Below are 144,179 nucleotides of genomic sequence, written 5' to 3' on the forward strand. Positions count from 1 at the left end.
GGTGTAATTTCTGCTATCTATACGATTCCCTCGTCTTCATTGCTTGATTTTGCTCATGAGAAAGTGTCACTCATAGTCCTTGAAATGTCACTCATAATTGCACTGAAAGTACGAAAATGTCACACATAGCAATCTGAAACCTTGGCAGCCATGAGTGTGGTAGCAAACAGCAGCAGTGCACCAGGCCGCCTAATCTTATAAAACCAATTCACTGAGCAAAGACAGTACAGCCAGCCAGTCAGTCCAGCCAGTGTGTGTTCCTGCCGGCCGGCCGGACCGCCCAAGCCACAGTGGGTGTGAGGGCGCCTAAGGTGCCACAGAGGGGTCTTAGTTCACAGTCACAGACAGTAAGAGACTCCAGGGTCAGAGAGCGGTGGCGTAGTTTGAGAGAACGCGCCCCCTGCAGCGGTGTGTGTTCCCACTTCCCAGGCTCCTGTTGAAAGATTCATGGTGGCTGAGGCCAGCCCTTACCAGGCTGAGCCCCGTGGCCCAGCCGGTGGTAACTCAGGCAGCTGGCCAAGGGAAGAAGTGCTGGCACCGGCCCTGGCCATAGAGGTTTGCCTCAAACTTCTGGCAGCGAGCAGGAGGTTCCTCGGAGGGGGTGCAGCGGGCCCCAGAGGGTCTAAAGGAGAAGAGAGGCTCTTAGCAGACAACGCTTCAACAAAAGAGGCAGCATGGGACTGTGGAGAGAGGTTCCTAGAACAGGGACAGCTTCCAGAGGGAGCTATGCTGTGGGAGGCGACAGGCTGGGGTTATGGAAAGATGCTCCTATGCCAGGAATATTCAGGGCCGGGACGGACAGCCTGGGCTTGTGGAGAGAGCAGTCCTGGGAGAGAGGTTCTTATCTTGAAAATCTTCAGCTCAGGGAGGGACAGGAACAGGCTGGGGCTGTGGATGACTTGTGCAAATTCTTCATTAGGTATGTTTAACTGCGGTTTCTCATGATGTTCAGTTTATTACTTGAGCCAAATGCACTCAGTGCATTTTACACCGCCTGGGTGCTGCTTCAGGACTGAGGAGGAATACTTCTGTGATATCTCTTTTAGTGAGTTTCTTGTGGCTGTAAAATCCCATTTAGAGCGCTGTATTATCAGAACATCGTGCTTGTCTAACCTGCCTGCAGCTAGACAATGTTTTTTTGAGACAGACTGCATGTGTGATTTGAGGCTGATGAAATATTGCGCGCTGGACATCAGCCTGGATGTACCTAGAAGTAGAAGTAGTAGGGGAACATCCTATCAAACCTTACTATGAATAAGGCTCCCTTGCTGAAATTCATCTGTCTTTTTGCAGTGCCAGTTGAGGAAGTGGTAGAGCTAATAAAGAAAGTGGGTGGAGCCAATAAAGGAAGTGGGTGGAGCCTGAAAAAGTGGGTGTGGCTTCCGACAAAGATTTGAGCACCTGCACTTCATATTTTACAAATTAAGCACTGTTTAGGAGTGATATGAGATAGCTCAGTTGATGGATTTGAAGCACTGCTAATGTGATCAGACAATTTATCAAATATTCATTGCTTTATGGAATGGTAGTTCATAAAGTCAATCAGAGCCTGGCTTCCTTCAAACTGTGCTTCTAGTCATCTGTTGCTTGGGGTCTGGGTGGATGGAGGAACCCTTCACAGGGTTAACTGGTCCTTGCAGTCAGTTGTCAATTTAGGAGAGATTACTGGTGCTGGAGTTGATCTGAAAACCAATTAAGAGTAGTGTTCAAAGGTCACCGACCTAAAGAGGCTGTGGATAAGGTAGCAAAGGTCCAAGAATTCCAAGGCATTAACAACGCTTAAATAAGCCGTGTTTGTGGATGAATAAAGACACACTCAAAGCTCTGGACCTCTTGGGCTTCATGTAGAAAAGCAGGTTTAAGGAATGGTGAGTGTGTACTCCATAGAAAATCTCGAGAGTTTTTCCAAGATTAATATCCGTTCTTTTTAAATTGTGGTACAAAGGACAGAGCTATTTTTCATTGCAGAAAGGTGTCTTTATTATTTTTCATAGAACATGGACAGCCGACACGTGTTTCGCCCCCTCTTGGCGATTTGCGCCGGGGCTTTCTCAAGGCTGTAGAAGAAGATGAAATAGATTGTTAAGTTGTGCGATGTGATAGCAGTTGACCCCAAGAGGAACAGAGAAATCACCTAAGGTGCAAGAGTGATTGGGATGATTTATGGTATCATAGCATCAAGGCCTTATCTGCGTTTTCTGGTAGTGGTGAATCATGAGTCAAGTACAGTGATTGTGACTAGAGTTATACTGAGATAGCGCAAGCTAAAAAGTACAAGAAAACAGTGAAACAGGTGTGTTTTTTAAAAACAGCAAAGTATTTGAGAGTAGTTTCTCGATGTTCAAATTTCTTTTGGCAACCCAAAAAGTGTCCCAAAAGTACCAGGTCAGAGAAAGAGTGGGTAGACAAAAAGGAAAGAAATCACAGCATAATAAACAGTATACAATAGTAATACCTAATTTTACTTTTCTGGCGTAAATTATTTTGGTTTCCAAATAATTTCAATGTCCAAAATAACGTAAATATAATTTTTCAGGAACAGAGATTCTTCTGTCAATTCAAAAAGGGATTATGAATACATTAGTTTTTGTAACCAAGTCCGATGCTTCCGCATAGCATGTAAAATAAACACTTTTAGCAAATAAGGAGTGCAGAAAATACTTTCAGTGTTAGAAGCATACATCTATGATAACAAGTGATCAGAATGGTTCACATTTGCTCACAGACTTTGTATTGTGTTATTACATTTTGTAGGCATTGCTGTTTTATTCACTGTATCAAAATTTGTCTAACCCTGCATGATAGCACCTCTACTCATAAAAATTGGACCTGGCTGTTATGCCTTCATAACAGGGATTGCCAAATGAGGGACATGTATTAGGGGGTAGCTCGAGCTGTTAGTAGCCAGAGGAGGTAACATTAAAATAAAGCGTACATATGAGATAATCAAATACAGAGTAGCCTATATTTTATAGGGTTTGCTTAGTTTCTATATACAAGAACACTTAGTTTAAAAATAGCAAAACTGCACACATTTGTTACATTTAAAAGGAGAGATAGTTCCTGTCTTTGGTTATTTATCAAAGTTGGACATTATTTACGTGATAATACAAGTATTTCATTTTCTTGTCAAATCGGCGTAAAAAGGGCCACATGATTTTAGCTTAACCACATTTCAGTACAGACACTGTTTTTTAAAAAAAACAGTTTTACACAGCTAGATGCGACTGGTGGTAAAAAGAACCTATAATGTGCAGGCGACTGTACAGCTCGTAGCGTCCAAATAGTACAGATTAAGAAAGAGCACATTGAGTGTAAGTGTGTTCCCCTTCACACCATATTAATTGTGTCAAAATAAATGTTAATGCCCACAAGGTTTACGTAGGCAAATCGTAGATTACATCGCGTTTACTATATTGCGGGGCAGAGACAAAGAACACGCAGGTATATTTAGGTTTAAATAAACGGGGACAAAATGCATAGTTTTGCATTACAATACGGAAGTCAGCGCGAACACTGCGGTAAACTTTCTGTCCCGAAAATAAGGGCCGGCATGCGAGTAAGTTACACACGCCCGATTAGTCGGCGTTCCCGAAAAGCTTACTTGTTAGGCTAATGCCCTCTCCGGTCCCTGCTCCTAGTCCTCCAAATGTCAAAGCGGTTCTCGGGTTGAATCCCAGCGGTTCCCACGCCCGCGGTCACACGGTAGTTAATGGGTGTGAACCGGAAGGTGATCCGGAAGGGCGTGTTATCTAGGTTAACTACTTCCCTTTAGATTTTGTTATTATAATTGTTAGGGGACCCGATTTGCGCGTGAAAAGGACTGTGCTATGTAAGTTTATAAATACTATATATATATGCTTCTAACACTGAAAGTATTGTCTGCACTCCTTATTTGCTAAAAGTGTTTATTTTACATGCTATGCGGAAGCATCGGACTTGGTTACAAAAACTAATGTATTCATAATCCCTTTTTGAATTGACAGAAGAATCTCTGTTCCTGAAAAATTATATTTACGTTATTTTGGACATTGAAATTATTTGGAAACCGAAATATTTTACGCCAGAAAAGTAAAATTAGGTATTACTATTGTATACTGTTTATTATGCTGTGATTTCTTTCCTTTTTGTCTACCCACTCTTTCTCTGACCTGGTACTTTTGGGACACTTTTTGGGTTGCCAAAAGAAATTTGAACATCGAGAAACTACTCTCAAATACTTTGCCGTTTTTAAAAAACACACCTGTTTCACTGTTTTCTTGCACTTTTTAGCTTGCGCTATCTCAGTATAACTCTAGTCACAATCACTGTACTTGACTCACGATTCACCACTACCAGAAAACGCAGATAAGGCCTTGATGCTATGATACCATAAATCATCCCAATCACTCTTGCACCTTAGGTGACTTCTCTGTTCCTCTTGGGGTCAACTGCTATCACATCGCACAACTTAACAATCTATTTCATCTTCTTCTACAGCCTTGAGAAAGCCCCGGTGCAAATCGCCAAGAGGGGGCGAAACACGTGTCGGCCGTCCATGTTCTATGAAAAATAATAAAGACACCTTTCTGCAATGAAAAATAGCTCTGTCCTTTGTACCACAATTTAAAAAGAACGGATATTAATCTTGGAAAAACTCTCGAGATTTTCTATGGAGTACACACTTAAAGAGGCTGTACCTCGAAACTGGGCTGTTGTGATCAGGAATTATGATTGTCAGCAGCTTCCTCCTAACCGGCAAGGACACTGTATTTTACTTTTAGGCTTCAACTGTGACATCAGACATCAGTATATGTTCTGCAGCTTTCCTCCCTCAGTGTCTCTCCCCTCTTTATAGTAGCTCCTTCCTCATCCCACGTTTCTGTCTTGTAGCCACCTGACTGTGACAAACTCACAGACATTTGTTTCTCATTCACAGAATCAAGGAGCTGATGAACAGACCTAAAAGCCCCCTGCACCCAAATACTCCTGACCAGCATTACCAGAAGAAAAAACTGTATCTGTGTGAAGAGTCTGCAAAAACATCCACTTGGAAGCTTGATCCGTTTACACGCTATACAATACATTCAGGGGAAAAACAGTGAACTAGCTTAAGCAAGACCTTCATACAGAGCTCCTCTTTAGGGACAGTTTGAAGCTCCATACCATGAATAATCTTCATCAGTCTACGGAGTGAGAAATGTTTGCTTAGAGCTTGCATTGATATGTTCCTCAGAGGTTTTGTTCTGGCAAGAAACCATATTTGTGTACGGATTCGGAGAAGAGTCTCACTCAGAGCTCATATCTGTACATGCATCAGATGATCCATACGAGGCTGAAGCATAGTTGTGCACAGAGTGTGACATCATTTTCATTGTAATATCAGATTAGGACAAGCATCAGAATATCCATACTCTGGAGAAACTATACCATTGTAAAGAGGATTAGAAGAGCTTGACTCACCAACAAAATCGGGTGAATTACCATTGGTTGCCTTTTATGGGAGACATCGTAGTGTACATACAGTGAGAAAGCTGCACTACGGGCTCTTTGTTACACAGGCATCAAAATGTTTGTTCTGAGTATATGTCATACCAGTGTATGAAACGTTGGATAAGTTTCACTGAGACAAAAAGCATCAGAGAGTTAATTGAGGTGAGAAACCTTATCAGTGAGAAACACTTTGCTGTGAAGAGCACACTGTTACATCATAGGGTTTCTCACCATATGGATTCTATATGTACTGAATGAGGACAGGCTTCACTTGTAAGACAAATATGTTAAGTCACCAAAGAATCCTCACTGGTGAGAAACCCTGTTGGTGCACAGAATGTGGAGAACACTTCACTCTGACAAGCACATTAATCATACATCAGATAATCCATACTGGTGAGAACCCCTACAACTGCACTGAATGTGGAAAAAGCTTCAGTGAGCAACGTAGGCTGGTGAAGCATCGGAAAATCCATACTGGTGAGAAACCCTTTCAATGTACAGAATGTGGAAAAAGCTTCACTTGGGCAAAAGCACTGCTTGTTCATCAGGGAATCCATACTGGTGAGAAACCCTATCAGTGAACCGAATGTGGGAGAAGCTTCAGTGTGAAGCACACCTTGAAGCAGCATCAGAGAATCCATACTGGTGAAAAACCCTTTCAAAGTACAGAATGTGGGAAAAAGTTCACTCGAGCAAGTTAACTGCTTTTTCATCAGAGAATTCATACTGGTGAGAAACCGTACCACTGTGCTGAATGTGGCAAGAGCTTCAGTGTAAAACACACCTTGGTGCAGCATCAGAGAATCCATACTGGCGAGAAACCCATTCAATGTACAGAATGTGGAAAACGCTTCCGTATAAAGAGCACACTGTTATCACACCAGAGAATCCATACAGGTGAGAAACCCATTCAGTGTACAGAGTGTGGGAAAAAGTTCACTCAGAAGGGAAGCCTTTTGGCACATCAGAGAATCCATACTGGTGAGAAACCGTACCACTGTGCTGAATGTGGCAAAAGCTTCAGTGTAAAGCACACCTTGGTGCAGCATCAGAGAATCCATACTGGTGAGAAACCCATTCAATGTACAGAATGTGGAAAACGCTTCCGTATAAAGAGCACACTGTTGTCACACCAGAGAATCCATACTGGTAAAAAACTCATTCAGTGTACAGAATGTGGGAGAAGCTTCAGTGTGACGTACAAGCTAGTGCACCATCAGAGAATCCATACTGGCGAGAAACCCTACCACTGTGCTCATTGTGACAAAAGCTTCAGTGAGAAGTACACCTTGAAGCGGCATCAGAGAATCCATACTAGTGAGAACCCTACCACTGTGCTGAAAGTGACAAATGTTTCAGTGTGAAGTGGAACCTGGTGCAGCATCAGAGAAACCAGGCAGGTGAGAAACCATTTCAGTGTACAGAGTGTGGAAAACGCTTTAGTGTAAAGAGAAAACTATTGTCACATCAGAGAATCCATACTGGTGAGAATTCCTATCAATGTATAGAATGTGGGAAAAGCTATCTTCATAGATCCCATTTGTTAATACATCAGAGAATGTATACTGGTGAGAAACCCTTTCAGTGTACAGAGTGTGGAAAAGGCTTCAGTGTAAAGAGAACACTGTTGTCATACCAGAGAATCCATACTGGTGATAAACCATTTCCAAGTACAGAATGCAGAAGAAGCTTCACTCTGAAGAAAAAGCTTTTGGTACGTCAGAGAATCCATACTGGTGAAAACCCCATAACTGTACAGAATGTGGAAAATGATTTATTGAGAGCGGAGAACTGGTGAAGCATCAGAGTCCATACTGGTGAGAAACCATATAATTGTAGAAAGTGTGAGAAAAGATTCACTCTTATGAAAAATATGTTAAGCCATCGAAGAATCTACACTAAAAACCCTATTTGTGAACAGAATGTGGAAAATGCTTCAATCTGAACAGCACACTGTTAAGATATCAATAATCCATACAGTGGAGAAACTAAATAAAGTTACAGATTATAGGAAAAACTTCACTCAAAGGAAGATCTGTTCCAGCATTGGAGGACACCTACTTAGTCAAAGGCAGATGTAGTGTGGAAAATGTGAGAGTAATCCACACTGAGGAGAAACCCTCTTTGGGCACAGCATTTGGAGAAAGTTTCACTCAGACAAGCAAACTGTTCACACATCAGATGATCTATACTGCTGAGAAACCCTACCACTGCACAGAATGTGATAAAAGCTGCAGTAAGAAGTGAAACCTAGTAACTTTGAAGAAGCCATCTCTCCAAACTGAATTTAACATCCAGGAGATTCAGCGATGACAGTCTATGGGATTCCGTGACTGGCGTATTGCAACATAATAAGGCAAGCACCTTTTGGAACATAATCTCTCCAAGCATGAGTGCAGTCTGGAAATTTGTTTCATGTCCAATCTCACATTATGATTGGTAATCTTGCAAACAGGAGTTGTATAAAAATTGTTAGGCATAGTAAAGTGATGGAACTTGAAATACTTGGACACTTTGAGAGTGGCTTCCTAAAAGAATAACATTTATCACAACTAAGAAAGGCTGAAAATTGGCATGGTCAGGAAGGGAAGACCTCATGAAATGCAAATATGTATTCTTAGTATGGTAGGATCTCTTGCTTCAGTTAAAGTTCATTGTAGGACCGCTACACTGCACTGAATCAATTGCTCTGCCGTAGGGCTTACGGTCACATAACATGAGGCGCTGGCAGTTGTAGCTCAAAATGGTACGAATCCTGTGCCTGGACCTAGAGGCCTGTGGGGGCAAAGACACAAGATATTGTGATCTCCAAGGAGGGGACACGTCATTCCCTCTCATCCACCTGTACTATATTTGCCCCTTGTCTGCTGCAGGGGGGTATTGATCCAGCTACTCAGTGGCAGAGATAGACAGTGACCAACCTCAGACCTCGCTTTGGGGAGGTAGTATGCTGTTTTTTGGGATGCCCAGGGGTGTCCTTATGCGAGTTCAAGTGCATTGCCCACTATCATTAAACTGGTTGGTGTCTTTGTTGAGGTGGTTCAAGAAAGAGATCCCTAGAAAATCACTGTGATGTTTGCTGTAATCTGCTAGTTTATCAGCCCTTCTCTTGTCAGTGGCATGAGCAATGTGACATCATTGCTTAGCATGAGAATGGATTCAGGTCCTATCTATGTTTCCTATAGGCTGTCTCACCATGGCATATGGCGGATAGCCATCGGAGATGGAGATTTGGTTATTGTCTTCTTGGCACACAATGCTATTCCCCACTTAAGGGAATATGGTGATGTAAATATATGGTGTAGCAAGGAGTGTGGTGGTGCACCCATCTGTCATACCTTGTGGAGATCTGATCGAGGAGAGGGGCCTGCACCCTCCAGAAGAGAGCTGGTCTTTAGTTAAAGTTTATATGAGACAATAGAGCCACAGAAGAGGATGATGTGCTCGTCCCCCTTGTATGTAGACTTCCTCATCCCCGACTTTGCGGTCAGCCATACCATGCATTGGCTTTTTAGGTTGAGTAGCCACCCTTATTGGCTTTAAAGCAGGAATGGTTGGTCGTGGTTGTCGGAGAGTGTGGGGCAAATTTGAAGAGAGGGGGCTCTGATGCGGCTTGTAGCCCTGTGAATGCTGTGGCATAATCATTCCACTGTCAAGTGATAGATGTTAGTGTTATCAGAGTAGATTATTATGGATATTTAAACAGGTGTTTGACAAATGGAGAAATTGCAAATGGCCACACAAATATTAAGGCCTAATGAGGTTTGCATCAAGTCTAAGGGAAAAGGAAAAATTCCCAAGCAATGTGTACGGGATGTACAAGTCTCTCAGGTGAATAGGGAAGATGAATCTGGAGGAAAGATACTAGATCTCCTTTACCAAGTTCCATAAGAAACTTTGTGTCCAAGCATTTCTTCTCAGCGAATGATGGAAAGACAATCCAGAAGAGTATCCCAGGAGATAATCCAGCAAAAGCAAGTGGTGATTTAGGGGGACAAAACGGTATGGATATCATCGACTCGACAGGCTCAGGCTTCAGAACAGAAGTAGAAGCTGATGTTCGAAGCACATGAAATTATTGTAGATGCCACACTAAGCTGCAATGAGTGGAGTCTATGGTGAATAAATCTCTCCCTCCTTATTCTCAACAGGTGAAACTATAAATCCAACAATGTCCTCTGCCTCATTGAGTGTAATATTGCTTATGCAAGGCACTCTAAAAAGAATTTTAGAAGTGCTGGTTCTACTAGATAAGAATCAACAGTACCAAATAAAAATCAACAGACCCACACATTTCAACAGCAAAATATAACTGGGGAATTACAAAATGTGAACATTTGATGACTTCCTTAAATAAGACCAGTAAACAAGTCTCTAGAAAACTTCCATAATGTTTTGTCAGGAAATTTGGTAGAAGACCATGTTTCAGATGTCGATATTGCCTTAGATGACTTGACTAATAATTATTTAGGAGGAAATGGGACGGAACATATCTCTTACTGGCCAATGGTGGTTAGCTTGCACTTTCTAACAGCGGGTAACAGAACCTCTCCTCAAACTTTAATCTGTCCTATTTGTGAAATCAAAGGAAATTGCATCAGCAGGGGCACACAACATTGAAAAAAGGGCCTCTGTGCAAAAAGTGGCAGGCAAGAGAAGAATAAAGAATGGTTAATTCCAGCAGTTCTCTGTGCCATATTTTAAGAGGAGCTAATTTGGCTACTTGTAAAAGAATGGTTTAACTTGACTGGCTCTCCTTGCACTGTGTTATATAGATCTAAAATTATTTATTTTAATGTACTGAATTATGATTTATTTTGAACTTCCACCATGCTATAGATCTCTAAAACGTACCAAAGACGTATTTTCCTAAACTATGTTCATACTGAATGAACGTACTTATTTATATTTGAAGTATTTGTTGAATGGGAGTGAATTGGTTCTATAAGAAGTACTTTTGAAATATTATTTTAAGTTTACTAAAACCGCAGATTAATCTGTAATTTTGAACGGGTATTATTAATGCCTAAATTCAATACATACCATTAATAGAAATGTGGTGTGAATCTGTATTATCAATGACTGATGCCCCTGTACATGATTACATTCTCATTTCCTAGAATGAACTAAAATGTAGGTGTTAATTTTGGGATCATTCAGAGTAATTAATACAATAGCATTGTTTAAAAAAACTTAATAAATATTTAATTTGTTGAGTAATTTGTTTTATGGTATGGATAAATTAATGTTTATCATAAGCAACTGTCATTACAATAAATGTTTCTAATTTAACAGCCGTGAAAAAGCCTTTTTGTTGTGAAACGGTTGTTGGGTGTGGTAGTATCGAAGTAAACAGTACATTCACATGTGGGAATATTATGAAAAGGAAGAGTTGAAATAGTGTCATTGTCTTCAATCTTTGACTTGAAGAGACAATTGGAACAATAAAGAGATTACGACATGGACGACTGACAACGTGTTATATTGCACTTTATTTGACTCATTTTCTCAGCAAATCTTTTAAATGTAGACCATGTTATCCTCCTATAGGAGATTTAGCTCCAAGAGAACCCGAATATTGATGGTATCATATCAATATGTAAACTCAGCCATGCTAGGTGATACGGTTGATTATGTGGAGACCTTTTAATGTTGATATGCACACGAAAAATAAGAAAGGTAAGAAGGATAGAAAGTATAAGTATGTGGGCACAAATATCAGTGGTTGAAATTCAGGTAAAACAAAATCGAACTGAAATGTTACTCTTAGCTAATGTATATCTCCATAAGGATATAACGTCAGTTGTATAATAGTCCTCTCACTAACTGTTCAGCTGTTGCATCCTCAATTGAGTCCAGCATTACTTGTGATTGGTTGACCAGAAGTGGCTTAATCAGCTTAAATGGCCGCTCTGCCCATGTTAATCCAGCTAGTTCGACTTTTAGGTTTGCACTCATCACTATTCAGTTGACTGTTTTTGTCCCCAGCGATACATTTAACCTATTTTGTTATTTTAATATAATGCATTGTGAAGGAAGTGGTTTGGGGTTTTACAAGGACCACTTATATTAAAGGATTCATTTTTAACAGAAAAGGTTTTATTTCTGTATGTGTTCCTTGTCTGTATTCATTTTTGAAAGCAGAAAAATACAGAATATTGTGCTTTTCGTGAGTGACTTTTCACACTGCCCTGTATGAATTCCAAGCACACATCTGAATACAAAAACAGCACGGGAGTAAAAAAACAGGATGGGATTTCCTTAAATGTAGGCGTATGCTAACATATATTTCTATATATTGCTAATATTTACATGTGGGTGTACTGTTCTGCTATAATGACTGCTTAATTTGCTCAAACGCAACAGGCATTAAAGTATGAGTGCATATTTATCAGTAAAATAAATGTGGAAATACACCATGTTACGACTCCATATATTATTAAAAAGTGAAATAAATATGGATAAATACCAATGAGATTGCGGAAAGATAAATATGGATCAACACAGATGTAAATTGTGAAAAAAAAAATACCAAAAAAACGGGAGCCCTAATCATAATTTGCAAATAACCGAGCCCTCTCTCGATGCAACTTGACTTTCTGAAGCAGTTGTACGGTGAGGCTACTCTTACACGACGTGGGGGGCAAACTGGACGCTTGGATACAGGATGCCAGACTGTTCAAATCCCAATTGCTGAGTCTGAGGGGCTGTGCTACCCCAGTGCAGGGGAAGGGTCTAACAGCAACTCAGTCAACATACCAAAGGAATCCGAATTGAGACCGCCTGCCAATAGTTCTTTTTTTTTTTTTAAGTTTCAAAGACCGTTATTAGTTATTGCACATGTCGTACACAGCACAGGCCTACAACCCGGAGGCCGGCCGCTCTGACTAGTAAGGGAAAACAACAAGTCATATCTCGCACAACACAGCCTTTCAGCCGACAACCCGAAGGTCCGGCGGCAAAATGATACACGAGGGCGGATCGTACTCACTGCCCTATGAGAGCCTTACTGTGTCCAGTAGTGTGTGTAGTTTCCCATACCATGCTCCACCATATACGTTAGCTATGCGTCTAAGTAGGTCTGCACATAACCACAAAACTCTAAAGTAACACCTCCCTCCCCCCGTCCATGCACATCTGTCCCCAGTCAATTCAGGAATGTACGCTTCTTCCCACAGCAAGAACAGCACTAATCTATATCCCCAAGAGTACCGCGATGGTCATGGGTCTCCCTCCTGCGCCTAGCAGCCTTCCACGGGGGGGGGGGGGGGGGTCCTGATCCAGTCGCCTGCCACCCAACAACCGGGGACTGCTCAGGGAACTAAACAAGAATGACCCTGTGCCATCTACCGGTTGCCTCGATTCCCGTCCCCCCCCCCTGGACCGTCGCCCAGAACTGTGTCGACAAGTCCAGAACTACTCCTCCTCAGTAGTCAGCACATCCCCAAGCACCACTTCAACCTCGAGTCTCCCCTCATCCTCCGCTGCATCCGCCTCCCCAATTTGAAGGCAGGATTTGTAAAGTCCCCAGAAGTTCTTCGGACGACTGGTTGGTGGTAATAGCTCACTGTAATGCTCCGATTGGGTGCAGCAATACATCATGTCATGCGCCCATCTTTTCACCGTGGGTAGTGGTCCTCTCATCCAGCACAACGCAAGTACTCGTTTGGCCATTAGCATTCCCATGTCCGCAAGGCGTCTAACAGCCACGGGCAGAGGCTTGGAGTATTCTATTAGCGCCAACACCGGGTTTGGGGTCAGATCCGTACCGAGGATCTCATTCAATTTTACATAAACTTTGTTCCAATAGTTACTGATCCCCTGGCAAGTCCACGCCAGGTGCAAAAAATCCGCGACCGGCATGTGACAGCGTTTGCATTCTACCGAGTGCCGGAGACCATATCTATGCAGTCGCTCTGGGGTGTAATAGACTCTCTGAAGAAATTTAAAATGAATCAACCTATGTCTACCATTGAGCGATATCCTCTTCATGCTCATGCAGCAGTATCTCCACATGGTGTCCTTAACGACGGTTTGCCAGTCCTGTTGCCAAGCGGATCTAGCCCTCATGCCTGCCAATAGTTCTACCAGCGGGGTGCGGATCTACCTGTTATTAATCTACCTTCAGCATCATGTCCTTACGTTGCGGTACTAACCGGAGTCCTGGGATTTAATAGCAACCAGGGAGAATCCCTCAAGAACCTCAAAAAACAAATCTCTACATTGGCTCTCGCGGCACAGATGTTTTCTCCTCACTAGAGCTGGGGACATTATTCTAACCCAGAGGGTTTCCAGGATTGGGAAATGCTGTAAAGACAAAACTGGGGCCTGCATTGTTATCAATTTTAGGGATCCAAAACAGGCATCGGATTTGTTTTTAATACGGTAGATCTATTGGTGCAGGTGCAGAATCCAGCAGTGTCTATCATCCACTGGGCTATTTTTATAGACGTTTCCTGGGTAGGCTCCATCACCCTGCACGACGCCCCCTGCCCTCTATTCCCAGTTGTGCCCAACATCCCCCTCATATGGCTGACCCCTGTGAGATGCTGCACCTGTAAACAATAGATTTGAGGTCTTAGAAGGGGTGGATTGACTCCCTGACCCTGCTGAGTGCATGGCCCAAGAGACCTTCAGTCAAGAACTTCACCAGATGAGGTTGTTGGGATTGCCTGATGCTCAAGTCAGTAGCTAAGAACATTGCCCGGCCAGGATGCACCGTGGGTAGAGCAGGGCCTGACGGAAGCCACACCGTAGCCACGGAGCTACTCTGTCCCAGGAATGAAGGCCTTCCCAATATGAAGAAGGGAGATAGGAGGAGGAGGGTGATTCCAAGGGCTGGAGCAACAGAGGGGCTTGTAAATTTGAGCGTTGTTACTAGTATTATTATTATGGGGTGTCTGCCCAGGGTGAACAAGCGAAAGCCAAAAGCGGGTAGGGCTCTGCCAGACACCAAACCTTGTCTAATACTGTAGGAAGGTGGCTACCTGACTATGGTTACCCCAGATTTTTTTGCCTTGTGTTTAGCTGGTTTTCGACTTAGTTGGCCTGGTTCCCTGCTAATCAGGGCCCCAAGCTATCTGCTCTCTCTGTAAAATGGATTCCATGTACCCTAGGTGCATAACTAGATTGGCTTGGGTCACCTTATCGGCGGCCCCTGTACAGAGCACTATGGGTGCCCAGGGCATGGGTGCATCCAAGGCCTACCAGGGGCTGCAGCATATCTTTTGCCACCCCTGGCTGGCTATCTAAAATTGACACAACTGGCTGATCACTCAGCTGGGGCAAGGTGGTGTAATCACCCCTTGCTTAGATATAGTATACCTATATCTAAACCTAACTGGACACATATAAACCTATAAGCCACTCCTATGGCAGGCCTTAACAATCCTGGAGGCAGAGTGCGTGATTTAATGTGAGATGGGACTCTAGCATGAGCTGAGCCTGTCTGCAGCTGTCGGGACCAATGCCCTTAGCTGTTCCGGGATAATGCCAAACCATATACTATTAAGTGCATTATAATCCTCGCGGTTATATGTTAACTTTGGTTTGGCTTTATCAAAACATGTTGTGTAAGGTGTCATACGATTTGGAATACTATCCTCTCGACAGTTCTGTCGACGGGGATAGCATTCCACCCCTCTAGAGGGAGACGACATGTTACTTTGCTAAAACGCGGTTGATTTTTAAAAGAGCCTCAGATCCACAAAATGGATGCTTCTGCCACAGACACATGTCTGACCTCCTGCTGCTGAACGAAACTCAGCAGAGGAGGCCTGGACAAAGGCTTTCCTGTCGCAGGGAGGTGTTACACCACCTAGACAGGAGATAGTGGATTATAGCAGGGAGGTTTGAAAGAAACCAGACAGTGCCTGGGGAGCACAAGGCTTCCCCTTGCATAATCCGGCCAAACCGGTTCTGGGGCACACCAGCCCCAGCTCCAGTGCAACCTGGACAAAGGGAAAGGGGTGTAACCACCCCCTTCCTGGGTCCCACCCATAGGGAGGGACCTAGCAGGATATCCAGCCCCCAAGATTGGTATAAGAATGGGAGCAGTGCCAAAGCACTCAGATCATCCTGAATCAACTTTAAACTAAGAAGACGACTGGACTTTGACATTCTGATGAATAGAAGACTGAAGAGCATCTCCCTTGTGGCCTAGGAGGGACACAGGCACCACCCAGCACCTCGACGTCTGCTTTGCCGCCGCCTCCCGCCGGAGCCTGAGTGCAGAGCCTGACAAGACCCAGGCTCTCAGACTTCTCACAGCCCGATCCACAGTCCCTGCAAAGAAGGGACCCGTGGAGGCACCGAGAGACGTGGGACCGGACATCTTGGAAGACCCCCGAGACGCTGACTGCGCAATACCCGAGGCACCCTCGACTCTGTGCTTTGAGGTTTGAGAAGCCCTACAACCGAGCAGCATTTGCACTAAAGATCAGCCCTCCAGCATCTCCACGATCTGCGTGGGGCTCTTTTGCTTTGTGCCACTCGACGCACCATCCCGGCCACTTGCCACGTGGTCAGCGGCCATCTTGGTGACAAAACCTAGAATTTACACTGCGGGTCTGGTTGCTCCAGACTTGCCCTCACTCCTGTTGAAAGGAGCACCCGCTCTGACCTTGCTGGTCTGAGTAATAAGCCTTTTTCACTTTCTGCGTGGCTTGCATTAGCCAAGGCCTGTTTGCTCCAATCAAGTTGCCGACACCGCCATCAGCTAGAGCTTTTGTGGGACAGCTCGTGATTGACTCCTGGACGTCTTTGACCTCTTCGTGTCCACGTGGCTGCAGAGAGAAGCAACACCTCATCACCTGTTTGCACCCGACTTTGCCTGGTTCCAATCTGGTTCCACGGTGGTCACTGGTCAGTGACTTTGAACATTGTCCCCTCTGCTTTCAGGTACTTTACGACTCTGATCAACCCTTGGATCACACCGGACACTTCTCCTTCACATCGCCTGCAGCATCTTCAGCTTTAAGCACCTAGAGCCTGCGTGACGAAACCCGACACCACTTCGACCCTATGCACCAGCTTCCTGTGGGTGAGGTAACATTGCAACGCCAGTGTTCCCACACTGGTACACACCTCTAGGGTCTGTGTCTAAAGTTTCGTCCTTCTAGGTTCAGCGGAAGTATCCTTAAACTCTCTTTGTGTAACTTTTACGCACCATTGACATTGCATTGGTGCAAGCCACGCTTTAAGCGCCGCACCCGAATCCCGCGGGCTTTTCCCGACTTCAGCATTGCTACTCCCGACTGCTCCCAGCGATTCCCTAGGCCCTAGGCCTCACCACTGTTTGATTGGTATCTCTCATACCACTTTCTTAATATATGGTTTGAATGGCCACCCGCCCTCATCCATAATTGTGCAACTTTGTATGTTATACTGTGCTTTTGATTTAACGCTTGTGCCCCTTTGCTCATAAAGAGTACTGGGGATTATTTTAAAAATAAACACATATATTTTTATATTTTTATAATATATACTTGTGTGGTATCCTTTCATTTGATATTACAGGATTGTGATTGGTAAAACAGCTCGCTTAACACGACCTCTTGAGTTAAACATTTAAGGCTGCTTAGTCTATGCTACCATTAAGATAGCATTTGTCTATAAGGTTGACTTACAACCAGACACCATAAGCGGATTGTTCGGACTGATACAAGGTGGTTCCAGAATTGGAAACATCTTATATCAGGCCAACTTCTCACATTGGTGCGCAGCGGTGCGGATTTGAGCTTGCTGTTGTTTTACCATTGCAATCTTTTTATCAAATTGAAAGATCACATCAAGTACCTTAGGTACATATAAATCAAAAGCTTAGCATATTAAGTTCTACTGAACTTAGTAGTTGTAGATTAAAGGGATTAGCACACCCTGACTACAACTCACTAGCAAGGTACAGTAGGAAAACACTTAGTGTAGGTAAGTACACCACTTGCACCTCACTAGCAGTCATGTCTGACGCAGGTGGAGCTTCAGGCTCTGTCCCTGTGACAGTTGACCTTACCAAGGCAACTTCCAGATATGACAACCTTAGCCACAAAGACTTGAGTGCCTTGTGCACTGCAAGGGGGCTAAAAAGGGGCAGAAACCCCAGCATTCCTTCCCTGATAGCCATCCTGGAAAAGGATGACTTAGATAAGGCGAGTGCAGCTCCCTTAGAGTTCGGAGATGGAGTGAACACCCCTGAGAATGAGAATACTCCAGAAGAGGAAAAAGAAGAGGAGGAAGAGGAGGAAGAGGGCTCAGAAGCAGATGAGCCTGAGGATCAGGATCAAGGGGATAACCAGGTACATGTGGGGAGGCTTAGCCAAACCAACTTGGACCTACTTGGAAATGGAGAGGGCCAGCACCTCCCCAGAGTACAAAGCAGAACTGTTCCAGGCAATAGAAGGGTGAGATCTCCCTCAGTGGATTCTCACATTTCTACTGTCTCAAGAACGTCTCAAAGGGGAATGACTTCTCCCCAGAGAAGAGAGCATAAGGCCAGGATGAGGGCTGTAGAACTCCAGATAGAGAGGGAAAAGTTAGCCCTGGCCCAAGCTAAACTTGCTTTAGCAAGGGAACAGAAAATGTGTGGCTTAGATGCCACTGGTGGCAGCAACATAACTCCGAGAGAGAAAGACAGGTCATATAATACTAGAAACCTGACAAAGATTGTGGCCCCCCTACACAGAAGGGGATGACATCCACAAGTGGATAAATGCTCTTGAGAGAGCCTGCATGGTACAGCAGGTTCCTGAGGAACAGTGGGCAGCAATCTTATGGTACTCCTTTTCAGAGAAAGGGAGAGATAAGCTCCTCACTGTCAGACATGAGGATGCTAAAAACTACAAAGTCCTGAAGAGTGCTCTAATAGATGGGTTTGGCTTAACCACTGAACAGTACAGGTTGAAGTTCAGAGACACCCAGAAGACACAGACTCAGGACTGGACTGATTTTGTAGATTGTGCAACTAAGGCTCTGGAGGGTTGGCTATATGGCAGCAAAGTACATGACTTCACAGGATTGTATAATTTGATTATGAGGGAGCAGATCCTAAGTAATTGTCAGACCCATCTCTTACAACAGCACCCGGTGGACTCAGATTTGACCTCTCTCCAAGAATTGGGAAAGAGGGCAGATAAATGGGTCAGAACCAGGATTAGGCCTAAGAATCAGGACCATAACCAGAAGAAGGAGTCTACCAAGCCTCAAGATAAGGGTGGGGATAAAAGTAAAGAAAAGACTTCCCCAGGGCCCCTGTTATGGCTGTCTTTTTGCCAGCTCTCTGGAGAAGGAGAATGATGGAGAGTGACTCCAGCCTATCACCCTCATAGCATAGGGATTAGGCCGATAGACAGGGACCCTGTCTTACAGATATAAGGGCATTTTCGTGCCATTTCCCTTAGAGTAAGGCTTATGAATTTAAGTGAGGGGTTAGATATATAAGTATTAGTCATGATTTACTCATTTGCTAACATGCCGATCTGTTTCTCATGGAGCTATGCATATTATGGGCTCCGTAGGCCTTAAGCGAGACAGACTCCATTTTGCTTTCTGCCTGGTAGCTCGAGAAGGCTTTCTAGGTTAAGAGTGATGTTTTAGTTTCAAGCTGTTGTTCGCTTGGAGAGAACCGGTTCAGGCTGACCCTTATCGAAGGAATGTATTTTTCTCCACTCCGAAGACACAACTTCAGGCTGGCCAGCTGGGAAAGTGTCCTTGGTACGGGGAGGTACAAGAATTTGGTGGGCGGCAGGTTACTGGCCGTGAATTTCCATGAAGGAACGGGCTTTGATATTAGCGAAGGTGTTAGTCTTTCAGTCAGTCAGTCCGTAGGCGGCATCTAGCCGTTAGCATCTCTACCATTATTCACTTTCATGGTGGACAAGTCGCCATCTTTGAAGTCGGAGAAAGATTTAAGACCGAAACTCTCTGAAAATAGACTGAACGAGAAGTGGCGCGGAGCGCACTAATGCAGAGAGAGAGAGAGACGGTAGCTAATTAACAGCAAGGTTCCGAGGTCCTGAGGGAGAGCAGACGAGTTTGAGCCTAGCAGTGCAGACGTGTACTTGTGACGGCTGAGGGTGACTGCAAGGCGAGCCAGGACCCAGAGACGAGACAGGAGCCTAGATGACTGCCGAGTCCCGATTTCCCATTAACCAGGTGAAGTCCGACCGATTCTTATAGTATGTGCACCCTAACTTTTATCTTTTATTCCCTTTGCAAATGTAATGCTGCATAGTAATGTGATTTATGTTTATTGTCAATAAATACCCTAATTCATATAGAATTATCGTGTACCTGGTGCTTGTGTTCGATCTTGGTAAATGGCACTCCTAGTTGAGCACTGTTTAGACGAACGGATGAGAAATCCCGATCAGACGAATAGTAACCAAATAAAGAGGGAGTGAGTGGACCTTTGATGTCATGAGCACGGAGTACATTATACAATCTGAATCCATATCCAAAGTTATTATTTTAGTTTTATCCTAAGTAGACTGCTGAGATATCATCCCACTAATGTTTCATAGGAATGTGGTCGTCGTTGATATGCGGCGTTAATGAGAGCGACGGGAGGGACACCGCCGTGTAAATCCACCAGATTGTGGCTTAAGACAAATGAGAGCGACAGGAGGGACACTGTCGTGTAGGTTTCGCAGGATCGCGAACGATTTGGAAAAGGGAGCATTGGGTTATGCAGGCCCGTGTGTAGACACGCCGGATTGTGTGTCAGATCTGCCCTGGGGTAGAACGGTCTGGGTCAGAGTGACCGCGAGGCCAACCGATGTGAATAAGATATTGTAGAAAATCCATATATGTATATTGTTATTCCCCATTCTTAGGTGCAATCTGTATATTTATCTGTATAGCTACTTATTGTGAATACGATCTAAGAAGGGAAGGTGAGTACGTTTTGGCTGGGTCATAGGGGCCCCTGGGGGCTGATCCCATCTAGACAGAAAATCCAGCCATTACAGCCCCAAAACTCCAAGGATGGGGGTGGGTCCCAAGACACTTCATCTACCCAGAAAAAGCCTTATTGTCATACCTGTAAACAGGTTGGGCATTACAAAACAGACAACTGTTGTCCCAAGAATGGCAATAAAGAGGATATACCTCCAAAGCCAGCTCCAACACCTCCTGTTACTGTCAGCAGTAATCCCCCAGGAAGTGGGAGCACACCCAGGAATCTGGGTGGGTTTACTTTTGGAGCACAGGTGGACCCTGGCCTATCCAGGTCCCCATAACCCAATAATCTTGTCTATGAGACTGGCATGGGGTTTGCCAACTTCTCTGATTGCCCAAATACCTTGAGCAAATATAGACAAGAACCCATCATCAATGGTTTGAAAGTGGAAGCATTTAGAGACACAGGGGCTAGCATCACCATGGTGGCTGACTGTATAGTCCCCTCTAAGCAACTTTTACCTGGTGCCACATACCAGGTAACAAACATTGATGGAATCCAAACAAATCATCCCATGGTAGTAGTAAGTTTCAGCTGGGGAGGTGTCACTGGCCCAAAGAGAGTGGCAGTGCCATCCAACTTGCCTGTAGACTGCCTACTTGGTAATGATTTAGAAATCTCAGCCTGGGCTGAGGTTGAACAGGAAATCCATTCTAGAATGGTAAACTCCAATGAAAAGGTTAGTGGAGCTGTAATGGCTACAGCCCCAACCCAAGATGTCCTTCTTGAAAAGGTTGGGAGGGCTGAGCAACTCTCTGCCCCATCTTTAGCAGAAGCTCTTCCTAAACAGAATAGCAAAGCTGTTATGTTAACAGCAGAAACCCAAACTGAGTCTCCTCCTGAAAAGGTTGGTGGGGCTGTGATGGCCACAGCCCAAACTCAAACCGGTATGTGTGTTGTGAAGCCTGAAATGATGGATCACTCCACCCAAACTGAGAGCATGGAGGAGGAAGAGAAATCTCCTACTTACTAGACATTAGGACAGGATCAGCCTCCTCAGGGAACTGATCTTACCCCTGATGAAGGAGCTGTCCCAGAGGTTGTTAGGCCTGGCCTGACAGAGCCTCTGATGGCAGTGGACCCTTCTTGGGTGGGACCCAGTCTGGAGCAGGTAACCTGCCCCTCTTTACCTTGCCTTAGTCAGCCCAGGGCTGCAGAGGACAAGAAGGACAGTGAGACCCAGAGGGCCCCCTGTCAAATAAAGCACCCCCATCAACAGATTGAGGGCACCAAAACTAGTAGCCCTAGTGAGGTGAAACCTTTAAAAACTCCTGAGGGAGCCCCCTTAAAAGTAGATAGGGACCTCCCACAGATGGATTCTGTTGGGCGCAGCCAAACCTGGGACCCTAAGGGCCCAAACCTGAACTGTCCCTCCAGCAAGCCAAACAGAGGGACCCAGCCTCCAGCTTTAGGTAGCCAGAGGCTGACCCTGAGAGCACAGCGCAACTCAGTTGAAGAAAGAAAGGCACACATGGTGGAAGATAATTGGAGGAAGCTGAGCCCCAAAGTAGTGGAGCCTCACTTCAATACTCCATATCCAAACCAGCCTTTAACTTTGCTTACACACACCCAAGGTAGTGATTCCCTATGGTGGAGACCCTCTAATACCCAAAGGGTGAGGGACTGCTTAGTGGACCATGAGACAGGGGGTACCCATGCTAGTGCAGGTACTTCCTTATATGGCCACTCAGGCAATATAGGCTTACCTGGCCAAGGATAGCCTTATCTCCTTTCGTTTGGGGGGGTTGTGTAGGAAGGTGGCTACCTGACTATGGTTACCCCAGATTTTTTTGCCTTGTGTTTAGCTGGTTTTCGACTTAGTTGGCCTGGTTCCCTGCTAATCAGGGCCCCAGGCTATCTGCTCTCTCTGTAAAATGGATTCAATGTACCCTAGGTGCATAACTAGATTGACTTGGGTCACCTTATCAGCCCCTGTACAGAGCACTATAGGTGCCCAGGGCATAGGTGCATCCAAGGCCTACCAGGGGCTGCAGCATATCTTTTGCCACCCCTGGCTGGCTATCTAAAATTGACACAACTGGCTGATCACTAAGCTGGGGCAAGGTGGTGTAATTACCCCTTGCTTAGATATAGTACACCTATATTTAAACCTAACTGGACACATATAAACCTATAAGCACTCCTATGGCAGGCCTTAACAATCCTGGAGGCAGAGTGCGTGGTTTAATGTGAGATGGGACTCTAGCATGAGCTGAGCCTGTCTGCAGCTGTCGGGACCAATTCCCTTAGCTATTCCGGGATAATGCCAAACCATATACTATTAAGTGCATTATAATCCTCGCGGTTATATGTTAACTTTGGTTTGGCTTTATCAAAACATGTCGTGTAAGGTGTCATATGATTTGGAATACTATCCCCTCGACAGTTCTGTCGACGGGGATAGCATTCCACCCCTCTAGAGGGAGACGACATGTTACTTTGCTAAAACGCGGTTGATTTTTAAAAGAGCCTCAGATCCTCAAAATGGATGCTTCTGCCACAGACACATGTCTGATCTCCTGCTGCTGACCGAAACTCAGCAGAGGTGGCCTGGACAAAGGCTTTCCTGTCGCAGGGTGGTGTCACACCACCCCAGACAGGAGATAGTGGATTATAGCAGGGAGGTTTGAAAGAAACCAGACAGTGCCTGGGGAGCACAAGGCTTCCCCTTGCATAATCTGGCCAAACCGGTTCTGGGGCACACCAGCCCCAGCTCCAGTGCGACCTGGACAAAGGGAAAGGGGTGTAACCACCCCCTTCCTGGGTCCCACCCATAGGAGGGGACCTAGCAGGATATCCAGCCCCCAAGATTGGTATAAGAATGGGAGCAGTGCCAAAGCACTCAGATCATCCTGAATCAACTTTAAACTAAGAAGACGACTGGACTTTGACATTCTGATGAATAGAAGACTGAAGAGCATCTCCCTTGTGGCCTAGGAGGGGTCACCCTGTGAACACAGGCACCATCCAGCACCTCGACGTCTGCTTTGCCGCCGCCTCCCGCCGGAGCCCGAGTGCAAAGCCTGACAAGACCCAGGCTCCCAGACTTTTCACAGCCCAATCCACAGTCCCTGCAAAGAAGGGACCCGTGGAGGCACCGAGAGACGTGGGACTGGACATCTTGGAAGACCCCTGAGACGCTGACTGCGCAGCATCTGAGGAACCCTTGACTCTGTGCTTTGGGGTTTGAGCAGCCCCACAACCGAGCAGCATTTGCACCAAAGATCAGCCCTCCAGCATCTCAATGATCTGCGTGGGGCCCTTTTGCTTTGTGCCACTTGACGCGCCATCCCGGCCACTTGCCACGTGGTCAGCGGCCATCTTGGCAACGAAACCTACAATTTACACTGCGGGTCTGGTTGCTCCAGGCATGCCCTCGCTCCTGTAGAAAGGAGCACCCGCTCTGACCTTGCTGGTCTGAGTAATAAGCCTTTTTCACTTTCTGCGTGGCTTGCATTAGACAAGGCATGTTTGCTCCAATCAAGTTGCCGACACCGCCATCAGCTGAAACCTTTGTGAGCAGCTCGTGATCGACTCCTGGACGCCCTTGACCTCTTCGTGTCCACGTGTCTGCAGAGAGAAGCAACACCTCATCACCTGTTTGCACCCGACTTTGCCTGGTTCCAATCTGGTTCCACGGTGGTCACTGGTCAGTGACTTTGAACATTGTCCCCTCTGCTTTCAGGTACTTTACGACTCTGATCCACCCTTGGATCACACCGGACACTTCTCCTTCACATCGCCTGCAGCATCTTCAGCCTCAAGCACCCAGAGCCTGCGTGACGAAACCCGACGCCACTTCGACCCTACGCACCCGCTTCCTGTGGGTGAGGTAACATTACAAAGCCAGTGTTCCCACACTGGTACACACCTCTAGGGTCTGTGTCTAAAGTTTCGTCCTTCTAGGTTCAGCGGAAGTATCTTTAAACTCTCTTTGTGTAACTTTTACGCACCATTGACATTGCATTGGTGCAAGCCGCGCTTTAAGCGTTGCACCCGAATCCCGCGGGCTTTTCCCGACTTCAGCATTGCTAGTCCTGACTGCTCCCAGCGATTCTCTAGGCCCTAGGCCTTACCACTGTTCGATTGGTATCTCTTATACCACTTTCTTAATATATGGTTTGAGTGGCCACCCGCCCATATCCATAATTGTGCAACTTTGTATGTTATACTCTGCTTTTGATTTAACGCTTGTGCCCCTTTGCTCATAAAGAGTACTGGGGATTATTTTAGAAATAAACACATATATTTTTATAATATATACTTGTGTGGTGTCCTTTCATTTGATATTACAGGATTGTGATTGGTAAAACAGCTCGCTTAGCACAACCTCTTGAGTTTAGCCTTTAAGGCTGCTTAGTCCATGCTACCATTAAGATAGCTTGTCTATAAGGTTGACTTACAACCAGACACCATAAGGGAATTGTTTGGACTGATACAAGGTGGTTCCAGAATTGTAAACATCATATATCAGGCCAACTTCTCACAAATACCATAAAAGTTGCATCTTGGAATGCAGCGGGTCTTAGGAGCAAGCTAGATTGCAGTAAATGGGGGACCTTCATAGACAAATATGATTTAATATTATTCCAGAAAACCTAGGCAATGGAGGAGTTAAGGCGAGCAGGTTATGTGAGCTTTTCCAAACCTGCTGTGCCTGCAGTGCGAGGTGGAGCCTCGGGGGCTTACAATCTGAATTGCCACCTATTTAGGTTGCTCAGCAAGGGAGATTGAGATGGGGTCCCATGACCTTCTGTGTGTATTGCTGAGATTCACCTCTGCTAGAACTCTAGTTTTGGCTAATGTATTCTCAAGAGCAGTCAGTAGGAGTCAAGCATCCCCACCAGTGGAGCAATTATCAATTCTCCTGTCTTTCCCTCACATAGCACAACCTCAAGATTATAGGGGGTGACTTTAATTGCCACTTTGAGCCACTGTGCATTAGACTGAGCGAGTCCTTAGATGAAGAAGTTAGGCAGTGGGCAATACCTGCTACAACTGTACCCCTCTAATGGCTTTCAACGGGCAAGCAACATCAGATGAATGTGGCAACCCTGTGTTTAATCGGGCCGGGTCCATGTCCATAATTGATTATGTGTTAGTGGATGCAAAAATGTGGACTCAGTACTAGATTTTGGTATTTTACCACGCTATGATAGCGACCATTATGGCTCAGTATTATACCTGCTAGTGCAAGATGGGAATATACAGAGGAAACACAAGGACCCATTCGATGCTAGATTGCTTCTGTCAACATCACAGAGATGCATACATTGGGCCAAAATACAGGAGTCCCCTAAATCTATTACCATCATTTGCAACGGATATATGATGTTACAACGCATACTGTTACAACGCATACCGTTACAACGCGGATGTTACAACGCAAATACTACTACAACGCATGTTTTTACAACGAGTACTATTACAACGCAAAATAGTACTTTAATAGGAAAAGTACCATTACAACGCAACATTTAACAACGTGAACCATTACAACGCATATATATATTAAAAAATTTCTTTGTAAAATAAAACCTGGCACGGGATGCAGGGAAAATAGGGGTTTTGGGTGGGTAAGTGTTTTAAAAAACGGCATGAAAAGCTACCTTATTAATACGAATTCCATTTATTTATTTATTTAAAAATTACTCGAGTATTAATTTTCATTATAATTTAATAAAATATAACTCATAATTTTTAAAAAATCACATATAAATATATATTTTTAATTTCTTTGTAAAATAAAACCTGGCACGGGATGCAGGGAAAATAGGGGTTTTGGGTGGGTAAGTGTTTTAAAAAACGGCATGAAAAGCTACCATATTATTACGATTTCCATTTATTTATTTATTTAAAAAATACTCGAGTATTAATTTTCATTATAATTTAATAAAATATAACTCATCCTTTTTAAAAAATCACATATAAATATATATTTTTAATTTCTTTGTAAAATAAAACCTGGCACGGGATGCAGGGAAAATAGGGGTTTTGGGTGGGTAAGTGTTTTAAAAACGGCATGAAAAGCTACCATATTATTACGATTTCCATTTATTTATTTATTTAAAAATTACTCGAGTATTAATTTTCATTATAATTAATTAAATTAATACTCATACTTTTTATAAAATCACATATTATGTATTATTTCTTTTATAAAATAAAACCTGTCCACAAACCCAGGGAAAATAGGGGTTTTGGGTGGGTAAGTATATTAAAAAAACGGCATGAACAAGTAACATATTATTACGATTACCATTTTTTTAATTATTAAATAAGTACTCGAGTATTTAAATTCATAATCGAGTAATTACAACAGTATTTCGATAAGTAAAAATAAAAACAATTAACTTACTGCCTTTCTATGAATCAAAAATATAATCATTCTTATTCTTTTACACGATTTGTAAGTATTCGGATACAAGAAACATATATATAGTATTCATGGACGCCATTTTGCATAAGTATCACAATAATGAGTCCTACTATTATTTCAATTATTTCATACCACAACATAATACCCAAAATGGATGCCAAAACGGCAAACATAACGGAATATAAACGTCTTTAAATGGATTTATAAATTATATGTTCTCAGAGAACTAAATGTAAAATTTTAAACGATTCCCAACACATATTTTTACGATTATTTTTGTTATACTACACCAAACTTATAAATAGTACTGAGACACCATTTTGAAATTAGTTGATCCTCAACTACCCGAGAGAGCAGACGTGAGATTGCACTCTGTGAACTTTTCACCCTGTCATCCCATCGATATCTCTTACTCTACATAATAGTACGAATACCAACTATTTTCAAGTAAGTAAAGTGTTCGGAAAACGATAACACCATAAATAATAGTCATGTTAAATAAATAACTACTATATTAATATTAGCTATATTTAATTAATGGAAATGTAAGAAAAATATTCCTGTGAATAAAGAAATATAAATAAATAATGCCATGTTTTAAAAATACGTCCACTATAAAGTACAACAAAAATTATTTAATTAATAATTTCATGAATAAAACGTGATTTTATTATAATACAATAGTATTAATATGTTACTTATTTATTATATTTCTCTTAGAAATCTATTCAGAACGGTTACAAACGAATCCCGTGTATATTTCATTCATTTTTTAAAGGGACCGGTTTTCGAAAATTAAAATAAGGTACATCATTATTTCTATGAATAAAAGTTTATTATTTATTAATTGTAAATCGCCGCATTAGGATTAACATTTAAAAAATATTTTGATAAAAGCGATACTACATGTAAATTAAATCTTGATACATAATTAGACTGAAAAAAATTTCAACACCTATTAAAAAGGTAATCTAAATGTTTCTAAAAGAACTAAACACTGCAATTCAAAGGCAAAAAATAAATCAGTATACACGGATTAAAAAAAAATATTATTTGTTTTTAATAAAATTTCAGAAAAACACACCAATCCCAGTAAGAAATAAATCGTATAGCAAGTCGAAGGACACATTTCCACTATTCAAAAAACCAAACCGAAAAGTAAGTGAAAAACTGATTACGAAATAAATGTATTAATTCTACATAAACAATAAATAATGCTAGCGATATCAAACTGGTTATACATCTACAAACTCTAATAGCTAATTGCAGCAAGGCAAAAAAAATGTAGAACAGTGCTACAGTATACTTTTCTTTGTTTCAGGACTCCATCTAACCAAAACTTAGGCAACCTCGAGGAAAACCTACACAAGGACACCGGGACACATTTCTTCAAATTAAAGAACAAAAACACTAATAGTAAGTGAAATACAGTATTCCAGATACATATATAAGTCATGCATAAGCAGTAATAAATAACACATAGTATATATGAACAGAAACTGGAAAATGCAACAGTAGAAAAAGTGCTGGATAGTTTAGAGATTCCAACTCCTGGAAAGTGCAACAGTAGGGAAAGTGCAGGATACTCAACAGGTGTAAATTACTATTGCAACTCCAACTAAGTGCTATAGTAAGGAAAGTGCTGGATAGTCTACAGGTATAAATTACTATTCCAACTCGGAGAAAGTGCTACAGTAGGGAAAGTGCTGGATAGTCTACAGGTATAAATTACTATTCCAACTCGGAGTAAGTGCAACAGTAGGGAAAGTGCTGGATAGTCGAGAGGTGTAAATTACTATTCCAACTCCTGGAAAGTGCAACAGTAGGGAAAGTGCTGGATAGTCTAGAGGTGTAAATTACTATTCCATCTCCGACTAAGTGCTACAGTAAGCAAAGTGCTGGATAGTCTACAGGTATAAATTACTATTCCAACTCCGAGTAAGTGCTACAGTAGGGAAAGTGCTGGATAGTGTAGAAGTGTAAATTACTATTCCAACTCCTCTAAAGTGCAACAGTAGGGAAAGTGCTGGATAGTCTAGAGGTGTAAATTACTATTCCAGCTCCGACTAAGTGCTACAGTAGGGAAAGTGCTAGATTTTCTAGAGGTATAAATTACTAATCCAAACCCTGGTAAGTGCAACAGAAAAGAAAGTGGTGGATACTCTAAAAGCTTAAATTATCATTACTTTTCCTGGTAAGTGCTACAGTAGTGAAAGTGCTGGAAACTGTAAAGTTGTCATTTACTATCCCAGATACATATAAATGCTACAATACACAAAGAACTGTGGAATCCAGAGACCAAAATTGTATTTCTCTATTTACATGAGTACTGCTATAAATAAAGTGCAGAGAAAGTGGTAAAGTAAACTTCAATATAAAACCACATGCCTGTGATCAAAACCTGAAAAATCAGCCTCCTCCAAAATTATGTGTCACACATTTTCACACATACTTTTCTTTTTTTCAGGACTCCATCTAACCAAAACTTGGGCAACCTCGAGGAAAACCTACACAAAGACACCAGGACACATTTCTTCAAATTAAAGATCAAAAACACTAATAGTAAGTGAAATACAGTTTTCAAGATACATATATAAGTCATGCATAAGCAGTAATAAATAACACATAGTATATATGAACAGCTCCTGGAAAGTGCAACAGTATGTAAAGTGCTAGATAGTCCAGAGGTGTAAATTACTATTCCAACTCCTGAAAAGTACAACAATAGGGAAAGTGCTGGATAGTCTAGAGGTGTAAATTACTATTCCTACTCCTGGAAAGTGCAACAGTAGGGAAAGTGCTGGATAGACTAGAGGTGTAAATTACTATGCCAGCTCCGACTAAGTGCTACAGTAGGGAAAGTGCTAGATTTTCTAGAGGTATAACATAGGATTGCTTTTCCTGGTAAGTGCTACAGTAGTGAAAGTGCTGGAAAGTGTAAAGTTGAAATTTACTATCCCAGATACATATAAATGCTACAAAACACAAAGGACTGTGGAATCCAGAGGCCAAAATTGCATTTCTCTCTTTACATGAGTACTGCTATAAATAAAGTGCAGAGAAAGTGGTAAAGTAAACTTCAATATGATATCTCATGCCTGTGATGAAAACCTGAAAAATAAGTCTCCTCCAAAATTATGTGTCACACATTTTCACACATACTTTTCTTTGTTTCAGGACTCCATCTAACCAAAACTTGGGCAACCTCGAGGAAAACCTACACAAGGACACCGGGACACATTTCTTCAAATTAAAGATCAAAAACACTAATAGTAAGTGAAATACAGTTTTCCAGATACATATAAAAGTCATGCATAAGCAGTAATGATTAACACATAGTATATATGAACAGCTTCGAGTAAGTGCAACAGTAGGGAAAGTGCTGGATAGTCTAGAGATGTAAATTACTATTCCAACTCCTGGAAAGTGCAACAGTAGGGAAAGTGCAGGATACTCAACAGGTGTAAATTACTATTCCAACTCCGACTAAGTGCTACAGTAAGGAAAGTGCTGGATAGTCTACAGGTATAAATTACTATTCCAACTCGGAGTAAGTGCTACAGTAGAGAAAGTGCTGGATAGTCTAGAGGTGTAAATTTCTATTCCAACTCCTGAAAAGTGCAACAGTAGGGAAAGTGCTGGATAGTCTAGAGGTGTAATTTACTATTCCAACTCCTGGAAAGTGCAACAGTATGGAAAGTGCTGGATAGACTAGAGGTGTAAATTACTATTCCAGCTCCGACTAAGTGCTACAGTAAGGAAAGTGCTAGATTTTCTAGAGGTATAACATAACATTGCTTTTCCTGGTAAGTGCTACAGTAGTGAAAGTGCTGGAAAGTGTAAAGTTGAAATTTACTATCCCAGATACATATAAATGCTACAATACACAAAGGACTGTGGAATCCAGAGGCCAAAATTGCATTTCTCTCTTTACATGAGTACTACTATAAATAAAGTGCAGAGAAAGTGGTAAAGTAAACTTCAATATGATATCTCATGCCTGTGATCAAAACCTGAAAAATCAGTCTCCTCCAAAATTATGTGTCACACATTTTCACACATACTTTTCTTTGTTTCAGGACTCCATCTAACCAAAACTTGGGCAACCTCGAGGAAAACCTACACAAGGACACCGGGACACATTTCTTCAAATTAAAGATCAAAAACACTAATAGTAAGTGAAATACAGTTTTCCAGATACATATATAAGTCATGCATAAGCAGTAATGAAAAACACATAGTATATATGAACAGCTCCGAGTAAGTGCAACAGTAGGGAAAGTGCTGGATAATCTAGAGATGTAAATTACTATTCCAACTCCTGGAAAGTGCAACAGTAGGGAAAGTGCAGGATACTCAACAGGTGTAAATTACTATTCCAACTCCGACTAAGTGCTACAGTAAGGAAAGTGCTGGATAGTCTACAGGTATAAATTACTATTCCAACTCGGAGTAAGTGCTACAGTAGAGAAAGTGCTGGATAGTCTAGAGGTGTAAATTTATATTCCAACTCCTGAAAAGTGCAACAGTAGGGAAAGTGCTGGATAGTCTAGAGGTGTAATTTACTATTCCAACTCCTGGAAAGTGCAACAGTAGGGAAAGTGCTGGATAGACTAGAGGTGTAAATTACTATTCCAGCTCCGACTAAGTGCTACAGTAGGGAAAGTGCTAGATTTTCTAGAGGTATAAAATAACATTGCTTTTCCTAGTAAATGCTACAGTAGTGAAAGTGCTGGAAACTGTAAAGTTGTCATTTACTATCCCAGATACATATAAATGCTACAATACACAAAGGACTGTGGAAACCAGAGGTCAAAATTGTATTTCTCTATTTACATGAGTACTGCTATAAATAAAGTGCAGAGAAATTGGTAAAGTAAACTTCAATATGATATCTCATGCCTGTGATCAAAACCTGAAAAATAAGTCTCCTCCAAAATTATGTGTCACACATTTTCACACATACTTTTCTTTGTTTCAGGACTCCATCTAACCAAAACTTGGGCAACCTCGAGGAAAACCTACACAAAGACACCAGGACACATTTCTTCAAAGTAAAGATCCAAAACACTAATAGTAAGTAAAAGACAGTTTTCCAGATACATATATAAGTCATGCATAAGCAGTAATGAATAACACAAAGTATATAAGAACAGCTCCTAAAAAAGCAAAAGTAGAAAAAGTTCTGGATAGTCTAGAGGTGTACATTACTATTCCAACTCCTGAAAAGTGCAACAGTAGGGAAAGTGCTGGATAGTCTAGAGGTGTAAATTACTATTCCAGCTCCGACCAAGTGCTACAGTAGGGAAAGTGCTGGATAGTCTAAAGGTGTAAATTACTATTCCAACTCCTGGAAAGTGCAACAGTATGGAAAGTGCTAGATAGTCCAGAGGTGTAAATTACTATTCCAACTCCTGAAAAGTGCAACAGTATGGAAAGTGCTGGATAGTCTAGAGGTGTAAATTACTATTCCAACTCCTGGAAAGTGCAACAGTAGGGAAAGTGCTGGATAGTCTAGAGGTCTAAATTACTATTCCAGCTCCGACTAAGTGCAACAGTAGTGAAAGTGCTAGATTTTCTAGAGGTATAAATTACTAATCCAAACCCTGGTAAGTGCAACAGTAGTGAAAGTGCAAGATACTCTAAAAGCGTAAATTAGCATTGCTTTTCCTGGTAAGTGCTACAGTAGTGAAAGTGCTGGAAACTGCAAAGTTGAAATTTACTATCCCAGATACATATAAATGCTACAATACACAAAGGACTGTGAAATCCAGAGGCCAAAATTGCATTTCTCTCTTTACATGACTACTGCTATAAATAAAGTGCAGAGAAAGTGGTAAAGTAAACTTCAATATGATATCTCATGCCTGTGATGAAAACCTGAAAAATCAGTCTCCTCCAAAATTATGTGTCACACATTTTCACACATACTTTTCTTTGTTTCAGGACTCCATCTAACCAAAACTTGGGCTACCTCGAGGAAAACCTACACAAGGACACCGGAACACATTTCTTCAAATTAAAGATCAAAAACACTAATAGTAAGTAAAATACAGTTTTCCAGATACATATATAAATCATGCATAAGCAGTAATGAATAACACATAGTATATATGAACAGCTCCTGGAATGTGCAACAGTAGAAAAAGTGCTGGATAGTCTATAGATGTAAATTACTATTCCAACTCCTGGAAAGTGCAACAGTAGGGAAAGTGCAGGATACTCAACAGGTGTAAATTACTATTCCAACTCTGACCAAGTGCTACAGTAGGGAAAGTGCTGGATAGTCTAGAGGTATAAATTACTATTCCAACTCCTGGTAAGTGCTACAGTAGGGAAAGTGCTAGATAGTCTAGAGGTATAAATTACTATTCCAACTCGGAGTAAGTGCAACAGTAGGGAAAGTGCTGGATAGTGTAGAGGTGTAAATTACTATTCCAACTCCTGGAAAGTGCAACAGTAGGGAAAGTGCAGGATACTCAACAGGTGTAAATTACTATTCCAACTCTGACCAAGTCCTACAGTAGGGAAAATGCTGGATAGTCTAGAGGTATAAATTACTATTCCAACTCCTGGTAAGTGCAACAGTAGAGAAAGTGCTGGATAGTCTAGAGGTGTAAATTACTATTCCAACTCCTGGAAAGTGCAACAGTAGGGAAAGTGCTGGATAGTGTAGAGGTGTAAATTACTATTCCAACTCCTGGAAAGTACAACAGTAGGGAAAATGCTGGATAGTCTACAGGTATAAATTACTATTCCAACTCCGAGTAAGTGCAACAGTAGGGAAAGTGCTGGATAGTCTAGAGGTGTAAATTACTATTCCAACTCCTGGAAAGTGCAACAGTAGGGAAAGTGCAGGATACTCAACAGGTGTAAATTACTATTCCAACTCTGACCAAGTGCTACAGTAGGGAAAGTGCTGGATAGTCTAGAGGTATAAATTACTATTCCAACTCCTGGTAAGTGCAACAGTAGAGAAAGTGCTGGATACTCAACAGCTGTAAATTACTATTCCAACTCCTGGTAAGTGCAACAGTAGAGAAAGTGCTGGATAGTCTAGAGGTGTAAATTACTATTCCAACTCCTGGAAAGTGCTACAGTTGGGAAAGTGCTGGATAGTGTAGAGGTGTAAATTACTATTCCAACTCCTGGAAAGTGCAACAGTAGGGAAAGTGCAGGATAGTCAACAGATAAAAATTACTATTCCAACTCCAACTAAGTGCTACAGTAAGGAAAGTGCTGGATAGTCAAGAGGCCTAAATTACTTTCCCAACTCCTGATAACTACAACAGAACAAAAAGTGCACGATAGTCCAAAAGCCTAACTTAGTATCCAAACTACTGGTAATTACAGCAATAAATAAACAGCTAGCAAGTGAAAGAACATGTAAAGTGTGCAAGATACAATACAAATAAACAATATTTAAAGTTTAGCAAAATGAAAACTGCATACAAATTCTTTGTTTTCAATTTTTATATTTCAAATATTAAAACAATTATTTTTTCTTTTCAGAAAATGTCTTCACAACAACAAGCAGCTAAATATATTCCTTCCAGAAAAGGAAAACAATTATTAGCTCATCAAGGTTACATTTATTGTAAGGATAGGTTAAGTAATCCACGGATTCATTGGAGATGCGTGCAATACCATACAACTCGTTGCAGCGGCAGAGCGGTTACGGTCAATGATATTATTGTAAGGACAACTGACCATAACCACTCTGCCTCTGCAATGGAAGTTGATGTTAGAGAAACTGTGAATGAGATGAAAGCTATTGCAAGCACCTCCAATGAATCCACGGGCTCTATTTTGAGACAGGTTGCACAACATGTCCCTACTCATATTGCTAGCAATATTCCCAACGTTCATAATTTGCGAAGAATTATACAAAGACAAAAGCAGGCAAGTAACACTCAAACAAACACACCTCACACCTTTTCTGACATCGTTATTCCTCCTGAACTTACTATTACTTTTTCTAATGAACCTTTCCTCCTGCATGACAACGAAAACCCTCTTAAGCGCATCTTAATTTTTAGTTCCCCACGCAACCTTGTTAAACTTGAATCCAGTGAAATTTGGATGATGGATGGGACGTTTAAAAGCACGCCCCATCCATTCACCCAAATTTATACTATTCATGGCAAAATTAATAATAGTGTAATACCCCTAGTATATAGTTTGCTGCCTGATAAGACTTCAGCAACTTACACAGAATTATTATCTGTGATTAAATCCAAAACAAACCAAAGTCCTAGGAAAATTATTATCGATTTTGAATTGAGTATGATCAATGTGATCACCAAACTGTACACGGATACCCAAATTCAAGGGTGTTTTTTCCACTTTTCCCAGGCATTCTGGCGTAAATTACAAAAAACACCCTTAGTTACTGAATACTCAACGGACAGCAAACTACAAGTCGAATTAAAAAAATTAACTGCTCTTTGTTTTGTCCCTCCCGAAAGTGTAGACGAGTACTACACTGCAATTACAGAATCAGATTATTATTTAACAAACGAAGATAAATTGGCACCCATTTTAAATTATATGGAAGACACATGGATTGGACACCTAGGCAGATCGGGTCGCAGGAGGAAGCCACGTTTCCATGTGCAGTGGTGGAACTGTTATTCGAGTTGCCTAGAGGGAGAGGCAAAAACAAATAATGCCATTGAGGGATGGCATAACTCCTTCAATCATGTAATTGGTAAACCCCACCCTAATTTCTATTCATTTCTGGAAACTTTGAAGAAGGAGCAAAGTTTCCAAGAAATGAGACTTTCACAAACTCTCACTGGTAGTCTAAACTCACGGATTACCCAAAGAACTAAGGATATGTCTGAACGACTATTGGCACTATTACAACAATTTTCGTTGTGTGTGGCTTTAGATTACCTTGAGAATCTAGCTAACATCCTTTCTTTTTAAACTATTATTTACATTACTTTCCTGCTTTTACCAAAATTAAATATTTTTCTAATTTGAATTGGTTAAAACAGTATTCCTTAAACATTTTTTAATATTTGATGTTGGGTCATTTTTCCTCGTTTTTATTTTTTAAACATTTTTTGAAAAAAAAATCCCTTACATGAGATATTTTGTTAATTTTTGAATCACATAAAACTTTTGAAAAAAATAGCAGAATCAATATTTTCCCCTAAAAAAACATTGGGGACTGCATTTTTAAATAATAGGAAATTACAGTGCAAATAAAAAAAATGCATTTTCATTTTTTTCCAAAACTCTACTATGAAAACCACACCTTAAAATGAATGATTAAAATATTTATATAATCAAAATATTGATATTTCCATAGTTCCACATCAAGTGCTTATTCCTACAACATGTAACCATACATAGAAAAATTATTTTTAATTTTTCTTTGTTGGCTTCAGAAAGTGACAAACAATCTAACCTTGTCATCTTTATTAAACTCCATGACCTATTTTTATAAATTCAAAATTCTCAACTCCTCCTCATACAAAAAATACGGACTTCAACTAAATTAAATACAAATCAACAAACATCAATTGAGCCTTTAAAACTAATCAAAAAAAAATATACAAAGGCTCCAAAATTTTGGCTATCATATTTTCTAAGAAAAAACAAAGCTAAAATTTTTTCCAAATTTATACAAAACAACTAAAATGTAACCAATATAATCAATCAGATAATCAATTATTCGCAAATAAACCCTAGATCAAGATCTTCTGAAAATACAAATTAGAATCAAAGAAGCACCAAGATAACATTGGAAATATCTTTATTAACATTCATATAATATTTTAACAACATAGCAACTAACTTTCTCAAACTCCATATTTCCAAACTGTAATATCTTTCGAAAATGCATTTTATTACTTTGCATACATAAATACAATTTGAAATATTTGATATAGTTTTCGAAACCCTTTTTCAAGTTTTCATTCTACTAAATCAACTAAATCTTACTTTAATTATATTTAGCGATGTTCCCCACGCCCACCGACCCAACATCGGCATATTCTAACAATACGAGTAGCGACATGTTGTTTATTTAACATTTTTTTTATTTCGAGCAACCTCTACTTAACTTATCCTTACAATAAATGTAAATCTTTTATTATTTAACTTTATTAGTTAGTATTAAATTGTTTTCCTACCTGATCGTAGTTCAGCGTCCTGCTGCTTCCTGCTGCTTCCAGCTCCGATGACCCACAAAATGGCCGACGACGCACGCGTATACGTAATAACGTCAGGATATGCTGCAACAATAAACAAAGGACTACTGTACATTGTAATATAATACAATTTCTAAATAAATATTATTTTTATATATGATTACATGTATATGTAAAAATTTTCAAAAATATACATAAAATGTAAAAAAAACGGAAGAATTTTTTAATATATTTTATATGTAATAAAAACTTATTTTTACAATCAAATACATATCTCTTCGTTTTTATTTAATTCATATAATGTATCTTAACTTTTATAATACAATGTAAATTATATACTTCCTTACTATACCTGTTTTCTTCTTTCTTTTCCGCTTTTTTCCTCCTCTTTCCTTTCGTTTCCTTTACATTAATTCCGAACCGCTCTACATATCTAGATCTATCATGAAAATAAATGAAGGACAAATGTATCCATAGAAAACAATGGTAAAGCGTGGGAACGGAAAAATTAATATAAGTATATCACAAATAAAATCAATAATAAATTAATTTCATTTAAAAACATTAAACTTAATAAAATCTAAATGTATAAAACATTTTATTTAAATTTAATTAAACTAAATTAGAACGTAAACTTTTTCCAATATATTTTAAATGTAATAAATTAAAATAAACATATATCCATATATAATAATTATTAAAATTAAAAATAAAACAAAGTAAAATTAATGTAATATTTTTCAAATATATTTAAACCTTTTTTTATTATTAATATATAAATATTAATTAATACTTAAATACCAAAAATAATAATAAAAAAAATACTAAAGTAATTAATAAACCAAATACTAAAATAAAATATATAACATATAATAATAAATTATTAATACCCAAAATTATATTTAAATAGATATATAATTATTTAAAAAAATACTTTTCATTTTTTTACTACATTATTTTACAATTATTAAATATACATTCCTATAATTATACTATACAATAGTAAATTTCAATGAACATATAAATTATTAATACCAAATAAATGTAATAAACAAATTCCTAAAATAATCAATAAAATAAATACTATATTAAAATATACATCTTATATTTATTAAATTTATAATAATATAAAATATATAATTATCTATAGATAATTATAATTATAATTATCTATATATAATTATTTACAAAAATACTTTTCTTTTGATTAATACATTATTTTACAATTAAAATATATACAGTCCTATATTTATTATAAACAATATTAAATTTCAATGAACAAATTTATTTATTTAATTATTTTTATATTACTACAATCAAACCTATTTTTAAATGAAATATATAAAAATTATTTTAAAATAAATACATATACATATATATATATATGCGTTGTAAAAGTACCTGTGTTGTAACTGTACCTGCGTTGTAACAGTATAAGTTGTAAAAGTATGCGTTGTAACAGTACCTGCGTTGTAAAAGATGCGTTGTAACAGTACTGCGTTGTAAAAAATGCGTTGTAACAGGTGTATACCTTTGCAACATTATGGGGACTTCCATGGAAGACCTGAGTGCTTGCATGCAGGCAACAAATACAGGAAACAGGTTCAAGGAAGTGGCCGCGATCCACTCATTTTGTGTAGCTGCACTGAGGAACCTTTTTGATGCTAGGGGAAGGTCCAGAGAGAACAAACAAAATATTCGATCCCGGTATAACGTGCACTGGAGAAAAACAAAATCTATCCTAATAATAGCAATATAATCTAAGGACAAAACTTGGTTCAGAAGTGTTAGAATTATGTATAAGGATGCCACCAAACAGACCAAGACAGGCCCTTAAACAGAAAGATCCAAGCGCATTCTGGAATATAGTCACCATCGGCAATCGGGAAGGGAGAATCAATCTAGAGCCTAGCATCGCATCCGAAGCCTGGAATGATCTCTTTCATTCACTTTATGATGTCCAGGATCCCCCTGAGGTAGAGATGGTGAACAATGCAGACCATCAAACATATGCCTTGAACCAGGTTGGTATAAAGGCTAATGAGGACCTCCCCATGGTTTCTCTTGAGGAAGTATGTAGAGCTATCTCAAGCATGGCCCCTCACAAGGAGCCTGGAATCAATATGATACCTGGGGACGTGTATCTCTCGGAACCTGATGTCTGGGGCCCCTACTTGCTAGTCATCTTCAATGCAGTATTGGGTGGTATGCCCGTCGCGGAGACCTGGGCTGCTGCTGAAATAATCCCTGTGTATAAGAAAGGTTCCCCCTTCTATTGTGGAATTACAGGTGCATTATCCTCATAGATGTGATACAGAAGGTTGTCTCAAGGGTCACTCTAGAATGGCTATAGAGTGGATAAATGACCATGATGCTCTTAGCTCTTTGCAAGCAGACTTTAGAAACCAAACTTCTAACATTGACCAGGTATTCTGCCTCAAACTCCTCTACTGGAAAACAGTGGTGCTGGAGGGTGGCAGTCTGTGTCTGATCTTCGTAGATCTAAAACCAGCTTTTGACTTAATTACGAGAACCAAACTCTGGTCTGTTCTATCCAACATGGGGTTCCCACCTACCTCTGTAATATCATCATGAGGCTACACGAGAAGAACTATGCACAGGTTTGATGAGCGAAACTAGGGGAGCTTTCTGAACAATTTCCAGTAACTAGGGGTGTACAACAGGGCTGTGTGTTGGCCCCGACACTGTTTTGTATGTACATCAATGGATTGGTGGATACTTTAAATTAGGTCAATGACAACGACATTCAAGGATTTGTTCTACCAAAATTCCAGCCCTGATGTTCACTGATGATTCCTTCCTCCTAACAAAATCTCCCGTGGGGATTTCAAAGGATACTCAATGGGTTTAACTCATTTTGCATCGAGCGCAGTCTTGAGATTAACGTTGCCAAGATGAACGTTATGGTTTTCAATACCATGCATTCCACCAGAACCAACCCCGTGCTGAATGGAATCCTACTGGAGAAGGCTGTCATCTTTGAGGATTTGGGGATTACTCTCAATGAGCCATTACTTACGAGGCAGAGCTAAGGGGACACAGTTTTGGTAAAGACATTGTATTGTTAGAAAATAAATTAATTGGGGTCTTAGTCATTCTTCTCCCTAACACCCACAGACTCCGCTCCAACTAGATCTAGGGCTGTGCCCCATTTCAGAGACCATTGCCTTAAGGCTTCTCCTCTTCAGGAGGAGGATCTGGTCGACCCCAAAGCAGATCCCATACCAGGGGCCAAAAGCCTACCCTGGTTTTCTCATCTTAGGAACACCCTGAGTTTCTTTATGGGATGACCCTCTAACAACCTACCTGGCAATTTCCAAGAAGACACTTGTGGATTGCTACAGAGCTTCCAGACTATCCTCTTTTAGGAAGGGCCCAACAGAGGTTATTCTGACGAGGAATTTCCTACAGATTAAATACATTTAAAGATATGAAACTTTCTTACATGAGATCAATTCAGTACTAGCCAGGAAGTTGTATGAGCAGTTCAGGCATCACTTGCTCCCCCTACGGACATTTACTAGTGCCTGTTTGAGGGAATTCGATCAGAATTGTCCCTCCTGTGGAAGAGCAAAAGAAACTGAAGCACATGTACTTTACTTTGTCCAGCATATAAAAGAGTTAGACATATGTGGATAGTACAGATCTGCAGGAACTTAGGGATCTCTAACTACCTGGAGACCCCCAGATACAGAAATACAATTTCAACATTAGCGGTATCTAGATTCCTCTTTTTCAAATGGTGTTTTAGGAAAAGGTTCCTAGAATAAGGGATGGACAATTTATATTGACTAGAAAAGAGGGCTTCTCGGATGAGGAAGACTAGGCTTATGCTGACATGGCATTTGATTTTGATATTACGTGAAGGGGGACTAGATAGCAATTAATTCTACCTTAAGACTTATTTTTAATAAATTAGCTTTTTAATTCAATTCAGACCTTAACGGGTGTATATTTCGGCACGCCAAAGGCAATCCTGTCTGCGCCCTTAGCGCGTCCAGCGCCAGAACCCCCTGGCTGAACTAGGTCCCATATATATGGTAGGCAAAAACTGATCAAACTGCAAGGAAACCCGTGCACATCCCACAAAATACTCCCTCAGCACCTGGGTGGGGCCGGGGCTCGCTGCACAGACTGCTCCTTTTGTATTAACCCTGATGGCTCCTTGACCCCTATGTTTACAAACACGCCAGGAAAAGGGTGGGACGATAATGTGCCTGTAAATCAAAGAAGCAGAGAAAATGGCTGCAGGGAAAAAGTCACGCACAGGACCATAAATGACCCTAAGGCAACACCAAGTGTCTTTTGCTCAATGCCCGCTCTGTAGTTAAGCATAAACACGAGCTAGAAGATCTAATCCAACTCACTACACCAGACTTAGTCTTCGTGACCGTAACCTGGACAGACATCACATCTGCGCCAGACTGGAATATTGCCCTACCAGCAGACTATTCTTTCCTCTCACAAGATAGAGAAATAAGTAAGGGGGGGCATAGCGATCATTTATCACGACCATTTAAACGTACACATGGAGGCAATCTCTGCTCTGCCCGCAGAAGCATTGCATTTCTATATACAATTAAGCAACCATTCGTCATTGCAGGGGATACTAATCTACTGTCCGCCGGGTACCGATGCGGCGTTCTCCCATGCCCTCTTGACGTTCCTGGTATCATCTACTGATCCTCATTTCCTCACAATCCTTTGGGACTTTAATTACCATCTAGAATCTAAAAATAATTCTGACACCATCAGACTACTGGACAATCTAGAGTCATTTAGCCTTAACCAGCTTATAACCGAACCCACACACCAGGCAGGATATATATTAGTCGGAATTTTCACAAGCAATCCAGATATTACTCTGACCAACCTGTGAGCCTTGCCATGGACAGATCATAAGGCTATTTAGTTTAACATCAGAGTTACGCAGCCGCATCTCTGCATGCCGGCCAAATCAACGAAGGTCCACATCAGGCGCTGGAATAAAGACAAGGATAGTGACTTTGAGTCGGCCCTTGGCCATTTCCCTGCTTCACTAGAAACAGATAACAACGTAGCAGCCCTACGTTTCAATGGCTGGTTACTATCAGCAGCCGATCAGGTGGCCCCCAAACAACTTGTGACAGTAAAAAGAGCCAAGATATCATCACCCTGGTACACTTCAGAGCTTAAATGCCTAAGAACCAACTACAGGAGAGCTGAGCGCCTTTGGAGACAAGACTACAACACCTCTACGAAATCCACATATAACTTAGTTATTTCTCAATATAAGGAGGCAATCACTGCCACAAAAAAACTTGTTTTCACTACCAAAATAAAGGAGGCTGGCAACTGCACAAAGGAACTTTTTAAATCTTTCAACTTGCTAGCTAAGCCGTAACAGGAAAATGCTTTTAAGCCCGATCAAACCTTGTGTAATAAACTCGCCGGGTATTTTTAAGACAAGGTGCAAGGAATTTACAATGATTTCATAACTGCCACAGGACCTCAGGCCATACAAATACAAAAGGGACCTACCCACTGTAGATTATCCCGCTTTCAGCCAATAACCAACGAGGAAACACAAAAACCTTTGCTTTCCATAAAATCCAGTTCCCCTACTGACCCCTGCCCTTCCTCCATTATGCATCAGGTTGCCCACAAGATTTGCGACAATCTTACCCCCCTCTTAAACCAAGTTTTGGAATCTGGTCATTACCCAGAAATCTGGAAAAAAGTATTGATTTCATCCCTTCTGAAGAAATCGAATCTGGACCCCAATGAACAAACAAATGATCGTCCCATTGCTGGCCTACCTATTGTGGCCAAAGTCCGGAAAAAACAATTGAATGTAGTGCTGACCGACTATTTGGATGTAAATAATCTGCTGGGTACCTCCCAGCACGGTTTCCGCTCACGCCACTACACCAAATCCGCCTTAATTCTTGCTACTGAAGAGATTCGAAGGGTGATGGACGAGGGGGGGACCTATCAGCTGCGTTTGACACCGTAAACCATACAGTTCTGGTGCAGCGGCTGAGGAACATGGGGGTAGGGGCAACTGCCTTGGCCCTCCTGTCCTCCTTCTTGGAGAAAAGAGAGCAGAGGCTGTCCTGGGATGGCCTGAAGTCAGACAGCTTTCATCTCCCATGCGGTGTTCCACAGGGGTCTGCCCTTTCCTCAGCAATGTTCAACCTCTTCGTCGCACCACTGGCCAACCTTATCAGGAAGCATGGTTTCGTCCTGGTCTCCTATGTTGATGACTCGAGTCACAACTAGTCATCTCTATCACCAATCAGCCTGCGACTACAGCAGCCAGGTTTCATGTCTGTCTCAAGGAGATTATGACCCAGATGAGCCATAGCTTCCTGAAAATTAATACAGACAAGACAGAGGTGATGGAATTCGGCCCGGGCCAGCCCCTGTGGAACAGATCCTGGTGGCCAACTGAGGCCGGAGAATGCCCCGGCCCGGTAAAAAAGGTCAGAACCTAGGGATCATCTTCAATGACAAACTGAATTTTGGCACCAAGGTAAACAGCCTCACTTCATCCTGCTTTCTCTTATTAAAAACTCTGAGGAATGTTTTCCATACATCCCTCTAGAGCTTCAAAAGACGGTGATGGTAGCACTTTTACAATCTAAGTTGGACTATTGTAATGCCCTATTTTTGGGCATTGGCAAAATCCAAATCAGAAAACTAAATTTTCTGCAAAATGCCGCAGCGAGACTACTCCTGGGCATTCCCAAAGGACAGTCAACCTCTGCCGGAATTAAATCACTCCACTGGCTTTCAGTCAAACAGCGCGTAGAGTTCAAGTGCCTCAGCCTTGTGTACAAGGCAATATATGGTGATGGGGCTGAAGACATCAAAAAACTGTTCCCACCATATATCCCGCCACATACCCTCAGATCTGCCAGCTTGGGCCTCATTAAGATTGCAAAGACCCGACGGGCAAGATGGGGGGCTATGGCAATATCACAATGTGTGGCAAAGCTCTGGAACAAACTGCCACTACCGATGAAGATCCAACCCAACTTACAGCTTTTCAGAAAGAGCTTGAAACCCTTGTTGTTTACATCTGCATAGGCCTCCATCAGGCATAGTGCACCATTCCTGTCCACACACTCAGCGCCAAGACGCCCTGGCGTTCAAGCGCTATACAAGCATATGAACATAAACATGTGCTTTAAATGGTTGATGAATTTTTATGGTTTTTAAAACCCGAAACAAAGACAAAATAGTATGATTGAATGGAAATAATACATACAACTTGAATGACATAGCGGGCCCTATAGGAGCAGTTTTTCTAAGGTCTCTCTTATTCGAGTTTTTGTCTCTGGTATTGGGATTTAGTTGGGGGCAGTATTTGCCAATTTTTATTTTAGACTGATTTTTTGTTTCTCTTTTTACATGAACATTGATATCCGGATATGATCTATTTTTATGATCTTTTTATGTATGTATAATGTTGCTTGCACTGTGCCCTTATATGGTGCAGCTGAAATAATCCCTGTGTATAACAAAGGTTCCCTCCTTCTATTGGGGAAATACAGGCGCATTAGCCTCATAGATGTGATACAGAAGGTTGTCTCAAGGGTCCCTCTAGAATGGCTACAGAGGTCATAAAGGACAATGATGCTCTTTGCTCTATACAAGCAGACTTTAGAAACCAAACTTCTACCATTGACCATGTATTCTGCCTCAACTCCTCTACTGGAAAACAGAGGTGCTGGAGGGTGGCAGTCTGTGTCTGATCTTCATAGATATAAAATCAGCTTGTGACCTAGTTACGAGTATCAAATTCTGGTCTGTCCTATCCAACATGGGGATCCCACCTACCTCTGTAATATCATCATGAGGCTACATGAGAAGAACTATGCGCAGGTTCGATGTGGGAAACTAGGGGAGCTTTCTGAACAATTTCCAGTAACTAGGGGTGTACAACAGGGCTGTGTGTTGGCCCCGATGCTGTTTTGTTTGTACATCAATGGGTTGGTGGATACTTTAAATGAGGTCAATGACATTCCCAGGTTTTGTACTACCACAATTCCAACCCTGATGTTCACTGATGATTCCCTCTTCCTATCAAAATCTCCCATGGGGATTTCAAAGGATACTCAATGGGTTTAACTCATTTTGCATTGAGCGGGGTCTTGAGATTAACGTTGCCATGACGAAATTTATGGTTTTCAATTCCATGCATTCCACCAGAACTAACCCCGTGCTGAATGGAATTCTACTGCAGAAGGCTGCCATTTTTGAGAATTTGGGGATTACAATTAATGAGCACATGGACTGGGCCTTTCACATAGGGAATCAGAGGTTGAAACTAGCACATAGTAGAGGAGGCCTGGCTAAGGTCTATAGTTCTTCATTCTCTAAGCCTCTTAGCCCTCATGGAAATATACAAAACCCAATCCATTGGAGCCATTACTTATGAGGCAGAGCTATGGGGACACAGGTTTGGTAAAGACATTGTATTGGTAGAAAATATATTCATGGGGGACTTATTGATGCTTCCCCCTAGCACCCACTGACTCCACTCCAACCAGATCTAGGGCTGTGCCCCATTTCAGAGACCCTTGCCTTAAGACTTCTCCTCTTCAGGAGGAGAATCTGGTCGACCCCAGAGCAGATCCCATACCAGGGGCCAAAAGCCAACCCTGGTTTTCTCCTCTTAGGAACACCCTGAGTTTCTTTATGGGATGACCCTCTAACAACCTTCCTGGCAATTTCCAGGAAGACACTTTGGATTGCTACAGAGCTTCCAGACTATCCTCTTTTAGGAAGGGCCCAACAGAGGTTATTCTGATGATGAATTTCCTACAGATTAAATACATTTAAAGATATGAAACTTTCTTACATGAGATCCAGTCAGTACTAGCCTGGAAATTGTATGCGCAGTTCAGGCATCACTTGCTCCCCCTACGGACATTTACTAGTGCCTGTTTGAGGGAATTCGATCGGAATTGTCCCTCCTGTGGAACAGCAGAAGAAACTGAAGCACATGTACTTTACTTTGTGCAGCATATAAAAGAGTTAGACATATGTGGATAGTACAGATCTGCCGGAACTTAGGGATCTCCAACTACCTGGAGACCCCCAGATACAGAAATACAATTTCAACATTTGCGGTATCTAGATTCCTCTTTTTCAAATGGTGTTTTAGGAAAAGGTTCCTAGAATAAGGGATGGACAATTTATATTGATTAGAAAAGAGGGCTTCTCGGGTGAAGAAGACTAGGCTTATGCTGATATGGCATTTGATTTTGATATTACGTGCAGGGGGACTAGATAGTAATTAATTCTACCTTAAGGCTTATTTTTAATAAATTAGCTTTTAAATTAAATTCAGACCTTAACGGGTGTATATTTAGGCGCGCCGAAGGCAATCCTGTCTGCGCCCTTAGCGCGTCTAGCGCCAGAACCCCCTGGCCGAACTGGGTCCCATATATATATATGGTAGGCAAAAACTGCTCAAACTGCGAGGAAACACGTGCACATCCCACAAAATACTCCCTCAGCACCTGGGTGGGGCCGGGGCTCGCTGCACAGACTCCTCCTTTTGTATTAACCCTGATGGCTCCTTGACCCCTATGTTTACAAACACGCCAGGAAAAGGGTGGGACGATAATGTGCCTGTAAACCAAAGAAACAGAGAAAATGGCTGCAGGGAAAAAGTCACGCACAGGACCATAAATGACCCTAAGGCAACACCAATGGCATCTGCCAAGTGTCTTTTGCTCAATGCCCGCTCTGTAGTTAAGCATAAACACGAGGTAGAAGAACTAATCCAACTCACTACACCAGACTTAGTCTTCGTGACCGTAACCTGGATAGACATCACATAAGCGCCAGACTGAAATATTGCTGTACCAGCATGCTACGCTTTCCTCTCACAAGATAGGAAGATAAGTAAGGGGGGGCATAGCAATCATTTATCGCGACCGTTTAAATGTACACATGGAGGCAATCTCTGCTCTGCCTGCAGAAGCATTGCATTTCTGCATACAATTAAACAACCTATCGTCATTCCAGGGGATACTAATCTACCGTCCGCCGGGTTCCAATGCGGCATTCTCCCATGCCCTCTTGACGATCCTGGAATCATCTACTGATCCCCATTTCCTCACAATCCTTGGGGACTTTAATTACCATCTAGAATCTAAAAATAATTCTGACTCCATCATACTACTGGACAATCTAGAGGCATTTAGCCTTAACCAGCTCATAACCGAACCCACACACCAGGCAGGACATATATTAGTCGGAATTTTCACAAGCAATCCAGATATTACTCTGACCAACCTGTGAGCCTTGCCATGGACAGATCATAAGGCTATTTATTTTAACATCAGAGTTACACAGCCGCATCTCTGTACACAGGCCAAATCATCGAAGGTCCACATCAGGCGCTGGAATAAAGTCAAGGATAGTGACTTTGAGTCGGCCCTTGGCCGTTTCCCTGATTCACTAGAAACAGATAACAACGTAGCAGCCCTGTGTTTCAATGGCTGGTTACTATCAGCAGCCGATCAGGTGGCCCCCAAACAACTTGTGACAGTAAAAAGAGCCAAGATATCATCACCCTGGTACACTCCAGAGCTTAAATGCCTAAGAACCAACTACAGGAGAGCTGAGCGCTTTTGGAGACAAGATTACAACGCCACTATGAAATCCACATATAACTGAGTTATTTCTCAATATAAGGAGGCAATCACTGGCACAAAAATCTCTTTTTCACTACCAAAATAAAGGAGGCCGGCAACTCCACAAAGGAACTGTTTAAATTTGTTAACTTGCTAGCTAAGCCACAACAGGAAAATGCTTTTAAGCCCGATCAAACCTTGTGCAATAAACTCGCCGGGTATTTTCAAGACATGGTGCAAGGAATTTACAATGATTTCTTTACTGCCCCAGCACCTCAGGACATACAAATACAAATGGGACCTACCCACTGTTGATTATCCCGCTTTCAGCAAATAACCAACGAGGAAACACAAAAACTACTGCTTTCCATAAAATCCAGTTCCCCTACCACCCCTTCCCTTCCTCCATTATGCATCAAGTTGCCTACGAGATTTACGACAATCTTACTCCCCTCTTAAACCAAGTCCTGGAATCTGGCCATTACCCAGAAATCTGGAAAAAAGTATTGATTTCCTTCCTTCTGAAGAAATCCAATCTGGACCCCAATGAACCAAAAAATTATCGTCCCATTGCTGGCCTACCAATTGTGGCCAAAGTCTTGGAAAAACAATTGAATGTAGTGCTGACCGACTATTTGGATGTAAATAGTCTGCTGGGTACCTCCCAGCACAGTTTCCGCTCACGCCACTCCACCAAATCTGCCTTAATTCTTGCTACTGAAGAGATTCGAAGGGTGATGGACAAGGGGGGGACCTTACAGCCGCATTTGACACCATGAACCATGCAGTTCTGGTGCAGCGGCTGAGGTACATAGGGGTAGGGGGAGCCACCTTGGCCCTCCTGTCCTCCTTGGGGAAAAGAGAGCAGAGGCTGTTCTGGGATGGCCTGAAGTCGGACAGCTTTCATCTCACATGCGGTGTTCCACAGGGGTCTCCCCTTTCCCCGACAATGTTCAACCTCTGCGTCACACCACTGGCCAGCCTTATCAGGAAGCATGGTTTTGTCCTGGTCTCTTATGTTGATGACTCACAACTAGTCATCTCTATCACCAATCAGCCTGCGACTACAGCAGCCAGGTTTCATGTCTGTCTCAAGGAGATTATGACCCAGATGAGCCAAAGCTTCCTGAAAATTAATACAGACAAGACAGGGGTGATGGAATTCTGCCCGGGCCAGCCCCTGTGGAGCAGGTCCTGGTGGCCAACTGAGGCCGGAGAATGCCCCGCCCGGTAAATAAAGTCAGGAACCTAAGGATCATCTTCGAGGACAAACTGAATTTTGGCAACCAGGTAAACAGCCTCACTTCATCCTCCTTTCTCTTATTAAAAACTCTGAGAAATTTTTTCTCTTTAGAGCTTCAAAAGACGGTGATGGTAGCACTTTTTCTATCTAAGTTATATTATTGTAATGCCCTATTTTTGGGCTTTGACAAATTCCAACTGAGAAAACAAAATTTTCTACAAAATGTCGCAGCGAGACTACTCCTGGGCATTCCCAGAGGACAGTCAACCTCTGCCGGAATTAAATCACTTCACTGGCTTCCGGTCAAGCAGCGCGTAGAGTTCAAGGGCCTCAGCCTTGTGCACAAGGCAATATATGGTGATGGGGCTGAAGACATCAAAAAACTGTTCCCACCATATATCCCTCCACCTCAGATCTGCCAGCCTGGGCCTCATTAAGATCACAAAGAGTGGAGAAGTGTGGCTCACTGGTTAGAGGAGGCAGACCTGGAAGCAGAGGTCAGCCCGGGACCAGGGTTCAATTCCTGGCTCGGCGGGTCTTGAGTCCTAAAATGTCCACGGACTCGACAATTCTCGCTCCGGTGCCTACTGGATTCATGGGTTCACACTCTGCGACTCTGGCAATAGCTTGCTTGATCTCCACAATGGCCCCTCGCGGCGGGATGCCTGGCTTTCACCTTGTGGATACCCTGCCGGGGTATCTCACAGGGGAATACCAGGACGGGTTCCCTAAGCAAGCGCTTAGAAACCGGGTCGGTGATTTGCGCTATATAAATACATGTACATGTACAAAGACCAGACGTGCAAGATGGGGGGGGTATGGCAATATCACAATGTGCGGCAAAGCTCTGGAACAAACTGCCACTACCGATGAAGATCCAACCCAACTTACAGCTTTTCAGTAAGAGCTTGAAACCCTTGTTGTTTACATCTGCATAGGCCTCCATCAGGCATGGTGCACCATTCCTGTCCACACACTCAGCGCCAAGGCGCAAGGGCGTTCGAGCGCTATACAAGCATATGAACATAAATATGTGCTTTAAATGGTTGATTAATTTTTATGGTTTTTAAGACCCGAAACAAAGACCAAATAGTATGACTGAATGGAAAAAATACATACAACTTGGACGACATAGCGGGCCCTATAGGAGCAGTTTTTCTAAGATCTCTCTTATTGGGGTTTTTGTCTCTGGTATTGGGATTTAGTTGGGGGCAGTATTTGCCAATTTTTATTTTAGACTGATTTTTTGTTTCTCTTTTTACATGTACATTGATATCCGGATGTGATCTATTTTTATGATCTTTTTATGTATGTATAATGTTGCTTGCACTGTGCCCTTATATGGTGCAGCTGAAATAATCCCTGTGTATAAGAAAGGTTCCCTCCTTCTATTGGGGAATTACAGGCGCATTAGCCTCATAGATGTGATACAGAAGGTTGTCTCAAGGGTCACTCTAGAATGGCTACAGAGGTCATAAAGGACAATGATGCTCTTTGCTCTATACAAGCAGACTTTAGAAACCAAACTTCTACCATTGACCAGGTATTCTGCCTCAACTCCTCTACTGGAAAACAGAGGTGCTGGAGGGTGGCAGTCTGTGTCTGATCTTCATAGATATAAAATCAGCTTGTGACCTAGTTACGAGTATCAAATTCTGGTCTGTCCTATCCAACATGGGGTTCCCACCTACCTATGTAATATCATCATGAGGATACATGAGAAGAACTATGCGCTGGTTTGATGTGGGAAGCTAGGGGAGCTTTCTGAACGATTTCCAGTAACTAGGGGTGTAAAACAGGGCTGTGTGTTGGCCCCGATGCTGTTTTGTTTGTACATCAATGGGTTGGTGGATACTTTAAATGAGGTCAATGACAACGACATTCCCAGGTGTTGTTCTGCCGGAAGTCCAACCCTGATGTTCACTGATGATTCCCTCTTCCTATCAAAATCTCCCATGGGGATTTCAAAGGATACTCAATGGGTTTAACTCATTTTGCATCGAGCGGGGTCTTGAGATTAACGATGCCAAGACGAAATTTATGGTTTTCAATTCCATGCATTCCACCAGAACCAACCCCGTGCTGAATGGAATTCTACTGCAGAAGGCTGCCATTTTTGAGAATTTGGGGATTACAATCAATGAGCACATGGACTGGGCCTTTCACATAGGGAATCAGAGGTTGAAACTAGCACAGAGTACAGGTGGCCTGGCTAAGGTCTATAGTTCTACATTCTCTAAGCCTCTTAACCCTCATGGAAATATACAAAACCCAATCTCTTGGAGCCATTACTTATGAGGCAGAGCTATGGGGACAAGGGTTTGTTAAAGACATTGTATTGGTAGAAAATTAATTCATGGGGGACTTATTGATGCTTCCCCCTAGCACCACCTGACTCCGTTCCAACTAGATCTAGGACTGTGCCCCATTTCAGAGACCATTGCCTTAAGACTTCTCTTCTGGAGGAGAATTTGGTCGACCCCAGAGTAGACCCCATACAGACAAGCTCTTAAAGAACTGGAAATCCAGGGACAAAACACCTACCCTTATTTTCTCTTCTTAGGGATACCCTGACTAGTATAGGACTAGTTTTTGTATGGGATGACCCTCTAACAACCTTCCTGGCAATTTCCAAGAAGAAACTTGTGGATTGCTACAGGGCTTCCAGACTGTCCTCTCTTATGAAGGGCCCAACAGAGGTCATTCTGACAAGGAATTTCCTACAGATTAAAGAAATGTAAAGATATGAGACTTTCTTTTTTTTTTTTTTTTTGTAGCAACATTCAGTCAAACAATATAGTAAAACTAAATTAACCGACATATTTAACATATTTCAGAAATATTAAGAATCAGAGCAGGGTAATTATGCCTATTAATCAATATCTACATCAGCTGTTAGAAAAAATAGAAAAAGACAAACCAGAAAAATCAACATATCCAAGATTATATACTCGATACCATATTTTCTACAATATGATCTTAACAAATCAAGATATAGTAATCAGAGTAGGCGACTTCACATTGGAATACCAGTTAGAAATTGGGGCCCAAATCTGGTTCCCAAGAAGTCTAGTTTTTTTACCCCTAGTATTATAAATTGAAATCTCCTGTTTATATGTGGCGAGGAAACGACCAAGCCACATCTGAAATGTGGGTGGCTCCAGATCTTTCCATCGGGCAGCAAGAATGATACGTAAAATTGCAGTTGCTAAGAACATGGATCTTTGCTCCTAGATGCTATGGCCCAGAGAATCGTCATGGCCCATCAGATAAAGGGTTACTGAGTCTTTTATATTCCGTCCAAAAACCTGGGCCCAAAATTTCATTATCACCGTTTTTAATAGGTCTAATTTGGGGCATTCGGCAAACATATGGATTAAATTTGCTTGAGGTTGTTTACATCTTGGGCAATTATCATCAGCTCGCAGGCCCCATGAGAATAATTTGGCTGGTGTATAATACAGGTCATATATAACTCTATAATATTGAGCTTTAAGGTTGGAGGCAATAAACAATTTTGATGATAAAGCTAATGAAAGATCAATGTCTATATTTGGATTAGTCAACCGTAGAGCCCAGGCTTGCTCTACTCGCTCCAAATCATCTCTGACATTTTCCATAAGCATTTGATACAGGATACCTATACTGGTAGATTGCTTCCCAACAATAGAAAAAAATGAAAGTGGTTTAGTTCAATTTTGGGAGTGCAGTCACGAATATATGTAGAAATTTGAAAATATTTAAGAAAGTCAGTGGCAGGAATGGTATATTTCTGTTGAAGCCATTCAAAGGTAGTAATACCAACTGGATTTTAAAAAATCTGCCACTGTCTGAATACCTATATTCGCCCATCTCCGGGAGGTACTATCGTTAAGGCAAGCCGGAATAATTGAACTATCCCACAAGGGAGTATATTTAGTGAACTTTGGGATCTTCAGTTGTTTTGATGTAAATTTCCAGACCTTCCAGGCATCAACAACCACTTTGAACTTAATTTTTTTAAAATAAGATGGTTCAACCTGCCTCAGAAATAACCCCTGACATTTAGTCCCCAGGCTAAGCTCATAGATAGAAGGGATACAATAATGTTCATTATTACGTACAGTACGTGAGTTTAACAGAGGGCCCATGTGTTGGATCAGTGTTGCCCATAAATATAATGTTAAATTAGGGATAGCTAATCCCCCCCTTTCTAATGGTAGAGTTAAGTATGGTAGAGCCCTTCTAATTTTACCGTAACTCCAAATAAATTTAGACATGGAGGAGTCAAGAGTCTTTATATAGTTACCTCCGGCCAAGAGCGGTATTGTTCGAAATAGATAGAGTATTGTTGGGAAGATGTACATTTTTAGATAGTTGGCCATTCCGATAATAGACAGATGTAAGTTGTCCACTCTTCTAAGATCTTCTTTAATCTTCTTATTCAGGGGGGTATAGTTAAGGTGATTAATTTCGCTCACGTTGGAGGATATAATGACCCCTAAGTATGTGGCTTGTTTAACTTTATAAGGGCTTTCAAATATCGTATTATTCGTGCATAGGACCATTGTTTTATCCCTGTTAAGGGAATAGCCTGAGTAAATACCAAAAGTATAAGTAATTAGTTCAATTTCGCTAATCGCCTCAGTTGGGTTTGTTGTTAGAACAGCCACGTCATCGGCGTAGGCCAGAATTTTTGTTGAGAATCGATCCACCGTAACAGGTTTAATAAGAGGTGAGGAAAGAAGTTTTAAAATAAGGGGGTTTATATAAAGGGCAAATAATAACGGGGAACAGGGACAGCCCTGTCTTGTGCCTCTTTGTATCTCAATAAACTCCGACTGCGAGCCACATATGTTAAGTTTAGCCTGTGGTCCAACATGTAGGGCCTTTATAGCATTGATGAATTTGTACCCGATGTTGTTCAACGCCAGTATGTTCCACAGAAATTGCCAGGAAACACGGTCAAATGCCTTTTCGGCATCGAGTAGGATCATCGACATCCTACCCCCGGTGGCGCCCATGATGTCAAAAAGGGCAATGGCTCTGCGGGTATGATCTGTGGTACCCTTCCCCGGGATAAAGCCATGTTGCCACGGGGAGACAAGACGTTCGATGACCCGACTCAACCGATTAGCTAGGACCTTGGCATATAATTTGGAGTCGGAGTTTATAAGAGAAATGGGTCTGTATGATGATGGGAGATGTGGGGGTTTGCTTTTTTTTTTTTTTCATAACCAATTTTATTATGAGTTCAAGCAAAGCATAACACAGCCCTCCACAGTCAGGAGGAAACTGTCAACGACAGATAGAAAGAGACACATCATTAGTGCAGCATCGAACCCAGCGTTATATAGTGAATGACATCGAACTACCCCACCCACCCAACCCCAAAAACACCAACCAGCCCCACCCGCAGCTACCCACCCCTTATCCCACCCCAACCCAGTGCACGTGATCACAGTCCAGCAACATGAGACAACTTACAAAGGTGGAGCCGGCCAGCAGCCTAGAGTGCGGGATCCACATCCAGCTGTAATGCATCATCAATGTCTACGGGGGGGTCAAGGAGCAGGCCCCGGTAATCCGCCCACCGTTTCCAGATTTTGTAATGTTTGCGGGGACATCCCCGGGCTTCAAAAACAGGCTGCTCTAGTCCCATGAGGAAGTCCAGGCCCGCCCTCCAAGCCCCGAGTGGGGGGGCGCGCTCGCTCTTCCAGGCCTGCGCCAGGTCCCTCTTTGCCACCACCAGCCCCAGCAATAGCAAATGGCGTTTGTAAATATTGCCCCCAACGTTCTCTAGAACATGAAGAAGGCCCAACCTGGGGGTACGGGGCAGGTCCCAACCCAACACCTCTGACAGGCAGTCCCAAACCCCAGCCCAGAATCGAGTCAGTCTCTCACAGGACCATACTGTATGAAACAGGGTGCACTCCTCAGAACCACACCTCAGGCACTCCGGAGTCGCGATAAGACCTGCCCGCCATAGGCGATGTCTAGTATAATAAGCCCGGTGGAGGTACTTGAACTGGATGAAGCGAAGGCGGATGGCTATAGCAGCACCACGGGGAGATTCCAAGGCCTCACGCCAGTCGTCATCATCCAATGGACCAATATCACCCTCCCAAGAGGCCCTCAGCTCCGCGAGTGAAGGGGAACAGTGAGTGACCAGAGAGCGATATATCTGCGAGACCTTCTTGTCACCTAGGTCTCCCATAAACAGTTTAGCCTCGATAGGGCTAAAATCAGGGAGCTGTTCCAGGCCCACCAGACTAGGAGTAAGAGCGTGGCGAAATTGAAGGTAGCGGAAAAACTGGGTCTTGGGCATGCTAAATTCGGAGCTAAGTTCCCGAAAGGACTTTAGGGTAGTACCAGAGAGGACATGACCTAGGGACGAGATTCCAATCGCATCCCAGCCGTCAAAGCCGGACAGAGACGCCAGCGCCGGTAACAGGCCATTGTGCCACAACGGGGTTTCAGCTGTAAGCCGGCCCCACCAGCCCACCCGATGCAGGGCCCGCCGCCAGACAGCAAAGACCACTTGGGTGACCTGTGGAAGCAGTCGCCTCCGCCTAGCCGAGTACAGCAGGGTGTGAAGGGAGGCGCCACCCATCAGTGAATGCTCAAGGGCATAAGCCGGATCACTACGGTCACCATACCACCATTCGTTAAGCACAAGGAGATGGGAGGCCTGATAGTAAGATAAAATATCCGCGGCCGCCAAGCCGCCGCAGTAAGTAGAGAGGAAGCATGTGCGCAGCGCTACCCTGGCGGCACCGCCAGCCCACAGAAACCGGCCCAGCACAGAATCAACAGTACGGAACCACTGCGGGTCAACCTGGAAGGGATGATTCTGCAGTTGATATAGCAGACGGGGCAAAGCCACCATCTTGAAGATGGCTGACCGGCCGTAGATATTAAGAGGCATGCGCGTCCAGGTCTTGACGTCTAGTTGGACCCGATCCCATACCGGCAGGATGTTCCGGTCCCATGCCAGTGCAGGCGAGACAGAGAGGAAGACACCCAGGTACTTCACACCCTCCACAGCTATCTGAAGGGATGCAGCCCAAGGGCAGGCCACTGCGGCACCCCCCAGCGCCCACAAGGTCGATTTACACGGGTTAAGGAAGAGCCCCGATGCCCGACCAAACTCCTGCATTAGCTCCAGGACACGAAGACCCGTACGCTGCAGGTCAGTCATGAAAAATAGCACATCATCCGCATATAAAGCTATGCGGTCGGAATGATTCGCACCCCAGACGAAGCCACGGTAGAGCTCATCGCGGCACACCCTGGCGGCCAGCGGCTCCATGGCCAGCGCGAAAAGGTAAGGGGAAAGCGGACACCCCTGACGCTTGCCCCTGGACACCGGAAAACGAGCCGACGCCGTTCCCGAGATACGCACCGAGGCCGTGATCTCAGTGTAGAGCAGCCTGATATAGGAGAGGAAAATCGGGCCGAGGTTCAGCAGCGGCAACAGGGCAAATAGAAAGGTCCAGCTGACCGAATTGAAGGCACTATCAATATCAGCCAGCAGGAGCGCCGCCGGGTCCTCCGACGACTCAATCGCTTGTATCGCGGCCTGCGCCCGTCGTATATTGTGTCTCGTTGCCCTGCGCGGCATAAAACCCGCCTGATCCGGGTGGACAAGGGCCGAAATGTGTGGAAGTAAGCGGCTCGCTAGCGCCTTTGCCAGGAGCTTGGCCTCGAAGTTGATGAGGGATATGGGGCGATAAGAGTCATGGCGATCAGGGGGCCTACCTGGCTTCAAAAACACCACTATTTCGGCATGACGCCAGTCCGGTGGGAGGCGGCCATGCTCTCGTGCCTGCTCCAGGGCCCGCAAGTAGTGCGGCCCGAGCTGCAGATGGAACCTCTTATAAAATTTGCTGGGGAAACCGCTCGGCCCCGGCGCCTTGCCTACATTTAACTGACCCAATGCATCACCCAGCTCCTCAGCCGACAGAGGAAGGTCCAGGGCCTCGCGCACCTCATCAGATACAGCAGATGGGGGAACCGACGCAATATAATCCGCGATAATGGCAGGGGAGAGAGTCTCCCGAGAGGCATACTGGTGCCCATAATAGCGCGCAAAACTCGCTGCAAGAGTTGCCGGATCTGTGATTGCCACTCCGGCACTATCAACAAGGCCCGGTAGCGTAAGAGGCTGTAGGTTCTGTTGGCATGGTGCAAGACTTGTCGCCCCACTGATAGACCCGACTACGGGTGGCCAGCCACGCCTGACGAGCCTCATCCAACAGGACCGAGGAATAAGACTGTTGCGCCTGCAGGAGTAGCCGCAGTGCCATATCATCGGGAGCCTCGAGCCTCGAGCTCCTCCACCCGCTCTGCGGCTGCAGCAATGCCTCCCAGCCGAGTCCGGCGAGCAGACGCACACCAAGCAATATCTATGCCCCGCAGGGTGGGTTTCATAGCCTCCCAGACTGTCACCGCATCCATCCCTCCGGTAAGGTTGTCCTGCCAATAATGGGCAATCGCGCTACGCAGATGCTGGGAATAATCAGGGCGCTGCAGATGCCACGTGGACATTCTCCATCTGAAAGGGGAGCGCGCTTTGCACAAGTCAATTTGTACCGCCACTGGGGAGTGATCAGAGAGCCCGCGAGGCCGAATCGCTGCCCCCTTCACCCTGTCAAGGAAAGCCCTCGGGACAAACACACAGTCCAAACGCGAAAGGGAACCATGGACAGCCGAGACAAAGGTGTACTCTCGCCGCTCCGCATGCAGATGTCTCCACACATCCACCCAGCCCAGACCATCAACCATAACCCCCAACCGTGTAGGGGAGGATACAAGTGCCACCCCAGGCCTCCTCTGCCGGTCCAAAGCCACATCCATCACATCATTCCAGTCTCCGCCAATCACAGCCATGGAGCGGGGGAACTCAGCCCACAAGGCAAACAAACGTTCAGCTAAGGCCCACTGCAGGGGGGGGGGCATACACACAGCCAAACACGACCGGCTCCACACCGACCTTCCCCTGTACAAAGACAAATCGGCCCTGGGGGTCAAGCCACTGACGCTCATGTACATATGCCAGCCGTCTATGAATAAGAATGGCCACACCCCTGGAGCCCCTGGTAAATCCGGCATGGAACACTTGATGAAAGCCAAAGCGCTGCAAACTCAGGGCTTTCGTACCTAGCATGTGCGTCTCTTGAAGAAGGAGCACATCTGCCAAGTCCCTCTTAGCCCAGCGAAGCACCGCTCCCCGTTTAATCTTGTCCAATAGTCCCCGTACATTCCAGCTAAGAACACTCATGGAAGCGCCATTGGGCGCTAAGTGAGGAACATCAACCATGATCACATTGCTCCCAGCCCCACACTCCCCGACCCCCGGCCCAAGCCCCAGACCCCACAGTTGCAAAATACACAGAGACCACGTGCACCCCCAGAACCAGAACCCCAAACCCCACAGATCCCGAAGCCCCAAACCCCACTACCCCTCCAACCCCGACCCAACCCACATACAACCAAACACCCCAGGACCCCCCACCCCCATCCCCATACCTCAAGGAACAATGAAGTATCTGTCGCGGTATACGGTACTTCAGGCCCAAAACACAGCGCCCAAAGCCAGCCATACCAATGGATCCCAACTAGTCCCCCCCCCCGAACTAATCAGACACACTCCCAGAACCACCCCCCAGTCCCAACAGGAGGAGGCAGCCCAAAGTACGTGCCCCGAACCCCAACAAACATACAGTAGAGTCAGAAGCAAAGCACCACAAGAAAGTGACAGACCACGAAGGCCCCGGCATTCGCCAAAAGGAAGTCAATACTGCACCAGCCAATGTATGTCCCACCGGCCACAGCTCAGCCTCCGCCAGATATAGTCACATATAGATGGCAACCAGCAGACAGTCCCCATGAAGGGCGATCAGGAGCCTCTATCAGAATGATCCGTATCAGGCTGTGTGTCCCCCAGGAGGGGGTCCTGGGACAGGGACCTCCGCCGGGAGCGGGACTTGCGATGACGTTTCCCTTTGCCAGACGGGTTGCTCCTGTCCTGAGACGAACCACGCGACGATCCAGAGTGCAGCCCCGGCTGGACGTGAGGTCGGACTCTGACTGTCTCATCGGTCCAGTTGAAGATGGCCTCCGGCGTATCAAAGAAGAGGGTCTTGGAGTTGAAGATCACCCGGAGGCGGGCCGGGTAGAGCAGCGAGTACTGAATTTTCAGGCCACGCAGCTTGGCCTTGGCAGCCAGGAAGGAGTGCCTCTGCTGGTGGACCAGTTTGGTATAGTCCGGGAAGATCATTATTTTATGATTGTCATATAGCAGGGTGTCCTTCAGCCGCGCTTCCCGGAGAATGACGTCCCTGTCGTGGAAGTTGAGGAGCCTGGCGATGATCGGGCGAGGCCGCTCCCCGGCCGGCGGCTTCTGTGTCAGGGCGCGGTGGGCACGCTCCACTATGAAGCATCGCGACAAGGAGTCCGGTGGTAGCCAGCTCTCCAGCCACCGGGACAGAAATGCGTCCATAGGCCCATTCTCGCAGTCCTCCGGAAAGCCAACGAAGCGCAGGTTGTTCCGCCTCGCCCGCCCCTCGGCATCCTCCACACGAAGCGCCAGGCCCCGTTGGATCTGTTCCATGTTGGCAATCTTCTTCTTAAGGGTACCAACATCTCCCTCCACTGCCGTGACCCTGGTCTCAGTTTCAGTAATGCGGGCGACTGCATTGCGAAGATCCTGACGCAGCAGCATCACATCGGCCCCCACCGCGCCAATCTTCGCATCCAGCATGTCGCGTGACTGTGTAATGGCTGCCATCAACGCCGCGTTGTCAGGTCCAGCAGGATGACCCCCACCAGCCGCCCCGGCTCCTCCACCATGACCAGTGAACTTGAGAATGGGTCCTGTCTTGGTGGCGGCCGAGCCCCTCGTCATGGCGGCCGCTCAGACAGTAGAGCAGTGACACGCACCTGTAACAGGGCCGCTTCTCGCAATAGGCCACCAGCTTGGCACGGCGCAGATGTGGCCACTCTAGCTCAAGCCACAAGGTCTCCAACCACCGCCCCAGGTACCATAGGAGCAGGATAGGGCACTTATCCGGGCCCGGCGCCTGTTAGACCCCTCAGTTCCCGGGGGGCCCCGCTGTGTCCACTCACCAGGGCAATGGATCCGGGCTGATGACTCCGGGCGGGGACCACCAAGCTAGAGGTCCCGGCTTCACCAAGGCCAGGTAGGCCGCAGATCTTCCGAAACCCCCTCCAGTCGCAGACCCCCCCGCAAATATGGTGAGGAAAGGCAGGGGATCCCACTGCAGGTCGTCAGGAGCAGGCCGCCCCGGATCGTGGCCAGCCCAGGCTGTGAAAATCAAGGTCCCGGCTGCGTCCGGGCCACCAGGCCGCCCCTGCCGCTCCGGTCCCTTCGCCGCGTCTACACCACCTGCAGGTCCAGCCAAGCCCCGGGAGGATAATCTCTGGTCAAATGTCCAATGTCCGCAGCAACCCCCATTGGCACAGCTCCTCGCAGCAGCCCCCACAGCACTAAGCAACAAGAATGAAGGATGCAGCTCTCACCGGCATTGGAGCGCCGCCGCCAGTCCCAGCGGAGGGTAATGCGCCTGCCAGCGCTGGGGGGCGCCGCGCCCCCGGGAGGCGGAGGGCAGCAGCAGCAGAGCGTCCGATCACCGGAGTGAATGTCCTCGGGGCGGGGGCCGCCAAACTCGAGGCCCCGGCTCCGGCAAGGCCAGGTAGGCCGCAGCCCCTCCGAGGCCCCCCACCAGCCCAGGCCCCCACCACCGGCAATGTGAAGGTAGGCAGGGCGCTCCGCTGTGGGCCGCCGACAGCAGGCAGCTCCGGAACGCGGCCAGGGAGCGGCAGCGCCGGCTCTGGGTCAGGTCCCCCGGTCGGGGACGCCAAAATTGAGGTCCCGGCTCGTCCGGCGGGCACCAGGCCGCCCGCTGCACTTACTCGCCCCACCGCCGCAGATGGGCTCGGCGCGTCGTCCCCGACACCGGACGATTCCCGGTGTCCCCCGCCAACACCACCTTGGACGCGGTGCACTTTTCAGGGTTCAGGGCCAGGATAATTCTAGGATAATCGGCGGGCCGGCGGGAGCTCTTAGGCAGCCACGTCCGCCATGATCGCCCGCTAAGCCACGCCCCTCGGGGGTTTGCCTTTTTTAGCAAATATTGCTATATTGGTATGCTTCCAAGATTCTGGTGGTATTGAATTACATTGGACCCCTAGAAAAAGATCTAATATGTAGGGTAATATTTGTTTGTTTAATATTTTGTAGAGGTCCAAGGGAATTTTGTCGGGACCTGTGGTTTTGCCATTTGCGAGCTCCGCTAGCGCCCGTTCCAGTTCTACAATCGAGCTATCCCTATCCAATTCTTCTTTAATTGATTCATCAATCAGTGGGTTGTGGCCTATCTCTAATAGCCAGTTGTTGAGAAAAGTTTTTAATTCTCTGCTAGAGTATTGATCTTCATTTTGATATAATTTTTGATAGTACCTCTGGAATACTCCTATTATGTCCTGTGCGGAGGTATATTGGTGACCCTCGTACTCAATCATTTTTATGTTATTGTATGATTATTTTTGGCGTGTACGTAAGGCTAACTGCCTGCCAACATTTTCCCCAGATTCATATAGACTTCTTTTGTTTGATTCATATGTTTCTGCGGCTTTCCTAATTAATGAACTGTTGATTTCAGTTTTCAAAACTGTTATTTTATGAAGAGTATCATAGGCTAGGTCTCCTTGATGGATCTGGGTTGCATGTTGAGCTTCGAGTTTGGACAGCTCCAGGTTAAGCTCATAGTTGTTGATATCTTCCCTCTTTTTCCTTTTGGCAACAAAAGAAATAGTTTCACCCCTTAGTGCTGCTTTAAAGCAATCCCATACAATCAGTCTAGACGCACTAAATCTATTACAGTAAAAAAAAACCTGAGCCCAGGATGTTATATGGGTAATATATTCCGCATTGACAAGTAACTTTCTGTCAAAGGTCCATTGCGATTTGGGTATATTATGACTAGGCAGATTGATGATAAGGGTAAGTGCATTATGGTCCAATATTGTTCTTGGGGATTTGATTATATCTAATATTTCCGGATCCATCAAGGAGGTCATGATGTAATCGATTTCGGACATATTTATTGTGGGGGTATGAAAAGAAAGTGAAACCAGAATCATGATGTTTTTTCAAGTCCCAGACATCTCGCAAATTATGGTTATCCATTAATTGGCGTATGGCCCTGTATACCTTAGGCTTACGGCCATTGTAGTTCAGGGGTAATTGATTAAGAACATAAGCCCCCACTGAAATATTAAAATCTCCACAGAGGATAAGAGGAGAGGGCCAGGAGGCTAGTTCTAGATCTAGATCCCTGAATGTTGTAGGGTCATCTAAGTTTGACCCGTAAATTGCACAGATCGTGGGACCCAGTTCTAATTGTACTATAGCCCACCTTCCGTGTTTGTCAGCTAATTTGCGTCTAGGATTACCAATTAGTGGTTTGGCCAGAGTTGCAACCCCCCTGGTTTTAGCTGTTTGGGAAGTGGCTACGATCACATTATACCCTGGGATCTTCAAGAGTTCTTTATCGGAATCTGCTATATGAGTTTCTTGCAGGCACAGTATGTCAACTGGATCTTGCTTCAATAGTTGATATAGCTGTGCCCTTTTGTTTCTGCCATTCAGGCCTGCAATATTCCAATTACAAAGTTTTAATCTCCCCATTTAATATGGCAATTCTGAACTTAGACTTAACCGCATGGTGAAGTATATATATACATGTTTCAATCCACATGTTCCTATTCTGATTTATCCCTTTCCTCCCTTTAGCCGTCACATGATCCCGTATTCTAGGCAAAAAAGATTGTTTGAAATTGATTTATTTGTCTGAAGTTGCTATTTTTTTGATTTCTCCCCCCCTGCCCCCACCCTCAACTCCCCTCACCCCACTCACCAATCCATGATATGAGACTTTCTTAGATGAGATCCAGCCAGTACTAGCCAGGAAGTTGTATGTGCAGTTCAGGAATGGCTTGTTCCCCCTGCGCACATTTACTACTGCCTGGTCGAGGGAATTCGATTGGAATTGTCCCTCCTGTGGAACAGCAGAAGAAACTGAAGTACATGTACTTTACTTTTGTCCAGCATATAAAAGAGTTAGACATATGTGGATAGTACAGATCTGCAGGAACTTAAGGGATGTCTAACCACCTAGAGGCCCTCAGATACTGAAATACAATTTCAAATTTGCAATAGTGTTCACAGTATGTAGATTCCTCTTTTTCAAATGGTGTATTTGGAAAAGGTTCCTAGAATAAAGGATGGCTAATTCATATTGACTAGAAAAGAGGGCTTCTCGGTGAAAAAGACTAGGCTTATGCTGACATGGCATTTGATTTTGATATTACGTGTAGGAGGCCAAGATAGTAATTAATTCTATCTTAAGACTTATTTTTAATTAATTTGCTTTTGAATTAAATTTAGACCTTAACGTGTATATAATTGACTTATGTGCTTTTAATGTTTGATGAATTTTTACAGCTTTTAAAACCCGAAACAAAGACCGAATGAATGGAAATAATACATACAACTTGGACGACTAGAGGAGTAGTTTTCTAAGGTCTCTCTTATTGAGGTTTTTATCTCTGGTATTGGGATTTCGTTGGGGGTAGTATTTGCCAATTTTTTATTTTATGACTGAATTTTTGTTTTCTCTTTTTACATCTACATTAATATCTGTATGTGATCTGGTTTTATGATCTTTTTATGTATGTATAATGTTGTTCGCACTGTGCACTTTTATGGTTCATCGAACCAAAAGAAAGTTAATATGATGACGAATTTTTGGATCTTATTAACTCTCCCTATAACACATCAATCAAACGTGAAGGTGGGCGAGTCAATAAAAATTCTTCAAGTAGATAGAGTATACCCCAGAAATATTGTTACCGGAGGTAAGTAACCTTTTCCTATGATGGACTTGGTAGAGGGTTGACGCACTGATGAGATGATATCTACCACCTCCGGTGGCAGCTGCAAGGAGTTCATATGTCCTCTGTGGATCTCCAGGCATGAAGGAGAATGCCTCTGAAATTGGGATGCAGCACCATTCCCTCCGACTGGGAGAGAAGGTCTAGTCTCCATGGCAGCTTGAGAAGGGAACATCTGGAGAAGCGCTGAAGGTCTTCATACCACACTCCCTTGGCCAATCTAGGGCGATGAGAATTACTTAGAACTGGATCTTAGTGCATCTTCCACAGAACACAAGAAATGAGGGGAAATGTGTAGTGCCCTTGAAAGTGTCACCTCAACTGAAACATGTCCCACAACACCCCATGAAGGGATACTGGGGGGCACAGATCTGCTGGCATTGAGCATTTTCCAAAAAGGCAAACAAGTCCACCTGAGGAGTACCCCAGCAGGTGAAGAAATCCTAAGCTAATACCCATAGTGGACGCCACTCATAATCGGCAAACCACTCCTACTGCAGCACTGGGGGAGATTATGATTATGAGATACTGTAGCCACTGCTCATAGAGGCACCACTGCAGGGTTCAAATGAGCCAAAGAACATGCAGGACTAGGAGAATGCAGAGACCCATCAGACCTGAGAGTCAGAGGACCTTCAGAACTGTGACTCTCCCGGTGTGCTGGAAAGAAGCAACCATTGCAGTCCTCAGAGGTGGAGGAAAGGCCTGGAGCAGAGTGGTGTCCAGTATTGACCCTATGAACTGGATATGTGGGCGTCGGGTGGGATTTCGGCTCATTCGACCAGAACCCCGGTCAAACAGTAGGGCTACACTTGACTGTAGATGGGGAGATACCGCCTCTGGAGATCCAACTTTGATTAGCCAATCATTCAGGTTTGGGAAAATAGGTATGACCAACCTTCGGAGATGGATTGAAACCACTGCCATCACCTCTGAAATCTTGAGGTGCCGATGTTAACTCAAAGGGTAGCACTAAAAACTACTACTGCATAGAACCCCCTACAAAACATAGATACCTCTGATGCAAATGCAGGGCCAGGATGTGGTTGATTGGCACCGTACAGTCTACTGGTTTCAATGCTGGTTACATTAGAGCTAGAGTTTGTCTCTTGAAATTTTCCATTTTGACCTGTAGTGTGATTGGAAGCAGTGTCTACTGCGCTCTTCGTCCCTGGCCCAGCGTATGAAGCGCCTCGCCTCATGGTCCTTGATGGCCTTTGTGTGCTTGCTCTGGCAGGAGTAACAAGACCAGTAGTCGTGGTCTGAATCGAGGCACTAGGGGCAGATGAAGAGGGGCTCTGTTCTAGATCTCAGTCCTTCCCAGTCCCTACAGGGTTTGAACCCTGATCTCTAGGGAGGAGACACAATACTCCACTTGTTGGAAAATGCCTGTGGGAAAACATAAGACTCTTTGAGAGAGTAAGCGCTGGACCAGCACCATAGGAGTAGGTAAAAGGGAATTGATGACCTTGTGCTGGGATGCTTTGGTGATGTCATTGGATGCTGCTTTTGCTACTGATGCAATGCTAGAGTCTACTACTGGCAATGTGATAGCCTTGAAGATTCCTGATCCAGACTGGCACCTGGGATTATGCTATAAGTGAGGAAGCGTCAGGTAGAAGCATCCATCAGATGAGATCTCTCTTTAGACGCTTGACTCTCACTGGTTCACAAAACCTTCAATGCAAAACATGCAGTGACGGACAGAACTCTGGCGGCATAGATGTGCTGTGCTCAGTCTGGTATTTAACAGCAAGTAACAGTTTCCTTTCCTTTTTTTTTTTTTTTTTATTGGATGCAATTCCTTTTTTTTTTTTTATTGATATTTGAGTTGCAAGTTTATACAGATTATAACATAATTCCTTCTTGAAAAGAAATTAACATGCATATTATACAGCATATACAAAAGAATATATAGTAGGCCAATACAAAATACAAAACAATAGAAAATACATAAATACGCGATGTACAAAATTCATTATATCATTACTTCATCAGTCCATTTCTGAATTGGTGACCAGATTTTTAACCCAAGTTGTTTCCTTTTTTTTCCCTTGGTAGCATATATTGCTGATTCAAGTTTATATCTAGCTAAGAGGCGTCCCCTCCATGTGGAAAAAGATGGTGATTCTGGACTAATCCAATCCTGAGATATGCATGCGCGAAATTCAGCCATCATGATAAATAATAAGTTGGTTTGTTCAATGTCTTTTGAATCTTTGGAGACACCAAATAATATAAGTTCAGGTGACATATCAATATTTTTACAAAGAATGTATTCAATACATTTCTGAACATCACAAATTAATCCATCAAGTTTTGCACACGAATAAAACATATGTAATGTATCGGCCCCTCTTAACTCACACCGATTGCACTTGATTCCAGTAATACTCCCCCATTTCAGAACTTTTGCCGGTGTATAATATAGGTCACACAAAATCATGTAATGTTGGGTTCGATTAAGCCCCGAAAATAAAATAGTGGTAGCCATTTTGATTGATTCTTCCAAAAATACATCCTTTGTACCTAATTTCTCTTTCCATTTATCCCTCAGATTGTTAAAGTCATCCACAAGATAAGTCATTAAAGTATTATAATAAAACCCAATTCTTCTTTTATTATTTAGACTATCTATAAGTAAAATTGGGGTTAAATCCTGTCTTTCTATATTGGAGGGTGAATGTAGAAAGCTATGAATCTGTAAAAATTTTAAATAATCATTAGAAGGAATTTTAAAGTTATTTTGTAGTTCAGCAAAAGAAAGTAATGTTTCAGAATTATTAATATACAAATCAGAGAGAAAGGTAATCCCCTTATCATTCCAATTTCTCATCACCTGGTCTCTAAATATAGTGGGAAAACATTGACTTGAGTTTAGTGGCGTATATCTAGTAATTTTTCTAATTCCCACCACTTTTTTAATAATTCGCCAAGCTTTATATGCTGCAGCCAATATCTTAAATTTTGTTTTTTTATAATAGCTTGGCTCTATGAATTTTAACAGATGATAATTCGCATCAGTACCTACTACCATTTCATAGATATTTGGATATTGTGCCCACTTAGTGGGGATTTTTTTACCTACAATTAAGGGAAACATATATTGAAGTGTGGCTGCTAAATAATAAAACAGAAAATGTGGTGCGGCCCACCCCCCCCCCTATCTTTCGGTATAATCAGCTTCTTATATGCTCTTCTAATACCTTTATAGCCCCATAAGAATCTTATTGCGGTTCTTTCAATTTCTTGGAAAAAACTTAAAGGAAATTCCAAGGGAATTGTTCTAAATAAGTAAAGAAATTTCGGCAAAATAAGCATCTTTAAAACGTTGTTTCTACCATGAAGAGATAAATGTAAATGGTTTATTCTTTCCAGAGTTGTGTTAACCTTTTTAAGAATCGGGGTGTAATTAATACTAGGTATCTTTGAAGTAGGTGTAGTTAATCTGATACCTAGGTAAACTGCTTAGGTAACTATATTTATAATAGGAGGTGGGTTTGATCCTATAAACAAAATTTGTGTTTTAGACAAATTTAGTTTATACCCAGAAAAAGATCCAAATATGCCCGCTAGTTCTTCGATCCTCTGAAACGTTCTTTCAGTGTCTTTAGTGACCACTACCAGATCATCAGCGTAAGCCAGGGCTCTATATGTCGTACCTCCTAACTGTAATGGAACTATGCTTTCATCCCTATTTAGCTGATTGAGAAAAATATCTATATATATAGCAAAAAGAAGAGGAGAAGATGGGCATCCTTGTCGTGTTCCTCTTTGGATAGGAAATAATGCGGATTTATTAAGGCCTATTTTTATTGCTGAAACTGGGTTTTTATATAATGCCTTAAATGCGTTTATTGTTCCTGAACCAAAACCTTTCATAGATAACACATCCCAAAGATAGGGCCATGCTACTCTATCAAATGCTTTTTCAGCATCTAGCATAGTGATTCCTATTGGTATGTTAGAGGCTTCTGCCCAATCCATCATTGCTATAATTCTGCGTATATGGTCCGCCGTATCTCTATTGGGAATAAAACCATGTTGCCACCGAGAAACAATTGTTGAAATAATTCTTGACAGTCTTGTGGCAAGTATTTTTGAATAAACTTTACTGTCAGTATTAATCAGCGATATTGGCCTGTAGGAGGCTGGGTTACATGGATCTTTATCTTTTTTTAGAAACGTCATAATTATTGACTCAGCCCAAGATGCTGGAGGTAAACCTTTCTGTGCCTCTAAGAACACAGCCAACATATCATTTTTAATATGTTTTCTAAAGGACCTGTAAAACTCTAACGGAATAAGATCCGGACCGGTTGCTTTGCCCATTGCTAATGAATTTAAGGCGTTTTTGATTTCTTCCCATGTGATAGCGGCATCTAAAACTGATTTTTGATCCTGAGAGAGGGATGGGAAAAGATTTCCCATGGCAAAATTCAGGCACATATCAGATGAGTAATTATCGTCCTCTTGTGTATATAGTTTGAGATAAAACTTACGAAAAACTTCCAGAATTTCCTCTTGTTTATTATACAATTGCCCTGTTTCATCCTGAATTGTATTGATGGTATTATATACTTCTTTTTGTCTAATTCTTTTTGCCAAGATTTTCCCTGTATTTTCCCCTATCTCATATATCTGGGTTCTATAACTTGTCATCAGTTTTGCTGATTTTTCTGCAAAGAATTCATAATTGATAGATTTACTAATTGCCAACCTTGATTCTATGTCCAAGATTGGTCGTTGATGTATTATTGCTGTGATTAATTCCTTCTCCCAAAATAGTATTTTTTGAAAAACCTTCTCATTCTTTTCACGCATAATTTTCTGTTTTCTAATTGTATATGAAAGAGTCTCTCCCCTTATCCCTGATTTGAACGTATCCCAGACAATCTGAGTTGACGCGGTACCTCTATTAATGTCAAAACATTCTTTCATCCACAAAGTCAATGTATTTATATAGTCAGGATCATGTAATAATTTGCGATCAAAAGTCCAGGATCTCGGTTGGATAATTGTTTCATCAGTTTTAATTTCAATCAATATTGGATTATGATCAGATATTATGCGTGGAAATAACTCAAAGTTTGTATCGTGAATAAATAATTTTTTAAGAAAAAAATAATCCAATCGAACAGATTTTTTATGGGGGTGGGAGAAGAATGTATACATAGGAAGTATAGATTTTTTTTCATAAGCTACATCAACTAAACCATGATCTAATACCATTGACCGTAATGACATAATTTTTTTTTTTTACCTCCCTGATAACAAGATATATCAGATATCTCTCTACTCACATCTAAATGAATATTAAAGTCGCCACACAGTATTAATGATGAAGACCAGTTAGAAAGTTCAAGATTTAGACTATCTAGAATACCTGGATCATCCACATTTGGAGCATATACAGCACAAATGGTCCATAATACATTATTAATTTTAAACTCTGCTATTGCCCATCTACCATATTTGTCCGCTTTATGTCGAGTTAGTATACCTAGACCCTTCCTGAATAGAATAGCAACGCCTTTTGTTGTAGAGCTTTGAGATGTACATACCGCTAACTGCATACCTAGATCTTTATATAAATGTCTGTCATTCCAAGTTATATGTGATTCCTGAATGCATAATATATCATTTTTCATAGATTGTAAAATTTGTGCCGCTATTCCCCTCTTCTTTTTATTATTTAAACCACATATGTTCCAAGAACACACTCGTAACTTTCCCATTTGTGACAATATTTATACCAATGTTTGTTTAACACATAGGGCATCACCTTAAACAGAAAATATGAATGTATCACCTTATAAGATTTCAATTTCTTCTCTCTGACAAGCCACCTATCCAAACATAGCAGTATAACTACAAATACCAAAATAATAATATACAATCTGTTTTTACTTGCAACTTCATTTTTTTCCCTCACCCACCCCACACCCCTCTCTGGGCTCCCCCTGAGCCTCCCCCACCCCCCCCCCACCCCTCAGTGCTATCAGGGCAAAGGGACAAAGTGTCCCGCGTATTGATGATGTGATGAGCACTAAGTGATTCTCATCGTGCGGCTCGACTCATGATTATTATCCTTCATTCATAATCATTAAAGCCAAAGTTAACTCAAATATATCCGAATATTTCAGAACAAACTTTTATCCTTCATTACTATTTACTTCATTTGCTATAATCAATTGTTTTTTTTATCTTTTTTTTCTTTCCCTTCTTTTCCTTGCACTTTACTCATTAATTAGAAAAAAAAAGATTTTTTCCTCCTCCCGATAACTTCTCAAAGAGACATCAGGAATTCTTTAGCCGCTGCCTCGGAGGTAAAAAAAGTAGATCGTTCTTTGTATATAACCTTAAGCTTGGCCGGATTTAGAAGAAATGCTTGGGCTCCTTTTGCCTGGAATGCTGTAATCAGTTGTCTTAACTGCCATCTTAATTGCACCGTAGTATGACAGTAGTCTGGTCGAACAAAAAACTCAATATCTCGAACCTTCCGCTTCTTATTAGGTCTTGCTAAGTCATAAAGAGCTTCTCTTGCAAGAAAACTGTTCAGTGAAATAAGGATAGCTCTTGGTTTAGAGGCTGAGGCTGAGGCTGTATCATGCCTTGCTTGAAATGGAAATCTATGCGCCCTTTGAATTTCGGTCTCCCATTTCCATTGACTTAACTCAGGGAAAGCAGCAGAAAAAAGATCTATCATAAATTGTCGTGGGTTTGTATTTTCTTTCCCTTCCGGTATACCCAGGACTCGGAGATTATTACGGCGAGCTCTATTTTCCAAATCCACCAGTTTCCAATTAATCTCCTCTTTCAAACCCACCATTGATTCCAACTGTGTTTTCTGTTGTGCCATAGAGTCTTCCATTTGTGAAATCCTGCTCTCCGTCTCCCTGGCTCTTATAACTGTGTCGTTAGAGATTTTCATTACTTTCCTGAGATTATTTTGTAGCTTTTTTACAGCTCCCTGGGTTCGAAGATTTTCAGTTTTAGTCTCCTCTCTGTGGTGCAGCATTACTCTATATAAAACTTCCAATGTTATTTCTGGCAAGTCATCAGATGAGTTATGGGATCCAGAGATTAAAGGCGTTTGAGGTGAAATAGGTCTATTTAATCTTTGTGGATCAGAATTAACATCAATGATCTCAGCTTCTTCCTCTCGCCCCCACTCAAGTCTGTTCGGGGACTCCTCTGGGTCTGAATCTGAGCCCTCAGAAATGCTAAGGTCTTCTTGACCTACACCCTCCTGCAATGACTCAGTGTTTTGTCCCATCTCATCTATATTATCAGAGTCCAATGCTTGAGATAGATCGGTCATAGAGTAGAAGTTGCCTGCTGAGTCCAAGGACTCTGTATCATCACCTCGAGTATCAGCAGCGGTTGAAGCCTTTTGTATTGAATCACTATTTTTCCCAGCATCGCCAGACGCAACCTTAGAATGACCTTCTGCGTCTAATTGTTTATATAAAGTCTTCTGAATTACGTCAGGGTTAGCGGACTTTCTCCTAAACATACCAGGAATTTTCGGTATTGCTCCTGTCCTACAACTACCAGAAGCCATTGCATTTTCAGCATTAACACTTGTTGTAATTGCATTAAAGTTATTTAACTGTGGAGCAGCTTGATGTACCCCTTCAGCCATAGTTAGAACAGCTGGTAAAGTTTCATTATTTGCACTTGAACTTGAGTTTGAATTTGTACTCACATTTGTAGCAGGCTGAGTATTACAGGCTATCACAATCGCTGACTGAATTGTATCTTGGCTTGCTGCTGTATCAGCTCTTGTTTTTGGCTTCTGCTGCCGTAGTAGAAGTAACAGTTTCCTTTCCAAGTTCTGGAAGTGACCTCATCCCAAATTACCACTACAAGATGGTTGTGATGATGCACAGCAGCAAGGACTAGGCACTTTGTTAAAATGAACTCAGTGGAATGCATTAGTTTCTACCATCTTTGGCTACTAAAGGTGTTCCTTTTCTGTCTTGTGACATGAATATTTTATCGGTGATCTCCTTCGTCTATACAAGGCTGGGTTATGAGAACACTGTATTTGGTGGCTCCAGCAACACAAAAGCAAATTTCTGATGATTCTGAATGCTATGGTCTATCTTATTTGTGGGCTAAGAAAGTCTAAAATGCATCAAAAACTTTCACTATTTGCTCACGAGGCAGCATATGCTTTTTAAGTTCGTGCATTCACCAGCAGAGTTTATAAAAGGAGGGTTCCTTTTAGCTTGTAAACACAAACCTGAATATAATTTGTGCTCCTTTCCTTCTGAATCCAGATTTCTTTCCCAGTGTCAAGGTTGCACGAACTGCATAACAGAGAGTCGATACTTGTGGATTCTAGCTTCTAAGAGCTGGAATTATTTAGTGCTCAATATTTAATCTTTACTTAACCGTCAAACCTTAAGAAACCTCATTAGAAGTAAACATTTCAACATCGTTTTCTCATATCAATAATTTTGCCATCAAGCACTAATTCTATCCATGAAACAGTTAGGATTTGGTCAAATGATTCTCCGCAAATAAGAAACTCATAAAATATTTTTACATGCAATTAATCAAACAATTAATTATTTACATAGTCAGTGGTGAGCGGTCCAATCCTCCAAGGATCCAGCTGTTGAATGCCACTGGGGAAATACCCCTATAGTGGGTGCATTTACAGATGCATGTGATGATGGAAATGAGCGTCACTTCTCCCGTGTCAGGTCTTGGGAGGTACATGTGCACTGCATGCATTAACCCAGAGAGTTACAGATCACAATGTCCTACTTTCACTTCTCATGTTTTTGGACTCTGTTCTCTGGCTGCAGCAGTGGAACCATCAATGTTGCACAAAGCACCTAAAGCTCACAATTAACTATGAATATTCTCCAGTGCCTGCCAGTTAAATCAGTTCGAGTGTGTTGGGTTTATAGGTTTTAGAATTAATCCCTAAAGTTAGCTGAAAATACCCTCGTTAGTCCAAGCCCTGTCCATAGTGTTGATTTTAAAAGTAGCATGAACAGGTGTGTGTGGATGTTGTTCTTTATAACTCTACTTTACCAAAGTAAAAAACAACACTATTTATTTTCTTTGGTCTGCACTCTGCTAATGTCTTAATGTGTTTCCTGCAACTTCATTTTTCTTATCTGTAGAGAAATGAATTGATCAATCACTGAGTAGACACAATTATTCCACAAATATCTGTGTTGCTTCCATTCTGCTAGTCGGGGTGTCTATCTTCTACTGAACATCCTCCGGCGTTTGAATGCCCCACATAATTGTAACTTTATCATCTTCTGTACTTTGCTGATGGCTTTGTAGGCTTGGTAACCAACTAAAGCTCTTCTCTTACTAACTGGACTTGAATGGTTTTCCCCGGCGTGTGTTTTCTGATGTCTTTTGAACTCTGAAGATTGACTAAAGCTCTTCACACATTTACTGCAATGGTATGATTTTAACCCTGTGTTAGTTTGCCGATGTCTTAGGAGGTATAATAACCAACTAAAGCTCTCATACATTTACTGCAATTGTATGGTTTTCCCATGTGTGTGTTGTCAGATATCCCTGTAGGGCTGGTCATTGACAAAAGCTCTTCACACATTAACTAGAGTTGTATGTTTTATCCCATGTGTGTGTTTGTTGATGCCTTTGGGGGTGTGATAACCAACTAAAGCTCTTCACACATACACTGCAGTCGTATGGTTTTTCCCTAGTGTATGTTCAATGATGTTTTTGTAGCTCATATAATTGAGTAAAGCATTTTGCACATTCCCTTCATTTGAATAGCTTTTCCTGTGTGTGTTCGGTGATGTCTTTGCTGCTCTGATAAGTGACTAAAGCTCTTCATACATCCCCTTCACTTGAATGATTTTTACCCTCTGTGTGTTCGTTGATGTCTTTGTAGGTCTGATAATTGACTAAAGCTCTTCAAACATTCACTGCACTTGAATGGTTTTTCCCCTGTGTGTGTTCGTTGATGTCTTTGTAGGTCTGATAATTGATTAAAGCACTTCACACATTCACTGCACTTGAATGGTTTTTCCCCTGTGTGTGTTCGCTGATGTCTGTAGAGGTGTAATAACCAACTAAAGCTTTTTTCACATTTACTGCAATGGTATGGTTTTAACCCTGTGTGTGTTAGCTGATGTGCTTGAAGGTGTGATAACCGACTAAAGCTCTTGACACATTCGCTGCAATGGTATGGCTTTTCCCCTGTGTGTGTTCGCTGATGTCTTTGGAGCTGTGATAACTGTCTAAAGCTCTTCACACATTCACTGCAGTGGTATGGTTTTAACCCTGTGTGTGTTCGCTGATGTACTTGAAGGATTGATAATTGACTAAAACTCTTCACACATTCATTGCAGTGGTATGGCTTTTCCCCTGTGTGTGTTCGCTGATGTCTTTGTAAGATTGATAATTGACCAAAACTCTTTTCACATTCACTGCAGTGGTATGGTTTTTCCCCTGTGTGTGTTTGCCGATGTACTTGGAGGGCTGATAACTGGCTAAAGCTTTTCATACATTCACTGCAATGGTATGGTTTTTCCCCAGTGTGTGTTCGCTGATGTACGCGTAGGATTGATAACTGACTAAAGCTCTTCACACATTCACTGCAATGGTATGGTTTTTCCTCAGTGTGTGTTCGCTGATGTCCGTGTAGGATTGATAACTGCCTAAAGCTCTTCCCACATTCACTGCAACGGTATGGTTTTTCCTCAGAGTGTGTTCGCTGATGTCTTTGTAGGTCTGGCGATCGACTAAACCTCTTCACACATTTACTACACCCGAAAGGCTTTTCCCCAGTGTGTGATCGCTGATGTGTTTGAAGGTGTGATAACCATCTAAAGCTCTTCTCACATTCGCTGCAGTTGTATGTTTTTTCCCCTGTGTGTGTTTTCTGATGTCTGTAGAGGTGTGATAACTGACTAAAGCACTTCAAACATTCATTGCACTGGTATGGTTTTTCCCCTGTGTGCATTCGTTGATGTCTTTGGAGATCTGATACCTGACTAAAGCTCTTCACACATTCATTGCACTTGAATGGTTTTTCCTCTGTGTGTGTTCGCTGATGTCTTTTCAGGGTTGATAACAGCCTAAACCTCTTCACACACTCACTGCATCTGAATGGCCTTTCTTCTGTGTGTTTTTGCTGATGTGCTTGGAGATGTGATAAACAACTAAAGCCCTTCTCAGATTCGCTGCAGTTGTATGTTTCTTCCCCTGTGTGTGTTTTCTGATGTTTGTAGAGGTGTGATAACTGACTAAAGCTTTTCACGCATTCACAGCAATGGTAAGACTTTCCCTCTGTGTGCTTTCGCTGATGTCTTTGGAGATCTGATAACAGCCTAAAGCTCTTCACACATTCACTGCACCTGAATGGCTTTTCCCCAGTGTGTGTTCGCAGATGTACTTGGAGGTGTGATAACCAACTAAAACTCTTCTCACATTCGCTGCAGTTGTATGTTTTTTCTCCTGTGTGTGTTTTCTGATGTCTGTAGAGATGTGATAACTGACTAAAACTCTTCAAACATTCACTGCAGTGGTATGGCTTTTCCCCTGTATGCGTTCGCTGATGTCTTTGGAGATCTGATAACTGACTAAAACTCTTCACACATTCATTGCACTCGAATGGTTTTTCCCCTGTGTGCATTCGCTGATGTCTTTTTAGGGTTGATAACAGCCTAAAGCTCTTTACACATTCACTGCATCTGAACAGCTCTTCGCCTGTGTGTGTTTGACGATGGCACTTAAATATGGATGAGAAACTAAAGCTTTTGCTGCATGTGTATGATTCTTCCTTCTTGATTAGTGTCTCTGGGTCGGGTATATATTTGTCTACATCCCATGACTGTGTTTCCTGAAGGGCCAGCATGGTTGATAAAGTACTTGTATTATTCCCACATTTCCTGCATTTGTTGGCATTTACAACATTTGATTTCCAATTTAAAAATAAAGTACAATGGCCACTAAACACTTGCCACACGCATAATATTAGACAGGCTTCCTTGCAAGAGATATTGTCTTTGGATTGGATAACAGGTTTTGACACTTGTGGGTAAAAATAAATCCTTCCCGTTGGTTTAATAGGGACAGTGCTCTAAATGTTAGACAGCAGAACTCCTCTTTCTTTAACACTTTAGTTGTTTGTCTCCACTCTGTTGTGCTCTACACTGGTTGCTGTGGTATAGCCAGGAAGAGTTTACAATACACCTAGAGCATTGAATGATGGTCTGTTATCATTTTAGGAATCAACGCACTGCTGTAACCACGTTATACCGATCCCATGATCACAGCTGAAGGTGGTGTTGTGCCTTACTTTTCTAGAGGTCATTTCCTCAGTCCTGTGACGTGGAGGTGCACAGCTCAGACTCTTACTTCCACTGAATTATCCTTCACAGCCTCTTCCGGAATCTGTCAGTTTATGTTCAGGTCTGTCCGTCTCTGACTGCGCTGATGTTTTCCTGAATACTGTAGTTCATTATTTCTGATCATTATTTGTAGATTTACAGAACAATAGCTGTTATTCAAAAGCATTTCATGCTTTCAAAGCTTGTGTTCTGTTGGATGTAAAGAGATTTAAAATTACGAAATGCAAATGTAACACAATATGAATACACAATATTTAACTGGCTTTTAATGACATCTCAACTTCACCATCTTTGAAATTTAGCAAGGATTATTTCACCATACACAGATATTTAAGCAAACAATCTGTTGAACATGTCACATCTTATTAACTTCTGAAAAGGAGGTGAATTACCAGTGCTCACAGAGTAACTTAGTATAGAAAGGGCACTCACGGAGCACCACGTGCTAGAGGTAAAGCTTTAGTTAGATGCACGTGGACAATATTTCATTTAAACAACAGATTGTGGAAAAAGAGAGATTAGGGTGTACGGTTATTTATTTAGTTTCAGGAAGTGTACAACAAAGTTGACTCCTCTGGAGGTACATAAGAAAGGTAACTGCATTCACATACTTCAGTGCTTTCCTGTTCACAATATATCAGCTCAAGTACTAACTCTTGTCTTTACCTTGCTGTTCGTTAAGTAATCACTGCCACCATCTCAGCCCACGCCGGGGTTGGTTCAAGAATTTCTGGTTTCTTCTAATCTGAAAGATTGGAACATTATCATGTGATGAGGTAGATATTTTTATTGCAGTAACATCCGTCCATCTCTCTAAAACTAGTTCAACTTGCAGGGCCTGGTTCTGGCCGCACACAATACATACACAAGAGATTCTTTAGTTCTTCCTAAAGTATCTAAAGTTCAGACCTTGTTGCATTTCAAGCCACAGCTCCTTCCACAGCTCTTGCTGTAAAACCACGAGTGGTTCATTGTAATGCCCGACCCTTACATTGTAAGCGCAGATAAAGCAAACAAACACTGATCTATAAGTTAATATTCAATCATAACAGGTAATTAGTCCTTATTATTGAGACTTTATGACAACCAATAATTTATCTGACATATCAGTGCAGCCAGCAGATGTCTGCATATTCATCTTTTTTTCTTCCTTTCAGGGGTATCTGACTTAGTGTTGTCTCTTTTGTGCCGAGTAGGCTACTCTTTGGCCGGACGGGGTTTTGGCAGCGCGCGAGAGGTATCCGTCATCTGCAGCTGAATATAGATTTCTAACCTAAGGCATTTCTTACATCTCGGTTTAACTTGCTCCCTGTTATTACCCGCCCACAATGTCTGTGTACTCATTTAACAGGTTATTTTTTAGCTGAATCAGGGGAACATACTTGATGCATTCACACAGCAGATGCCAGATAATTGCCTGATAATCATGCGCCCGTTGCTGTCTGTGTAGGATTACAAGCTTCATTGCAGAAGCTCACAAGGTACAAACATATGACGTGCACAGGTATGTGCTTATGAGCTATAGACGGAGGAGGTGCACAGGTAGGTGCTTATGAGGTATAAACTAAGGAGTCGAATATTTAGGTAATTACGATATATAAGTAAAGGTGGTAAACATGTAGGTGATTATGAGGTTTAAACAGAGGCGGAGCACAGGTAAGTGCTTATGAGGTATAAAGAGAGGAGGCACACAGGTAGTTGCTTGTGAGGCACAAAGACAGGCAGTGCACAAGTAGGTGGTTATAAGATGTAAATAACGGAGGTGTATAGGTAGGTTCTTATGAGGAGTAAACAGAGGTGCACAGGTAGCTGCTTATGAGGTACAAACAGAAGAGGTGCACACGCAGGTACCTATGAGGTACAAACAGAGGAGAAACACAGGTAGATGCTAATGAGGAATAAACAGGGAATGTGCAGAGGTAGGTGCTTATGAGGTAGAAACAGAGGAGTGTCGGAAGCTGGATCTTTATATAGTACACCAAAAAGAGGTATACTGTACAAAGAGTCCACATATTCCTATAAGTGGACAGGATTGCTCTAGCAATCCCAAGATACTCTTCTAGGGGGTAGTGAGGCCGAGCAGCCTTAGGCTTATCAGAGATCAGTGTTAGACATCTGTAAAATACACATACAATAAATAAACGATACACACAACTCAATAAGGAGATCCCCCAATTTATAAAAATAACAAATACATTTATATATATGTAAGTGGCAGAATCAATATGATCAGGTAAGTACTTTTCGAGATAGAAATTCTTTCAATTTTAAAAAGTCAACACTTCGTCCATTTTCAGAAGCTGCAATGTTATCTTACGGGAGGAAAAACAAGTATGGGATACAGTAGAGTAATGATACTTACGAGACCAATCTCTTGGACTTAAGGTAAGTATGGGGCAAGGTCCAAGGCAGCGCCAGCAGGTCACCTCCAGTGGCCCTCGGGCAGCAGGGTGCAGTGGCAAAATACAGCGTCCGGTGCCCAATGTTAGTCTATGGGGATCAGTCTGCATGAAAGGAGACTGCAGGTTTGGATTGGGAGGCCAGACGGGCTAAACCAACAGGGGGGCTCAGGCCACACAATGCTGCGGGACACAGAGAAGCCTTCAGTCCTCGTCTCCTTGGGCCACGGGTAACGGGTGCAGAAGTGTCTTTAGGCATCAAGTTTTGCCACAGGGAGCGTCGTGGTAGAGGGGGCCTGCAAGCAGAGGCCGCAAGTGGCATTGATATGTCCACAGAGGTGAAACTCAAGGTGGGCATCGGGTCTGGTGACTGGGTTGGCACTGTCGGCCTACTTCACCCAGGTGCTAGGTGGCTCAGGTATAGCGATGCTTTCCAATGTCGGGTTTTCAAGGTCTTGGAGCCTTACAGTTCTTTCTTGGTACCTACAAGGTGCAGAGGAGCAGCTCTGCTGTTCCACAGGAGTTTCTAGTTCTTGGCCGAAGTGCTGGCAGTTCTCCCAGGGTTTGGAGACATCGCAGCTGCAGGACAAGTTGTGTTTCGGTGCAACTGTCTAATAACAGACAGGTCAGCAGGGTGGCCGCTAAGTCAGTTGCTGGATCTTCTGTTCTTGTTTCTTGCGAGTCTTCACGTCTGTCCGTCTTCTTTTAGGTCGGCAGGATCTGATCTCCTGATGCCAGAGTCTCCCATAAATACTAGATTTAGGGGCGTTAGCGGAGTCTAGGGTAATAGCCATTCAGCTATTGACCCCTGGGGTCCTACACCCCCAATGTCACTACTTTCACGAGTTCTTCAGTTGGCCATCACAAAGATGGCAGACTCTGAAAGGTTGTGATCATTTCAGGTAGTCCCCCTGAAGGATGGTACTAGCCTGGAGGTGAACATGCCTATCTGACTACTAATTTTCCTGCCTTGCTCAAGTGCCAAATGGGCCCTGGTCAAAGGCGGTCAGCATCCTCTCCTGTGAGGGAATCCAGATTGGCATACCAAAGGCGGTTGTCTCTTGGACCTGCCTTGGAATGCTAATCTGTAGGTCATTCTGTGGGAGGGGGTATAAAAAATCCTCTACCCGGGCAGGATTTGTTTCTGACACCTGAGAGCAAAGACCCACACCCAAGGGGTCAGAAACTCGTCTGTGGCGGCAGGCTGGCTAAAACCAGTCAGTGAGCACACTAGTAGGGTCTGGGTTCGCTCATGCAGGGATTATTGGTACCGTTTAATTACTGAAGTACCGCTATTGGTGGCCAGGTCTATCAAAACAGACCAAGGATTTTGTCCTTAAATGCAACATCTGCCAGCAGATGAAGGGCTCCACCTTGGCACGTCCAGCAAAGACATCTCGTTTGATTTAAGACAAGCCCTTGGCATGTGTGTATTGGGATCCCTGCGGTGCCTTACAATCAGATGGGGCTTACAAGTACATCTTGGTGGCAGTGAATTCATGATCCAGATTCCTGTGGGTTTGGCCACAGCGCTCAGCTGATGCTCAAACTGTAATAAAGGATTTGTGAGTCTTCATTGGAACATACTCAATAGCACACTACATTACGACTATAGTCTGGCCTTTAGCTCTCTGGCTTACAAAGAAGCCATGGGAGGTTTGGGTGTGGCCTTGCAGTACTCCTCCCTTACCATCCTGAGGAAAATTCGGTAGTTGAGAGGAAAAACCATGACTAAAGCAGTCCTCAAAAGCAATGTTGTTCAGAGGGCACTTAACAACATGCCAAGTAAAATCCCTAGGGGGGTTGTATTCCTTATGAACTCCTGTTTGGTGTGAGAATGTAGGTACCGGACCTCGATAGTGTCAGTACAGTGGTGGCTGAAACACTATTTGACAACAATGAACGTTTGCCTGTTTTACAGGAACTCAATGAATTTCGCGTTTATAAAGGAACGGCTAAGTAAAACGCACGAACACTGGGGAAGTGATGGTTATGCCAGCAAAATCTGCCTTGGTCCGAAGATTGGGGACCTGGTCAGAGAAATAAATAGTGTATCTTAATTATAATAATATTTGTAGTAATTTATATGTATTAAACATTGTAATAAATATTTCATTATTTGAAAAATATATAGTTTTTAAATGTACATTTATTTTGTTATTTAGTCTGTTTCTGAAATTATTTTATTTTGTTGAAGTGAATTAGTGACTGGAGTGGTTATAGTACATTTTATCCCTCCACAAACCAACACTTTTCATACTGTTACACTGACTGGAGTGGAAATAGTAAATTTCACCCCTCTGCAATTCAATACTTTCCCTAAAGCTGTACTGAGTGGAGTGGGAATAGTAACTTTTACCCCTCCCTAATCCAACACTTTCTTTACAGTTGCACTAAGTGGAGTGGGAATTGCAAATTGTACCCCTCTGCAATCCAACACTTTCTCTACTGTTGCACTGCGTGGAGTGGGACTAGTACATTTTACCTCCCCTGTGTTCAACAGTATGTCTACTGTTGTATAAATTGGAGTGGGCTTGACCTATGTATTATTAGTAAAATTTAATAGTTTACTGTAGGAAAGTAGGATCTGCTTCTAAGGTTACCCCCACTTTTTTCCTGGTGCTAAGCTATATCTTAGTCTGACTGCGATCCTGCTAATCAGGACCCCATGTTATCTGCTTTCTCCCTAAATTGTCATGTTCAGTACTTAAGTACACCCCACATTGGTTACTGGGGTACCCTTATAAGTCCCTAGTACCAGGTTATAGGCACCCAAGATATTATGACACCCATGAGTGTCAGGAAGACACATCACACAGGGTCCATGGTGGCTTGTGTCATCTGTCGACATCCCCATGGTTTCTACATTAACCATGTTGCAATGTATGTTTAAAAGAATGTTTGCTTTTACCAATGCTTGTATGTTAGACCAACTAACTTTGCCATTGCTCCTTAACATTGGGGGCATCAATTTCTTAGGCCAATTCAAGCTGCCAAATACTTTGTAAACTCCAAATGGCAGTCGTAAGAGAATGTTCTATTTTAAAAAGAACCGGTACACGCTAAAGAAAAACACGCATCAGCTTTGTTCCCGGTTCCCAGGGCAACACACAAGACTGGGGCATGCTGCAGCTAATCTCGTGGTGAAGCAACGTTGCTAGACATGTTGCTACAACATGCCCGCCTACGCACAACAATTGGCCATAAATAGCCATGCCCCACAACACTTATTGCTTGGCTTTCATTTCCTTTCGTCGCAATGGCAGAGTGAGGACTTCCCCTACGAACAAGCCTCCCGCTGCGTCATCGCCTTTCGCGGAGATCTTCTGAAATAGCGGAGAACTCCTTCGAGCCGGCTCCCGTGAAGGAATTGCTTCAAAACAGAGTGCAGAACACGGAGAAGCTAAGGGCACGTTCCTTGATTTCGCTTCGCATGCAACATGCGCTTGGGGAATGTTTGATGACATTAACTTCTTTTTAACCCACAGTTAAATTTGATATCCTAGAGTTTAAATGATTTCCGTTGGGCTTTGGATGTTGATGTGTGGCTTGCTATAAATTGGGGAGAGGATGCGGCCTTACGGCTAGAGCGTTTGACCTTGAAGCTGGGGAGCCGGGTTTAAGTTTCGGCAACCACTCTCAACATCCAGTGATTCTAGGCAAATTACATAATCTCCCTGTGCCTAATAAAAATAAATGAATGTGTCCATCTGTAATGAAACCGCTGCTCTTGTAAAGCTCGTTGATACCTGAAATCCTCCGGTCAAGTTTACGCTATATAAAACTCGAAAAAGGACAAAAAAAGGCTGATAAGGACACAAGAATTTCACCTACACCCCCAGAGACTTAATTGCATCCCGGTAAGCCTTAGAGGCAAACACAGGACCTTGTTCAGAATGGAAGGTGCAACAGGAAAATGTCCCAACAAAGACACGCAAATCTTTTATAACAGTTTGAGTGTCAGCACTGCGTTGCGGCCAAACCCAAAGGAATCGAGTGCACAAATCCACTGCAACCAAGATGTGTTTAAAAGCAGTATCAGACGTCAAAGGACAGCAGTGATCAAGATAAATGCAACCAAATGGCTGCTTCTTAGAGATGTAAAGTTGACTGTAGGGTGGACGTATAACAGTAGAAGGCCTAATTTGTTGACAAATATCACAAGAAAGAACATATTTACGTGCCTGTTTATATCAACCAAGCCACCAGAAACGTTGCTGTAAAAGTGAAATTGTCGCAGTTACTCCGGCATGGGCAGAAGTCACGCCTTCATGAGCGGCAATGATCAAAGAAAGTCTGTGGTCCTCGTTGGGAATCAGTCGCTCCCCAACTGACAGAATAGTTGCAAATGAGACTTGAACGGAAGACAAGTGATATGTATAGCATGAAGGGAAACCTTGGGGAAACTCTGTTCCCTCCTTCGTCTCAGCTATAGCCACCAAAATACCATCATCAATTTTAGTCAAAGACGTAATGACTGCTGCTACTGAACAAGTGGCTACTGCAGATTTGGCTGCCCCCTCAGCCATTGAATTACCAACGTGGGTCCTGGGCTCAATGTGCCACTGGAATCAAGCTATCCTGGCTGATGCGGGGTGAAACCCCGAAACTGGTCCTAGGATGCTTGTTTCCAGTCCAGGGAAGAGGACCTGGCTTGGCAGTTCAGGCTGGACTGTTCCCATGAAGCACAGGGTCAAGACTGATTTGCATATGGCCAAGTCTAAACCGGGGTTGCATGGTGAGCAAAATAATTATGGGTTTATCCCAGATCTCTTGACTGGAGGTGAATGTTTTGATTTATTCTGCATTCTGTCATCAATTGTGTGTCTTTTGCTTTCCCACCCTAAGTGTGCCAGATATGTCCAGACGTGGGTCCTGGGCTCACTGTGCTACTGGAATCAAGCTATCCTGGCTGAAGAGGGGTGAAACCCTGAAACAAGTCCTAGGATGCTTGTTTCCGGTCCTGGGAGGACCTGGCTTGGCAGTTCAGGCTGGACTGTTCCCATGAGGCACAGGGTCAAGACTGATTTGCATATGGCCAGGTCTAAACCGGGGTTGCATGGTGAGAAAAAGAATGATGGATTTAACCCAGATCTCTTGACTGGGGGTGAATGTTTTGATTTGTTCTGCATTCCGTCCATCAATTGTGTGTCTTTTGCTTTCTCGCCCTAAGTGCGCCAGATATGCCCAGACATGTGTCCTGGGCTCACTGTGTCACTGGAATCAAGCTATCCTGGCTGAAGAGGGGTGAAACCGGTCCTAGGATGCTTGTTTCCGGTCCAGGGGGGAGCTGGCTTGGCAGTTCAGGCTGGACTGTTCCCATGAGGCACAGGGTCAAGACTGATTTGCCTATGGCCAGGTCTAAACTGGGGTGGCATGGTGAGCAAAAGAATTATGGATTTATCCCAGATCTCTCGACTGGAGGTGAATGTTTTGATTTTTTCTGCATTCCGTCCAATAAATTGTGTGTCTTTTACTTTCCCGCTCTAAGTGCGCCAGGTATGTACAGATGTGGGTCCTGGGCTCACTGTGGGCCCGATTCACAGAATTAACTTAAGACAAAATCCTAAACATACTACTTTTGGTATTCACAGAATGCACTTACTACTTTTGGTACTCACAGAATGGATTTACGACTACTAACTTTACGTCAGCACTCTGGCCGTAAATTCTGGCCCGGGGGAGGAGCATCCGGCTTGGAGGTGGAGCTTGCAGCCCGGAGGCGGAGCTTGCAGCCCAGAGGCAGAGCTTCCGGCTCGGAGGTGGGGATTTAGCTATGGCTGAAATCTCCACCTCTGGGAAGCAAGCTCCGCCTCTGGGCTGGAAGCTCCGCCTCTGGGCCACAAGCTCTGCCTACAAGCCTGAAGCTCCGCCCCCGAGCCGGAAGTTAGTAGTCGTAAATCCATTATTTGAATACCAAAAGTAGTAAGTGCATTCTGTGAATACCAACAGTAGTAAGTTTAGGATTTAGTCTTAAGTTAGTTCTGTGAATCGGGCCCTGTGTCACTGGAATCAAGCTATCCTGGTTGAAGAGGGGTGAAACCCAGATCCGGTCCTAGGATGTTTGTTTCCGGCCCAGGGAGGACCTGGCTTGGCAGTTCATGCTGGACTGTTCCCATGAGGCACAGGGTCAAGACTGATTTGCATATGGCCAGGTCTAAACCGGGGTTGCATGATGAGAAAAAGAATGATGGATTTAACCCAGATCTCTTGACTGGGGTTGAATGTTTTGAATTGTTCTGCATTCCGTCCATCAAATTTGTATCTTTTGCTTTCTCGCCATAAGTGTGCCAGGTATGCCCAGATGTGTGTCCTGGGCTCACTGTGCCACTGGAATCAAGCTATCCTGGCTGAAGAGGGGTGAAACCCTGAAACTGGTCCTAGGATGCTTGTTTCCGGTCCAGGGAGGACCTGGCTTGGCAGTTCAGACTGGACTGTACCCATGAGGCACAGAGTCAAGACTTATTTGCATATGGCCAGGTCTAAACTGGGGTGGCATGGTGAGCAAAAGAATGATGGATTTAACCCAGATCTCTTGACTGGGTGTGAATGTTTTGAATTGTTCTGCATTCTGTCCATCAATTTTGTATCTTTTGCTTTCTTGCCCTAAGTGTGCCAGGTATGCCTAAATGTGTGTCCTGGGCTCACTGTGCCACTGGAATCAAGCTATCCTGGCTGAAGAGGGGTGAAACCCCGAAACCGGTTCTAGGATGCTTGTTTCCGGTCCAGGGAGGACCTGGCTTGGCAGTTCAGGCTGGACTGTTCCCATGAGGCACAGATCTCTTGACTGGGGGTGAATGTTTTAATTTGTTCTGCATTCCGTCCATCAATTCTGTGTCTATTGAATTACCACCAGCATGTGCTCCCACACGTTGATGGCCCCAAAGTATGGATAATATGTCTGGGTGGAAAGCGCTCCTTAAGAGCAGCCACTTTAACCCAAAGCGTTTTATGCTTAATGGTGCTACCTTCAGAATCACGAAAATCATTTTGTGCCTAGAAGAATAAGTTGTCATTGAAGGATTGTACACAGTAAAACGAATAGCACACTAAAAGTGTTGGAACCTCAGGGTCAGCAAACTCAAGAGCTAAAACCCAAGCAGGTAGCTCCACCAATTGAGCCGTGTAATCACCAAGAGACTGAGTGTGCACCAAGGAGGATTTAAAATCACCATCAACAATGTTTCCTACCACAATTGTGCAGGCTGCTGTATAAGCATGTTTAGAACCAACGGCGGGCTGTGCTGCTCCATCAGTTTAAATAATGCATTTGTACTGATCAAGAGGGAGTATTGATAAAGAAGCTGAATGAACATGTTCATACTGCAAAAACTCCGGCATCTGTAAAGAAGGATCAAAGATAAAGTTGACATCAGCCGAAGTCAAAGAAGTAGCCCATTGTAGCCAACGAGGATGCAAGGCTTTTGAATTCAGGACACTAGCCTTTGTAACTGCTTCTAAAGCAGAAACCGATTAAACCATGAAAATGCGTTTACCCTGAGCCAGAGAGTGTTCTTTCAGAATCGTCATCTGTACTGCTGTCAAAAGAATTTCTGTAGAAGAGAAACGCATCACAGATGTAGTATACAAATGCGATTTATAAGCAATAGGGACGGTGTCCCCTTCATTGAACGTCAAGTAAGTAAAGCCTTACGCCCCAGGTACAATTCTTTTCACTAAATTTATAGAATTGTCTTGTGTTAAAAAGAAGTTGGTCGTAAGCAGATCAGACTGCAGAGACCGAAGAATTGTGGGATGTTCCAAAGAAGGTTGTATCAATAAGTACACCGGTTTGATACACTGAGCATAATCAGGAATGTATGTCCTCCCGAAATAAAAAAAACAGCAAAGATTGCAATTTTTTAAGTGTAGATGGAGGTTGCAATTGAGCACATTTCTCCAGAAAGTGGGGGGCCAACCTCCTACCTTCATTGTTGATTTTTTGCCAAGAAAAAGAACCGCCAAGAAGGCGGTGTGAGACTTAGTAAAATTGAATTTGTAGCCAGAGTTTGCAAAATGTGCGATAATGTGGTCCACATGCAAGAGATGCAGCTCTAATTCATCATCCGTCAAGTATATGTCATCGACGTATGAGAAGGCATCAGGGTCGATCTCATGCAAAAGGGACACTATGCGTGCCGCAAACACACTAGGGCTATTCTTACGTCTCATAGGTAATCTCGCGTGTCATTGCTGATTGCCCAACGCACTGAATGTGGTCAAATCACGGCTCTCAGGAGCTAAAGAGTGGCAGTAAAAACTGTTGGCAATATCCAAAATGTTTTTGTTCTTTTTGCAAACAATGTTATTCACTAACGCAGAGCTATGTGTGTTCTGGACTGCAAAGGTACGAACGTGACTGTTTAAATGTCCGTAATCTAAAAGTATGCGATATGAACAGTTCGGTGTCAATATCGGAATAAAGAGGATTATACATCGATGAAACACAGGGTTCAATCACACCCTGGTATTCCAATTACGTCAATCCTAAGCTATTCCAACCTAAAGATGTAACTACATCTGCTATGATAATCGGTAACTGCCGTTGCTGACCCACATCGGCCACCGCCGCTAGGCGTTGGTGTACCTGCAAGCAAACTGCCTCACCTTTGATGTTGGTCAGAGTCATATCGGAGACAATAGGGAACATTCCCACTAACTTCATCCCCAAATCCAGGGCTGGACACAAACACCATCCCTCAGGTGATGCCGTCACCTAAAGCAGGAATAAAACCACTCGGTCAACTCATTATGAGGATCCTGTGTTTTTCTACAGGAGTAGTATGTGGAAAGACAGCTTCAAGTTGTTCAAATTGTTGTGCAAGCCAAAATGGAAAGTCATCACGGTTTTGAGGACGTTTGCCCATCACTGAATTAATCATGACGGACTAATAACAAGACCACCACCATGTCCTGCCGGAGCCACTTGAATCGCACGCGACATAAACTGAATCAGACTTCTGTGTATATGAATCAGCGTTGTATGTAACCGATGTAGCTCAGTGAGTGTAATATTAAGATAATTTGGATGCAGTGCAAAACCTGCCAAAATTGGCCAAGTGGCTCCATCGACTGATAAGGGGCCTAAACAGACCACAGAAACAGGGTGAGGAAGGGCACTATTAAACAAGATGGTATGCTCCAAGTCCGTCAACGGAACTTCAAGCAATGCATAAGGGCAAAAAGCCTGCGGTACTGCGGCTGCTGTACATTCATGAAACAAATTATCATTCCCATCCACTGCCGGAAATGTAACCCAAGAGTAAAAGACCTAAAAGTAGTGAGCCGCGCCCGCCTCAACAACAGAAATAATGTTAGCCCTGCATTGGGAACTCCACGTTGATTCAAGAATGCCGTGACCACTGCGTGGTTAGGTGCCGCAATAGCGACTGCCATAATAAAAATGGAAAAGGATAAACTGAAAGAACGGAAGCGCAAAACCGGGTTGAGAGAGAGTAAAAAGCATTTTAAACTTCAAGCTTGACAGACCTATAAAATGCAAATATAGGAGGCTAAGCCCTCACACCACAGACGTCTCCAGAAACCGGTGAGAGGGGATTGTTGGCGAGCACAAGAAATACTCAGGGGTCTCGTGAATACCAGACCAAATGTTGGTGGCGCCATGTGGCAGGGATTCTGCAGAAATACAGAACTATGCACAGGAATATGGGACCTTGGTGTGTAGGGACTGGGTCTTCCTACCACCTTAGTACCCACGAGCCCAGGACTAACTAGCTATAGTGTCTCACTTGCCCTCCTACTCACTCATGGAGAAACAAATGATTAGACACCCCAGAACACAACACTCCCATATCTCTCAAGAATCACGGTAACGAGGCACAACCTTTCGCATGCACTCTTGTACTTGTCCACAATAAGATCTGACAGAGACATGGAACAGTTTAAAATATTTATTTTAACTAACGTGCCCTAACATGCAGCATACATGCCACAACAAGCAGAAAAATGCATAGTACAGTCAGCATAGCAACTAGTCCATCTATCATGAAGGGAGATGTCATCATGAAAAGACAATAGAGAAAAGACTATAGCGCCTAACCTCCCTCCCCTTGCTAAGAAGAAGTATTATTATATAAAAGAAGATCTCTGGGCTTTGTCATCAGACACTATACCTTAGCCTATAGATGGTAGATCTAAATCATAGGTGCTGTCTCACTCTTTTTCTGGAAAGGTCCCTCTCCAAGTGTCCAAGTGTCTGTCACCTATTTGTGTATCCTACTAAAAATCCAAGTAAGCTGTCCAAATACCAGCTGCATCTGTATGTTTTGTCAAAGGGCTACGGTCTGGCTAGAACAAAATACCAAGGAGCATTGTTGTTCGCCCTCTCTCATAATGTTCAGTCAAATCCCAGGAACATGCAGAGAATGAAAACAGCGTTGAGTGCTCGTGTGAAAGCAGCTATAAAAATATTGCAAAAATACCGACATGTAGTAAAGTGCGCAAAGCAGCAGGTGGGCTGCAACATGCTCATGCTAAGTTAGAAAAAAACAACAATGTCCTTATGGACCATGTGACAATGGGCGCAAGAAGCATGCAGAGATCGGAGGGGGAGACGTTGTCTTCCATAGGAGGGCAGTGGATTGTCTTGCTTCTCTCAGCATCTGCACGATAAGGCGCCAATCGGAATGTGCCACGGCTTTGAGTTGAGTTGGTCTTATACCCAGTAAAATCACCAGGAGGGGGTTGGTATATGGAATACCACCGTGTCCTTGATGTGACTTAGGACCTCTTTCCAAAACATCGTTTAGAACGGATATAACCACCAGATACAGATAAAGTCCCCTGTCGCTGTTTGGCATCTCCAGCAGAGGGGGGAGAGGGTAAGTAACATTTTCTGTAGTCGTGCAAGGGTATAGTACAAGTGAGTCATTAGTTTGTATGCTGCTTTCCATTGGGGAATGTTCCTGTAGATTCTGGGGATATCACGCCATAGTTGTTCCCAGTTTTGTGGGAACACCTCTTCCCCAGTGTCAGCTACCCATTGCTTTGGATAGGTGTTGAGGTGACTGGATTGTGAGTGTTGTAGAACCTTATATGTACGGGATATTAGGCTGTGGGTGCCCTCAAGGCTTCGGAAAAGGGTCTCATAGGGGTGAGGGGCTAGTGGCTTCTAAAGTGTATTTGGGAGTGGGAAACCAGTGGTGAAGTTGGTAATACTGTAGTCCATTGGCTTCAGTAACATGGAAGGGTTGTTTGCATTGTTCAAAGGTTTTGAAAGTGTCACCCTTGAAGAGGTCCTGGATGATGCGGCATTCTCCTCCCTGGCTCCAGGATGGAAATGCATGTAGTTGTAAAGCAAGAACATGGGGTTTGGGGTAATAGGTGTGTTGGGGGAGGGGAAGGATGTCAGGCTTCTGGGGATCACAATCTTATCTCAGATTTCAAGGACAGTTTCGAAGAGGTTGGTATGCATGCGCTACGGGGTTGCGCCATTCTAGAGAGTCAAGCCAGGTCCCACAGGGGCCTGCATGCAACTGTCCGATCCATGTGGAACCAGTGCTTTTCGCTCTTGCTAGCCACCCATTCAGATCTATATCGAAGATGAGATGCCTAATAGTATTCCAGAAGGTTAGGGCAAGCGGGGTTGCCTCGATCCCGGAGCAGCATAAGCAATTTGTTCGAAAACCGGGGGCGATCTTTGCCCCATAAGAAAGAGGTTAAGTCACGTTGGAGGCTTTGAATGTCTACTTGAGGGATGGATGTGGGCAGGGATTGAAAAAAGGTGGAGTATTTTAGGCAGGATTATAAGGGGTGAGAGATTGAAGTTGTTGTATCTCTGGAGCAGGTAGGGTAAGATTTAGAGCACGGGACTTGGTCATTGTTAGACTTGGCATCATTGGCGTGAGTCTCCCTTCCATTTTTTACTGATTGCCTCCCCTGTTTTTGATATGTTTTTGCTGATGATATGCTTTGGGCACTGTGCCACTGCTCTTCAGTGCCACAGTGCCAGTGCTCCCAATGTTAAATTGATGTACTGATTAGTGATTCCATGATTGGGTTATTTGATTTACTTGTCAGACCCTAGTACAGTGCACCATGTGTGCCCAGGGCTTGCAAATCAAATGCTGCTGGTGGGCTTGCAGCACTGGTTGTGCCACCCAAAAAAGCAGCTTGTAAAGTGTGTCTCACGCCTGCCATTGCATTGCCTGTGTGCAGTCTGTGACTGCCATTTCGACTTCGCAAGTGCACCCACTTGCCAGTCCCTAAACCTTCCCTTTTCTTCATATCAGATACCCCTAAGGTAGGCCCAAGGGCAGGGTGCATTGTAAGTATAAGGTAGTACAAGCCCTGGTGTGTGTGGCATGTCCTAATAGTGAATTACAGCCATTTTCGTTTTTCACTATTGCAAGGCTACCTTTTTTCCATAGGCCGGAAAAGGCAGTTAGATTATTACATCTTATAATCCTAACTGACTCAGGGAACATGGTAGACATTTGAATATGCCTGAACTCAGAATGATAAAATACATATTTTAGTAAAGTTGGTTTTAACATTCTGTGGGTAAGGATCACGACGCATCCCCTACTCTGCGCAAGCATTGAGGCACGACGCATCCTTTCCCATGGATCACGGAACCGACTCATCTCCCACTCTGCGAGTCTTTAGTTTGTTTGCATGACGCATCCAGGTACTTTGTTGAGAACTTTGTCGCATTTATCATCAATTTGAACTAAGCAACTTTTTATCATCTTTAAGTCAACTTTAAGTACAGTATTGTTGATTTTTGTCATTTGTGGTCTTGTGTTAAGTCTATATAAAGAATACCTATTTCATAAAACCTGTGTTGAGCCATCTGTAGTGTTTTCACTGTATTACTGTGTATATTCACAAATGCTTAACACACTGCCTCTGAGAAAAGCCTGTCTGCTCATGCCAAGCTACCAAGGGGGTGAGTAGGGGTTATCTAGGAGTGTAGTCCCCTTGCCCTGCCTTAGAAGCAAGTGTCCCTATTTTGTCAAAGGTGTACACCATTGCCAACTAGAGACCCCCAGTTCTAACAGTCATATTAATTTTGAAGCCTGAGGCTAGTTCGAAAGAGTGAAGGAGTGAGGTTAACACAAGAATAGAGGTGGCAGGAGTAGTGAGTGAGAGTATGAGATTGTCTTCAAAAAGTGATACTTTTTAGTCGTAGCCTCCAAATGGAAGGCCCATCATTTCTGCTGACTGGCGTATCGCAATAGCTAGATGTTCCACTGCTGAGGTAAAAAGTAGAGGGGAGAGTGGGAATCCCTATCTGGTGCTCCTGGATACCCAAATTGGGGGTGTGAGTTGACCGTTGATACAGAACCGGGCGTTGGGAGAGGTGTAGCGGGCCATTAGTTTTGAGATAATTTTGTGTCCTAGACCAATCTTATGTAGTACTGCACGCAGAAACTGCCAGTCGATACAGTACAGTAGGAGCCGAGTTTAATGCAGAGGTCCTGGGAAGGTATGATGTCTGTGGCTTCACTAGGGGGTTTGTTGAACTCCAGAATGATGCTGAAAAGTTCATTGATAATTATGCCACAATATTTTTGTAGGATGATATTTTGAGGGTCGATTTTTTGTCAGTGAACCATTCTCATGGGCTTCCTGTACGGTTTCATGCACTTACCCATACCCAACACTTACCGCACCAACATCACCCAACACCCCACTCTCATACAGTCACACAGTCCTCCAACTAGACATAACACTACCTACTCGCATGCATGCTCATCAGCATCCGCTGACTCACCAATCACGCCACAGATCTGGGAACTTCTACTCAACAACACCCTGACCTACTTTTCCTCATGGAAACCTGGCTGAATTCTTCATCGGCACCAGACATCACCACAGCCACCTCACCCCCCCACCCCCCCCACCAGGTGTAAGATCAGCCCAGAGGTGGAACTTCCCACAAGAACTACATCAGCAGCACCACATCCACAGGCATGTCACCTCCATAACAAAAAACTTGTGATTCAAACTCAACGTCACCCTAAGTGGCATTCTCATCCCCAGACCCCCCGGACCGTTCACTAACTTCACTGACTCCATTACAGACATTGTCACACCACTTACCCTGGACGTTAGCATTCACATCGTACTCGGAAACGGTGAGTTCCATCTGTAAGGCCAAGCCAACTGCAACTCAAAAGCACCCGTCAAAGACCTTGGAAACATGGGTCTCACCAGTAGAGCAAAGTGCCTACCAAGGTCGCCAGACACCTCCTGAACCTCCTGAACCCTATATTCACCACCTTCGACAATATCAAAGTAGAGGAGCCTACATAACTCTCCTGGACAGACCAAGCAATCATTAAGTTCAGCATTCCAGCCCAACACACACGCACCACTACTCTCAACACCCAGCAACCTGAACATAGCAACAGCATCCTCAAAGCCATTGAGAATTTCAACAATTGGATAACCTCCATTGCTGACTCCAAGGCACCCCTCAAACACTGCAATACTGAAAAGTTCTAGACTCCAAGTCAGCTGGTACACAGAGGAACTCAGACTAATGAAACATCACTGCAAAGAACTAGAGTGCAAATGCAGACTGCTCCAGGACAATATAGAGAGAAGAAAGTTCAAATTCCCTTTGAGACGCTACCACAAAAAGATCCATTCTGGCAGACCTTCATGATGGTGACACCAACAGAAGCAAAGACATCTTCACTATTGTGAATGATTTCACCTCACCAGCGGCTGCCTCCAACTCGATCATCCGCTCGCAGGAGCAACAAAATCGCAGCAACTTCACCTCTTCCGCAAACTTCCCAGGTGCTTTGAAACTGTACGAACTCTGGTGGCGCGTGAACTAGGACCTGCACATGGGAAGATCCCTTTCCTACCTCAGGGATACTCAAGCAAATGACAACCATAGTGTGTAAAACCCCTCTGCAGCTTGCAGAGACCACCAAATGGTGGTCCTAATGCAAATTCCACTCTGTCAGGTAACACCTTGACCCCTGCCTGAAATGGTGTCTACATGGATTGCAAAAAGCGGGAGACGCTCGTGTTTGCAGGAGGAACTGCGTGGCCCAGAAGGCAGCGGGGCTACCGGAGGACAGCTTGCCCCTCCCCCCAGTCACCGGGGGCTTTAAAGACCTCTTGCGTTTCCCGCTCCGCGGGAGACGCTCGTGTTTGCAGGATGAACTGCATGGCCCAGAAGGCAGCGGGGCTACCGAAGGACAGCTTGCCCCTCCCCCTAGCCACCGGAAGGATATAATTGTCTGGCTCCTCCCGCTGCGTGGGCCGTGCGGGTTGGCGCCGGGCTAGGCCCGGGCAAAGGGCGGACCGTCTGTGGCCGTCGGGGGCCGGAGGAGGCTGGGTTGGGCCCCCCCTTTTCATCCGGCATCTGGCTCAACAAACACCTAAGGTACTGTACACACGTCGTTGCCTTTAGTGGAGAACTCGAACTCTAATGGTGAACTCTCAGGCCCACTGTATTCAACAGCGTGACTAGACTACAAAGAGGGGAGTTTTTTTCACCAACGTTCCTAAATGGGAAAGAGGAAGGCCATGGAGGTTGGGGGAGTACCTACCAACAAAAAAGGAAAAATAAAACAAGAAAGTGCCCCACGCAGCTACTAATTGCGTGTTGACTAGAATAGAAGCTATAGTCAATGAGTGCGAAGAAGTTTTGGGCGGCAAGAATGATGATACCTGCCCACTCGACAAAGCTCTATTACAGACACAAAGAAGAGTAGTCCCTGCTATGTTTAATAAGCAAACCCCCCACAGGCAGCCCATTTGCGAAGTACACAATCCACCAGATATAACTAAAGAGGGACCCCATTTAAATCCTAACATTAAATCCACAACACTAGTTGAATCCCCTAGGGGACACAACAGGATTGCGATATTGTTACCAAGGTATCCTGTTCAACGAGGTTCGCAGCCCTTGAACATGTAAACGAAGAATCGATTCCAGCCCCACCGAGGGAACACATTGACATTGACATTATTAAGAATGTGGCTAGCTGTGGTTCTTGTGGCTCCACGAATAAGGAGTTACTTGGTAGAATCAAAGAGCTTGAAAGTGAGCTGGCATCCCTAAGAGATAAGGTTGAAGCTCTTATAGTTAGGGGCGACTGTTCCACAGTTGGATCTGCTTCACCCTTGCTACTGATCCCTTGATCTGATACTCCACCCAATAGGGCTGGACCAGAGAACACTAAGGGAACTTCCCTCAGGCCACCTCTAGAAGCAGGCCGCAGACCGCAGACCGCAGGGCCCTTCAGCCACAGATAACACACCCCACAATACCAGATCATATGCTGAGTCCGTGAGAGCCAGAGATCCCAAGGGAAGAGCTATGGGCCACGCCACTATTATTGCAAACTATCATTGTCCGGCCATCCCCAAACCAGCCCTGAGCAAGCAAGCTGCCAACCCCTTCAGTATAAGAACACAAGGTGACTCAATCCTCCCAGTTAACATCTTTCCAACAGTATACATGACGCAGGTGCCAAGAATTAACACTGATAGGGGTTATGAAAGCAGTGAAGCCTCACATAACAAAGCTATACACTGGCTGAGGCATACAAGGGGCTGTAGATCCATCATACGGGAGGATATGGCAAAAGTGAGGCGAGTTTCACTGGCTAACTCTAAGACCGATTGTATCGAGATACAGCTATACGACCAGATGATTGCAGAGAACTTACTGGCATTAGAATTTAGAACGTCCCCGCCTAAGCATTCTGCTATCCTGATACGGCGCTTTCCACTTTGGTCTCCGGTCCGGGAGGGCAATGATTCCGGACTGAGTCTAGTTAATTGACTCTTTATGTCGGGATTCCAGCATTCCACCTCCACCGGCTGCAACTGGTGCAGAACCGTCAGCCCGCCTGATCTTCCACCAGCCGAAACATCAGCACGTCACCCCCAATCTGCGCAGCCTTCATTGGCTCCCTGTTGCCAAACGCTGCACTTTCAAGCTTGGATGTACCATCTTCAAAGCCTTATCAGATTTAGCCCCTGCCTTTATCTCCTCTTGCCTGACACGTTATGTTCCCCACAGAGATCTCCGCACAGCATCTCTTCTTGTTGTTCCCAAAAACAAACGGAAAAAGCATGGACGGCTGAGTTTCTCTGTCATGGCCCCCACCACTTGGAACTCCTTTCCAACAGCACTTCGTCTCTGCCCCAGCTACGACTCCTTTCGCAAACTGTTAAAAACCCTTCTGTTCCAGTCAGCATTTGAGTAAATCCTCCGCCCTGGTTACTGTTTTGTCAAGATCGCCATGAAATCGTTTGGTGAACGTCCGCGGTATAAATGTTTTTAACGTAACGTAATGAGGAGGTACGGCCATCTGACCCCCTCCTGACATAGCGGGGTATATGTGCAGAGAAATTGATTTGGGTTTGGGTAGCCCCGCACCACGAGGTGAAGTGAGGGAGATCATAAAAGATATCACTGATTTGACACCTTCTGTGAAGGTCGTAAACGCTGGTTCAAGCACAAAAAATGCAGGGGTGATTCAATTCCTCTCCTGGAACATTGCGGGACTACAAAAAAAACTATCTCTTCCAGAGTCAAATGAATTCATTGATAAATACGATGTCTGTTTGTTCAAGGAGACATGGAGTTCGGTCCCCCTGCAAAAGTCAGGGTTCTCTACTTACTACATCCCGGCGATTAGTTCAGATAAAGGTCACCCATCGGGGGGGCTCCATATTTGGTTTAACATTGCGCCAAACTGATCTGTCATCAAACATAACTTTACATCCCAGGACATCTTGCACATGACAATCAGAGGGGTTAAAAACGCTGCTCACACGGAGATTTTTAATGTATATGCCCAATCGTCTGCTACTCTATCAGTTCTAGAGCTAGAATTGTCTTCCATCTTTCCCAACTCTGGTATCATTGTAGCAGGTGATTTCAACTGCACATTCGAATCATTGAGTGGAGATGACATTCTGGGCACTGGAGATGAAGATAGCGAATGGGCTATTCCTGCTTTGAATTTAGCGCCAATAAAAAAGTGGACCCAAAGGGCTATACAAATGAATGCCCTGACTCTAGAGCATAATTCAAGAGCAGTCAATGGCAGGACTCACCCTGATCCCTGTGGAGCGAATACATACAATAGGGTCAGTTCCCCCTCTCGGATCGAATATATCTTGCTGGACGTACGTCTGTGGGGCGACCTTATTGATATGGAGGTTATGCCCAGTATCGACAACCCCCTGTCCATGCAAATTATCCGAGGAGAGGATACAACATCCATTGAGACAGATAATATTCCGATGTTGCTAAAAAGGGAGGTAGTACCGTCCAATTGCAATCGACGCCTTAAGTGGCACAAGGTTGCTAAGCAGGAGGAGACGCACTCTTACATTAGGGACAACATAGAATGGAAGATCAGGGAATTTGAATCATTCAACACTACCTGTGAGGACACACAAGGCTCCCAGTTCCCAAGGCTATACCAAGATACACTAGGAATGCTGGGAGAGTTTTTTAGCATCAAAGATATCAAGGAACAGAAAGCATGTCCACCACGACTGTCCAATTTGTGGTACTCCGCCATATGCAAAAAAAACCAGGTTTTATCCACAACACTCCGGGCAAAAGACCTCATAATGATAAGAACAGCTAGGAGGGACTATGCAAGAACAATAGAGCAAGCCAAGCGGTCCTGGGAAGAATCCCACTGCCAGGAGCTTACATCTGCCGCACAGTTGAAGGATTCAACTGTGTTCTGGGAGCTAATCAATAAAAGCTCTAGGAGAGTAATGGGCCAGTATCCAACCACATAACAGGCCGTCAGTGGTATGACCATTTTAGGGTCTCGTGACCTACAATGCGCGCAAGCGCATTGAGGGAACGAGAAATCAAGGCGGAGAAAATCATCGTCAAACCAAGGACTTTCAGCCCGCGGTTTTCATGCAGTTCACGTGAATCATGTGATTAAACATGCACGCGCATCGGCAGCATTTCTCCTGCAGGCTCGCAAAAGGCTCTCCTCCCTCCCCACATCAAAGTCATCAATCACCCTCGCACAGGCTTCCCCAGAGCTGCCCCGCCCCCTGCTTCACGGCCAGGCCATCTGTTCCCTGCCAGACCTCTCACACCTCAGTCACAGCATGCCTGTGTACTTCAAAGGCTTTCAGTTTCGTCTCCTTTTAAAACTTGTTTAACTTGTTCCCTGCTTGCCTCTCCCCCGCCCCCCTCCCCCACCACAGCAATGCCGAGGGCTGGTTTCACTTTCAGCACGTCGCACGGAAGACTTGCCTGCTTTGCCAACGCTTGTTTTTATTTATTTTTATTCAATGCTTGGAATTCAAAACTGAAGGCTTTGTCTATCCATTAAATGTATGCGCGCGCACTAAAGCCAGACAGAGTTTGCGCCTTTTTAAAGGTGCTTGACGACCCTTTTCTGGTAGGTTGCACTGGTCTCCCGGAACTCCGTGGAATCTCCCAAATTGGCGAACTTTAATTTGACATGCCTTTTAGCGCTTCAAATACCCCTGAAATGGAAGAGTCCCAGACTTTTTGAAATGTACCCTCAAGAGTAATGAATGTTCATCTATTTCATAATAGTACATGTACGTGTGTGCGCGCTCTTTGAACAGCGTACATCTGCCATGACTATGGCCTCTTGGCGCCTTTGACAGTCGGCACTGTCCACTGATACAAAGCTGTTGCATATAATATATATCATAATACAGTGAGATAGCTTTGAATAAAACCCCACAATCACATAAGTGTACAGTACAGTTGTTGGGTTTTATTCAAAGCAATTTCGCAAAAACCTTGTTGTAACAGAAATATACTCGGGAAGCCCCAAATCGCAAAAGCTGATTTGCCGCTTTTGGAAAACCATGCAAAAATGTATCATGTTTTCAGCTGTAATTTGTGTGTTCATAAATGCCTTCTTGGTGCTTTGCTTAGAGGGAATTGGGCCGAGAGTGTAAAAGAGGCAGGTTTGGCTAGCCACTTCATAAACTGTAGTAATGAAGTGAGTTCGTTTACAATAAATCGGGTAATAGCAGAGTCGTCAAGTGCCCAGGAAGGGGGTGCAGGGCGTGCGGTAGTTAGCTTGCTGACCCGTAACGCAGGTATTTCGAGTTACCATGACATCACAGGAAGGGGCATCATAGGAAGTGACTTCATTGGAAGGGTCACTGTTGTGGCGCTCAGGAAGCAGCTTGAAAGATAGAAAAGGAGTAGTTAAAGCTTTGGCCCACATTGGAATAGTTGTCACAACTGTCAGACTCTGCTAGTAGCCCACGTCTAAAATACGCATCAGTGCAAGCAGCAAGTGCAATGTAAGACTATGACATAAATAACGCAAGATCCAGACAAAGATAGTGAGCATGGTGTACACTGAGGTCAAATAGTTCGCACAGGATCAAACATTTAGCAAAGGAATGAAGCAGAGATTTGAACCTATGCTTTTCACTCTGTCTGCAAGCACGTTTATCTCATCCTGTTTCTAGTTTCACAGGAAAAGGTAATACTTGGTTGTCCTTTCCGCACAAGAGACAAACAAGTGCAGTGTGACGAACAGGGTGCAAGTCCTACGATAAATAAGTACTGGGTTAGCATTCGGTGCTTCAATCTGTGGCTTTCGCAGGTCTGTGGTACACATATTGTCAGTCAACTCATCCTTTTAAGGTAAATGCAATTAGATTATAACTGGCAATAGATTGAAGCATGCTGTTCAATATTCTGTGATATTGATAACAATGTTACACATTATTAGAATTGCCATTGTATCCCGTTCCGTTTTTAGGTCGAGCAGACCTGCATCCAATGCCACTCACACATGCAACGCCACTCACACATGCAACGCCACTCACACATGCAACGCCACTCACACATGCAACGCCACTCACACATTCAACGCCACTCACACACGCAACGCCACTCACACACGCAACGCCACTCACACACGCAACGCCACTCACCCACGCAACGCCACTCACCCACGCAACAACACTCGCACATGCAACGCCACTCATCCACGCAACGCCACTCATCCACGCAACGCTACTCACCCACGCAATGCCACTCATCCACGCAACGCCACTCATCCATGCAACGCCACTCACACACGCAATGCCACTCACACACGCAACACCACTCACCGACGCAACACCACTCACACATGGAACGCCACTCACACATGCAACGCCACTCACACATGCAACGCCACTCACACATGCAACGCCACTCACATATGCAACGCCACTCACACATGCAACGCCACTCACACATGCAACGCCTCTCACACATGCAACGCCACTCACCCATGCAACGCCACTCACCCACGCAACGCCACTCACTCACGCAACGCCACTCACCCAAAGCCACTCACACCCACGCAGTGCCACTTTCACCCACACCGTGCAGTGCACAATAGGTCTCGCAGTAGGAAAGTTGGAGCTATTGGTTTTGTAAATGTCACAGCCCTTTATATTTTTAAAATGAAAACAAAAATAAAAAGCATTGTTATTTGCAATTGTAATAGCTCCAACTTTCCTACTGCGAGACCTATTGGCAACGCCAGTGCTTGTTTAATCTGTATTCTGGTGACGATCTGAACGCATCTCAAGGGCCGGGGACCCTACAACCCATCGTTGAAACCCCTATACCAGAGGACACCTTTGGGATCAACGAGGTGACATCGGCCATAGCAAGCATAGCGCCAGACAAGGCGGCGGGGCCCGATGGCCTCTCTGATGATCTATTACTGCATGACCCAAAGCCCTGGGCCCACTTCATCCTCCACGCAATGAACCTCATTGCCAGAGGACATGCTTTCCCAGATTCCTGGAAGGGTGCCGAAGTAGTGACTATCTATAAAAAGGGGAATAGGGAGGACCCTGCCAACTACAGACCCATTAGCTTAATCGATGTAGTACAGAAAGTGGTTGGCAGGGTGCTCCTTATGAGGATGAGGTCATGGATGGATGACAAAAATGTTCTATGACATTTCCAGGCCGGGTTCAGATGGAGGGTTGGCACGATCAACCAGGTCTTTAGATTTTATATGATCTATTGGAAATCTGTGATCATTGGAAAAGACAGTCTTTATTTGGCATTCATCGATTTAAAGACTGCCTTTGACCTGGTCCCCCGTACTAAGCTGGGGCAGGTACTATTCGATCTAGGTATCCCCCCACCAATTCTGGACTTTATCAAACGCCTCCACGAGGGAAACTACGCCAGAATTTGGTGGGGCCGACAGGGCCAGCTGACAGAAAGGGTAGCGGTGGCCAGGGGGGTACGCCAGGGTTGTGTTTTGGCCCGACTCTGTTCTCTCTCTTTGTTAATGGGGTGGTAGACCATTTGAGGGAGGACCCAGCCGACGCCCCAACCCTGGCAGGCAAAAAATCCCCCACTCTGCTCTTTGCCGACGAGACCGTACTGGTTTCAAAAAGTCGGATGGGCCTCCAAAAACTTTTAGCCCGATTTAGTCAGTTTTGTGACACACGGGGCTTAAGCATCAACACATCCAAAACCAAGCTAATGGCACTCTCACTGTTAGACCTGACACCTTGGCGTGAGTCTCCCTTCCACTTTTTGCTGATGTGCCTCAGATGTTTTGCTGGTGTTTGCTGCTCAGGGCACTGCGCCACGGCCAATCCGTGCCGCAGTGCAAGTGCTCCCAATGTAAAGTGTATCCGTAATTGATTTCCACGATTGGCTTATTTGGTTTACTGTCGGTCCCCAGTAACGTGCACTAGGAGTGCCAGGGCTTGTAAATACAAATGCTGCTAGTGGGCCTGCAGCGCTGGTTGCGCCACCCACAGAAGCGGCCTCGTAAGATGTGTCTCGGGTCCGCCATTGCAGACCCTGCGTACAGTCAGGTACTGTTGCGCTGACTGCGCAAGTGCACACACTTGCCAGTCCCTAAACCTTCCCTTAACTTCATATCAATCACCTCTATGGTAGGCCCACGGGCAGGGTGCATTGTAAGCATAAGGTAGGACAAGCCTGGTGTGTGGCATGTCCTAATAGTGAATTATCGCCCTTTTCATTCTTCACTATTAAAGGGCTACCTGTTCTCGTAGGTCAAGATGAGCTGCCGGAATTATTTCACGCTATAGTCCCAGCAGGCTCAGGGAACACGGTGGCACGTTAAGTTTAGTATGCCTGAACTCAGAATAATAAAATACTTCCTTTAGCGAGGTTTATTTTAATATCCTGTGTTTGCAAATGCTACTTTTAGAAAGTTAGCCTTTGCTCGCCTAACTATTTCAGCCCTTCTCTGCCAGGATGTGTATCTGCTGTCTGGGTTTGTGTGAGTGACAGGGCTGGGGGATTCCCGGGGTCAGTCTGGGCTACCAGGTGGTGAATAGAGTGATTACACCAGGACGGGTGGGCGGAGTAGCCCTTGACTCTGAATAGGGTTGTGCTCCACCACCACAATGCTGGCTCCACCTCCTGCGGAGTGTCTGATGTCCCTGCCCGGCACCCTGAAAGAAGACGGCAGCTTCCTGTCAACAGAGTGCTCTAAAACCGGGTTGAACCAGGCTCAGGCCCCCTGGCCTGCAAAGACAAAAGAAACTGTGTATAAAAGTAGGAGCCCTGCTCCTAGCAAATCAGATCCTGTTTTGACCACGACGACCCTCTGCCTGACTAGAAGGACCAAGAGAAGCTGAAGGAAGGAAACCTGTCCCTGACCTGAGGGACTGGCCTGCAGTGGTGCTTAGCTGAGAACGGAGAGGAAAAGACCAGAGAGGACTTTGAAGACTTGTGCCTGAAACGATCTCTAAGGGCTTGATCTCGAGCTTGCCCCCTGTACTGAACCCCAGGACCAGTGGGTTCAATTCTGCCGGTGCCCGTCTGCTGTTGGGCCTAAAGTTCTTTTCCCTCGCCGGAATTGTGACTTGGGTGCCTTCGCCCCTCCTAAAGTCGTGACAGCTCGGAGCCTGGTCGCCCCGCCACAGAGAGCCCCGCTCAAGTTTGAGTCTTTCTCCGCTTCAGTGCCGAGCTGACCGCTCTCCTGTCACCTCGCCTGCTACGGAGCACGTTGTTCGCCTCTCATCTTCTGCCGCCGGAATCTGCACGGAGCGCATCTGATAGCCCCTGACGGTCTGTACGTTGCTACATACCCGACTGTCTCGCTTTGCCCTCCTGCATACCAAGGCTCATGCCGCGCCTCAAGAAGGCCTTCTGTACGTTGGTACTGGAGGCCCGGTGCTGCACCTGTCTGCCCGAGAACGCGACGCCCCACACAGATCCACAGGTACGACCTAGCGTGCTAAGAAGTAGTACGCCCCGCAGGCCTGAACGGCGCCTCGCCTTGTGAGCTGCACCAGACCCCGGATCGCCGCAACCCTCCACACCGTCCCGCTCACCTGCCTCACACCTCGAGGGGGCTTCGAGCCAGATAGATCCTTCGGAGAACCGTCGGCCTCGTCCCTGGCCCAACCTCACCTGTGGCAGCGCTTGAAACGCCTCGGACACTCAACCCAAGGTACACTTGAACTCGATCCCGAGTTTACATCGGATCCAGGGTCCGCAACATTTGTTTTCTCTGTCGTCCGTCATTCATCCACGGGTCGCTTCTCCAGCGCGAAGCGCGCTTCGACCCTCAGCGTACCTTGCTGTCCAAGAACACTTAAGAACAATTGCCTATTTAAATCTGGTGGCCTCAATCGCTAAACGTTATATGGTCTTGTGATAATCCTGCATATGAAGTATATCTTTTACATAAAGTCTACGTAGCATTGATATAACCTTATGACTGGTGTCCGTCTGTGGTGGGTCAGTGGGTTTACTGTATGTGATCATAAATGCTTAACTAACTATCGCCCTGAGGATTAGCCTTGTCTGCTCGCGCCACGCAACCTAGAGGGTGAGCAGGGGTTATTCTTATGGAGTAGTTCCCTTGCCCTGACTAGAGGAGAAGGTCCCTGCTTGTCACAAGTGCATACCTGTGCCAACCAGAGACCTCCGATTCGAACACTCACCATCAAAACGGTTTAGGAACACTATTAAGCTGAATGGCACCCCATTAGAATTAGTCGAATCATTCGTCTATTTGGGAATGCGGGTTAACAATTTGATGAAGTGGAATTCCCACTTGGTCAAAATGTTCCTCAATCATAAAAGGGTGTCGGGGGCAATTTTAAGACATCAGCGACTTTCCTATAGTAGACCAGTAGCCCCGGCCCTTAAGGCGTTTGAGGGCAAAGCATTACCATCTGCCCTTCACTGGGCGGAACTATGGGGATTCGAGAACATCACGGACTTAGTGAGATCTGAAAATAAATTTTACAGAGGTCTGGTCTCACTCCCTCCATCTACCCCATTAGTTCCGCTCTGCCAGGACTATGGGAAACATCCAAATAACGAAATTGCTAGGCTTCGTCCCTTACTATTCTGGGTGCGCCTGAGAAGGACCCCAGAATTGTTAATCTATGCCACAGCCCTTAGTGAACTCATCCAACTCGACACAGGCAATAAGATCAAATGGATTTGTAAACTTAAACAGCTTGTTGGGGACATCGAATTGGCAGAGGCATGGGAAAGCCAGACCCCGCCGCCAAAACAAGTAGCAAAGAAAGCTTACTGGGAGTGGGTGCATGCAGAGGCCACAAGCACCCTAAAAGGGGCACTTTGACAGAGCAGTTTTTAGATTACAAGCCTACTCCTAAAGTGGAACAATTTCTTGATTGTATCCAATCTCCGAGAGAAAGGTCATTATTTCTGAAGATGAGGCTTGGAACGCTCCCACTTAATGAATTTACAGCAGGGTGGAAATTAGATACCGCGAAAGGTGCTGCCTGCCCTGGCTGTGCAGCCCCCACTGAATCTATTTCCCACTTTCTCTTTGCTTGTCCTGCGGATAGGCATGCAAGAAGAAAGTGGTTGAAAACCGTTTGCACTAACTTGGGGGCAAGTACCACAGGGAGGCGCTGCGTACTTTAAAAACTGATACATCCTCCCTGAGCGTAATCTGTGGGGTAGCTAAATATTTGGGTTGTGCTTGGCTAACTAGAAGCAAGCTGTTGAGGGTTAGCAACATTAATATCCATTAATATAAGCGACCCCCACCCCTACGTGCACTGTTGCTCCTCTGTGTATGATATTGTTTGATTGTTTTTACTGTTTTTATGAACTATTTATATTTCTATTCCACTCCTGTAATCCTTTTAATGATGATTGTCTTTTTTTTGTATTGTTTGTATGGTAATATGTTACTGTTTTTATTTAAAAATTAGCATGTTTCAAAGCGATGAAATTGGGTTGTTCATACTTTTATGATATTTTATATTGAATAAAGTCATACAACAACAAAAAGCGATCAATAGTGCTGCTGTAAATTGATGAGAGAACAAATAGTGTCTGTTATTACTGCCTTGAACACCTACCTGTATTGGTCTTTTCATTTAATGCAAAATGCGAATAACATTGCCTGCTGTGATTCAAAGCCAGAACTAATCTTGCCTGTGGTTGCCGCCTTGGACCCTTACCTGTACTGGGGTTGCATGCAATGCAATACGCAATCAATATTGCCCGCTGCGATTCTATGATTCAAAATGGGAACTAATATTTCCGTAATTTAGTTCCATTAACAAGGGCGCGTCAGCACTATCAATCTGAGTAGCACTAAGCGCTGGTCCTCTTGGGTGGGGTTAGTTTATAAAACTGCCCCTGCCCAAAACCACGTGCTCACTGTTCCAGGAATTGATCAGAGGAACAGCTTCCTTTCTGGGCTCCCGCGCTAATCTGGATCTCTCCGTTGTGTTGACGGAGTTTGTTGGCCAACGTTTCTTCAGCTGAGCGCTTTGGTGGTGAGTATGCTCGCCCTGCCAGAGATCCCGCCTCCACTTTGGAGAGAGTGAAACCTCTGGTAAGGGCTGAGTCCGGCCTCCACTCGGGAGAGAGTGAAACCCCTGGTAAGGGTTGAGTCTGGCCTCCATTCAGGAGAGAGTGAAACCCCTGGTAAGGGCTGAGTCCGGCCTCCACTCGGGAGAGAGTGAAACCCCTGGTAAGGGCTGAGTCCGGCCTCCACTTGGGAGAGAGTGAAACCCGTGGTAAGGGCTGAGTCCGGCCTCTACTCGGTAGAGAGTGAAACCCCTGGCAAGGGCTGAGTCCGGTCTCCACTTGGGAGACAGTGAAACCCCTGGTAAGGGCTGAGTCCGGGCCTCCACTTGGGAGAGAGTGAAACCCCTGGTAAGGGCTGAGTCCGGCCTCCACTTGGGACAGAGTGAAACCCCTGGTAAGGGCTGAGTCCGACCTCCACTCGGGAGAGAGTGAAACCCCTGGTACAGGCTGAGTCCGGCCTTCACTCAGGAGAGAGTGAAACCCCTGGTAAGGGCTGAGTCCGGCCTCCACTTGGGAGAGAGTAAAACCCCTAGTAAGGGCTGAGTCCGGCATCCACTTGGGAGAGAGTGAAACCCCTGGTAAGGGCTGAGTCCGGCCTCCAATTGGGAGAGAGTGAAACCCCTGGTAAGGGCTGAGTCGGGCCTCCACTCGGGAGAGAGTGAAACCCCTGGTAAGGGTTGAGTCGGCCGAACTTTTTAGCGTTGCGAGCCTCATCATAGTTTTGGTTCTAACTCTAAGTAAGAGACTAAATGGAACCTAATTTCTTGCACTACCAGTAAAGACCATTATTAGTTGAAACAATTCCAGGGAAGGCAGCTCCATAGAGACAAACCTGTTTGATTGAAGAGCAAAGAAAACGGTTCATGAATATTATTGTTCAGTTCATATAACTCTTTCCATCTACCTATGTTAGATTTGGGGGTCTCTGGTTGGCACCGGTATGCACTTGTGACAAACAGGGACCTTCTCCTCTAGTCAGGGCAAGGGACTTACTCTAGAGAATAACCCCTGCTCACCCTCTAGGTTGCGTGGAGCGAGCAGACAAGGCTGATCCCTGAGCATTATAGGTTAAGCATTTATGATTTTTACACAGCAATCAAAAATGACCCACCACAAATGGACACCAGTCTATGTTCTATGAAAATACGTAAGCTTTATGTAAATATATACTTCTAGGCAGATTTAAATACAACACCATAATAACGTTTCTAAATATGAGCCCCAAGATCGTTTTTGGCAAAGCGTCTCTTAAACAAATAAATGCATAGTTCTGTTAGCCGTGCGTGTGGCGCACTCTTGGTCCGACTCCTATACTGGGCTCACAAAGTTAAAATAATACTTTCCGGTTGTTGCGGACCTCGGGCTCCGTGGCATGTGCACAGGGGGCACGAACTGGGGCACAGTACCTTGTGAGGAGCGGAGTCCGGCCGAAACAGGCAAGCAGGGCGTGGTGGAGGACGGGGCGCAGGTCGGCCTTCGGATGCGGTGGTCCCGCCCGAGTCCAGCTTTGTGGGGACAAGGTAGAGAGCGGGGGCAGTGGGCGATGAGGCGGACGAGACGGATCCTCGAGGACGCTGGGGGCGTTGCGGCGTTCGAGCTGTGCCTTCGGGTCTGTTGGAGGTGCTGCGGTACGATGCAGGCAGGCATGGCACAGGGCTCCCAGTACGGAGCGTACGGGGAGGCTTACAGCGTGCGGCGCGGCCCAGCGGGACCCAAGAGTGCGGAGCGGGGCTGCTGGGGTACGTCTCGAGCATACTCCCCGTCCGGGGCTCGAGGCAGCACTCGGGTTGAATTCCGGTGGGAGGGGTGAGATACGCCCAGTGCGGCGCGAACAGGACGAGGTAGCAGAGTGCGGGCAGCCCAGCAATGCGTAGGATGAGCAGCTCGAAATCGAGCGGGGCTCGCACAAGGCGGGGGCGGCCAGGCACAAGTGTCAAGGCCCAAGGAGGGGGCGAGGCGCACTGGGAGTCACGGCTCCAGTGAGGGGGAAAAGGCAACAGACCAGCAGCAGACAGCGAAGGCAGGATGGTCCTGGGGCTCAGTTCAGGGGGCAAGCTCGCTTCCAAGCCCTTGGAGATCGTTTCTTTTGAAGTGCACAAGTAGATTGTAAAAGTCTCTCTCAGTCTTTTCTCCTCTCCTTCGTGCAGCAAAGCACCCACCACAGGCCATTCTCCCAGGTCAGAGACTGTAGTCCTCCATGCAGCTTTCCCAGGTCCTTCTCTACAGGCAGAGGTTCTTCTTGGCGCAAACAGGGTCTGATTTCTTAGGAGCAAGGCTCCTACTTTTATATACCAAACCCTTTGTTCTTTCAGGCCAGGGGGGCCTTTGCCTAATTAAGTCCAGTTCCTGAGCACTTTGTTTTGGGTAGCTCTGGCTTTTCTTTCAGTGAGCAGGGCAGGGACATCAGACGCTCCGCAGGAGGTGGAGCCAGCATTGTGGTGACAAGTACAGTCCAGGAGTACTCTGTTGACAGTCTCCCCTTCTCTCTTCACAAGTTGCAGGGCAGAGACATCAGAGGCTCCCCAGGGGGCAGAGCCAGCATTGAGGTGGCAGAGCACAGAGGGGTAACCTCTCTATTCACCACCTGTCAGCCCCAGCCTGTCTCCTGGAATTCCCCAGCCCTGTCACACCCAGAAACCAGACAGCAGATACACATCCTAGCAAAGGCGGGCTGAAATGGTTAGGCAAGCAAATACAGGATATTCAATTAAACTTTACCAAAAGATGTATTTTATTATTCTGAGTTCAGGCATACCAAACTTGACTTTCTACCATGTTACCTGAGCCTGCTGGGATTATAGTGTGTAACAATTCCAGCAGCCCATTCTGGCCTATGAGAACAGGTAGCCTTCAATAGTGAAAAATGAAAATGGCTGTAATTCACTATTAGGACATGCCACACACATCAGGGCTTGTCCTACCTTATGCTTACAAAGCACCCTGCCCTTGGGCCCACCTTAGGGGTGACTCACATGAAGTAAAGGGACGCTTTAGGGGCTGGCAAGCTTGTGCACTTGACCAGCCCGCATGACAGTACCAGATTGCACGCAGGTTCTGCAATGGCAGACCCTAGACAAACTTTTAAAAGGCTGCTTCTGGGGGTGGCACAGCCAGTGCTGCAGGCAGACTAGCAGCATTTGTATTTACAAGCCCTGGCACTCCTGGTGCGCTTGACTGAGGTCTGACAGTAAACCAAATAAGCCAATCATGGAGCACTTGCACTGTGGCACTGATTGGAAGTGGCACAGTGCCCTGAGCAGCTAACACCAGCAAAACATCTGAGGCACATCAGCAAAAAGTGGAAGGGAGACTCACGCCAAGGTGCTAGGTCTAACAACCCAGGTGGCTTAACCTGGGGCGTTGCACAATTTAAAAAGAGAGAGAAGGAGAGAGAAATGTTTAATGGAAATCTTTCTGGTATGTATGTCTGCAGCAGTGTTAGAATGCAATGGAGCTAAGGTGTTAAAAGGTTAGCGTTGAACAAGTGAGTTTCCCTAATCCCTTTTATCTGACAGCCTACTATTAAAAAATCATGTATGGACACTGAAACGCTCAAAAAAGCAGAATAGAGAGAGAGGGTTCACCATTACAGGTAAAAATCGTATCCTTCAAAAGCAGAGGAAGTTTTACGGGGAAGTCAAAACTCAAGGTTCATCTGAATATTATGTGTGTTCTCTTTTCTCCTTCCCCGCTGTTCCTATCCCCTGAACCCATTTCCCTTGCCTGGCCACTCCAATGCTCTGCGCTAATACAGCATTCAGAGTTGGCGGTGCCTGAAGGTGGATCTCTCGATTTTCATATAGACCCGAGGAAGAACCGGCCTGATAGAAATACACAATGCAGACCCCCAATGCTCGCCAACTACAGGCCGATCTCCCTGCTACCATTCCCGGGTAAGGTCTTAGAGAAAAGGATCAACTGACACCTTGTTAAATACCTCAAAGACCACCGGTGCCTCACCACACCTCTCAGTCTGGTTTCAGACCCAACCACAGCATGAAAACTGTCCAAAACGCCGCCATGAATGACATCCGCGTGACTCTGGACACAAGACACAAGGTGTGCTCTCTGCAGAGTTGGAGACAGTCTCCAACCCCATCCTCATCGACCGCTTCCAGGGGATTAGAATCCAATGAGACGCACTCCGATGGATCTGCTCCATCCTGACTGGAAGAACCAAGTCAGTCAGCCTGGCACCGTACACCGTGGATGAACCCACCTCTACCTGCGGAGTTGCACAAGGATCTTCTCTGAGCCCGACCCTCTTAAATGCATCACTGATCCCTCTAGCCAGAATCATCCACTCTCATAGCATCAACGTCCTCTCCTGCACTGCACACAACTGTCTCTCATGGTCGAGGCGCCCAAGTTCAATTCCTGCATGACGGGAATTGCCCACTGATCGAATTATAACTGCCTAAAACTGAACACTGACAAGACTTAAAATGATGATCTTCGGGAAGAGCACTTCACAGTGGGACGACACCTGATGGCCACCAGAAATAAGACAGACACCCCCCCCCCCCCCCCCACCCATGCCAAGAACCTTGGAATCATCATAGACAGCAAACACATCATGACCGCCCAAGTCAGCGCAGTCTCCACCTGATGTGTTGTATTCTAGCTGTATTGTAGTTTATGTCACCCATCGCTCCACCAGTGAACTCTGTAAGCATGATGTAATAAAGAATGATGGTGTCTGGAAACCACAGTTGAGACGGGCTGAGCAGCATGCTGGCTGCTCCTGGTGGGGCTGAACCTTTGGACAGTAACTTGTACAATAAATACTACTGAAATATCACTATCAGTCTGGACCACGTTACTACATCATGCTTCCATTCCATGATGCCTTGGAAGATTTTCAAATGCCGCCCAATCAGCACCCTGAAAACAATCCCACACGCCCTGGCAAATGAAATTAGTTAGTTAACATTTGAAGTTTGTAAGGGATTCTGGGTAAAACAACCTGGTGAGATCCATGCAAGTCATCCCATCCTGGGTACCCCTGAATGTCTAGTTTTCAAAAAGGTGCTAATTTGCTAAGTTTGCCTGGGTGCTGGCTGAGCTGGGGTTCAAAACCCACAGCTAGGCACATTGCAAAAGAAGGGTCAGTTTGAGTGAACAAATGTGATGTATCCCTTGTATTTTGGGAAGACATGTGGGAGAATAGAATAGTCAAACATTTGTTATTAACAATTGAATTTCACTACATTTTGTACCTTCCAAAACTCAGCCAGCGTGTAAGAAAGCAGACATTTTGAAAGATACCTTCTAATCATATACTCGTATGGGCACCCTCAAATTCAGAGATGTACAAATAACACTTTTGTAAACTGGCCATTGTGACAGAAATTCACAGATGAAAATGTAGTAACACTCATTTCAATACTTCTTTATTTCAACTGTTAGCATCTTTGGGAAAACCTTGAGGGATTTACACATATGACCCTTTCTGAACTCCGAATTTTGTCTAACTTTCAGAAATCTGCAGCCTTCCTGGATCACCCATGGGTATCACACTGGTTTCCACTAAAAGCGGTGGGCTATGAGAACAAAAAATAGGACATATAGACTGATACAGTGGTAAAAATTAGTTTTTGTCCAGAAATAGTTGGGAGGATGGTGACCTTAGCACAGTAAATGTTCATTGATGACATTTTCAAGAAATAAAATAGAAATTTTTATCCAGAGCATTTTTTTCAAGTTTTTAAAAAAAAACTATATATGTGGCTATATTTTGCCTATTTTCTCGGTCACAGGCAAGGGAATCCACAAATTCTGGGTACTTTTAAAATCCCCAGGGTGTTAGAAAAAAGAAAGCACAAATTTGCTTTAGTTACCTTTTGTGGAAATAACTTATGGACACTAAGCACGAGCTACCCCAAAAAGCAAAAAAGTGCTCAGCACGTGGGGGGGTGTAGAGAGAAGGGACAGCATTTAAGGGGACAATGTGAGCAGTCAACAGACATTTCAGGTAGATTTCTTTTCCAGAGCGGACCACTAGGGGAATTTTTCAGCACAAAACTACTAATCCAAACAAATCTGTGGTATTTGCACATTGGATCTTTCATTAGTTGAAATGGTTCTTTAACCCCTTGTGTGCTAGTGACGAGGTCAGCTCGTCATGAGGGACGTTTGAGCTACCTTCATGACGAACTGAGCTCGGGGATAATTTCCCTGCTGTGCTGAACGTTCTAAAAATGGGTGTGGCGTGACGAGCTCAGCTCGCCACGAGGGCTGCTCCGCTGTGCCTCATGACGAGCTCAGCTCGTCAACAGCACAGCGGTGCCGCGCGCGGCCCCCCTCACACCCGCACAGCGGGGGAAAACACCCCACAGCCAAGGGGTTAAACATGGAGCTCCTGGTTTGATAGGAGTCAATCACAGGGCAGAAGTTACACGACATTGTGAAGACATAGGCATCCCTGAGTACAGGGTTGCAGTAACATTTGTTGTACATGCACATGCAGTGTATGCCTTTGAAAGGCTTAATTCATGGGTGAACTTTGATCCTATAGATGCCGGTACTAGGCTTTCCACTCCTACAAAGATGCAGCTGTTCTGACTCAGCCCCAAGCATATCACGACCCGGTGGACCCTTTCACCCGTCCAGTTCATAAGATTGGTTTGTTGGTCACTTAGCCCCCACATACCTCAGAATGCCCGACTGAGTTCCGTAAAGCGGGGGGCACCTGATACCGTACTGGCTCGGTACACACAGTATCCTGTATAGGCTCAGACAGTATGTATTGCAGAACAAAGCAGGCAGAGCGGGTCGAGCGGGACCTGTACCACAGACTCAGGGTTCCATACAAGCAGTCCACAGACTATAAGCGCCACTATGAGCAAAGTGCCCGTAAAAAGCAACAAAACTGCCTTCTGGAAAGCTTGCAACACTAACCAGAGGAGCAGCATTGTGGCGATGAGACGTCCCCTTCATGGGCGGTACTACCCGATGTACTAAGGCAAGAACAAATGAATACAAGGCTGCACCCTCCCTCGATCTAGAATGAGATGAAGTATCAACCCTACTACCCATGGCACGTTGTCATGGGCAGTACTACCCGATGTACTAAGGCAAGAACAAATGAGTAGAAGGCTGCACCCTATAAAAAGACTAAAAAGACTAACAAAAATAGAAGGACTGAATTTCCATCAACTCAGAAGTCCAGCCAAGGTGGATACAATTTGACGGACTGTTAGACGGGGACCAGGGGGGTCGGCCGAGGACAAGGGGAGAGGCCTCCGCTGAGGGCCGTCTCCAGCGATCGTACAGACAAGTAACTTCCCCCCCACAGATGGACACCACACGAAGATAAGGTTAACGCTCTTTATATGCAGTTCTTGGATTAAGGTAGTACGGTACAATGAGATCAGGACACGAGGATCCTCTCAATTCTAGTCTCTGAAAGGGAAAGGGGGTAGCGGGACAGTCTTGTTACCAATCTGGTATTGAGATGAGACGATGAGTAGCTCACAATCCTCGAGCTCGGCGTTCGGTAGGTCGGGCCGCGGCAGCGCCAGCAGGTCCCGAGGAGGTCGTAGGTAGCAACGGGCCGCGGCAGCGCCAGCAGGTCCCGACGAAGATGGTGGTTGCAAGAGGCCGCGGCAGCGCCAGCAGGTCCCCACGAGGATGAAGGTTACAACGGGCCGCGGCAGCGCCAGCAGGTCCCACGAGGATGAAGGTTGCAGAAGGCCGCGGCAGCGCCAGCAGGCAGGACGACAGTTCACAAGGCAGGGCTACGGCAGCGCCAGTAGTCCGTCAAGGATGAGTTCTTCATGGTGTCTCTCGACTCCAGGATACAACTGCCTTCCTGCTCTGGAGCTGCCTCAGTTATAGGTCTGGCGCCCTTTGATGTCCGGACCCTCGCACTTGGAGGTCGGGAGGTCTGGGATGAGGGAGTCCAGACACCCAGCAGGGGGGTGGAGCCAGCGCCCGGGGAGGCTGGGGGCGATCGGCACCTGGCGGGGGAGAGCCATCGACATTTCTTTCTCCCATTGACCTGCCAAGTGGTTCGTTCACCTCCTGGGTGGATGGTGGTGCCGGGATGTCGGGGCCTGGCCAGGCCCAGGGTTAGGGTCGAGCTGAGGCCACGCGGCCTCGTGGGGCAGTGTCCAAGATGGCGGCTGGTCCGGGCAATGGTGCTGACGGTGGCCCGGGCCAGGGATACAGAGATGTCCGGGAGCAGGCGTCCCGTAGGGGACGGGTTGCGGGGTGCTTCTGTGGGTAGCCCTGGGAGAGCCGGTGTCTGGACCCTGTCATGCGGGGAGGGAGCGAGCCCTTCCTGGGGCCTGTCCAACATGCGTCCCCCCCAGCTGAAGGCGGGGAGAGTCACCCATCCTCTTGGGGACTCTCCTCGTCGAGGCGGAAAAAGCGGGACAGGCCATCCGCGTTGGCGTGGTCTTGGCCAGGGCGATGCTCCACAGTGAAGTCCATCCCCTGCAGGGAGATGGACCATCGCAATAGTTTGGGATTCTCCCCCCGCATCTGCATCAACCAGTGCAGGGGGCGATGATCTGTTTGCACCCGAAAGTGGGTACCGAAGAGGTAGGGCCGGAGCTTCTTAAGGGCCCATACGACTGCAAAGGCCTCCCGCTCGATAGTGCTCCAGCGCTGTTCTCGGGCCAGTAGGCGTCTGCTGATGAAGGCCACTGGTTGGTCGACTCCCTCGGGGTTCAGTTGGGAGAGGACGGCCCCAAGGCCATGGTCCGAGGCATCAGTCTGAACGATGAACTCGCGGCTGTAGTCGGGGGCCTGGAGCGCAGGGGCGGTGCACATGGCGGCCTTCAGCTTCTCGAAGGCCGCTTGACAGTCGGGAGTCCATTTGACTGTTTTTGGGTGGTTCTTGGATGTGAGTTCCGTGAGGGGCCCCACAATGCTGCCATAGTCCTTCACAAACCGCCGGTAGTATCCGGTGAGCCCCAAGAAGGTTCGGACCTCGGTTTGGGTTACGGGGGGCTGCCAGGACTGGATGGCAGGGATCTTGAGCTGGAGGGGGGCCACCAGACCGCTTCCCACTTGGTGTCCGAGGTAGGTCACGGACCCTTGGCCAATTTGGCACTTGCTGGCCTTGATTGTGAGGCCAGCCTGTTGGAGGGCCTGCAGGACCTCTCGGAGGTGGCGGAGGTGGTCTGACCAGTGGCGGCTGTACACCGCGACGCGATATCGTCCAGGTGGGCGGCGCTGAACTCTTCGAGGCCCGCCATTACCTGGTTCACCAGTCGTTGAAAGGTGGCTGGAGCGTTTTTCATGCCGAATGGCATCACCGTGAAATGGTAGTGTCCATCCGGGGTGGAGAAAGCGGATCGTTCTTGGGCTCTGGGGGTGAGGCCGATCTGCCAGTAGCCCGCTGTCAGATCGAAGATGCTCAGGTAGCGGGCAGCCCCCATGCGGTCAACCAGTTCATCTGCTCGGGGAATGGGGTGAGCGTCGGTTCGGGTGACAGCGTTCAGACCCCGATAGTCGACGCAGAATCGGAGCTCAGGGGTGGTGCCCGGGGCAGCAGCTTTGGGGACCAGTACGACTGGGCTGGCCCAGGGGCTGTCCGAGGGTTCGATGACTCCGAGTGCGAGCATCTTGGAGACTTCTTCTTGGATGCAGGCGCGCACCCGATCTGGTACTCGGTACGCCCGGTGTCGGATAGGGGGACTGTCCCCAGTGTCTACGTCGTGCAGGCACCAGGGGGTGACCCCGGGGGTGAGGGAAAATAGGTTTGCAAATTGCCGCAGGAGAGCCCGACAGTCTTGGCGCTGCTCCGGGGTCAGGGCATCGGAGAGTCGGACCCCGTCCACCGAACCGTCTTTTTCACGGGTCCTCAGTAGGTCAGGGAGGGGCTTGGAGTCCTCTTCCGCCCCACTGTCTGTAGCCATCAGCAGGCTGAGCTCCGAGCGCACGAAGTGTGGTTTGAGTCTGTTGGCGTGGAGGACCCGGAGGGGGTTCCGGGGGGATTTCATGTCGATGAGATAGGTGACGGGGCTCTTGCGCTCGACCACCTTGAAGGGCCCCGTCCATTTGTCCTGCAAGGCACAAGGTTCGGTGGGGGACATCACCCATACCTGCATTCGATGGAGGAGGCATGTTGATCGTACCATTTCTTCATGTCCTCCTGACTGGCCTCAAGATTGGCTTTGGCGATCTCTCTGAATCGCCTGGTCTGATTGCGGAGGGTCAGGAGGTACTTGTAGACGTCTGGAGGGGTCTTCAGGGGGGCCATTTCCCATTCTTCTTTCACTAGGCTGAGGGGCCCTCGAACGGGGTGTCCGTACAGGAGTTCGAAGGGGCTGAAGCCGAGGGACTTCTGGGGGACTTCTCGGTAGGCGAAGAGGAGGCACGGGAGTAGCACGTCCCACTGGCGGTGTAGGGGTTCTTCCAGCCCCATGATCATCCCCTTGAGAGTGCGGTTGAACCGCTCGACCAGTCCGTTTCCTTGCGGGTGATAGGGGGTTGTGAATCGGTAGGTGACCCCGCACTGCTGCCAGAGGGATTTCATATACTTTGAAATGAAGTTCATGCCCCTGTCGCTGACGACCTCCCGGGGGAAGCCCACTCGAGAGAAGATCCCCATTAAGGCTCGGCCTACCACTGGTGCTGTTACAGTTCGAAGGGGGACGGCCTCGGGATAGCGGGTGGCGTGGTCCACCAGGACCAGGATGAATCAATGCCCTTGTGCTGTTCGGGGGTCCAGGGGACCCACAATGTCTATTCCCACCCTTTCGAACGGGGTGGTGACCACGGGGAATGGTTGCAGGGGTGCCTTGAGTTTGCGGCCGTTCTTCCCGCTGGCCTGGCAGGTGGGGCAGGACCGGCAGTGGTTGGAAACGTCATTTCTCATTTTTGGCCAGTAAAAGTGGGTTACCAGACGGTTGTATGTCTTGTCTTGCCCCAAGTGTCCAGCCAGGGGGACATCATGAGCCAAGTTCAAAAGGAAGTCTCTGAAGCGGAGGGGCACCACCAGCATTCGACTGGCCCCCAACTCTGCGATTCTTTGTTCGCTGTACAGTAGGTCATTGTCCCAATAGATCCAGTGGGCCCCTGCGGTGTCTCCCGCGCTCTGGGCCAGTGCTTGCTGTCGCAGTCCCTCGAGGGAGGGACAGGTCTTTTGCTCTTGCCGGAATTGCTCCTGGGTGGGTCCCCCTTCTTGACGCCACTGAGCCAGGTCTGGAAGGTCTTTGGGCTGAACGGGCCCTTCTTGGGTTTGTTCCGGGGGGTCGGTATGGAGGGTGTCTCCCTCTGGAGCGATCGGGGGAGGCGGTGCTGGCCATTCGGGTTCTTCAGGTCTGGGGATGGTGCGGGCGGCCATGGACCGGGTTGTTACGCACGCCCAGTCCGGGAGGCCCAACATCCCCAGGTGCTCTCTTCTTTCAACGGCCACCCACGGGGAACTCTCGAGATCGTTTCCCAGGAGGCAGTCCACGGGGGCATCATCGCGGACAGTCACTTTTAGCATACCGGACACTCCTCCCCATTCGAAGGGGACGCAGGCCATCCGACACAGGCTTTCAGAATTGTCGGGCGATCGGACGGGGCAAAGAACGTTTGGCAGGATTTGTTCTGGGGTCACCAGGTGACAGCGGACGGCCGTCACACTGGCCCCCGTGTCCCGCAGGGCTTCGGCCTTGCGCCCATTTATGTTCACCCACTGGCTGTATTTTCTGGTGTTGGCGGGTAGGGGAGCCCGCGGGACCATGTCTCTTCCCCCTAGGCAAGCCAGGACCATGGCGGCGGGTTCCCACTCGGGCTGCTCCTGCTCGTACTCTTCATGTTCTTCGGAGATTTGCTCTTCTCCTAGGGCGGCGGCAGTTACCTGGCGGGGCCCGGGAGTCCGATTCTTTGGGCAGTTCGGGTCACTGGCATAGTGGCCGACTCGATGGCATCGGTGACAAGTAACATTGGCTCGGAACCCCGGGCGCATCGGGGGGTTGCCCCGGCCGGCCGGAGGCGGGGTGTTGTGAGCGGGAGCGGCCGGGACGGCGTCTCTGCCCCGGCCCTGGCCTCCTCCTCCTCCTCGGGGACGATGATGACCTTGGTTGGTTCTGTTCTGCTCGGTTGGCCCACTCCGGGCCACTCGGGTGCTTTCCCATCGGTCAGCCTCAGCGGCGAGCTGCCGTGGTTCAGTCAATTTACTGTCGAGGAGGTGCTGCCTGAGCTCGACGAAGCAGTTGTTGGAGAGGTGCTCCCACACAATGAGGTTGAAGAGCTGCTCGTAGGTTGTTACGTGGCTACCCTTGATCCATCCCTCGAGGGCTCTGCTGAAATAGTTCACATATTCTACCCAAGTTGTACCCGGGATCCGGGTGCAGTCGCGGAACCTCTGGCGGTACATCTCGGGCGTAAGCCCATATCGAGTGAGGAGGGCGGCCTTCATGTGGTCATAGGACGTCAGTTGGTGGTCCGGGAGCTGTAGCAGGGCATCGCGGCCTTCATTGACGAACCTCCCCCATAGACCGGCTCCCCAGTCACTCCGATCGATCCGGTGGGAGGTCATGGCGATCTCGTAGGCCTTGAACCACTGCTGTATGTCGTCGTTCCGATAGTATTCACGGACCACATCTTTGGGGATGTGGACCTTTTGTTCGGTAGCGCCTGGGGTGCGCGGTTGCTCGGGCACCCCTAGTTCTTTGTTCTGTTTCCGCAGTTCTATCTCAGCTAGCTTGCGCTCGTGTTCGTATGCCAGTCTTTTTTTTTCGAGTTCTCTCTGTCTTTGCTTTTCTTCCCGCTCTTCTCGGAGCCGTAAGTGTTCTAAATTTATCTTTTGTTCCGCCAGTTTCAGCTCTCCGTCCAACCGGAGCCGTGCCAACTCTAATTCGTGTAGTCTACTTTTTTCTCGTTCTTGGATCTCTTCCTGGGAGAGACCCGTTCTCCTTTCTTCCGTCAGAGTGGTGTTTGTCTCTGGTGCTTTGATGTTTTGGTCCCGGGATCCGGCGGCATTTGTTTCTGCCCAGGATTCTAGGGCGTGCTTGAAGTCATCTTTTGTGCTCAGACCGGTGGTAGCAATGCCTAGTTCTATACAAAATTGTTTTAGCTCTCGGTGGTTGTACTCTTCTAGTTTTTCCATCTGGAATTTCTCAGTAGATCCGCTCTCTTTGGTCGTCATTGTGGTTTAGTCGTAGGGTGAGTTACTCTCTGTACGATTACGCGTTGGTTCGGATCGCGTCGCTGGCCACCAATGTTAGACGGGGACCTGGAGGGTCGGCCGAGGACAAGGGGAGAGGCCTCCGGTGAGGGCCGTCTCCAGCGATCGTACAGACAAGTAACTTCCCCCCCACAGATAGACACCACACGAAGATAAGGTTACCGCTCTTTATATGCAGTTCTTGGATTAAGGTAGTACGGTACAATGAGATCAGGACACGAGGATCCTCTCAATTCTAGTCTCTGAAAGGGAAAGGGGGTAGCGGGACAGTCTTGTTACCAATCTGGTATTGAGATGAGACGATGAGTAGCTCACAATCCTCGAGCTCGGCGTTCGGTAGGTCGGGCCGCGGCAGCGCCAGCAGGTCCCGAGGAGGTCGTAGGTAGCAACGGGCCGCGGCAGCGCCAGCAGGTCCCGACGAAGATGGTGGTTGCAAGAGGCCGCGGCAGCGCCAGCAGGTCCCCACGAGGATGAAGGTTACAACGGGCAGCGCCAGCAGGTCCCACGAGGATGATGGTTGCAGAAGGCCGCGGCAGCGCCAGCAGGCAGGACGACAGTTCACAAGGCAGGGCTACGGCAGCGCCAGTAGTCCGTCAAGGATGAGTTCTTCACGGTGTCTCTCGACTCCAGGATACAACTGCCTTCCTGCTCTGGAGCTGCCTCAGTTATAGGTCTGGCGCCCTTTGATGTCCGGACCCTCGCACTTGGAGGTCGGGAGGTCCGGGATGAGGGAGTCCAGACACCCAGCAGGGGGGTGGAGCCAGCGCCCGGGGAGGCTGGGGGCGATCGGCACCTGGCGGGGGAGAGCCATCGACACTTCTTTCTCCCATTGACCTGCCAAGTGGTTCGTTCACCTCCTGGGTGGATGGTAGTGCCGGGATGTCGGGGCCTGGCCAGGCCCAGGGTTAGGGTCGAGCTGAGGCCACGCGGCCTCGTGGGGCAGTGTCCAAGATGGCGGCTGGTCCAGGCTATGGTGCTGACGGTGGCCCGGGCCAGGGATACAGAGATGTCCGGGAGCAGGCGTCCCATAGGGGACGGGTTGCGGGGTGCTTCTGTGGGTAGCCCTGGGAGAGCCGGTGTCGGACCCTGTCATGCGGGGAGGGAGCGAGCCCTTCCTGGGGCCTGTCCAACACGGACCATATTTTCACTTCAGCTGGGCTGTCCACCAGCGCCATCACCCAAGTCCTGTTCTGCAGAAGTATCCGGAGTTTGCAGGGCATTTTCTTTAGTTAATCAAGTTCCTTTCTTTCTTTTTGATATGAGTAATAGAGTTCAACCTTTCTCTTCCTTCTTTACACTAACCTCAGTGTCTTGTTCTGATTCGGTCCGTCCACTCCTCTTGGCCCAAAAAGAATGAGAAGTAATGCTATTAGAATACAAACCCGGGGACCTGAGGGAAAAGAATGCTTGTGAGTGAGCTTTAAAGTAGGCTCCAGGGCTGTATGGAATCCAAGAAGGGTGGGATAAAGAATCTATTCTACAGGTCATTGCTGAGCCCCAAACACAGGCTCAATATCCTCCGAAGCCAGAAGCAAACACACCATTAAAGCTATCTGCGGTCAGCTGAAGATCACAGCATTATAATGCCTTGTAGTTGTACATTGAATAATCCTCTTTTTCCAGTTTTAAAACCTGATTGAACATACAGAATAGTTTTAGATTAAAGTCACACACACTCTCATAAGCTGTACAATGGACTTTTCAGACAAAATATAGTGCCTGAGAGGGAGTGTCTAAGCTCTTTCTCAGTTCTGTTATACATGATTGCCAGTGGCTGTAAGAATAGTCCTGGTTTATTTGCAGCATCAATTATGGAGCTCTTACAGAAAGATGCAGAGGCGCCATCTTACATTGACAACATTTACACAACAGATGATGACGCGGAACAACACCCTACCAGGGCGGAGTGTACAGTGACAATACCAGCAGCAACAGATGATGACACAGAACGACACCCGACCATAGTAATAATACTGGCAGCAACACATGATGACGCGGAACGACACCCAACCATAGTAATATTACTGGCAGCAACACATGATGACGCGGAACGACACCCGACCAGGGCGGAGTGTATAGTGACAATACTGGTCACAACAGAGGATGACGCAAAACGACACCCAACCAGGGTGGAGTGTATAGTCATAATACTGGCAGCAACACATGATGACGCGGAACGACAACCTACCAGGGCTGAGTGTATAGTAATAATACTGGCCACAACAGATGATGGCGCGGAAGGACACCTGACCAGCGCGGAGTGTATAGTGACATTACTGGCCACAACAGATGATGACGCAATGGCCTGCATCTTTAAGTGGAGTTGATGTAACATTTGAGTATGATCTGACTCTCGGCATTTAACAATTTATGCACTATACACAAAATATACAACAAAGTCCTAATATCCTACCCACAGAGGAATTTAATAGTGTCAGATTCATCCTTCCGTGTGAAATGTCAATTTAGCACAAAGGCATTTGAAAGGTACCAGAGATTCAAAAAGGAAACCCATTCAAAATAAGCAAGCATAAGGTAAGCGGTTTTCTTTTTTTTAATTTTAATTTTCCTTCATCGTCGGCTGTTGACTCCCTCCTCACCCCGCCCGCCCCACCACCCTTACCTGCACGGGCAGCTACAGTGCATAGATTCCTCATAGTGCACTAAGATGCAGCGAATAGAAGAGCCCAGCTCAGCCCACAGGGGCCCCTGGATAAAAGAGCCCAGCTCAGCCCCAGGGGCTCCCGGATAGAGGAGTCCAGCTCAGCCCCGGGGTCCCCGGATAGAAGAGCCCAGCTCAGCCCCAGGGCCCCCAGATAGAATAGCCCAGCTCAGCCCCAGGGCCCCCCGGATAGAAGAGCCCAGCTCAGCCCAAGGGCCCCCAAATAGAAGAGCCCAGCTCAGCCCCAGGGGCCCCGGATAGTGGAGCCCAGCTCAGCCCCAGGGGCCCCGGATAGTAGAGCCCAGCTCAGCCCCATGGCCCCAGGATAGAAGAGCCCAACTCAGCCCCAAGGGCCCCCGGATAGAAGAGCCCAGCTCAGCCCCAGGGGCCCTGGATAGAAGAGCTAAGCTCAGCTCCAAGGGCCCCGAATAGAAGAGCCCAACTCAGCCCCAAGGGCCCCCGGATAGAAGAGCCCAGCTCAGCCCCAGGGGCCCTCAGATAGAAGAGCCCAGCTCAGCCCCAGGGGCCCCCGGATAGAAGAGCCCAGCTCAGCCCCAGGGCCCCCAGATAGAAGAGCCCAGCTCAGCCCCAGGGGCCCCGGATAGTAGAGCCCAGCTCAGCCCCAGGGGCCCCCAGATAGAAGAGCCCAGCTCAGGTCCCAGGGCCCCCGGATAGAAGAGCCCAACTCAGCCCCAAGGGCCCCCGGATAGAAGAGCCAAGCTCAGCCCCAAGGGCCCCCGGATAGAAGAGCCCAGCTCAGCCCCAAGGCCCCCCGGATAGAAGAGCCCAGCTCAGCCCCAAGGCCCCCCCGGATAGAAGAGCCCAGCTCAGCCCCAGGGGCCCCGGATAGAAAAGCCAAGCTCAGCCCCAGGGGCCCCTGGATAGAAGAGCCCAGCACAGCCCCAGCGGCCCCCAGATAAAAGAGCCCAGGTCAACCCCAGGGCTCCCGGATAGAAGAGCACAGCATAGCCCCAGAGATCCCCAGATAGAAGAGCCCAGCTCAACCCCAGGGGCCCCGGATAGAAGAGCCCCTCTCAGCCCCGGGGTCCCCTGATAGAAGAGCCCAGCTCAGCCCCAGGGCCCCCAGATAGAATAGCTCAGCTCAGCCCCAGGGGCCCCCGGATAGAAGGGCCGGGATCAGACCCAGGGGCTCCCGATTGACGAGCCCAGCTCAGCCCCAGGGGGCCCGGATAGAAGAGCCCAGCTCAGCCCCAGGGGCCCCGGATAGAAGAGCCCAACTCAGCCCCAGGGGCCCCCGGATAGAAGAGCCCAGCTCAGCCCCAGGGGCCCTCAGATAGAAGAGCCCAGCTCAGGTCCCAGGGCCCCCGGATAGAAGAGCCCAACTCAGTCCCAAGGGCCCCCGGATAGAAGAGCCCAGCTCAGCCCCAGGGGCCCCGGATAGAAGAGCCCAGCTCAGCCCCAAGGGCCCCCGGATAGAAGAGCCCAGCTTAGCCCCAAGCGCCCCCGGATAGAAGAGCCCAGCTCAGCCCAAGGCCCCCCCTGTATAGAAGAGCCCAGCTCAGCCCCAAGGCCCCCCCGGATAGAAGAGCACAGCTCAGCCCCAGGGGCCCCGGATAGAAAAGTCAAGCTCAGCCCCAGGGGCCCCTGGATAGAAGAGCCCAGCACAGCCCCAGGGGCCTAGCATAGAAGGGCCCAGCTCAGCACCAGGGCCCCCCAGATAGAAGAGCCCAGCTCAGCCCCAGGGGCCCCGGATAGAAGAGCCAAGCTCAGCCCCAGGGGCCCCTGGATAGAAGAGCCCAGCACAGCCCCAGCGGCCCCCATATAGAAGAGCCCAGGTATACCCCAGGGGCCCCGGATAGAAGAGCCAAGCTCAGCCCCAGGGGCCCCTGGATAGAAGAGCCCAGCTCAGCCCCAGGGGCCCCCGGATAGAAGAGCCCAGCACAGCCACAGAGATCCCCAGATAGAAGAGCCCAGCTCAACCCCAGGGGCCCCGGATAGAAAAGTCAAGCTCAGCCCCAGGGGCCCCTGGATAGAAGAGCCCAGCACAGCCCCAGGGGCCCAGCATAGAAGGGCCCAGCTCAGCACCAGGGCCCCCCCAGATAGAAGAGCCCAGCTCAGCCCCAGGGGCCCCGGATAGAAGAGCCAAGCTCAGCCCCAGGGGCCCCTGGATAGAAGAGCCCAGCACAGCCCCAGCGGCCCCCATATAGAAGAGCCCAGGTCAACCCCAGGGGCCCCGGATAGAAGAGCCAAGCTCAGCCCCAAGGGCCCCTGGATAGAAGAGCCCAGCTCAGCCCCAGGGGCCCCCGGATAGAAGAGCCCAGCACAGCCACAGAGATCCCCAGATAGAAGAGCCCAGCTCAACCCCAGGGGCCCCGGATAGAAGAGCCCAGCTCAGCCCCAGGGCCCCCAGGTAGAAGAGCCCAGCTCAGCCCCAGGGGCCCGGATAGTAGAGCCCAGCTCAGCCCCAGGGGCCCTCGGATAGAAGAGCCCAGCTCAGCCCCAGGGCCCCAAGATAGAAGAGCCCAGCTCAGCCCCAGGGGCCCGGATAGTAGAGCCCAGCTCAGCCCCAGGGGCCCCCTGATAGAAGAGCCCAGATCAGGTCCCAGGGCCCCCGGATAGAAGAGCCCAACTCAGCCCCAAGGGCCCCCGGATAGAAGAGCCCAGCTCAGCCCCAAGGGCCCCGGATAGAAGAGTCCAGCTCAGCCCCAGGGGCCCAGGATAGAAGAGCCCAACTCAGCCCCAAGGGCCCCCGGATAGAAGAGCCCAGCTCAGCCCCAGGGGCCCTCGGATAGAAGAGCCCAGCTCAGCCCCAGGGCCCCAAGATAGAAGAGCCCAGCTCAGCACCAGGGCCCCAAGATAGAAGAGCCCAGCTCAGCCCCAGGGGCCCGGATAGTAGAGCCCAGCTCAGCCCTAGGGGCCCCCTGAAAGAAGAGCCCAGATCAGGTCCCAGGGCCCCCGGATAGAAGAGCCCAACTCAGCCCCAAGGGCCCCCGGATACAAGAGCCCAGCTCAGCCCCAGGGGCCCCTGGATAGAAGAGCCCAGCTCAGCCCCAAGGGCCCCCTGATAGAAGAGCCCAGCTCAGCCCCAAGGCCCCCCCGGATAGAAGAGCCCAGCTCAGCCCCAAGGCCCCCCTCGGATAGAAGAGCCCAGCTCAGCCCCAGGGGCCCCGGATAGAAAAGCCAAGCTCAGCCCCAGGGGTACCCTGGATAGAAGAGCCCAGCACAGCCCCAGGGGCCCAGGATAGAAGGGCCCAGCTCAGCACCAGGGCCCCCCGGATAGAAGAGCCCAGCTCAGCCCCAGGGGCCCCGGATAGAAGAGCCAAGCTCAGCCCCAGGGGCCCCTGGTTAGAAGAGCCCAGCACAGCCCCAGCGGCCCCCAGATAGAAGAGCCCAGGTCAACCCCAGGGCTCCCGGATAGAAGAGCCCAGCACAGCCCCAGAGGTCCCCAGATAGAAGAGCCCAGCTCAACCCCAGGGGCCCAGGATAGAAGAGCCCATCTCAGCCCCGGGGTCCCCTGATAGAAGAGCCCAGCTCAGCCCCAGGGCCCCCAGATAGAAGAGCTCAGCTCTGCCCCAGGGGCCCCTGGATAGAAAGGCTGGGATCAGACCCAGGGGCTCCCGGATAGAAGATCCCAGCTCAGCCCCTGGGGCCCCCGGATAGAAGATCCCAGCTCAGCCCCAGGGACCCCGGATAGAAGGGCCCAGCTCAGCCCCAGGGGCCCCCGGATAGAAGAGCCCAGCTCAGCCCGGCTCCTGAAGAGATTCTCTCCAGGATTATTCAGTCTATTTCTACAAACACAGCAGAAGGTGCTGACAATCTCCTACCTGAGCTGTGCTGAGCTGTGCCGGAGCTGTGGAGTGGCTGCAGCCCGGGAGCGCTGAGGGACGGAGCCGGAGCTGTAGACCGAGCTGCAGGAGTCCTGCGAGAGAGAGAGTGCTGCAGGAGAGAGCGGACGTGCAGGTGCAGGTCTGGGAGAGTACAGAGTAGAATCGTTTAGTGCTCCGTGCCTCTGGTACACGAGGGGCGACAAGAGACATCTCCCAGGCTGGGACATTCGTTGCATGGAGTCCGGTCAGTGAAAGCCCGGAGCCAGGCGCCTGAGGTCGTAAAGTCCGCAGGAGGGCGATGAATCCTCCCCCTCCCCCACAGCCGTTCACACTGGTGCAGCTAGTGCCACGAAGACCCCGGGTTACGGTGCATGCGCTTGGGGCGCTAAAACCGAGATCTGACGGCTAGAGAAGCGCTGTGAAACGGAACCCTGAGCACCGCAAGGCACTCGAAGCAGATGCACGCTCGGTCTGTGGAGGAGCAGTCACTCAGAGACATCTAGGCTGGAGTGCATGAGCAGTGAATCAGAGACATACAGTCATTCAGAGACAGCCTAACTGCGGTGCCTGACCTTGTGAGCAGTGAAAAGGAGACCCCTAAGAGACAGGGAAGTCAATAAGAGACATCCTGACTGCTATGCCTGAAATGGTGCGAAGTAAAACCGGGCCTGCTGTGGAGCAGTCATTCAGAGACCTCTTTCTTGGAGTGAGTGAGCCGTGAATCCGAGACACCACGGGTCTGTTTAGGACTCGTCAGTCCGAGACAACCTGGCTGTAGCTCAAGACTGCCCTTCCTGCTCTCAAATCTGTCAGAAATCGATGCACACATTCTGACAAAAGCCTCGAGGTTTGCATCTCTCTCAACTTCAAAATCTGCATATCCACTGAGCTGAAATCACAGCTAAGTTTTTGACTGAGCTGACAAGACTTTTCAGAAATGTCGGACCTCAGGTAGCGTTTACATCACCCTTAAGAAATATGATGGACTGTGTTAAATGCATCACTTTGCTGGCAACATCAAAGCACTGGATGAGCAGAACTACAAGAAGGTATTTATCCACCCTGATCAGCTTGTCCACTTTCCTTTTTCCTTTGTTCAAAATGGCTGGGGCCATAAAACTGTAGCAATAAATCCCCTCCTGTATCCACGAGGCCCAGGAGGCTCCCCGGCCTGACTCCTCCACACAAGACCACCATAATAGAGATAAGACTCCCTCCCAGCAAGATAGGAACTGGGATTGCTCAAATAGAAACTGACTCTGCCCTTTCCTGTTCCTAAAGCAACAGCAACTAACAGAGGACTAACGTTTCTATCTCCCCTATTCTGGCGGCCATTTTAGAGTGGTCTCGCTCTCTCTGTGGCGGCCATCATGAACTAGTCCTGCTCAATATATGACCATACCTATGAACTGGCCTCTTTAGACTAATCTCAACTACCGAGTGTCTGCCACTTATTGCAGTATTATACTTATACTTGTATTCAATGCACCGATTGCTACCTCATGTATTTCTCGCTGCTCACTTTTGTCATTTTTTGACTAATGCTGCCTTTTGTTTGCACCAGTATTTTGGTCCGTTATATCTTTAATATTATACTTTTATGTGTATACTGTACAGTATTATAAGCTGCACCCATCGCACTTTCTTATTCATGTATTGCATTGACCGCTACCTCACATATTTATAGACATTAGTATTAGCTACACCCATCTCAATTTTTATTCCTGTACTGCACTGATCGCTACCTCACATATCTATATACACTTTGTGTAAGCTGCGCCCATCTCTTTCTATCCTGTAAGCCGCACCCATTTCACTTTTTATTCATGAATTACACCAACAGCTACCTCTTATGTTTTTGGTTATGCTGGTTGAACACTAGTGCCACTTTGTACTTTGTAACCTCATATATTTTGATTGCTCACTAATGTCACTAATGTCACTTGTGATTCCCAGCTGCACCGTTTAGGACTTTTACAGCTGCGCAGCAAGTAGTGCCAGCTGCACCGTTTAGGCCTTTTGACAGCTGCGCAGCAAGTAGTGCCAGCTGCATCGTTTAGGCCTTTTTACAGCCTGACAGCACATTAACCCAGTTTTTCCACCATAACCGTTTGGATTATGCGCCCCCTTTTTGCCCTCTTTTTTCTCCTCGCTACCGCTCTCCCAGCAACACCCCTCTCATCTCTCCCCCACCCTCCTTCGCCTCAGCTTCCCAACATGGCCACCTCTCGAGTTAAGACTGGAGCCAATTGCTACAAAATCATTTATCCTCCCGACCAGACTAAAGCTACAATAAAACGACTTAAGCATAACACTATTGAACGTTTCCCGGACTCCCTTTTTGTGGATCAATTTTACAATGGTCGTCTTGGGAGGCTCAAAAACGATTTCATCTTCTTCACTCGCGACATCCCCTCTTGGTCCAACAGTTTTTACAATTCCCTTAACGTCGTCTCCTCCTCCTCTATCCCTTATGGGAAACAACTAAAAATTTCCCCCTCTGGGTGCTTCAATGGCTACCTCACTATCTCACTCTATAACAACGGTACTGTCATGATCCAAGGCAAAGACTCTTGCCTCTCGCTCTTTGACCACCTCTTCCCTACCTTACTCCCCGTCTCTGCAACCGGGTTTCCCCTTGACTCTCCTTCCAGCTCCACCCATTACTCCCTTTCTCCTCCGCCGACCCCACCCCACTCCAATTGGCTGCACTCTCGAGAAGCGCAGGTCGGCCCTTTTCCCTTCCCCCCCCAACTTACCTCATCGCCTATTCCTCCCCCCCCACAGTATGTCCCCTCCCGCATTACTTCAGCCTTACCACTAGCTAACACGCTCCTCGTCCCATCTGCACTATCACGATACTCCAATCTATTCTCCTCCCCCATACTTCTTCCCATCACCCACTCTTCCCCAATTAACTGTCTCTATGCTCCCCTTAGCCCTCCTTCCGTCCCTCCTCTCCACCCCTTCATTCCCTCGTCATTCACCCCGTGTTTGCCACATTCCCACTGCATCTCGCTCCTCCCTCCTACTCCTCCAGTACTGCCGCACTACCCCCTTTCCCCTCCTAGGAACACCTTCCTTCTCCCTCCCTCGGGCCCAGCAGAACCACTTCCCCTCCTCAACTTCCCTTTCTCTCAACCCCCCTCACTCTGCCAGATGACCGTTCCCTCGCTGCTACCTCTCCTAACTGACAGGACCTCCGCAACCAATGCACCTCTTTTCCGCCCAAACCTCCTACACTCCCATGACGCCACACAGGCCTCCCACCTCCTACTTCCCTGCCGACGTGTTCCGCACATTTCTCCCTCTAAATTTGTCCCTAATTCCTCTCCCTCTTGCAACACCAACAATGACAACTCTCCCTTAACCCCCAATTCATTTACTCCCGCTCCCAACCTCCACCTTTCCCCACCTGTGAACCCCACCCCCCAACACACCCCCTGTCCTCCCACCTCTCCCTGCCGTCCACCACCAATTCCACCCCCCCTTATTTCAATCGAGCCACCTAACCTTCCGTGCTCTGCCTCTTTCTCACTGGAAAATACGCTAGGCTCTCTGATCACCTCCATCTCTCAGCTGACAGCTGCCATTTCACTTTTATGCTCTAAGATCCCCACCCCTCCATGCACCTCTACCCCCTCGCAACTTCCCCAGAGATGCACCTCGCCCCCTCACCCCAATACAGCCAAGCTCAACCCTTCGTCTGCAAGCGTCGTTAACTCACACAAGCCCTTGAACGCCACATTTCTTCAACAGGCATACCCTAGCAACCCCACTGTCTACACTATTCCGACAATCACCTCTGTCAGAACAAAGCGTCCACCTAAACCCTCCCGAGCACCTCCGCAAATGTACAATATCCCGATCACCCTTCAGAGCCCAAGTGCCCCCGTCACCAAAACAGTCTTGACAGAGCTGCGCTGTATGCTTCACAACTGCAGATCTGCAGTAAAACACAAACTTGAAATCTCCGACACCATCACCCTTCACAAACTTGACATGCTCTTCCTCACAGAGACCTGGTTCAAAGATACCTCTCACTCTATATTTGATCTCCTATTACCCACAGGTTATTCCATATTTAGGAATGACAGAACTGAAAACACGGGGGGAGGTGTTGCAGTCATCTTCAGAAACGCCCTCCAACTTAAGGCGTCTCCTAGCAGCTCCTCCCACACCTTTGAATGCCTTTCTCTTGAGCTTCAATTGCAACACCGTTCACCGCTCAGATTCCATATCATTTACCGCCCGCCTTGTAGCAGTAGCTCTTCGTTTATAGAAGATCTCAAAGACTTCATCAGCGACCAATACTCTCAAAGTGACAATCAGACCATCGTGGGTGACTTCAATCTCCACTGGGGCGCACCACAAGACTCCTCTGCGAATTCACTGGCCACCTTCCTCTCGGCAAATGATCTTATCCAACACTGCACTGAACCAACCCACTCTAAGGGCGCAATCCTGGACCTTGTTATTTCTAAAGCAGGCATGCTCTCTACTACTACCCCTATTCATGTAGATTGGTCTGACCACCACCTCATCCCATTCTCTCTTCAACTTTCACACTCTATAACTCTTGGCCAACCCAAGAGGGCCATCTCCTGGTTCCGTGATGCCAAAAACATTGATGTTGGTCCCCTCTGTGAATCAGCTTTGCTTTCACTTCCAAGGCTAGACCCGAACATAGCTGTTGGCGATCTCACCTCCCAATGCCTCACAGTTCTTGAAGCTGAAATTAATAACGTCGCTCCACTCAAAAGCAAAAGGATAAGGCCCACTCCCTCAGCACCTTGGTTCAACAAATCCCTTTATGAGGAAAGGAAGCAGCTAAGATTCCTGGAGAAGCAATGGAGGCAATTGCCTTCCACTGACAATTTAGCCTTGCTTCGGACAGCAAGATCCAAATACCACAAGCACATCTTCCTTGAGAAAGCGACGCACTTCAAAACCCTCCTTGATTCTGCCAAAAATAGACCCAAAAAACTATTCGATCTCATCAAGACTCCGAGCTGCTCTCCCCCAACCTCCAAGGTGGAGGATTCTACAAAGAGAGCAGCGGATTTCGCTACTTTCTTCGATGGAAAGGTGAAATCACTTGTGGATCAGGTTGCTCATCCTACACCTCCAGAGGAGCGCAAATCCTTAGCCATTTGGCAGAGCTTTGATCCCATATCTGAAGATGCCCTTCTCAAATGCATACGGGAAACAAAGCCCTCCAACCATTCGCTTGACCCTATCCCCAGTGCCATTGCCTTTGACTTCTATACCCATTCCCTCTCCTATTGGACCACTCTGATCAACCTCTCCCTCTGGCAAGGCTCCCTTCCTGTCCCCTTCAAAACTGGGCAGGTCACCCCTCTGCTGAAAAAGCCCACTGCTGATGCGAATGACCTCAATAACTACCGCCCCATCACTAACCTTCCCTTTCTTGCAAAGATAACGGAAAGATGTGTAGCCAAACAACTCTCTCGTCATATCAAGGACAATGATCTTCTTGACAATTGTCAGTCCGGCTTCATCCAAAACTGCAGCACTGAAACAGCCCTACTGCAAGTGGTTGATGATGCGCTGAGGATACTCGACTCAGGGGGGTCCTGTCTGCTAATTCTCCTTGACCTCTCCGCAGCCTTCGACACTGTTAATCACAACACCCTCCTCAATATTCTTCAACAGAGAATGGGCATGGAGGGCACTGTGCTTAAATGGTTTGCATCCTTCCTCTCTGACAGATCTCAAATGATCAAAATAGCGAACAGTCTTTCGTCTCCTGTGGCGGTGGGTCAAGGTGTTCCCCAAGGCTCTATACTTGCACCCACACTGTTCAATCTCTACTTAGAACCACTGGGAAACCTCCTAAGCAAATCCGGGATTCACTATCATCTCTATGCAGATGACACTCAACTCTACCTCAAGGTTGCCTCCACTCATGATCTCTCCATCCTAAAATCTACTCTTGACTCCATTCAAAACTGGATGTCATCTCATCAATTAATTCTGAATCCCTCCAAAACTGAATTCCTCCTCTTCTCCTCCTCACTCTCTCCTCCCCCGGTTCAATCATGGATGGATCAGATGAATCTACTAAACAACAAACCCATCATTGTCGACAGCGCAAAATCTCTTGGTGTCATTCTAGACAAAAAACTCAATCTAACTCCCCACATCAATTCTATTGCAAAATCTGCTCGCTACCAACTGCGCCTTCTTTGGGGAATCCGTCGCTTCTTCCCGGAGCAGGACCTTATAACCCTGGTGCAATCGCTGGTCCTCTCCAGACTAGACTACTGCAATTCTCTTCTTACTGGCCTCCCCAAATCTCACCTGTCCCCACTTAAGTCTGTCTTCCATTCAGCAGCTCGTTTCATCTATGGGGCCAAAAGAAGCGATCACATCACACCGTTGTTATCCACCCTCCGCTGGCTTCCCTTCGAGGCTAGAGCTATCTACAAGACCGCTTGTATCACCCACAAAGCCTTGCACTCCTCCTCTCCCCGCTACCTGGTGAATAAACTGAAACTCTCTGGAGGCTCTAGACCTTCACGCAATGCCGAGAATCTACTGCTTGAACCTCCCACTTTCAAGAAGGAAAGAACAATGGCCCAATCCTTTTCAGGCAACGCAGTGAGAATCTGGAACTCGTTTCCGCCTGAGCTCCGGACCACCGCCTCCTCCCAGGCCTTCAAAAGGGACCTCAAAGTTCTCCTCCTCCAGAGACACCTCCAAAAGTAATTCACGTCCTCTTGCTATTCGGAGGAAGACTTCCCACTACTGATATTTTCTACTTTCCATGACCATGGGAGTGCCTTCCCAGTGTTTTCCTGTGGTGGGAGTGTCTGCCTTTTTGCAGTATTCTCCATGTACTTGTGTTCGGTGCCCTTTTGTAACATGCACACAACACTTTGCCCTTGTAACACACGGTTGCTACCTCTCACATGTTTTTACCTTTGATACTTGCACAAGTGCCACCTTGCCTACGTAACGCCTGTTCTTGTGCCTAGCACTTATTGCAGTATTATACCTCAAATTATACTCTGTTTTCTCTTACAACTGCCCACTTGTCACTTTTCCTCTTGTGCACTTTTGACTACCTCATGTATTTTTGGTTGTTCACAATTTTTACTACCTCAAGTATTTTGTTTGCTCACAATTGTCACTATTACCTTTACTACCTCATGTATTTTTGGTTGCTCACAATTTTTACTACCTCAAGTATTTTGTTTGCTCACAATTGTCATTATTACCTTTACTACCTCATGTATTTTTGGTTGCTCACAATTTTTACTACCTCATGTTTTTTGTTTGCTCACAATTGTCACTATTACCTTATGTAAGTAACGTATGTTTTAGTAATCTGCTCTTCTGTAATGTTTCTCATTATGTTTCATTTCTGTTCCTAATGTGAAGCGCTCTGACGCCTTCGGGTAAAGTCCGCGCTATATAAAAATGCATAAATAAATAAAAAAAATAAATAAATAAATAAACCTGAGCAGAGACCTGTGCAGACGTGTCCAGGCTCCCTCCCCCACCTGAGGGGCCGTGGTGGGGCAGGGGGAGATCTGGGGCCTGAGGGGGGTCTGTAGATGAAGGTAACTGCACAGACAGATGAGGTTCCTTCCTCCTCTGCAGCAGGCTGCACACAAGGAGAGACAGGAAGTGATGTCACCTCCGCTGCTGGTGCTGTCTCTGCTGCTGCTGACCCGGAAGAGGAAACTGTGCTCCTTACATCCAATGTGCAGATCAGTGGGTTTCATCAGCAGGTGAGGAGGGCCCTCTGGTGGCCGCTGACGGAACCGCCGTAACCAGGCTCCAGCAGAGAAACAAGCGTTGGCGCCTGCAAAGACACAGACATGGTTGTTTCACTCACAGTCCATGACAGGGTCTCATATGGGAAACAAGCATTGGCGCCTGCAAAGACAGAGACATGGGTGGACACTCAGAGTCCATGACAGGATCTTGTAAGGAAAACAAGCACTGGCGCCTGCAAAGACACAGACGTGGGTGGACACTCAGAGTCCATGACAGGATCTCGAATGGGAAACAAGCATTGGCGCCTGTAAAGACACAGACGTGGGTGGACACTCAGAGTCCATGACAGGATCTCGTATGGGAAACAAGCATTGGCGCCTGTAAAGACACAGACGTGGGTGGACACTCAAGAGTCCATGACAGGATCTCGTATGGGAAACAAGCATTGGCGCCTGTAAAGACACAGACGTGGGTGGACACTCGGAGTCCATGACAGGATCTCGTATGGGAAACAAGCATTGGCGTCTGATAAGACACAGACGTGGGTGGACACTCGGAGTCCATGACAGGATTTTGTACGGGAAACAAGCATTGGCGCCTGATAAGACACAGACGTGGGTGGACACTCAGAGTCCATGACAGAATCTTGTACGGGAAACAAGCATTGGCGCCTGCAAAGACACAGACATGGGTGTTTCTCTAAAACGCTCACAGTCCATGACAGGGTCTCATATGGGAAACAAGCATTGGTGCCTGTAAAGACACAGACATGGGTGATTTTTATTAAGACACTCGCAGTCCATGGAGACAGGGTCTTATGTGGGAAACAAGCATTGGCGCCGGTAAAGACCTGGGGGTTTAGATGTGACAGTCTGCGTGATGTCAAAGTAAACTCGTGGTTGGCTCGCGCTTGTTTTGATTGTACTCCTCAGCTTGTAGCTAGCTGTTGGGCAGTGCGACGCTGCTGTTTATACTCGCGCTCTGCAGCGGATTGCTCTGTTCTATGCAATGGCGAACGTTGTCTTCGAGGGTAAGGAGATCACCGAGCTGCGCGTCGTGGCCTGGATATCAGGGGAATCAAAACTGCACTCATTCCTCGCCTTAAACAGCTGAGGCACTGTTACAGTTCTTGGGCCATTTTACAAAGGGTGAGGCCACGTTTAAATCAAGCCTCTGTCTGGGCCGTGGTTGTCAGTCTGGGCTGTGGTTGTCAGTCTGGGCTTTGGCTGTCAGTCTAGGCTGGAGGAGATGGAAGGAAGTGTGAGAGGCAGCGGGTCCTCCTGGAATCCTCTGCAGCCACCTCTGGCCTGGAGGGGCTCAGCACTCAGAGCGCAGAGCTGCGGCTCGGAGGCCGGCAGACAGAGGCAGGGCTAGGGGAGAGAGAAGGGGGTGCAGGCCATGAGGGCACAGCCCAGGGGGCACAGCTCTTGAGTCTCTGGAGGGAGGGTGAGTCAAACGGAGCACGGCAGCGACTCACCCCTCCCGGCCTCTTTACAACCCGGGGGTGTGGGGCTCTTAAGTGTCTGGAGTGAGTAGGACCATAGAGCCCCCCTCCTGCGAGATCCCTGCACTCCCCATCCCCAGTGGCAGATGTGACCAGGCCAGGGGGGAGCAGACTGCACTTGGGATTGTGTCTTTTTCATCGCGTTTTCACACTTTTTGTTCCCCAACCCGGTATCGCTTTTGGCTTTCTGCCATTTTGATTAGATTGTTGTTGTTGTTTTGCCTTCCCTCCCCGACTCTCCACCCCGCCTCCCGCCTCCCAGCTGCTCCTCCCTCGCCCCTCCCCTCCACTTTCCGCATATGACAGATGCATTTACGCGCAGCGGTCGGGCCCCATGCGCACCGAAGGTGCACCAAAGGTAAGCCCGTCTACGCCTGTCCGCGCCTGGCCCGCGCACAGCACCAGACCCCCTGGTCCTCGCAAAACCCACTCCTCCCGCATAACATAGGACGCCGCTACTCTCCTTGCCCTTAACCCCGGACGCATCCCACAATGCTGTGTAGCTACCCCAGGACACACCCACGGACCATTCGCCTGCCACTCCTGCAAGTTTGCCTGCATCAGGACCCATGCCAAATCCTCCCCCTCCAAACACAATTCCGACTCCAGCCACCTGAAGTGTATCCTGCTGAACACCCGATCGATCCTAAAACATGCCACTGAACTCTGGGACCTACTCAACACTACATCACCGGACGTCGCCTTCCTTACAGAAACCTGGATGAACGCCTCATCAGTGCCCGACATCGCCATAGCCATCCCGGACACCTACAAGATCATCCGAAAAGACCGCATCAACCAAACAGGAGGAGGCATCGCCATCGTCCACAAGAACACCATCCGAATCTCGACCAACTCCGATGATAACCTCGCGACCGCCGAACACCTTCACTTCCAGATCCACTCCGACCCCAGGACCACACTTAGAGGCACCCTCATCTACAGACCACCAGGTACCCGCACACAATTCAACGAAGACATCACTGACTTCATCAGCCCACATGCCCTCACCTCCGAGAACTACATTTTACTGGGAGACCTCAGCTTCCACCTGAAAAAGAACAATGACAGCAACACCACCACCCTTCTGGACAACATGGCCAATCTCGGACTCAAACAACTTATCGACACCCCCACCCATTTAGCCGGACACACGCTCGACCCTATCTTCACATCCAGCAAATACATCTCCTTTGATCACACCACAGCTCTCCATTGGACTGACCACAGCTGCATTCATTTCAGCTACAAAAAGACCACGACCCACATCCCACCACAACCTATTCCTCGAAGAAACTGGAACAAAATCACCACCGACCAGCTCTTCACATTGCTTAACCAAAACCCCCCCACCTTATCATCAGACCCAAACCAAGCTGCCACCAAACTCACACAATGGACCACCCACAGCGCTGACGAATTAGCACCCTTGAAAAACCACCTGATCAAACAAGCTAACAAAAAGGCCCCCTGGTTCAACGATGACCTTAAGAAATCCAAGAAGTTATGTCGTACCCTCGAGAAAACCTGGAGAAAAAACCCAACCACTGACAACCTGACCACCTTCAAAGACGCAACCCGCAAACACCACCAATTGATCCGATACACCAAGAAATCAGCATTCAAAGATCGTCTCGACAACAACGCCCAAAACAGCAAGGAACTATTCAACATCGTCAAAGAATTCACCAACCCCACCGCCGGCACCAACGACATCACTCCCTCCCAAGACCTCTGCGACTCTCTATCCTCTTTCTTCCACAACAAAATCGCTGACATCCATAACAGCTTTAAAAACCTGTCCGAAGAACAACCCAATCCACCCACCTCAGAACTAAAACAGCACTCTCACAACCTTTGCGACTGGAACCCAATTACCACTGAAGACACCATCCGACTGATGAACGCAATCCACTCAGGATCACCAACTGACCCTTGCCCCCACCACATCTTCAACAAACCAAACTCCATCATCGCACCCCATCTCCGCGATGTCATTAACTGCTCCGTCAATTCCGCTACCTTCCCAGACAGCTGGAAACATGCCGACCTCAGCGCCCTTCTGAAGAAACCCACAGCGGACCCCTCTGAGCTTAAGAACTACCGCCCTATCTCTTTCCTCCCCTTCCCGGCCAAAGTCATTGAGAAAGCCGTCAATAGCCAGCTCGCCGCCTTCCTTGAATCCAACAATTCACTCGACCTCTTACAGTCTGGCTTCCGAGCCAAACACAGCACCGAGACCGCACTCATCGCTGCTACGGATGACATCCGAGTGCTACTGGACTGCGGAGAATCAGTTGCCCTCATCCTACTTGACCTCTCTGCCGCCTTCGACACAGTCTGTCATAACACCCTCATACAACGTCGGAATACAAGGAAAAGTGTTGGACTGGATCATCTCGTTCCTCGCTGGAAGAACTCAGAGAGTCCGCCTCCCCCCATTCAAATCAGATGCCACCGAAGTCATCTGCCGCGTACCACAAGGATCATCACTCAGTCCCACCCTCTTCAACGTGTACATGAGTCCCCTCGCAACCATCGCGCGACCACACGACCTCAACATCATCTCCTACGCAGACGACACCCAACTAATCCTCTCCCTCACGAAAGACCCCAACACCGCCAAATCCAATCTACACGAAGGAATGAAAGAAGTAGCCGAATGGATGAAGAACAGCCGTTTAAAACTAAATTCTGACAAAACGGAAGTCCTCATCTTAGGACCGTCCCCCTCTGCATGGGACGACTCATGGTGGCCACCGGCCCTGGGCACAGCACCCATACCAACAGACCACGCATGTAACCTGGGCTTCATCCTAGACTCTTCCCTCTCGATGACCAGATAAGTCAACACCGTCTCATCATCATGCTTCAACATCCTACGCATGCTCAAAAAATCTTCCGCTGGATCCCCACCGAAACAAGAAAAACAGTCACCCACGCACTAGTCACCAGCCGACTAGATTATGGAAACACCCTTTACGCCGGAACCACAGCCAAACTACAGAAAAAACTCCAACGCATCCAAAACGCTTCAGCCAGACTCATACTGGACATCCCCCGTCAAGCCCACATCTCCAGTCACCTAAAAGACCTCTACTGGCTTCCCGTCAACAAGAGAGTAACGTTCCGTCTCCTCACCCACGCACACAAGGCCCTCTACGACCTAGGACCAGAATGCCTCAACAAACGACTGTCCTTCTACACACCCACCCGCCAAATACGCTCATCTAATCAAGCCCAATTCCACGCATCAATAGATCCACCATGGGAGGAAGATCTTTCTCCTACTTAGCGGCCAAGACCTGGAATTCCCTCCCCACTCACCTCCACCTTACACAGAACCATCTCTCCTTTAGAAAGCAGCTAAAAACCTGGCTATTCGATAAGTAATGCACCCACCCTCCCCTAGCCCCTTGAGACCCTCTGGGTGAGTAGTGCACTATACAAATTACTGAACTTGAACTTGAACTTTGAGCACAAGATCCGCACACTTGCTTTGAGCAAAGATAAACATAAAATACATACACAGGGATTGATTGCATTTCACAACTTTAGTTCAATTAACGAGCCACGCACACTATTCTTGCAGACTGCCCAGAAGGGTTGTGTGACAGGCACCTGGTTTGACCACTAAGTAATCTGTCTGCTACTTCACCAGTTAACCACGAGCTTATGTGCGCTGAGTGATGATTGGTATGAGCGATGAGTGATGATTGGTCTGAGCGATGAGTGATGATTGGTATGAGCGATGATTGATGATTAGTATGAGCGAAGAGTGAAGATTGGTATGAGCGCTGAGTGATGATTGGTATGAGTACTGAGTGATGATTGGTATGAGCGATGAGTGATGATTAGTATGAGCGATGATTGATGATTGGTCTGAGCGATGATTGATGACTGGTATGAGTGATGAGTGATGATTGGTATGAGTGATGAGTCATGATTGGTTTGAGAGCTGAGTGATGATTGGTATGAACGCTGAGTGATGAATGCTATGTGCGATGATTGATGATTGGTATGAGCGATGAATGATGATTGGTATGAGCGCTGAGTGATGAATGGTATGAGCGATGATTGATGATTGGTATGAGGGCTGAGTGATGAATGGTATGAGCGATGATTGATGATTGGTATGAGGGCTGAGTGATGATTGGTATGAGCGCTGAGTGATGAATGGTATAAGCGATGAGTGATGATTGGTATGAGCGCTGAGTGATGATTGGTATGAGCGATGATTGATGATTGGTCTGAGCGATGATTGATGATTGGTATGAGCGATGAGTGATGATTGGTATGAGTGATGAATCATGATTGGTCTGAGAGCTGAGTGATGATTGGTATGAACGCTGAGTGATGAATGCTATGTGCGATGATTGATGATTGGTATGAGCGATGATTGATGATTGGTATGAGCGCTGAGTGATGATTGGTATGAGCGATGAGTGATGATTGGTCTGAGCGACGAGTGATGATTGGTATGAGCGATGATTGAAGATTGGTATGAGCGAAGAGTGATGATTGGTATGAGCGCTGAGTGATGATTGGTATGAGTGCTGAGTGATGATTGGTATGAGCGATGATTGATGATTGGTCTGAGCGATGATTGATGATTGGTCTGAGCGATGATTGATGATTGGTATGAGCGATGAGTGATGATTAGTATGAGCGATGATTGCTGATTGGTCTGAGCGATGATTGATGACTGGTATGAGTGATGAGTGATGATTGGTATGAGATGAGTGTTGAGTCTTGATTGGTCTGAGAGCTGAGTGATGATTGGTATGAACGCTGAGTGATGAATGCTATGTGCGATGATTGATGATTGGTATGAGCGATGATTGATGATTGGTATGAGGGCTGAGTGATGAATGGTATGAGAGATGATTAATGATTGGTATGAGGGCTGAGTGATGATTGGTATGAGCGCTGAGTGATGAATGGTATGAGTGACGAGTGATGATTGGTATGAGCGATGAGTGATGATTAGTATGAGCGATGATTGATGATTGGTCTGAGCGATGATTGATGACTGGTATGAGTGATGAGTGATGATTGGTATGAGTGATGAGTCATGATTGGTTTGAGAGCTGAGTGACTGACCACAGCTGCATTCATTTCAGCTACAAAAAGACCACGACCCACATCCCACCACAACCTATTCCTCGAAGAAACTGGAACAAAATCACCACCGACCAGCTCTTCACATTGCTTAACCAAAACCCCCCCACCTTATCATCAGACCCAAACCAAGCTGCCACCAAACTCACACAATGGACCACCCACAGCGCTGACGAATTAGCACCCTTGAAAAACCACCTGATCAAACAAGCTAACAAAAAGGCCCCCTGGTTCAACGATGACCTTAAGAAATCCAAGAAGTTATGTCGTACCCTCGAGAAAACCTGGAGAAAAAACCCAACCACTGACAACCTGACCACCTTCAAAGACGCAACCCGCAAACACCACCAATTGATCCGATACACCAAGAAATCAGCATTCAAAGATCGTCTCGACAACAACGCCCAAAACAGCAAGGAACTATTCAACATCGTCAAAGAATTCACCAACCCCACCGCCGGCACCAACGACATCACTCCCTCCCAAGACCTCTGCGACTCTCTATCCTCTTTCTTCCACAACAAAATCGCTGACATCCATAACAGCTTTAAAAACCTGTCCGAAGAACAACCCAATCCACCCACCTCAGAACTAAAACAGCACTCTCACAACCTTTGCGACTGGAACCCAATTACCACTGAAGACACCATCCGACTGATGAACGCAATCCACTCAGGATCACCAACTGACCCTTGCCCCCACCACATCTTCAACAAACCAAACTCCATCATCGCACCCCATCTCCGCGATGTCATTAACTGCTCCGTCAATTCCGCTACCTTCCCAGACAGCTGGAAACATGCCGACCTCAGCGCCCTTCTGAAGAAACCCACAGCGGACCCCTCTGAGCTTAAGAACTACCGCCCTATCTCTTTCCTCCCCTTCCCGGCCAAAGTCATTGAGAAAGCCGTCAATAGCCAGCTCGCCGCCTTCCTTGAATCCAACAATTCACTCGACCTCTTACAGTCTGGCTTCCGAGCCAAACACAGCACCGAGACCGCACTCATCGCTGCTACGGATGACATCCGAGTGCTACTGGACTGCGGAGAATCAGTTGCCCTCATCCTACTTGACCTCTCTGCCGCCTTCGACACAGTCTGTCATAACACCCTCATACAACGTCGGAATACAAGGAAAAGTGTTGGACTGGATCATCTCGTTCCTCGCTGGAAGAACTCAGAGAGTCCGCCTCCCCCCATTCAAATCAGATGCCACCGAAGTCATCTGCCGCGTACCACAAGGATCATCACTCAGTCCCACCCTCTTCAACGTGTACATGAGTCCCCTCGCAACCATCGCGCGACCACACGACCTCAACATCATCTCCTACGCAGACGACACCCAACTAATCCTCTCCCTCACGAAAGACCCCAACACCGCCAAATCCAATCTACACGAAGGAATGAAAGAAGTAGCCGAATGGATGAAGAACAGCCGTTTAAAACTAAATTCTGACAAAACGGAAGTCCTCATCTTAGGACCGTCCCCCTCTGCATGGGACGACTCATGGTGGCCACCGGCCCTGGGCACAGCACCCATACCAACAGACCACGCATGTAACCTGGGCTTCATCCTAGACTCTTCCCTCTCGATGACCAGATAAGTCAACACCGTCTCATCATCATGCTTCAACATCCTACGCATGCTCAAAAAATCTTCCGCTGGATCCCCACCGAAACAAGAAAAACAGTCACCCACGCACTAGTCACCAGCCGACTAGATTATGGAAACACCCTTTACGCCGGAACCACAGCCAAACTACAGAAAAAACTCCAACGCATCCAAAACGCTTCAGCCAGACTCATACTGGACATCCCCCGTCAAGCCCACATCTCCAGTCACCTAAAAGACCTCTACTGGCTTCCCGTCAACAAGAGAGTAACGTTCCGTCTCCTCACCCACGCACACAAGGCCCTCTACGACCTAGGACCAGAATGCCTCAACAAACGACTGTCCTTCTACACACCCACCCGCCAAATACGCTCATCTAATCAAGCCCAATTCCACGCATCAATAGATCCACCATGGGAGGAAGATCTTTCTCCTACTTAGCGGCCAAGACCTGGAATTCCCTCCCCACTCACCTCCACCTTACACAGAACCATCTCTCCTTTAGAAAGCAGCTAAAAACCTGGCTATTCGATAAGTAATGCACCCACCCTCCCCTAGCCCCTTGAGACCCTCTGGGTGAGTAGTGCACTATACAAATTACTGAACTTGAACTTGAACTTTGAGCACAAGATCCGCACACTTGCTTTGAGCAAAGATAAACATAAAATACATACACAGGGATTGATTGCATTTCACAACTTTAGTTCAATTAACGAGCCACGCACACTATTCTTGCAGACTGCCCAGAAGGGTTGTGTGACAGGCACCTGGTTTGACCACTAAGTAATCTGTCTGCTACTTCACCAGTTAACCACGAGCTTCTGTGAAACCGTCTCGGTGTGATCTAAATCAGGCGTTTCAATATTTCCACATCTGTCTGCTGTAACTGTGCTCTCATAAATGGTGCTTCCTACAAAGAACGAAGTCTTTATAGGAAGCATTTTGAGAAAAGTGTACTTTTATTACGTTTAAAATTTTTGTAGCCAGCTCGTTCCGCCACAAAAACCACTTTCTCATGCCGCACAGTACTGTCTTATCTCTATAGCCAATTTAATTATGTAGGAACATAGATTCCAACCTTTTAAGTAAAAACATGCAGCAGTCTCCATCCATGTAAACTTAAGTTGATGCTCCAATCTCTGGTGCAGTAGGGTGGCCACCAAAGGCGCCGCAGTATCTAATCTGAAGTTTGACATGCTACATTAATGCAGACGGAAAGCTGCTCCAAACTGACCAGCCACCATCATGTTCTCCCATCGACTTCCACCGATTTTACTTTAAGATTATAATTACCATGTACTTGAAAAAAAAAATCATTTCTGTTAGAAGTCCCTGTCAGGAGGTGACCGGAAATAGAAAGTGACAGTGCAGTGGGGCACAGTACCAGCTTGTGCCAGAGTGTTGCTGCCAGCGTTGGCGTTAAAAGACACTATGCAGGAGCATCACTACAACTCCTTCTGTGCGCAATGACCCAAAATATTTCCCAAACCGGGCACTGTTGAAAGGCGCTCTGGCCACCTAGCTCCAGTGGGGTTTTTCTTCTTCTCTCTAGTGGTGATACTGTGCTGGAGATGGCCGCCAGGCTGCGGTGAGCATCTCGAGACTCCCACCCTGTTCAGTCTCAATAGAAGTGTTGATTATCTCTCCATAAGGCCCAGTCTGGAAAGGTACAGACATCTGCCTGTGGAATGTGACTCCTGTCACAATGAGGTGCACCTACCCTACTGCGAGGTTCCAGGACTGTTCCATCCAGATCTACGGCCTCCTCAAAAAGTGCCTTTCGTGCCCTCGAGTGGAGGTTCAATATGCGTTTCGCTCTATAAGTCCTTTCTGCGCATTTTGACCTTGAACATGAAGACGTGTTTTCCACAGTTATAGATTTGCTGCATTTCCCATATATTCCATCCCCTGCAAATTAAAGTTTCAGCTCAAATGGTTCAAAAGTTCCTATAAACATAGCAGTACGTGCTACTACACAGCGGAAGGATCCTAGCAAAGCTTCACTGGTCACCTTTATGTTGCCTATTGCTATATATTTGGGTGCTAAACTGGTAATAATGATGTGCAACCAATGGCCACGCAGTGTTAACAGGTGTAAAAATGATAGAATAATGAAGTAATACAGTCACAAAATGCGCCGCATAATTTGTCTTTTCTTGCTGCATAATTTACTCAACCGTGCCACATAAGTTTCCCTTCACTGCCGCATAATTCCAGTATGCTTGGTGGTTATAGCCTCATATAACCAAGGAGAGACCCAGGTGGGTGTGGTGTCTTTGTTACATCTGCACTCTGCAGCCACAACCCTCTGAATAGTTAATCTGAGCTCTGACGTACTGTCACCTTGTGACTGGAAAACTTAGTCTGTCATAAGCGTTTTGATTTTCTGCGGTGCAGGCTTCATTTCTGCATGTTCGTGGTTCCTTTTAGCTTTGTTTACTCTTGTAGGACAGCACTTCTGAGACACGTGGATAAACTAACTACCTCCAGAAAAATAATCACGCACCGCACTCAGCTATCCTCCCAATACGATTCCACCTGACATCGGTAAACAAGCCGCTTACTTCACATGTCACCACCCAAGGAAATGAAAACAAGTCTAGGTAAAATAACCTCACCTAAAACATAGAAAGAACAAGCATTAAAAATGCGATAGGTCTCGCCTTTCATTAAGTTAAAGCCATTTGCTTTCCTATACTGTTTCATTAGCAAAGCAAATGGCTTTAACTTAATCAAAGGCGAGACCTGTTGCATTTTCAATGCTTGTCTATAAGTGGTATGTATTTAATTTCCTCTCTGGTATTCATCTGCCAACTGTACGAACAGCAGAGATTATTTACACTTATACTGGTGGCTCTGCAAATAGCAAACAAGCTTCATTATTTACCAGCACTGTGCAAACAGCAAATACATGTAAGTTTTTACCCAGCTGCCTGCTAAATATAAGAAGTTATGCATGGTTTAGCCAGAGGCAGTGGAAACTGCAAAGAACTTCACAATTTACCTGGCTGCTGGCTATCACAAGAGTCCGCACTGTGGACCTGCTCCTTATCAATAATAAACACTGGCTAAGGGGCAGATATTGAATCCTATCTGGATGGTGGACGTGCAGACGGCAAAGAAGCATTACTATTCACCCAGCTACTGGTTACACACAGGATGTATGCACAATCTGGCCAGTGGTCGAATTTCAAGAAAACTTCACTGTTTACACAACTGCTGGGGAAAGAGCAG

At 46.2% G+C, this 144,179-nt stretch overlaps 1 protein-coding gene and 1 pseudogene across 1 annotated transcript; one reads left to right on the forward strand and one right to left on the reverse strand.

The window, feature by feature from the left end:
• Nucleotides 1–5,756: 5,756 nt before the first annotated feature.
• On the forward strand, nt 5,757–63,439 carry LOC147737324 (uncharacterized; annotated as a pseudogene).
• Nucleotides 63,440–73,691: 10,252 nt separating this feature from the next.
• On the reverse strand, nt 73,692–76,340 carry LOC147737325 (uncharacterized). The gene has a single exon (XM_086924974.1). The coding sequence runs from the start codon at nt 75,690–75,692 to the stop codon at nt 73,692–73,694; it is 2,001 nt and encodes a 666-aa protein (XP_086781100.1). The 5' UTR covers nt 75,693–76,340.
• Nucleotides 76,341–144,179: the final 67,839 nt, after the last annotated feature.

Source organism: Lissotriton vulgaris, chromosome 1_1 (assembly GCF_964263255.1).
Source record: "Lissotriton vulgaris chromosome 1_1, aLisVul1.2, whole genome shotgun sequence".
In the NCBI taxonomy this organism is placed as follows: Eukaryota; Metazoa; Chordata; class Amphibia; order Caudata; family Salamandridae; genus Lissotriton; species Lissotriton vulgaris.

Coding starts and splice junctions, on each gene's coding strand:
- LOC147737325 (XM_086924974.1), bottom strand. CDS start 75,692: ATGCTGGCCCTTCAGGAAACACAGTCATGGGATGTAGACAAATATATA.